This window comes from Akebia trifoliata, chromosome 3 (assembly GCF_017979445.1).
Source record: "Akebia trifoliata isolate Shusen 1 chromosome 3, ASM1797944v1, whole genome shotgun sequence".
Taxonomy (NCBI): Eukaryota; Viridiplantae; Streptophyta; class Magnoliopsida; order Ranunculales; family Lardizabalaceae; genus Akebia; species Akebia trifoliata.
The window spans coordinates 50987453-51095449 of record NC_141377.1 but is presented as its reverse complement, the minus strand read 5'-3'; the positions used below and the strand labels follow the sequence as shown (position 1 = coordinate 51095449).

Genomic DNA, 107997 nt, shown 5'->3' with positions numbered 1-107997 from the left:
TTCAATTTTGTTTTGTCCCTCACTGAATTCTAGATAATGGCAACCCACCAAATCCCTTCCTTCGCCTTCTTTTGAATCTAATAATAAACAAATATTGATATGCAGTCTTAGTCATGTGGATCTTTGATTAGAAACACAACCATACATTAAACCTTTGATTAGAAGAAACTTTACACCCATTACACCCAACAAAAAAAAAGAAGAGGGGCTCTTAGAAGGGAATTAAACAAAAATTAAAGACTACCAACCAAATATAGATACGCCAAAGAAAAAACGAAGGCGACGACTGATTCATATCCTAACAACCATATCAACACCCAACCCTCATTCCTCTGAACTCACAAGGCTGTTTCCGTCATTTCATATTGCCCCAAATACCATCCACACATTCTTTTTAATTTAACAATATAATATTAAATAAATTAACTGCTTCATATCTGAGAATGGAAGATTAAATTACCAAAATAACCTTACGATCGAGGATGGGGTGCATCGAAAGGTCTTGGGTGGTGGATTTGGGTCCCAGCCCAAGGATTGATGGGTAGGGATCGGTGGTGATTTGAACCAATTGGATGGTGGTGATGATGTGGGTCTACAGCTGCGGCTGTGGTTGCTGCAGCTGTTGTTGATGCAGACGGATTGTTCGATGATGACACGGCCACACGTTCGCAAGAAGGGCACATCGTGAGGGTTGTGGGTGGGGTCATGTGCATGTAGAACTGTGGGGACAGTTTGAGGGCTCTCAGTTCCTGAACCTCCTTCTGTAACCTTCTGTTCTCCTCTGTTAAGTTCTCACAACATCTCTTCAAGAACTCACAATCCACCTCTGTTTGCTTCAACTTTGTCCTGCAATTTTTTTATTTATTTTTTTCTTAGTAAAAATAGAGGGATATAAGGGTAATATCAACTCATTTTCTTCAAAATTCCAAAAATAACCTCAATAAAATAGAGAAATATCTCACCTTGCCCTTCTGTTCTGGAACCAAACTTCCACCTGTCGAGGTCGGAGGTTCAATTGCTTCGCCAACGCAAGCTTTTGCTTCTGATAAATCATTCATTTCCAACAGAGTAACAGTAAATACCCTTGTTGTTCATCAAAATGACCAAAATGCCATTGAAAAAACAGAGGAGTTGTTGATTTTGTTCTTACAGGGTTGAGAGTGTTGTGTTCTTTGAAGCTTTCTTCGAGAGTGGCGGACTGATCTTTTGAGAGTCTGAGTTTCTTCCTTGATGTGTCGCCATCTTCCTCATCGCTGATTCCACGAGAACAATCTCTCTCGATCTCGTTTTCTTCTCCGTTTGTATCTCTCTCGCTTCTCTTCCCGCTTAAACTCGAGATTGTGCTGTTTGGAGATGAGACTCCTGCTTCTTCTTCGCAGTCTACCGAAGATGGCAATCGGTTCACATCGATCCCTCGAAGAAACGATCTGGTCTCACCTCTGTAGGTCTCTGAACTCCGATCTATAATTTAAGAAACAAAGATCTGATCAGTTTAAGATGCGTTGGAGATCTACAAGGATTTTCAACATTTAGGTCACAGATCTGTTAAATAAGAGAAAATTACGAGATTTTTAAAGTTTTTTTTGGCATAAAGTTGTTCTAAAGGTTCATAAATCTCGAAAATAAAATCAGATCAGAGACTCGGTAAAAAAATCCTTTACAGATCAAAGAAATAGAGCAAAGATAGTAAAATCGAGGCAGAAAAAGCTCATCGAATTAAAAAATCAACACCAAAAGGCTATCAAAAGATCAAATTTTTATAAACTTCAATCCAAAAATACCTGAAGTTGCGAACGGTTCATTCCAAGAACTCTTCTGAAGCATAAATGGCGAAGAAGATGAAACCGAAGGAGGCATCAGATTCAACTGCAACGGATGCCGATTCATTGTAGAACTTAAACTCAAACTCAAACCAAGATCATCCTTCCCAGCCATCATACTCTCCTGAAATCTCGATACACTTTCACTTCTCTTTCCCTCTTTCGTCTTCTTCGACTGGAATCGATTCGATTTCCCTTCTAGGGTTAGGGTTTCGCTCCTTGAGACACAAAAAATTGCGATTTTAATACACTTTCAACTTTTTCAGCACAGTGGGGGGAATGGCCTTTATATAGAGAGTTGAGTTCAATCATGACATGTGTCAGGGTGCCAATTATCTCAATCATGACTGCCTAACCTTACCCTGGTTAAAATCTAACCATGGTTAAGTTTATTCACTATTTCAGTTACTTCTTCTTGACCGTTGACCACAAGTGGAGCCTTCGTCAGATCCTGGAAACTAAACTCCTAAAGTAGCGATGGGGGTTACCGAAAATATCCTCACATAAATACAGTTTTTACCATGAGAGTCATAACGCTCCACGTGTAATGAATCTAGGTGAAGGTGCGGCAAAACTAGTGTGAATGTAAGGAGTACGGTATAATTGCTGGTGGAAGTTGGAACCGTATGGAGAGGGGACAGGAGGGAGTGGGGGTCACGTGGGGGGAGTGAAGCGGGAGGAAAACTTGCCCAAACTCACGTGGACCCACATGTCTGATTGACACGTGGTTAATTTTGTATCGAAGGATGTGACATGTGGTCCCACGCCAACACTGAAGCGTGTCACAATGTCTCCATTTCAGTCGACACGCACACCCCACAATCATTGGCCTCCCATCCTCATCGTCACCCCACTTGTTCTATCATCCCGGGTTTCATGTAGGTAGTCCCCCACCACCGTTTTATCCCTAGTGGGTCTCTAAAATTACATTAATGCCACAACCTCTATTGACAAAGTAGGCCCTCAAGTAGAAGTCATGATTGCTTTCTAATTGGTTACTTTCATTGGTTTGTTGACTAAATGACCGAAACGCCCTCAAATTTTAGCTAACCTTATTTAAGATGGAATCATCTCCAACAACCTATATACTTTAGGGTTTTCTTAATATGGGCACTAAGGGTACGCGTTAAGATGCATTAAATACACCTCAAACTTTATTCCAACCCCTCCTCCCCCTCTTATCCAAAATATATATATAGGCTCAGCATCAAACATTTTGGCCAATATTTTAGCCAATCATTTTAGTCCTACATGAGTTAGAAGTTTTGGAATGGATTGATTTTTTGTGAGGATGATCTTTACGATGAGAAGATCATCCTCACAAAAAAATCAGCCTATTCCAAAATTTCTAACCCTATGTTTACAAGTTGAAAAATTGTGGACCGTCCATTTTTTGCAAACCATTTTTGATGGGGTTAGAAGTTTTGGAATGGGTTGATTTTTGATGATGATGATCTCCTCACCATAGAGATCATCCTCACCAAAAATCAGCCCATTCCAAAACTTCTAACCCATGTTTTGAAAAAATGTTTTGCCAAAATGTTTGATGCTGAACATTTCCCATATATATAAAAAAGAGTCAAACATTTTTTCAATGTATGTGTTAAGAATTTCAGAATGGGCTGACTTTTGGTGAAGATGATCTCTATAATGAGGAGATAATTCTTATAAAAAATCAGCCCATTCTAAAAATTTATAACCCTATCAAAAGTGATTTACAAAAATTGAATGATCCACGATTCTTCAACTTATAAACTAGAGTTAGAAGTTTCGAAATGACCTGGTTTTTTGTGAGAATGATCTCTTCACTGTAGAGATCATCCTCACAAAAAATCAGCCCATTCTGAAACTTGTAACCCCTATTTTGAAAAATGTTTGGCACAATGTTTGACTCTCTTTAGGGCTTCCAAATGCTTCTCAGATATATATTACAAAGTTAAATTAAAATGCTTATTTCCAAAGTTTATTTAATGCCTCTTTACGTATGCGATTAGGGCACATGTTAACCAAATGCTATATTTTCATCCTTTCTTCTAGCATAGGGGTTCTAAACCAGAATCTTTCAATTTATAAATGTAATAATCGAACTTGTAATTTTTCAATTAAAAGTAAAATCAACAATGAATTCTTCAAGAAAATCAAACTTTTGAGAATAATATCTTAAATAATTATGGTAATAAAACATTTATGCATTGTTAATATTAAGTAAGAATGTGAAAAATGAATACACGTTTAAAGATTTCATATTCTTTTTATATTTTAATTAAAGTACATTACTTTCAGAAAATGGTTAGCATTTAATTAAATTTGTAACTTTATTATAATTTTATAAATAAAAATAAATTTGATAGTTAGGTACCCATTAGATACCTTCATGAGGTGTGATTTTTATCAGGTCCTTAAGATGGCTGCCACAATCAAACTCTAAAATGATCAGGTCTATGATGGTATGTCCGAAATCGACTAACTAGTGTCAAGTAAATTGAGTGATCGGGTAATTGGGTACCCATTGATACCCTTATTCTAGACTTCTAGTATTACTTATTTTTATATACTTTGTTGTTGATGCATGGACTAGACTCTTGAGGCTAATAGGAGATAACAGAATAGCTCGAGAATTCGAATTGAAGTGGTTGACTTTTTTTGATAAGTTTTCGATCAAGCCCCTCCACTTTGACCACCTTCTTCATAGCCTTGATCTTCAGTTATCTTAAATGATCTTCATCCCTGATGCTAACACCAACTCACATTTGCTCTCAACCCTCACAACCACGCAAAGACCTTAGAAGGAAACACTTAAGTGCAACTCACCAACATGACGTTTCTCATACACAAAAGACCTATTACATAACCCTTCTTATCGATTTATTAGAATGTTGTTGAAAACAAGGCTTCACATGGCATAATAGTTATCCAACATTTTGAAATAAAAGGATTCAGTGAAGAAAAAAGACATTTCTAATAAAGTGATAAGGGCAAATACTAAAAGTTGCAAAAGAATGTGAAAAATAATTTATAAATAAAAGGTCATCCAAGGAAAAGGTACACAATTCTAATTACCTTATATTGCTACTTAGCTAAATCATTCCCGACTTGATTGTTAAAGAATTTTGTATGTAGATTCTTTCTAGAGTATCAGAAGAAGCAAAATGAGTAATTATAGGACGGAAAGAGGATTAGAGAGATTGCATAAAAGCTAAAGGGCAATATTTTATCCCTCACACACTTTGTTTATTCTCCCTCTTAACATGGCTATCAATGGATCAATTCGAGCTTGGAATTCAATATATTTTTATTTAATAACTTAATATTTGAATAGAGGTTGGGTATTGATTCTAGATATTGATCTTGGATTGTCATTATCTTATTATTGAATTTGATTTATCATAATTTAAAATCTCAATTGATTATACTATTTTTTTAAACCAAATTACACATATATATATATATATATATATATATATATATATATATGGGGAATGCTAACGTCCAAGATCTCATGGGGACGTTAGTCTTGTCCAACACTTTTTTTTTTTCAATAATACCCCTTCTAATTTTGTCTTTTAGTGAAAAAAACAGGGGCATGTTAATGTTTTACGTTATAAATACAATTATTATGTCATTAATAAATGCATTAATTATGTTGGCATTATTGTCAAAGTATTTACTACAAAAATATATATTTAATTCAAAATACTTAAATGCTCGTAGTATTTATTATGTAAACAAACATTTATAGTGTAAAAGACCAATACAACCTTGTCTTTTTCACTAAAAGATAAAATGACAAGGATATCATTGAAAAAAAGTATTGGACAATGCTAACGTCCTCATGAGATTTTGGACATTAGCATTCCCTTATATATATAATCTCCTTTTTTTTTTTATAAGTATAAGGTTAGTGATTAGAAAATGAAATTGGGTTCATGGGGGTTTGAACTAGAAGTGTCAATAGATACCCGTTTACCCAAAATCGAAGTGAAATCAAAATTAAAAACTTTGGTCCCCTTTTTATTAGAATCGATTAGAGTTGGGTCTAATATGGAACCGAACTAATAGGAATCAAAATCATTAAGTTCTATCCGATGGATACCCATGGGTACCCAGAACCGATTTATTTTTACATTATGCATTCTTTAAGGTTTTCCTATATTTTATAATTAACATATATATTATATAAAGTTCTTCAATTTTTCTTATAAAGTAAATGTTGGAACTTGAAATGGCTCATCTCTTTTTATTTATAAATAATATGATTTTTAATTTTTGAAAAAAGTCATTAAACCTATTTTTAGTGGAACAAATTATAATTAAGTTGATACTTTGTAGGTAATATGTTATTTTTTTAGATTTTTTTTTTTATAATAATTAAAAAATTTTATTTTTTCTATTCGTATCTTGAGAACCGAAACTGATGGGTACTTTAGATTTTTAGCAATTTTGTTTCACTTATTTTAAAATCGAATCTAGAACCGCCAAGAACTAGAATTGAAAAATATAATGGCTATGGTTCGAACTTTCTTAGAAATCGAATCAGAACCAACCCATTGACACTCCTAATTGGAACATAAGATGTGGGAATAACACTCCACATGACTTATCACTTAGCTAAGTTGGCACTTCATATACGCAATCTCCTTTTACCAACTATGTTTTATAAGTGTGATCTAAAATTTACATATCTAAGCGCAAAAAATGATACTTGTGGGAGATGTTTTCGTTAGTTTAATGCCTCGAGATGTGTAACAATACCAATGCTTTGTAAATTCCCTTCACCAAAGTACCAAGATACCAGATAAGGAGACTCTGAATCCTAAGTCAGATTCACAATAATTTATTAAATTTGAATCACTTAAAAACTAAGTAAAGAAGTATCTCTCATTATATAGACTTAGCATTATTGTTATTTTATTTTATTTTTTGAAAACTCCTCACATCCTTCCCCGAGTGATTCATCTTTATCTTTTACCTTGATTTTTCTTGATCGTAATTATCGAATTTGTAAATCTTATCGTCAAGCTCAAGTAAATATGATATTCTTAATCTATTATATTCAGACCCCTAATCCCATAATCCCTCTTCCATTATTTTATGGGATACAACCTCTCAAAGGTGGTATATATCTTCCCATATTTCAACTTTAAATAACAAGAATTCATTCAAACTAGCTTAATTGAAAATTTGAATTAAAACTAAAATCCTTCTCATTACATAAATTTATTCAGTTGATAATTCTATCACTATGTAACCCATTGGAGTATTAAATAGGAAATAGTCAGATTATAATCTCACTTAACACTCTTCCCATCTTTTATTTCTATAATTTTTGTCTAATTTATCATTTAAATTTAGGTTCTTTTCAACCTTACTTTCATTCTTTTAAAAATTTTAAATTGGATGTTGTTTCTCATGATAATTCACATTCTAGATTGACATTAAATACTTTATTTGCTATTAAACCATCCATTTCACACTTTAACTTTTACAATTCTTGGTATTTTTTGGTAGTCCTCGAGATTTAACCCATGAAATAATGAGTTGAACTTCCCAAAGAGGGGTTTGCGTGTTTTACGCGGAGTGTAAAATACTACCATCCATAGGCTTGGAATTCAGTCAAATATCAAGGGTATTAGAGTCAATTCACTTGGATTAAATCCAAGTGAGATGAGGGGGTTATGATTAATATCCGGCAAGATGTCGGATGATGATTAAGTGTCCCCACGAGTGCGTGCTAGCTGTCCCACGTGTTCCCCCCTCCAATTATGAACACTCCGCTACCCGACAATCCGCTATCATGGCCCCTCTAGCGAACCGTACGAGGCTTAACTCCCATGTGATGAACACGTGACTTTGGCCCCACTCATCTCTAATCCCATTTGCAAGTCTACTCAAATATTCCAAATCTTCCACGCCCACTAATTCAAGTGGATCACGTTTTATGTGGATATGTATCGGACTACGATCCGTTTTCTATTTTGCAGATCCAAATTCACCTATACGACAATATTTTATTTAAGGCCTAAATAATGGAGTGATTTTGGAAGAGAGGCTCTTATTGCCACACCTACTTTTATATAAAACACCCCAATTCTCGTGACACCAATAAAAACATCTTGAGATGCTAAGTAAAAGTTGGGGGTGGAGGGAGAAACAAACTCTGACATATTCATTGATCTTAGAGTCGTCTATGGAGGCATAAATAACCTCACCCACCCCTCCCCCTTGACCTTTTAAAAATCTGTCAACTCAACTTCAGAGGTAAATTATTTTTTAACTTATTCAACCTTGGTTTTCAATATATCATCTCCAATCTCTTAGAGATTTTAAATTTTTCAACAAACTTTAAGAATGAATAGGAGAATTTATTACCCTAACGTACACGAATGATGGGTTTGAAAGAAAAATCAAAGATTTATTACTATAGGTTAAGATTAGAGTAATTTGACCATTTTTATATATTGATAATCTCTTAGTGGTAGACCAATGTCATGCCCTGTCTCAAATATTCATGAAAAACGTGCAGATCACCCATTATATTATTATCATCACCATCATCATTAATACTCACCCCCATCCCATTAAAGTATTCCAATTAATTAAAGAAAGTAAATCTCTAATTACATCTTATATAGAATTAAAAAGAAATACTTAGAAGGTTATTTTTGTAATTACACAATCTCTCTCTCTCTCACCACCTTTTAACAAAAAGAAACTTAGAATAAAAAAATCACTATCAAAATATAATAAAGATTTCCCAAATATACCATTTGGCAAGCTCTATGGTCCCCCCTAATTTATGAGTGGACCGGTCTAATTGGATTCGCTAGCTCCTATTGTTTCGAACCATGAATTGGTACGAAATGAATTAATTCGCGGTTTGATTCATATTGAATTTATGGAAAGCAACATACCCCCATTGTACCCCAAGTTTGATCAATTAGTATTACATGTTCCCGTGTTTTTGTCAATATTAGAGATACCCTCATTTTAAATTTATACAAATTTTTTTTTTTAAGGTAAACTAGACTTGGTTTAGATCTTTTTCCAGATTGGCATAAATAGCCTAATGGGCCATCATGAAATTATTTCTAAAATCATGAACTCAAATTCGAGCCGAAGACCTCGATGAACCAGATATAAAGAGTGGACCGTGGACCCACTATTTGACCTTTGGATTAAGCATTTTTAATCATTTTTCTTTTCCAATATATATCACCAATCAGTATGATTAACTAAGACGTGGACCCAACATCGACAAAAGGTTAGTTTATCTGTAAAAGACATCATCTTTAGCGTCTTTACCACAGTTCACAAAAGAAAAAGGCAAAAAAAAAAAACCACCACTTGTGCTTTACAATATTTTCATTCATGTGGAGCCTACGTGGAATACCAGATACAACCAGGCGACGACAGCGAAGAGCACGTGTGTTCTCGAAACACACGTGCACATGCGGTCAAACATTTTGCTTTGAATTTGATTAATCTGGTCAAATCCCAAACTAAATCAATTTTAAAATTGTGATTTGGATTTGCTGTTTCGTTTCACCTATAAACAATCCCACTAGTCCAGCAACAACGTACGTGGCAGAATAACTGTACGAATTACTTCTTACCGTTAGATTAACCCTTTAACTTCAATCAACCGTTCATCACAATATTTCTCCCCCCACGTGGGGCGTGCGAGGGTACCAAGAAAAAGATTGTTTTCTTCGTGTTGAGATGTGGTGTGCACGTGGGGAAGTAATCTAACTTTGCTTGGATAATTGTTTAGTCAAGCAAGTGTGTGGGATCCACATATCTGGCCATGTGATTGGCTAGCTGGTTATCATGTGTTGCATCTGTTTAGGGAATCGTCGCTTGGACTTGATATCCGTGATTAATCATTCCGAGATTATATTTGGTTGCACGTGCGAGGTACAGTAAGGGCAGTTTGGTATGAACCTTTTGGTTCAACCGAGTGATTATATGCATTTATGATTTATGAACTGAATTAAATACAAAATTACAAAAATAAAAATGTTTGCATGAGCAGAAAAAAAAAATTGTACAATATGACACGAAAAAAATGCATATCCATGTGATAGATTGCGGGGGGATTTAGCATATCCCCAAGAAGGATCGATATGCATCAATGTTTCAAAGAATGGATTGAATAAATTTGTCGAAATGGGTCAAATTGGATTGATAACTTTCATGAGGGGGAGCCAACCAAAGAAATCCATTTAAAAAAAAATAGACAATAGCTTGGTTCAATGGCTACGGCCCACTTTGTAAAGAGATCATAATTTTTGGGTGATTTTAATATACCTATTCACATTTAAATGAATATTTGAGATACTTGTGTTTTGAGCTCATCAAGCCCCTTCATCATCCAAATGGATTTATCTTGAATTACTTCGTATGTGTGATTTGTGAGGTATTGTATGTTTTAGGGGATTAAGAAGAAATATGGTGTTTTAAGAGGTCAATTCCCTCAACCTAGCTAGTCGGCCCCAACATATAAAAAAAAAATCAAATCAAATCAAATCTTAATAAGGGACATTGGGGCCTCATGCATTGTCGTGTTTGGAAAATAATCTCACAACCCGCTAGAGTTCATGACCTATGTCAATTTTCAAAAAAAGAAATTAAAAATATTTGTTTTTCTTGCTTGATACATGGCTTGAAATGGGAGACCATTGAACTCTCAATCCTTTGTAGAAATGTCTTGATTTTTTCATCCAAAATTTCATCATTTTCTACTTAAAAAATCTTATCCTATTCATGAGTTTAGAAGGTTGAAAAAATAGATAAAATCTTGTAATTGAAGTATATGCTCTCTCTCTCTCTTAAGATACCAAATTTTGGGAACAGATAAAAAATATTTAATATTTCAGTTTTGGATCAAATCGATATGAATTATCGGGTCAATCATTTGGATCAATGACCAACCCAGCCTGCAAAACATTTGTACACATATAAAAAATCATCTAATATAAATCACGAGGCATTAATTGGCATGGATAATTAAAATTTTAAATGGACATCGAGATATGGTTGGAATAGATCATATTAAAGAGAGGCCCCTAATTAATGAAAAGGTTACTATATTTATTGTAAAGATTTACTTCTTGAGGAGAAAGAAAGAGAGAGAAGAGCCAAAGGATTATCATATATTAGTGAAATGACTTTCTAAAGCTAAAAGGAAGGGACGTAGTCATTGAGTTCGTAAAAAACCCTATCAACAAATTTTATGTATTGTCTCTCTCTTCTTCCTTCTTTGTTGTATTTTAAGTGCAAATGTTTGTGATTTTATACGTGCAAGAGTTGCATTATGCATATTTTAATTATCTGATTTATAACAATTTTATCAGACAATAAAAACGGGCAATTTTCGCATAGAAATTCTAATAGTCAAACACACTTATTTATTTATTTATTTAAATATACTCCAAGGGGTTGGCCTAATGGCAAGCTGTTCACTTGACAAGTCATTGAAGTAGTTCTTGTGTTCAAAACCCCATGAAACTATGAATTTCTTAGAACCACCCTCTAGGGTCATGTTGACGTTTGACTCATCTTGTTGCATGAAGGATCTTTTGAGAGGATGGTATATGTGATCGTGGGAATAGTATCATCCAAAGGGTGGGGACATTCACAATGACAAAATATATATATAGGATTATATTAACTTGCTTTGTGCTCATTGTGTGGCTGCCTAATCAAACACTCTTTTAATTAAACTCCAACATAAAACTTTAAAAATTTATTAATAAATTACAAGACTCTAAACTATTTTTTAAGAATACATAAAATTCATTAAATTAGTGATCAACCCATTAAATTAACAAATTAATTATCTAATAAATAATAATTTTATTTTCTTTAATCTTCAAATCTCAAGAATAAACTAGGATTTTAGGATGATTGAAGATGGTCTTCTAAAATTTTTACAGAAGTTTTTACAAATTTTTGGGAATCTTAACTGAATCCGATTTGGTTACTATTATTCAAACAAGTTAAAAAAATTACCCAATGTGCTAGAAAAAGAGTGCACCCCCAGCTAAAGCTGACACCTAGACATGAGGACGTGGGGATCTACATAATTTGACAGGTTAGTACTCCAAGAAATGCTGTGGACATGATTTGATTCTACCATCATATGGCATGGATTGGGCTGTCAATGAATCGGGTCAAATCCATTAATAGATTTGATCTGATATGATAATAAATATCTGATTTGGACCTAACAAATTGGCTTCATTCTTCTGTCCTCCCAAAAACCATGATTTGACGATTCATTCCAATTTTACAACTGTTCATCCAACTTGGTTGCTCGTTCACGAATCGAGACATGATAAAGTATATATAGCAACATAGTCTTTCAAATTTTAACTGTTAAGCAGCCGTGTATACCAATGCGCATGTTTCCTCAACTTATCACGTCAGGATAGTTGATTGAGTTTATCATCGAGGATAGTTAGATTATTATGATTCTTTTATTTATTATTTTAGGATGCATCTTCATATAATGTCTTTGTAGCACGTATTCATTGGAGAACAAAGATAAAATGCCATGTATCACTAGAAAAATGACTTGATTAGGAGTCCTATGTGTTTTGAATTACAACAAACATATATCATATAGACAATGTATATGATAATGATTTTATTTTAATAAGTATTATAGAACTTTATCAATTTCTCCATTAAATCAAGTCTCAAAGACCCTTAATCTTTAGAGTCGTTATTTTCTTATGCCCTCTCTAATACACGTTCCTGATGTGGCATGGATTAATACCACAAATATTTTTCCTTGGGATATACAACTACACATTCCCTTAAATACGTGCAATTGTGTATCTTGAGAAAAAGATATATGGCTCTAGCACATGCCATGCCGGGGGGGCTTCAGAAAATCGTTATTCTAATCTTTATGATTTTTTAAATAACTCTTCTATGATTGTACAATTGTATTGGGAAACTTTCTTAAATTTGGGATTCAAGATAACTATAGGATCAAAAGTCTTGAGACCCACTCAATTTGAAGGAGAAAAAAATTGGGATTCCTTCTCACAACCTCTAAAGTGAAGGTTATTTGTGTCTTTTATAATTTATTTATTTTTGAGAGATCACTCTAAAAAAGATTAGATAAAGATGTTTGTAAAGTTGGTTGAAGAGAAAGTTTTCTAGAAATATTAAAAAAAGAGTTTGTAGACCATTGGAAATTTTGGGGGGTGCAAAGAAAAGGGCTGAAACTCTTTTAATTAGTTATTTAACTTAAAATCAATGGTTAGGGTCTTCTCTGTCATATCAACAAATGGATCAAATCATATTTGCTGAGACCCATCTAATCCATCATATAAGCTTTAGGCAACCCTCAGGATCAGGTCCAAAAACCCCATCCATTGAACCATATCCGGTCAGGATCCTGTAGACCCATAATGCTATGATTCGATCCGAAACCAGTCCAATCATGGACCCACTCATTTTTATTTTATTTTGGAATTAGTGTCCCTGAGGTTCTTCACAGTAAGTGTGGTCCTACTAGATCAAACAAAATCTGATATGTTCCTGATATTAAAAAAAAAAAAAAAAAAAATTCCAATGGAACTGATTTAATAATTTAATTTGATCTAATTACAGCGACACGTGCTCTAATGCTTGGTTTGCAGAGGATTTGTGAAAATTTGCAGAGGGATAATAAACAATCATCCAATGCCTGTAATTTGGTTTAAATTTACATCTATCTGCAAGTTTAAACCAAAATTTCTGCTTCTTATTGATAAATAATTTAAAAAAAAAAACTTTACAGTGGGGTCATCTTACGTAACTTTATATGGTTGTGATTATGTTTGTTCTTGTAGGTTTCTAATGGTGTCAAAAGCTTAGACAAGTTCTTATTCATGATGGGATTGCAAGAAAAGATATCTAATGTCAACATGTCGACAAAAGCATTACATAGGCACGGGTATGCACCATGAACACTGCCTGCCTCTTGTTGACAAAATGGGCCACTCATTATAATTTCTATAAAAATAAATTACATTACAAAAAATATAACTAAATATTTTTTTTTTTAAAATAATTCTTTTATATTCGTCCGTCCGACAATGAACCCATATTACAAAGAAAACGACAAGTCGAAAAAAAAAAAGTCATGAGAGTCTGGTATCGATCTGCCTTCCCTCTTACTTACCAAGTGAAGGCTCATCGAAACCATATGTCAAGTGTAGTCTAATCAAAATGAGTAGAGATGACATGGTGAAAGTCATTAGTTCGAGTCTGATTATCCTTAAGTTCATTGTAAGTACACGTGAACACGAACGGTTGTGGTCCCAAAGTGTTCAATCGTAAAGGTATCATTAAGTGAATGCCATCACGTGGGGTGGGTGCATATGACCTATGATATATAATTTGTACGATTCACATCATTGGAAGGCGACATAACCATGTGGTCCATCCCCTAACATCAATGATTGATCATTTAATTTCATACCTTATAAATACTTGTCGAGTATTTTTAGTCTTAAACTAAAAAAAGCAAGGACATTTTCGTGTGAAAAAGATGTAACTTGTAAAAATTGTCAATAATGAGGGAAGCTAGAAGTGGATCTAAGCTACTTCTCACTTCTTCAGGAAGCACTTCCCAAATATGTCATCAAACATGAGTTTTGAATAACAAAAGCATGAGAGCTTTTGTAAAATTTCGGGCTCTTAGGGTATGTAATGTATTTATGATTAAACTAAACATCAAATATACTTGGTTAGAGCTTTATAATAAACCCAACTTTACACATAAATCATCAGCTTTTGAAAAATCTCAAGAAAAAACTAATAATGATTTTTTTAAATAAAAAAATCTAATAAAATCCTCTGAAATTTTGTTGTTGATGATGGATTACTTGGAAAAGGAAAGTATAAAAAGGGCAGGTGCAAAAAAGGTTCATTTTCATTATAAATAGTTGACATTTTGGAAAATTCAATTAATGAATCAAGGGTAACCATATTTCAACCAATAATGCCATTTATTTCTAAGAAAAAATCAAAAAAATTTAATTACCCATATATATATATATGAAATAAAAGAAGAATAACTAGAGATTCTATGGCGATATTTACTTTCAAGATTTGTCATTATGTACTTGATTCAAAAAAGAATAGCTAGGAAAGCAGCTCATGTGAATAGTTGATGTACTCGAGATCCAAATAATTGGCCTTTCTTACATTATTTTAATAAGTGAGAGTTTTTCATTATGTCCTTGAAAAATTTGTTGGAAGAGTATGAGATATTTAAATAACAAATTACTATTGTATCATATTTTTGTCATAAAATCTCAATCGTATAATTGAATAAAGGAAAATGATGGATTACCTTTGTCAAACACTATGTTCAATACTATGTTGACGTAGCAGTACACAAAGAATCGTTGATTTTTTAACTTGTATCTCAAGAAAATAAATCTATGATTATATGTGCACTATTAGGTCAATGTTGAACACAGTGTCCAATGAAGGCAATGTATCATGATTAGGGGTGTCAATAGGCGGGTTCAGGCCAGGTTTGGTTGAGCCCTAACCTGGCCCTAAAGAGATGAGTTCTACCTAGACTAGCCTAAGTCGACTAAGTCCTAGCCTGGCCCTATCAAGCTTGGACTTGACTGGTGTCGGCTTCGAGCTAAATAAAATGATTAAAATTCATTATTTTTAATGAAAATTATATATTTTTCATTTTTTTTTTTTTATGTGTGTACATATTCGATGACTGTCCAATCTTAAGTAGAAATTAACGTCTTATTAACCTATAAAAGTTATAGATGAGAGTTAAATTATATAAAAAAATTACAAATTAAATGAAATATCAGAGAAAAAACCTCTTTAAGTGCAACAAAGATTGAACGATGTGATTGGGAGAATAGTAGCAAAGATCAGATTCAATCATCTTTCAGTGGGGCTTCTATTCAGTTAATTTGGATAAATTCATGAAAGTTTCATAAAAATCCAGAAAATTCCAGGAAATTGAAAACAAAGTTTTGGATTTCTTACAAAAATCCAGCATCTTAAACCCTGAAAAAACATAAACTTTTTACCATATTTCACAATCAATCAATGAGTCACCAATCTATTCATCGATTCGCCAAATTGATTGGCTAGTCCCTCATTCAGAGAACTTTATGAATTTTTAAAATAAATTTGGAAAATTTTGTGATTGGGAGCAACTTCTTACAGATCACTAGTCACCCCTTGCAACCCTATCTAAGAAGAAATTTATTGTTTTAGTATTTTTAAATTCTCTCTCTCTCTCTCAATTCCTACGAGTAGTTGTTAGCGATGAGATTTTAACCTTATTTATATAATAATATTTAATCTCATTTTTAATGAGACCAGAAACTCAAATGACGATGGATTTTAAAATTAGGTATATGGTTTCAATATTCACTAATTAGAGAAATATATAATGCATTTTGAAGAAAAAAGAGAAACAAAAACATGTGGTAGTTAGCATTATAGTAATATAATAAGTGATTATGCAAAAATTGGCAACCTAAGGGGCAAATTTCTTTTGTGAGAGATGAAATTAATGCGTTCTAAATACAAATACTAAAGATATTGTATGACCAATTTTTTAGGGAAAAAAAAGGGTTGATAATGCTTTAAGGATCATCTTAGTTCTATAGTTCAGTAGATTTAGTCCAAGCTTTCTTTAACTAGTGAAAGTCAACATTCTTGATATCTGATAAAGCCTTTCGAATTAGAGATTTATTTAGCAAAACTAATAATGCTTATTTTTAAATAACTACTTAATACAACTATTCTACATTTTATTAACTAGGAATATAATTCTCTACTAGAGATTTTACAATCTTCACCGATGACAATTAGACTATATTAAAATGCCACTTAAAATATGTTGTGATCACAACTTCATTGTTACTTAGCGGTCTATATCTACAACATCAATTCTTCACCCCTTGGTATGCTCAACGTTGCCGTCTTACCCTATTTGTAGAACAAAGCAAGCAAATCTCATTGTTTGCTTCATCAAGTAAAAAAAAACAAGATCTAAGCTATGACAATAGTCTCCATTAAACAAGGCTTCTGAATGTTGGGTAATCAAAAAACAACATGTTTATAGGTTGAACTTAGCAGAGATGAGGTTGTTGAGATGGATCATGAATGGAAAAACTATGAAAGAAGATAAAAATAGAAAATGAAAGAATTACTGCAAATGTAGTCACCATGGTTTGGTCATGTGCAATGAAGGCTGATTACAACCCCAGTTAGATGGATTGGCAAGTTGAAGGTTCTAAGAAGAAAGATCAATGCCGGAGTGACCTCAGTTGGGAACGTCTTGACATGGTGGCGTGCGCATACCTGTAGATGTGTTTTCTTCGAGATATGAGTAAAATGCACCTACGGATATGCACGAACTACCACGTCAAGGTGTCCCCTGCTGAGGTCACTCTAGCATGACTCTTCTAGAAATGTAAGAGGAAGACGTAAAAGAACGTGGATCGATGTTATGCGAGTGAATATGAACACTACTAAATTTACAAAATGACAGCTTTAGACAAAATTGAGTGGGAAAACAAGATTCATTGAGACGTACGAAATTTTTTGGATAAGGCTTTGATGATGAAAATCAATTCTCTTTAGAATAAGTTTTAGTCTTCAGAAATAACAACTTTTCTACAAGCAAGCTATTGAGTGAGGCCCTGGAAGATGAGTCCTACCAACCCTAATGTTCATATCTCAATCATATATAAAAGAATTTTAAATCCTAATATATCCATTAAAGATTCAGATATGAATGAGATTCAATATATAATATGGAAATATCTCATTCAAGTTCTTCAACATGACTGTCTTCTTTCGAGGATATGCTCCTTCAAGCACTTAGCTTTGGGATGGATCGTTAGAGACATTAATTCAGAAAAATTCATAAGATGTGTTTTCCCTCTTCCTCTATTTGGGCCTCTAAGGTTCCTACAACAGTTTTCTTTTCAATGTGGTTAATGGCTTTAAACAACCTTTCAACGGTTAATCTTCTTAAGCGTAAGAGTCTCATCTTAGTTTATTATTGTTGTATGTGCAAAGCGAGTGGTGAGTCTGTGAAGTACATTCTTATTCATTGTGTGGTGGCTTCCTTTCCTTGTTTAGAGTCCCTTGATGTCATACTTGTTCAGTTGTTTCTCTTTTTTTTCGATTGGAAGTCTCCATCTTTTTCTGACATGTTGAAGATTCTGTGAAAGTTAATTCCCTCTGCAATATCTTATTCAGTGTCAAATTCTTAAAGTTCTAACATCTTTCTCTTGGGGACAAAATCCCAATACTCAAAAAAAAAAAAAAAAAAATTCCCAACCTTATAATCCTCAGTATTTAATTACTAGAATTACCAGAAAGTCTGGTTCCACACCTTTACCATTCAAGAAAGAGATCATGGTCTGTTCTTTTACGGTACCAGTACAATTAGTTGATGATAAATGACTACTTGCAGCCAAAACATAAACCAAGTATATTCTTTCATAAAATTTGTAAATATTCCCCCATGCAACAGATCTCCAAAAAGTAGATTTTGACATTTTTAGTATTTTCAACTGAGAACGAGTTTTCATGTTTTATTTGGTTATTACTCAAATAATTCCCCTACTCACTGATTGTCCAATTTCAGATACAAAATTTGTGCTCCTGTTTGTTAATCAAATATATATATAAACACGGAAAGGGAGAGAGAGAGAGAGAGAGAGATCAACTTAACTCTCCAGGTTAATTATTCAAATCGAGGTATAATACATACGTATATATACATAGGACAGCATTTGGTAGAAAACATTCTAAACAACATTTTATCCTATATGACAAAAAAGTTTCGGAATGAGATGATTTTTTACGAGGATGATCCCTATGGTGAAGAGATCCTCCTCACAAAAAATCAACTGATTCTAAAACTTCGAGCCCTATGAAAAGTGGTTACAAACTAACAATAAAAAATGAACTATCCACAATTCTTCAATTTGAAAATGGAGCTAACAATTTCAGAATGGGCTGATATTTTATGAGGAGAATCCCCTCAACATCCAGATCATCATCCTCACAAAAAATCAGCTCATTCCAAAACTTTTAATGCCCATATAATACAAAACACAATGTTGTCTATGGAAACCGACCCATATGCATATAGATTGGGATGATACAAATACATATGAAATATTAAAATTGACAAAAGATCAATCTTAACATCTTAACATGTAACGTTTCTTATGATTAAACACACTGAAGGGGGCGAGGATTTAGCAAAGGTCCTTCACCCGCTATACATAATCAAAACCAAAAAGAATTAATTGCCTCAAAATTTGTAGAATTGCACACCCCATTATGGATTTTCCATCAATGTCAATAATAAATACATTCCTCACTTTTCCACTTCCATCAAGCCTCTAGTTTGGGGTCCACTTTTCGATTGCTGTATTTCCCAAATCTCCGTGCAACTCCATCATCTGATAAGGTGTCCCAAACCTGAAAACATATACATAGAGAGAGAGAGGCCATGATCATCATTCTCACTATGAAATAATTGGAAAACAGATAAAGGAATGGAAGGGAAAGGCCAACAAATCAGTTGAATACTCACTTGGAGTTCTCCTTTAGACCCTCCTATAGCTAGCAAGAAAGGGCTGTCCTCTGAGAAGGAAATGGAAAAAACTGCACCCTGGTAACATTTTGGACAATAACATTAGAAGTGCACACACCATATCAATGGAGCTAAATAATAAGACTTTACTAAAGACAGAGAAGAACAGAGCAAAAGAATTTGAAAAAGAAAAGTGAGAGAGGAGGTTATGGTATTTTCAATTGCTCAACTGCCATCTGAAACTAAGTCCCATGTATTAGAGAGAGCGTCTAGAAAACAAGTGATTTGGGTGCATTCGAAAAGAAAAAATTGAATGTAGACGTTTTATCCGCAAATCCCTTCTACGGTAGGAGGCAAGCCAAACAAGGTCAGCAGTAACACCACATAAAATGCCACTATTCCCTGTTACAGTATACATGAAGCATGCATACCTCCAATGATAAGTGGAAAACAGGATATGAAATAGATGTACATAATGCATAACTTTCCATGACTACAATATTTAAGTAATTTAATTTTTTTCAGACAATGGTATAAACTAAATTGTGTGATTAAACCTATATTTTAACTTATAATATACTTCCAGGTGTTCGAGATTTAGCACAAGTATAATGTGGAATGGCACAAAGGCATCAAATATATATATATATATATATATATATATATGGGTCATGTTCAAGGGCCAACTTTTAAGCCAACGAGTTTTGTCCTATATGGGTTAATAAGTTTCGGATTACGCTGATTTTTGGTGAGGATGATCTCCTCAACATATAGATCAACCTCACCAAAAATCAGCCCATTCCGAAACTTCTAACCCATGTAGGACAAAACACATTGGTTAAATAGTAGTCCTTTGAACATGACCCTATCAAAAGTGGTTTATTAAATAACAGTAAAAACAGACGGTCTACAATTCTTCAACTTATAAACTGCAGTTAGAAGTTTCAGAATTAGCAGATTTTTTGTGATGATGATCTCCTCACCATAGAGATCATCCTCACAAAACATCAGCACAGTCCGAACTTTTAATTCATATAGGACAAAACACTATGGCTAAGAATTTGGCAACCGAATGCTACCCTATATATATATAGAGGAATGCTCACATCCATTAGCATTCTCCACCACGTTTAATTTCCAAAAAATGCACGTCCCTTTTGTCTTTTAGTGAAAAAGATATGGGTATGTAGTCTTTTATATAATAAATACTTGTTTACATCATATATGCTAAGAGCATTTTAGTCTTTGTATTTAAATTAAATATCTTGTTTACAATAAATGCTTTGACAATCAATATCAACATAATAAATGCATTTATTATGTAAAAGACCAACATAACTTTGTCTTTTTTCACAAAAAGACAATGGATGGGTATTATTGGTAAGTAAATGTGGTGGAGAGTACTAACGTCCCCATGAGGTTTTGGACGTTAGCATTCCCCTCTATATATAAGGTTAGTGGTTAACAAGTGATGTTGGGATCAAGGGGATTTGAACTTAGGACATGGGAACAAAACTCCACACGCCTGACCGACTTAGCCAAGTTGGCACTTCAATAGCATGAATCTGGCCAATTATAACATAGGACACTGCGCCAGTGTCCCAAAAATGCTATCTTATAATATTAAAAAAAAAATGTTCTTTTTTGTTTCCAATAGCCCTGTTAACTTCCCTAATGTAGATGCAAGTCACGCACAATATTTAAAGGCCCAATCCCGTTTATATCTATCAATCTCTCAGTGCTGAGCCAAGTCACTTGTGTGAAAGCTCTTTGGGCAACAGCAATCATTTGGCTGAGTTGAATTGGTCTCCATTGAATCAAATCATCGTAGTTCAACACAAATGCGATCTGGGCAACAAAGCCACAGTGCCCATGGATATACGATAATTGGATTAAGCCATTTTTAGTGGAATTGGCCCAGAACAGAATATGGACAGCCCAGTCATCAGCTTTCCAACAGAGGATGTCAAAAACTTTGGAAGCAGGCTCCAGTCCGAACATTCGCCAAATCAAAACTAGTAACAAGGAAAACAGAAGTTAAAAATACGGCTAACTCACAGCTTTAGGATTCTGGGATGCAACACAAGAAGGCTGATTGTTCGATAAATCCCATAGTTTCACCTGAATCACACATGGATAAGAAAAGTGGGAAACATATATATGTATATATGAAAAATAAATTTCTTCGAGGAGCATGTTAAGTGTACCATTTTGTCTGAGGAACCCGTTGCGAGAAGCTGAGAAAAAAAATGGGAAGGATTACATAAAGGCCATTAAGGTATCAAATTATCTATATAAAATTGGGAGTCGATGAGAAAAAAGCATACCTTAGGTGCAGAAGGATTATAGGAGACTGCGCAAACAGCTTTGTCATGCGCATGGAGAGTGAAACTTGGCTTGCAAACAGAAGCTGGGTCCGATGTAGCAACCCGTAAATCATAACCCTGAATAGTACCATCTTCAAGACTAACCTGAGAGCACATTGGGAGGAAGATTAATCCAATCCACCCATGTCATTTCAATTTCAACCAACAGTAGGTTCTCCCAAAAGATGGGGGGAAATTTGGGCATAACCCTTCCCCCTTCAGGACATCATCATTTCTTGCTTTTGCTTCTTAATAAAATTATTCAATTTGTCATTAGAAAAAAAAAAGGTGTGGCATGCATGATGCAAGTGTCCATGATCACCACTCAGTCCTCGCACTGAAAGATCTGTTAGGGGGAATCACTTGCAGTGATCATCGATCCATGCATGATCCTAATCATCCCACTTACAGATCTAATGCTTATGATAATTCTCCTGCATTGATATTTTGGTCCACGAGATATAGGTAGGGGCCATCAGCTCCCACCCAATACATACAATGCCATGTGCACCATACAGGTCCCGATAGGCGGCCTCATACTGAAATCATCCCCTTTTGATTTGACTCCTCTAATTTAGGATCTTAAATTGCAGAGGGAAAAACAAGGTGCCAGGGAGAACAACCTTAAAGAAATGGTAGTGTTCCAGAAACTCACCACAAATGACTGCTCATCATGAGGGTCCCATGCTAGGCTTTCAACATCAGATGTTACTGCATATTTAAAACCTGCATGTGAAGGATACCTCATGTCCATCTGCATTGTGAATAGTTTGGGTTACAAAATCTGCAAAGTGGTCCAGAATAACTGAAAAATTCAACACTGGACCAAAACCTTAAACATCATCCTCTTGCCAACCAAGACTATCAATTGCAATCATAGTCCAAAATGTTGATTAAAAACTATTTTAGTGCACTACTATCATTTTATCAGAAGAGGTTTTATAATGTCATTTTAAATTGTCAAAGAAAAATTGCAAATCATCTCTTAAGTTGTGCATAAATTTACAAAACTGTTATCTACACATCTACCTATACCCAAAAAAAATTGTTTTTTCCCATTCAGATTTTCAAATTTTCATAGTTTCTAATGCACAAGTTGTAGTATCGTCAAAAAGCTCATCTCTAAGTCCTTATTCATTATTATTTTTGTGTATTTAAGAAGATATCCTTAAGAAGCTTAGAAACTTGGCCTTTTTACAACTAACAATGATGTATAAGAAAGTAATATGGTTATCCCACATACTCTGATATCTGTCACTTTGCTACCAGTCACTCGGGGTCTGTTTGATTGCAGGGAAATAGCCTTTCCAGGGCATTTGAAATACTTAATGATCATGGAAAACGGGTGGTGTGGAAAAATGAATTCCACCATTCCATTTCACTTAAGAAAAATAAAAAATAAGACAGAGGGTAGGGTGGTATGGTGCTCTGTTTTTTTATTTCAGAAAAAACAAAAAATAAAGGAAGATCAAGACATAACATACCTGGCTTGTGGATTGTAAAGAGAGAGACTCCACTGGCTCAAAACAAAAGAAAAAGGTGAAATGTTTTTTCCCAGCAGGCGGGAAATCCAATTCCCAGGGATCTTGGAGGAAAATCACATTGCGCTCAAGAAGGAATTTTGTTTTGACTAGAAAATTATTTTCCAAGTTGGAATTGCAATCAAACAATAAATAAAAAGTGGGTTTCCATGGAAACCACTTTTTTGTACACTTTATATGCACAATCAAACAGACCCTTAGTGCAGTAAAAGATGAGATTACACATATTTTTAATAAATTTTCTGCTACTTTTTTTTTTAAAATTATCTAGTCAGAAGAAGTAGCAATGCCAGACCCCTAGTTATCGGAAATTATCGAATGGAGATTCTTAAAAGAAATAAGCCAACAGCTAAGACCACTGCATGAGTTCCAAATCCAGCCAGAAAAACTTAAAATGAATACGTAAAATTACAAAACCTTTCTCCAATCCGAGTTTATCCAAAAGAAGACATACAATAAGCATGAAAACAAAGCATAATAAAAGATCATCACGGCAAGAAGCAACATATTATTTATAAAAAAAAAATTTGATAAATAACATATTATTTATATCATATTCCCATCTTAAAGAAAATCTCATTAAGAGGAAAACAAAGATAACAGGGAAGAATAAAAATCAACAGCACTACTGCAATAACAGATCGTAACCATGAGAATTAAGAATTCTTGGTCCCGAATGTAGCCATGCTTTACATGACCATTTATCTTCCATGGTTAATTTCCAAAACTACAAGTGACATTTGACATAGAATAGATGAAAGCTAACCATAAGTTTCAGAATAGAATAACAAAATTTTCAGAGTAGAATACTTTGGTGGATACGTCCACACATCTGAATTCTGTTCCAGACAAGACTTTAGTATGTGATGCACAAATCAGGGAGTCAAGGTGCTCAATCTAGGAGATCTCAAAGGCTAGAAATCAACCTAACAGGATATCGGCCACCAGATCAATAGATTTTCCCAAACCAACTGCCGTATTATTTTCCTCTGACCATTCAAAATAATGGCTCCAAACACTTTGCATACGGTGCCAAGTGTATGACAGGTTGGCCTGGCTTTTTGTCGGGTTGGTCACCAGTACTGAGATTTTTAAACTTTTACTAGCTTCAGGGAGCACAAGAGTAGATGCAATAGTAACCCAGTTTGCTATTTCTTAGGGCATTTAGGAGTGCAAGAGTAGATGCTTGCAGGGGACGGAGCAGACAACTCATGTGGTCATTATCTCTATTTTGGGTTTTACTATTTTACTGGTGTAAGAAATATGAAGAATTCAAAGGGAACTTCTTCGAGGATTTCATTTAACTTTTGAGTACTTTCTTTTGCTGGTATCTCAACCAGCTGTGTTAATAACATTTCCATTTATCCAAAAAGATTACTAGCTTCATTTCAGTAAATCCTCTAAAAATATTAATAGAACATGGATAACTATATTACCAAGACAACTGAGTGATCGAATGATCCACTGAGAAGAACATCTCGCGCACGCGGATTCCATGCAACTGCCTGAACCTGTAACAGGATCATGAGAAGCAGAAGCCAAGCCCATCAGTTCCACCATACATGCGACAACACAATGCATCATATTAATACAGATGACTACTTTCTAAGATTTCAATAGGAAGTTAAATTGAATGTGGTAATTGATCTGAAGTCAATAAATGGTGAAGATTGCAATAAAATAAGTAAATATTAATAATTTAGCCGCCCCATAATTACTGATGAACACCAAGATCTGCAAGAAGATAACAGTCATAGAAACTCATACATAAGGGTACAGCAAAATCCAAACAGATAAATGAAAGTTACAGAAAAAATGATATTCCATTTAATTAATTAAAACATAACTTATTACCGATTCTCCCAATAAAAACTTGTTAATGAAAATGTAAATCTAGGGGTGTTAAAGATGAATTGAAATTCCGAGCAGTATTAGCTTGTGGTGGAAGCCAGAGGAGGTTTAAAGCGAAAGAGGAGCAAGTGTCCGACAGGGGGAGTTAGAACCTGAGCTAGAAATCTTCATGCAACTAAGGATAAGCTAAACATCATCATGCAGATTCCTAAGGTAGTACACAGATTTCTTTTTTCTTTCTTTCTTTATAAGTGCATTAAAAAGGGGAAATGAACGTGAAAGATAACAAGATATGGTCATCATGTCCTAAAGTATCATTCAAGTGTTCAATTAAAATAAAATATTACTGGGGATAAAGTATGACTATTGCCTTGTCAGTATGGTGATTCCTTGTGCGAAAACATTCCCCTGCAACCATATCCCAGATCTTAACAGACATGTCAGCACTTGCACTTGCAAGGTACTCCCTAAATATAAATAAAAACAAGTAACTTTGTTAGGACAAATAAAAAAAGAGTGCGAGGAACAAAAAACAAATCACATCACAATAACAAGTTATGTGCTTACCTGGCCACTTTGTTCCAAGCAAGACCAAGCACGGAATCTGTATGACTATCCTTCTTGTATTTGATTGACGTCTAACATGAATCAAGGTTGCAAAAATTGGTATTAAAAAAAAAACATGTCAAGAAAATAGGTCATTAAGTTTAATATCTGTAGAACTCATAAACAAGAACACAAAGAGAAAAATACAAGGTAAAATCGGTAATTGTACTGCACAAGTATCATATACAACTAGAAGATGGCATGTGCAAACGCACATGTATATGAAGGGCTTATTTGTAATTCAAAATATTAATAAAGGGTGGTTTGAAGATTACCTAGTTAAAAGGATATCTTTGTAATTTTGAAAATTAACAAACGTGATTTTATGGATATGTACAATTGCAATTTTGTTGGTTTTTATGAAAATGACCTTGATCATATTAAGTTTAAATGTTAAGGTGGGGCATTTACGGAATCAAAATTTTGGGGTTGAACTACTTCTACTTATTCCGCCCTCTCTCATTATAACATTTTTTATCAGTGTATCCACACACTCACCCATTCTATTATTCTATTAAAAATCTAAACTAATTTCAGTGAATGATTCACATATAATATATATTAGATAGTTGTGAATCTTTTTTATAGTATGTGAATCGTGGCCTCCAGGAAATGTTACATGTATTACTGTCTACAATACTCTGACTATAGATTACCCTTCAGAAAAGATAGTGCACCTCTGCCACCCAGTTTAAAGAAAAAAAAAAAAGTAGGCCTGGTTACTGGGATTACACTGTTCCCAACACAAAGGAAATGCATAACACGTGTGAGCCAATCAGCAGTAAACCTTTTTTTCCTTCGAGCACAGTGACAAAGGCTGTGCACCTTTTGTGCTTCCTTTAGCATTTCTTTTGTGAAGAAAATATATATACAATAAGAATAAATAGATACCAGAACATATGTGAGATTTGTAATTCAACATAAAACTCATAAAAGAAATGTCAAGATAAAAAAATAGTGTCAAACCTTCTTTCCTTTCTTTTTCTTCTTGGCAATGCCTCCTAATACCATACAAGGTTGGACTTCATCAACCTGAAAAATGAACAGGAAAAAGTGAGCAAAAACAAGAGATTTCCAACAGTGGATATCTACTTAAGGTCAAAATGATTTCTCAAACTTAACAGATAGATAAATTGTATTTTCTCATGGATTAAATTGCATCAACCGACAAAATAAAGAAAAAGTATTTCCACGTACAAGGTCAAGGTCCCAAATTTCAATAGCGGGCTCCATCGACCCAACAGCTATAAAGTTTCCTGCCAATTTAAGGATACAAAAGGGAGTGTTTTAGAAAAAAAAAAGAAGATAGATAAAAGGAAGTCAACAACTGAACAGCCGAAAAAACAATATTACATGTTCAATAATATACAGCACCAGTAATTATTATTTCTCGTCTTGTCAATGATGACATCAACTAAGGAAATTTTATGTGTGTGTTGTGCGGAGGGAGGGGGTCATTTAATAATTCTCTCTTCAATGATGAGATATTGACATCAACTAAAGAAATCTTATACATGTGTTGTGTGGGGGAGGGGGGTCACTGATTCACACACAAGACGATGTGGCACTAGGGATCAGCAAATGAAGTAGAGCTAAGGTCAACCATCTACATGTACACACAAATCTTCATGTACTGCAAAGCATTTATACCATGGGAGCCTTCTAGTGCAGAGAAGATCTTCAAAAGTCACCACCTGCCCCTTGATTCCTCACTCAAATCCTGCTTATTCTAACACTTCAAAACCTTGTTTCTTCCAAAAGACCAACTAGATACAACTATAACTCCATAAGCCCATTAAATTCACACTTGAAACAGACATGTTCACACCACTAATAGATTTTGCTAAAAATATTAACTAATTTTTTTTTTTTCAAAATATAAATTTTTAAACCAATTAATAAATAGGTTAAGCTTCAATACATTTATCAAATTATAACTGACTTTTTACTTTTTCAGCTTCAAAAAAAAAAAAAAAAAAATGATAGTCATTCAGTTTCTTAATGTTAACTAATTATTGTTTTACTTTTGGATGTGTGACACGAAAACTATGGTTTAAAATAACATTAAACTAAATAATTACAGCCATTATATAATGATAAAACCTGAGACCCATTCCATTGTTTGAAAAATCAAGGTAATCGGCTATTTACATAATAGTGTTATAATTTTAAAAAAAAAGTGATTTCTTTAACTATCATGTTTTTTATAGGTACGATAACACACAGAGAATAACAGGCATTCTGTCCATTATTTAAGTTCAACTTTTGATTTCATAAAAAAAACTAAAATTAAAAATTACATTTTGATATTCATTATTTCAAATGTCGAGCCTACACCATTATAGTTATACTGATTATAGCTCAACAATCCACAAGACTACCTGCTAGAAAATAAAAAAGAACTCATCAATATTCAACTAAAAAGGTGAACTGATTATTTACCTTTATCTCCACCTTTAAGGTTACAATCAAGCCAAGCTGTGCAAAGGGGGAAGGCTGGAAGGATGATATCATGATGAGGATACAAGTTTGAATCGCCATCGTCAAATTCCTCGAATAAACAAATCTGCCATAATATGAAAAATGTGAGACTTTGATTAGCTTATCATAGTTCAATCAAGTGGTGAACTTTTCAAGTCAACTATGAAAATAGAACACAAATGCAGGTCAGCACTGAACATGGAGACAACATCAAACATAACTTTTCTATGCTATGTAAAAAAAATTAGTTAACTTAGGGTTTTTTTTGGCAGGCAAACATTACAACAATTACATACATTAATGCTTGTTTATTACTAATTCAGCTCGATAAGTTGAATCTGGTGAGTGAATAACAGATGGTACTGAGTGAACAAAAGAAAGTGTCCTCCAAGTTATTACATGCCTGAAGTTGACTGACATCATCCTCATTACGTGCACAGATTATAACTGCATCTGATGGTTTTATGGTTATGTCCTCAATTTCTTCGTCGTCGTCATCCTGCTAAGAATAAGCTTTAATTATTCAAACATCAAAAACTGAAGAAGTTATAGAACACTGGATTGTAATATTAACAAACTCATCAAACTTACATCCTTATCCTTCAGGTACGGATCCATGTCATTACTTGGGTAGAAAGTGTCCCCAAGTCCAGAACTAAATAGCTCTATGCCTGAGTTCACCCAGTAAAAAAAATCTTGATTAAATATCCAATGGGAAATTCAGCAACGAGAAAAGCCAAAAATATGGTTTAAAAACTGCGTATATGCAACGATTTATAGATAAGCTATGAAACAATGACATGACAATGTGCATCGGTACCAAACAAAGATAAAAAGTATCTAACATGGTGCTTTCATTAAGCAAAGATGCCAACACACCCATACAATTTATAATAATATAATGTTATATATTTTTTTTAAGTATGTTTGACCTTTTGAATTGGGGCCTTATCCCAAAGATTTGGGATTGGCTGAAGGAATCTTGCTCCTCTAGTGTTGGGAGGTGGTGGATTTTTACACAGACTGCCAACCTTACGCAACCTCCCTCCTTTATGGCTTGGAGCCAGCAATAGAGTTTTTTAACGAACTTTGGAATTCATTTGAAAACAGAAATAAGTAATATATGAAAGAGGATACGGCACTGCCTAACTTGATAACCTTAAGTTTATTGTAATATCAAACAACTATACTTTTATTTAACAACTTAACAGATTAGTGTGAATGAATTATGGAGATCTCCACCCTACTTTAGAATTCACTTTTGCAGATAATATCAGTAAAAAAATAGGATGACACAGCATTACGAGGATAGGTGTGTACAGTGTTGTCAAATGTGATCGCATATGCCATTTCTAAACAAAATTTTGCATATGCCATAGTCGCATATGTGAAATTATGCCATAAAAAAATATGCGATGGCATAAGTTATTGTGCGATCACATACCACAATACGCGACTGCGATGGCATAATGTCCAACAGTCAGAAATACGACCGTTGGACACAATTTTTTTTGTTTTTTCTTTTAAACACTACGCCTACCTTCCCTCCCCCCCCCCCCCCCCCCCCCAATACTTCTACTACAACATATTATCTACTCTCTTCTCTACTCCCTACTCTCTACTACTACTACCATCTCTAAGATTCAAGATCAAGAATCAAGAGTCAAGAGTCAAGATTCATCACATTTATCAATTCATCATTCATCATTCATCAAGCATTCAAGTCAATATTCAAGCCTTCAACTCAAGCATTGTCCATTGAAGAATCAAGAATTCAAGATCAAGATTCAAGAAGCAAGATCAAGAATCAAGATTGGTTGCACAAGAATACAACTTATACAAGACTCAAGAATCAAGATCAAGATTCAATACATTATACTTATACATCATCAATCAGCAACCATTCACCATCATCTTCTCAAGTCTCAAGTCAACTCAGCATCATCTTTATATTTCATTCCAAAATCAAATCTCAATCTCAACTCTTCACTCTTGACTTGAGGTATTTATATATATATATATATATATATATATATATATATAGGGTGGCGTTCAAGGGCCAACTTTTTAGCAAACTTTTTGGCAAAACATTTTTCAAAACATGGGTTAGAGGTTTTGGAATGGGCTGATTTTTGGTGAGGATGATCTCTACGGTGAGGAGATCATCCTCACCAAAAATCAGCCCATTCCAAAACTTCTAACCCATGTTTACAAGTTGAAAAATCGTGGACCGTCCATTTTTTATAAACTGGTTTTGATGGGGTTAGAAGTTTTGGAATGGGCTGATTTTTGGTGAGGATGATCTCCTCACCGTAGAGATCATCCTCATCAAAAATCAGCCCATTCCAAAACCTCTAACCCATGTTTTGAAAAATGTTTTGCCAAAAAGTTTGCTAAAAAGTTGACCCTTGAACGCCCCCCATATATATATATTGTGTTAATTTCTTAATTGTCATTGTTAGTTTGTTAGTGATTGTTACTTTAACTTAGTTAGAACTTAGAAGTTAGATTAGAAATTTTAAATTAGAACAAAGTGACACTCACATTCACACATTAGAATTTAGAAAAACATTACATATTTACATCACACATTCACTATCACTAACACCACCATCATGTTTTCCTCGTCAGCCAACTCTTCCCTAAGGCCAAAGTCTAATGACCCTGGTTGGGAATACAGGCATTATCGTAATGCAAACGAAAAAAGTCAAGTTGCGTGTGAGCTATGCGACTACACAAGCCAAGGTGGCATTGCATGCCACAAACAACATCTAGTGTATATGTCGGGATCAAATGCGAAGGCATGTGACAAGGTTACACCCTACATTTGAAGAGAGATCACGGAATACATGGTTAAGACTTCTAGGAAAAAACAAGTTTATGTAATTAACTTGGAAAGTTACATTGAAGGTGACAGGATTGAGGAAGACGACGATGACATCGTCGCATATGATACTCCTCCTACGTCGAAGGGACGTAGTCGACCACCAGTTCCTCCCCCACAAAGAACTACTAAAAGAGCTCAAGCCAAGCCAAAGAAGAAGGAGAGGATGCTTAAGATTACAAGATAAAGGCGAGATACAAGAGGAAGAGGATGAAAATGAAGCTGAAGAACTGTTGGGAGTAGATGAGATGTTAATGAGAACAGAAGATGAAGAAACAAAAGAGGAAAAGATGTATGTAAAAGAAGGTGATGATTCAGATGATGATGGGAATGGAAGTGATGATGGCGAAGGCAGCGATCCTAATCCAGATGTTATTCCCCAATGGATTAGGGATGGTTGTGTGGAATATGATGCAAATCAGATTTATTAAAGACTATGCTTGTAATTTGTAATTTTTCACTTACATTTTTAATAAAGATTTGAGGTTTTTTACTTGAATTTCATAAAGTTTTATTGATTTTTTATATTATAAGCATGTTTATGAATCTTACATAATTTATTGAGACTTTTTATGATTTTTTTCCTAATTTATTTCTTTTTTCTGATTTATTTCTGATTTTTCAAAAAAAAAAATTGACCAATGTGCGATTTTGCATATGCGCACAGCCTGTGCCGGTTGCGTAGGGCCACATAAGCTATTTGATAACATTGGGTGTGTATAGAGTGGATGAATGTCACACCATGCGTCTGATACGACAAAAAACCGTAAAAGTGTTGTATTGTTGTTACATAGTATGTTACTAAGATTCTAATACTCTCAAAGAACCTTGGGTGTCAATGCCAAGCTCGATTGCATAGAAACTTAGAAAGGCCTAGTATACCTAACCAAAAGAAAGAAATAAAACAGCAAAAAGTGGGCAATCATATGTGAACAAATCGTGGAAGGTACCATCATCTTCATCATCATAGTTGTCCATGTCAAGCTCCCTAAGGGCATCAGCTAAGTCTTTGGACCCAGAACTTTTGTTTTCAGAAGTCTTGCCAAGCACATCTGCGGCAGCTAATGCCTGGGAAACTTCATCAGTCTTCTTGGCAGCATCAACGTCCATATCTTCATCTCCTTCATCCTCGTCATCTCCACTGCATAAACAAAAAAAATTCTGAACCAAGCAAAGGGCAAGACATGGAAGGTTACATGAGATTCAATTCTTGTTTAGTATATGATTACTTGATCTACATATATTAAATGAGAGAGAGATCCACCAGGGCGAAATACTATAGATGCAAGATATCGGAGGAGGGTGAATGCTTTATTTTTTGGCATTCAGAAAACAATTAAAAGTATAGAGATAAAAAAGAAATAAAGTTTTTAAATTACATCCTGAAAATGAAGAAAGATGTGATGTACGTGTACTTAGGGGTGCAACTTGGTCCGGTTCAAACCGATAGCTTTGGGGTGGTTCGGTTCGGTTTGGAACTAGTTGCGGTTCGGTTCTGGGTTACAAAAATGGAGAACCAATCAATTTTGTTCGGTTCTCACATCAAGCTTGTATAGAACCGAACCCTTATGTAATAAATAAATATATATGTATATAATAATTATTTTAAGAGTTGGGACATAGATTAATGATCTTTTATGGATAAACTAATGACTTTTTATAGATAGATTAGTGATTTATTCTATGAAAATTTATGTTTATTATATATTTATTTTTTCATTAAAAATGTCACTTACAAATTACAGAACCCATAGAACCGAACCGAACCAAACCGACTTTAGTTCGGTTTGGGTTGGTTTGGTTCCAATGGAATTTGGTTCGGTTCTAGTTCTTATTAAGTGGAACCGACCTATGTTGGTTCGGTTCCAATTTGACATCAAACCGAACCAAGTTGCACCCCTATGTGTACTAGGTAATAACTTGTCAGTGTTTAGCATAGGACGGGAGGTGTCTAACATGGCACCTTCGAGAAGATCAAATTACCGACAAGTTTGAACTTAAATATTTTGCAATATTTGATATGATATATTTCAAACAAACAAGTAACGAAAATAAGAAAAGTAAAGAAAAAATATCCCTATAATGTAAATGATGTCAAAGCATGGTTTGAGTTTAACCACTTAATTAACTAGTGTATAGACAACATTCCCCAATTATATTTTTCTTTGATAGGTAAGTTGGACTTGAACCCACGACTTTCAATTGAGTCAAACCAACTAAGCTATTAGTTGAGCTCAACAACAATCCTCTTTGAAAAATCATTTTAACAGAAAATCATTAAGGATAAATTTCACACCATCTTACGTGTTAGGATGTGTGCCGGAGCATTTCTTTTTCTTTTTCTCTTTTTTTTCCTTTTTTTCCTCTATCTCAAGGCTTCCCCCACACCCTTTTGGGATGGGACTTTCGAACACTCAACCAGTGGGAGCAAACCCCTGTCACTAGTTTAACCCAGTGTTGTTGCGATTGCATATGCGCACGCATATGCTATTTTTTAAAAGTAAATCACATGTCATCATGGCATATGCGATTTAGTGATTCTGGATCATCATGCAATCACATACAAAACTATGCAAATGCATGGTGTAATATGCAATGGCATATTTTACTCCAATGGTAAAAAAATTGACTATTGGAGCATTAAGTGTAACTTTTTTTAATCTATCTTCTCCTACAATATCCTATTCCTGCATCATTCTAAGCTATTTCTTTTACTCTTTCCCTTGCATATACTCCTTTAAATCTTATTTTTACTATTATTTTTCAAAATATTGAGTTTATGCATTCTAACATGAGAGCATGGTATCGTATTATTAAACTATTTAAGTGGATCCCATGTTAAGTATCCAAAACTAGAACTTGATAATTAAAGTAAAGTCACATTCGTATCATGCAATAGTTTATACATTATTGACTATTTGGCTTATTGACTTCTTTTATTTTTGTTACTAAATGGCTAAACGTAAGCAAGTTTATTTAATTTTGAAAATGAAAGCTATCCAAATGTATTGTTCTAGGTTTGTTTTAATTTTCCTATATTTTTCTGATTTTTTTAACTTCCCCCCCCCCCCCTTTTTTGAGATAAAAAAATAATAATTTGTGCAACATGCTACCGCATATGGTCACATATGATGTTTGATAACATTGGTTTTACAGCTAAGCCAACCCCTAGGAGTGTATGTATATTCACATTTGCTATGGTATCAAAATGTACACTTTAACAAGAATGGGTTCTATAAACTAGTGTTGGAGAGAGGTAAGAGTATGTACCAAAATCATGGAATTAATGAAATTTAATAATAACTTACATCTCAACCAAATCACATTTTATTATAGAGCTTATTCTCCCAACTCGGTCATTACGAATGAGAAAGTCAAGACTAATAAAGAAGCATGAGCAACAAAAGGAAAGGTTATCCAATATACAAATTTTACCTAATCTCTAAAGCACTATTCTTCAACATCTCTTCAATTTCTTCTTTCGATGGTGGCTCAGCCTCGGCTGGAACAGGCTTCAACACCCCTTTAGGGACCCAACAAATAGCCGAAATCATGTTGCACACACACGTATGCTCTACAAAAGGAACAAAAAATAGTAAAAAAGTGACTCCATTCCACCTCTAGCTTCAATCCCAAGGTTTAATGTCTGTTTCGAATTCGGATCATCATTTTTTTCCAAGAATGGCAATCCAAAGTCCAAAAAGACACTTAGTTTTTTCAAAATATATAAATTTCGTCCCAAAAAAGATGCCTTTTTTGCAGAGAATTCACTCATTTTTGTATGAAGGAATATATCAGAGACAATGAAGAAGAAAATAAAACAAAGTACCCAGTAAGAACAAAGAAAAATGGCGTTGAAATTGAAGGAAAAACGAAATCAAACCAAAAAACACCCAAGTTATCCGAAGAAATAAAATTTGCAGACTGAAAAACATTGCAATTGAACAACGTACCTAAAAATCAAAAGTAGGGGTAAAGCTTTTGATGATGAAGATGTTTCTGAATAAATAGCAATTGAAAACAAAGGATTAAATTTGAAGTTTGAACAGAATCCACGATATAACTTACCAGACACAGAAGTAACTTTCGGGCTAAACATGTTGTGAATATTGAAAATGAATCAAACCCTCAGTACAAGACATGCAACCTAAAAATTACTCAATCGCAATCATTGATTCCTAAAAATTCCTAAATTGACTCACTACAAGTTGGACAAGCATACTGATGAGAATCACTATTTTTTTGGGTAGTGGATGTTGGTTTGTGAGCAATGGAGGCCAGTGCAGGCTCTCACAATAGGGCTGACCTGATTAATAAAATTCAATTCACATGCAAATACATAAACCCGATACAACCACCACAATCACACAAGCTAGAACCCAATTCACCTGCAAATACATAAACCCCAACCCTAAACCCACCAAATAGATCAGGTAAAGTATGGTAAAGTAAGGCGAATAATACGAAAAATGAAATCATATAAATTCAATTCAACCATAGAGGGCTGGCGGGTATGGACTTTAGGTATTCTCTATGATTCTGTTAAAAACCCACAAAAATTCATTAATGGTGTCACCATGGATGACTGGACTTGTATTATTTGTGAGAGTTTTAATGTCCATTAATGGCGGACAAGAAGACATGTTGATGCAAGTTAATCGCTACGGTTTTTTGATGAATATCGAACCAGTTGAGAGAGAGAGAGACAAAGAAAGAGATAAAAAGAGAGAGAGCTTACAGGTTAAAATGGGTTTCACGATGATGATGATGATGATGATGATGATGAAGGAGCGTGGAGGGTGAGAGGACTCTGTCTCTGTCGATCTGCGATCTTCGCCACAGAGAGTTCTCAACTCTCACTTCTTACTGTGAAAGTTAGAAACCCTCTTTGTTGAGGGTTTCTAAGGGTGAACGATGAGGAGATGATGAATTTTCTGCTGCAATCTTCGGAGGGGTCTCTGCTGCAATCGTCGGAGGGATAGCCGCCGAAATCGCCTGAGGGAGGAGACGCGAAAGAGGAGAGGGTTTTTGTGAGGGTTTCCACGGGTGAAGGGTTTCTGTTTCATGGTTTTAAAACTCGTCCGACACCGAAACGTATCGCCCGAGTAAACTCGGTATCGAGGCTGAACGAGGCTATCTCTCAAATCCATTTGAGACGTCCACCTATTGTGAGATAAGTGAGACGCAAATGATACATACCACCAAATGAATAAATAGTAAGACAAAAGATATTAAATGAGTTAAACATTCTCAACTTTATATTTTTTCAGACAGATCAAATTTTTTTCATCTTCTCAACTAAGTGAATAATAAATAATAATAATAAATTTGGAGAAAATTTTCATCTTCTTCATCCAATTCAAAACGAAATCGAACGAAGAAGATAAAACATATATAATAATGAAAATAAAACATACGTAAACAATGTAATATTTAATTTATTTATTTTGATTGATATATTATAATTTTTTTTTGTTTTTATGTTTTTTTTTACTTCATTTTTTAATAAGAATCATTTCTTAGTTTTTTCAGATTTTTTAAATGGTTAAAAACCGTTGTCTCAATGCCGAATGAGACGAGATATATCATCCGAGTTAACTCGATATCAAGGTTGAATGAGACGAGACATGAAATCGGATTTAAAAATCATGTTCTGTTTTAATGAATTCACGAGGAATATATCAAGTAAAATGTAAAATTTCGTGAGGGTATAATTGGAAACGCAACTTATATTTGACCAAAAAAATTGTTCTACACAAGAAAAATAGTTTGGAGAAGTACTAGTCTCGATACTTCTCTCAAAAGTACTATTTTTACTCTTTTACGGAATTACTTTTCCAAGTGTTTATCTATCCAAATAATTGATATAGTGCTTTTAGCTCATGCTAAATAAGTCAATCCAAACAAGCCCTAGGGTTTTAGAAAAAGAGATTTTCCAATTCTAAATTGAGGCGAGTTAAGCCATGGTTTTAAAACTCGATTTGTCGTCTCGTTCATGGACAAGGCCAAGTTGTATCGGACGTAATAACCCTTTTAACTCGGTATAAATTATTTATATATATATTTAAATGAAATAAAGTATAATTTTTTTCATATAATAAGATAGATTAGAAGATTTCGTCATAAATTATTGCTTTATCCATATAACAAATATTTTATTTTAAAAACATTAATTATTTTGATCAAAATCTACAAAATCCCAACTGAGTCGGCCAAGTTTTCAAGTAGTTGTTTACAATTATGATTGAGTTTATATGAAATATTGAACTCAAAAAATAAATTAAATCTAAAAAAAAAAAAAAAACAATGGAGAAAGATGCTATTGGCACCCTAACTTTTACTTATTCTCAATCATTCACTCATTTTCTTAGTTGAATTACCAATTCACGTGCAAAATACGAAGAAATTCCAAAATCGGTACACCATTTTTCAGGAGAATATGAAATCCTTAGAAAAATGATCACGGGAAAATGAAGTTCTTGAAGAAAACGTATTCCACGATTCGATTGCACCTACTCAAATATAGTGCGAGAATGGCATTGAAAAATGGGAAAATCATTTTTCCAGTGAGAAAGAGGGGTTAGGGTATATATCTATTTATGATTAAAGTAAACATCAAATATTATTTGACGAAAACAATACTTGGTTAGATCTTTATAATAAAACCAACTTTACACAAGTCACCAACTTTTGAAAAATCTCAAGAAAAATATAATTTAAAAAAAAAACAATAATTTTGTTTATAATGAGGTCAAGGGGAATATATGCTAATAACATCCTATGAGAGATTATGTTATTGTTAATGGATTGTTGGAACCAAGGCCGCCCAAAACGAACCTCTAATACATTAAAATTTCCCAAAATAAACAATTAAATAAAAAATAAAATAAAAGAACAATTCAAACGCCCCTCTTAGATACAAAATTGCTAGTGCCTCGCCACCACCCAATCGAAATGAATGCATCATAGGACTCGAATCCTCATGAAAAGATCCTAATACCCACACTTGGCGTTGAATTCCAATACTACATGAGTTTTGGAAAAGAAAAGCAGAAGAATAATGATAAAATGATGCATTAAAAAGCACGCAATTGATGTGGCAAGTGCACGTAATCACAGATCTTTTTCCTTGTGTATCCCAAAGAAAAGATCTAAGATTCTATGCACTCGCCACATCAAATTGCCTATAGATTGTTTATGTTTTAGTGCGTCAATTTATCATGATTCAAAGCAGAAAAAGGCATGGACAAAAGAGATGCATTTTCATTATAAATAGTTGAAATATTGGAAAATTCAATTAATGAATCAAGGGTGGCCATATATTGCAACCAATAATGGCATTTATATCTAAGAAAAAACCTAACAAAATTAGCCATGTGTAATTATGAAAAAAATAACTAAAGATTGGAAAATGATATTTACTTTCAAGATTTGTCATTATAAGTAATTTAAATAATAATATTACTATTGTTTCACATTTTATTCATAAAATCTCAATTATATAATTTAATAGAGGTAGTTGAGTTGAGTTGAGTCTGCTGTAATACCACGGACCTGAGATCAATACTCGCGTACAAGCTTCAACCAATTTAAAAAAAATAAAATTAACCCAGCAGACCTAACTGTTGCATTTTTATTTAAAAAACTCCCCATGTTCTGACAACTCCAAAAGTACCTAACTTTATCAAGTCTGTTACCCAACAAACCTTGGAGTGCATCTAACTCGGGGAGTTTGTGGCATCCAGGAATATGATACAATGACAAAAAGTTATAAATGACCAAATTCTAACAATTTTGAAAAAATAAATAATTTTTACTATTGAATTTTGATTTTAAATTTGAGAGTTATTATGAACACCTTTGATCAAGTTTAAAAGGTTTTTTTTTTTTAAATTTCCTTTGAATCTGAGTTTTTTTTCTAAAATGCTGTGATGTTGGATTGCCAATTTGATGATTCATGTGGGCCCAATGACCCTTAGTAAGATTTGAAATCTTACTAAGTTAGTCATAATAGCCTGATTAGTAAGATAACGTAACGTGGGTTTTGTAATAAAATTGCAAGTCTGCCCGGTAAATCTCTCTTTATATATAAAAAAAAAGTAATGAATATGTTCGTAAGATCTGTCCAGGGCTTCCTAAAAGTCAAGTTTAATTATAAAAAAAACTAGTAGATTAGAAGTTATGAATTTTTTACAAATTAAAAGAAATATTAGGAGGGAAATAATTCTTGAAGTGTAGCAAAAATACAAGGGGCCATTGGGAGCAACTACTTGCAGATCATTAGTCACCCCTTGCAATCCAATCTAAGAAGAAATCTATCGTTTAGGTATCTTTAAATTCCTACTGGTTGCACTCTGTCTCTTTCTTTGAGGAGTGCAATTTATTTATTTTTTTTTTTTTTTTTTGGGAGTGCTATCGTACCAATGGAATGCAAAAGGGAGAATTTAAGTTTATAGGGTGCAATCAATTCTTGCACGTAGTCGCTCCCATGGTTTAAAATCTCGTTTCATTCCATTGTTTATGTTTTTTAAAAGATCGAAACGATACTGAAATATTATCGAAATATTCCGAAATATACAAAACATTCCAAGACCTAAGTTTAAGCATTTATAGAGGTCTTTTAGAAGATGCCTATGTCAAGGGGCATACCATTCGTTTAAAAACATAAGGGGTAACTTAAATATTGACAAAATTTGAAGCAGAGTTGTATAAATGAGTAAGTCTGCGAGAGAAGACCGAGGTCAATGGCACTTATCACGCGGGTTTCACTCTCTCAAATAGCAAATCAGAGAAAAGAAAACCAGAAAAAGAAAATAGGCGGAAAGATCTTACCTGAACTCCATCAACACGACTCGCGATCCAGGTTTCACTCTCCATCTCTTTCTTTGTAAATCTCTCTCTCTCTCCCTTAGTAAATCTCTCCCTCTCTCTTTGGATCTCTCTCTCAATTTTTTCTTTTTTTATTGGATTTTTAGGTTTGTATCAGTTTGTTTCGGACAAAACATTTCGATTAAAACGAAATAAATCAAAACAAATGACGGATCAATAGATTAGTGCATGTTTTGTCTCGAAAAACTGAAATTCCAAAACATTTCGTACGAAACGAAAATTTAAACCATGGTCGCTCCCAATATGATTTTAACCTTGTTTATTTAATGATATTCAAGCCCATTTTTAGTGAGATAAGTAACTTTGTGATGGTGGGAACAAAAGTCAGGTCTATGGTATAATTATCGATAGGTTTTACTAACTTAAACTAGCTGGCACCTTTAAAATTTTGCGATTGCCTGTCTAAGCCATTTTTTTTTATGAAACCAGAAACTCAAGTGATTGTGGATTTTGAACTTTCGTGATTGTGGACTTTGAACCCAGGTCTATGGCATCAACACAACACCATCCACTGATGAGAGAAACATATAATGTATTTTGAAGAATAAGAGAAACAAAGACGAATACAGATTAACGTGACAGTAATATGATAGGCGATTATGCAAATCTAAGGGGCAATTTTCTTTTATGAAAGATGAAACTAACGAGGTCTTTAAACATATTGTATGAGCATTTTTTAGGGGGAAAAAAAAGATTGATCATGCTCTAAGGTTCATCTTAGTTCTGTAGTTTACTAGATTTAGTCCAAGCTTTCTGCACCCAGTGACGCGACAGTGAACATTCTTGATATTTGAATGTAAAGAGATTTATCTAGCAACACTAATGATGCTTATTTTTAAATAACTACCAAACACAACTATTCTACATTTTATAAACTGGAAATATAATTTTCTACCCGAGATTTTACAATCTTCTATCATAATTATACTATGTTAAACGAATAAAATGCTACTTAAAGTATGTTCCGTTCACAACTTTGTACCAGCGTGTTGTTTACCCAAGTGAAAAAATGACACTATTACAGACAATTGTAACAAAATAGGGAGAGACTACCACAAATGGTTGTTTATCTACATCACATTCAAGAAGGGAAAAAGAGTCGTAGAAGATCAAACTGTGTTGATGGTGTCGGCCAGGGAGCGCAGTATGCATCCCAAACCAGCTCTCTCTGTCAGCTTTTCATGAATTCGGAGGCACTGATCGCATGTGGGGCGGTCTCCAGTTGATAAGCCTCTATACAAATACCTGAAAATTTTCAGATCAGTGTCAAATTGATGTTTGCAACAACAACATTCATGGAAGAAGCCAGTAGTAGCCAAAAGGTTGCAATGGTTTTATAAATACATACATGTAAATGCATGACATGATAAGTCTTCATGAATGCAAAGTGATATTAGAATAATATCATTCAGAGGAAGTCAGCATCCAGACTCTAGAGGTATTTCTTCCTATTTACCACACCCCCAAAAGGGTGGTTACACAACAACCAACTTACAGACTCTTCTATCTTACAATTAAGTCCTCAAAGAAGAACCCCCCTAAACACCTTGAAAGTTTTTTCCCAAAAGAACAAAAAAGCAAGAACAGAAATAAAAATGTCTTGAAGGCGAAGCTCCTTCATTGCAAAAAAATGCGTCTGTTACGTTCTTTACAAATGCACCAACAGATTGTGAACGGGGCTAAACTCCACAAAATCCGCTTTGCCTCGCCAAAAGAAATGCCCCAGTATAGCCACGATTTGAGCAAAGATTGAACTATACGAGGAAGACAACCTACTAAACTGAACAAGGAGATAGTGATCCCAGATATGCTTTGCCTCCCGGCAATGTAGAAGGACATAGTTGGAAGATTCCCACCTGGGAGTAATAATTAACACCCAACTGGAGATCTAAATAAAACGTGTGAAAACAACATGTTCCACAACCCAATGCATTCAATAAAGACTTGTACCATCCGCCTCTTTGGACCCAAACACCTTGATTTTTGTTAGATTGATTCTTAAGCTAGAAATCGCCTCAAAATAACAATGATGGCCACTTAAAATTGAAAAAGAGCATATAACGCATCTAAAAATAGCAATGTACAGTCCAAAAGCTATCAATGGGAAATTCTTGGTACCCTGCTTAGAAGCCTTCTAACTACCCTCTCCTCTCTTCACCACTTTGTATAGCATCTTACCCAAGGCTTTTGCTCATTACAATGAACAGAGAGGGTCCCCCTGCCTCAAACCATAGAGCTTTAAAATGCACTGCAAGGAATCCATTAACTAAATAGAGAATGATGCTTATGAAAAACAATTTTTAATCAACCTCTATTTCTAACAAAACCTGTCATTCTGAAGACTTCAATTGACATGATGATAAAAAATTTCTGTCTATTTTGTATACCACCCCCTGGAATCCAGGGATGAAATCTTGAATCAATACATTCATCAGTAATTAACACTTCACCCAATATTATTTCTTTAGCCAAAAAAACCAAAAAACTACTCACACCAAAATCACAGTAGAAAAACTTCTTGGATTCTCAAAGCTAATAGTATCTTACCAATAATCTTGTGCATGCAACCTACCAAAATCATAGGTGTAAAATTCGATATACTTTCTACTCCACAAGGTGATTGTTTTTAGCATTGCCCAAGCCATTCCATTTGGAGCCATTGATCAAAATATTAGCATTGCACATAGCAACCTAGTAGCAGGAAGATCTACCAAACATGTCACTCCCACTCTGGAAACCCACTCCCACTTCAATTTCTGGTCATAAAATAATTCAGATTTCTAACTTTTGATGAGGTTCCCACTTCTTGGCATTTTGAGTACCTAAACATAGGAATAACGAAAGCTAGAAAACATGCTCTCTTGATTAAAGTGATCATCCCCCTTATAAATCAGTAATGATTCTTTCAGGAAGTTAACATACCCTCAATTATTTGAGCTCTTAACACCTTTAAACAATCATTTGCCCCCAACAAAAATGAAGTTGTAGAAAAGCAACTTGCAACACATCACAAGTTGAGCACATGCTCTCCCAATTTACAAACTCTCTTACCCAGACACCACGCTCTCCAAAGACAATGATAAACAAAGAACAGCTCCTCAAAACATCAAAGAATGTGTCTCAAATATCTTACCAAGTGTAAGTGGAAAAAGCCTACATATGATGAAGTATGAAGTTATTGTTGATATGAAAATGGATTCATGAGTGAGGTGATCATTACATTGCCAGGGAAAACGAGAGATAGGTTGGAGGAGGAAGGGGGATGAGATCAAAGAAAAAGACTGAAAAATGTGGGATCCATTATCAAATAAAATGGCGAAGTATTTATAAAATTTGAGGTGAAGACATTGATTAGTTAGTAAACAAGTTAGCCTTGTATTGATTAATTATCCCCAGTTAAACACTTGCTTTGTCCTTTTGTTGGAGGTAGCTGAGTTAATGTTGAAAAAGCACCAACACCTTAATAAAAGCATAAACATTCCGCTTTCTCTCATTTTATTTGAAATGCTACTTAACCATAGTAGCACCACCAACTCCTAGCAAATAAGTTATATACTTATATCAAGCGTGCCCATCTTCGTTGGGCACAAATTTTGTGAAAATAATATCTAATCACAAAAAGATGGGAGTAACATTATCAAGAAGATTAATAAACGTTCTAACATCATCATGGTTAATAAACGTTCTACTTATCCTCAATTCCAAACCTATGATCTCCCTGCCCCCCCCCCCCCCCCAAATCGCAGTTAAACCTATAGATCCCAAATTGTATAGTCAATGATACTCAAGTCAACACACTACACTCCTATGTGCCCACTCAAAGATCTTTGACAACATTGCTTTTCCTTCAGAAGAGGCCATTAGTGAACAAGGTCGCATCAACTTTAAGTATAAATAGGGCTTTGGTGCAACTTAGCTCAACTGCTTTTGAGCCATGGCACAGGTAAGACCAGTGTAGTCAAAGCGAGCGCCTCAAGGTGGGGCAGACTGAAGGAGCCTTAATACATGTGAGGTGAGGCGAGGCAGTTTAAGTGAAGCACACGAAATTGTGCATCTTGACTATGCCTCAATCAAGGCACATCAGGCGTGCGCCTCAGTAAAAATGAATTAATTTATTTAATTAAGATACTAATTTCATATTTGATTGTATACTTTTTACATACAAAATAAAATTTATTTGAAAAGTTCAATTTTTTACATTAAACATATTGAATTATACATTTTGTGATTTTTTACTTAGCCCAAGCTTGTTAGGACTTAGTTGACTTAGGCCAGATACAGGTATCGGGCTAGTCTAAGGTTGAGCCCACTGTTTTAGGGTCTGGTTAGTGCTCAACCAAGCTTGACCAGAACCCACCCATTGATAGCCATAGTTGTTGTTCTGTTGTAGCAACAACAACACATGTTGTTGGCCTACTTTTACTTATTTTTTTCATCCCCTCTTTGTATTCTTCTTATTCCTCTCTACTTTTTCTTTTACTATTGATCATTCTTCTTCTTGAAGTGTTGAATACTTTAACTTGTTTGTAAAAACTCACATTTGTACATGTTATAAATGTAAAATATCTAGAACCCAACTTTTACTATTTAATTTTTATAATTTTATTGTGCCTTACTTTACTCAAACGTGCGCTTCGCCTTGCACCTCAGGCACAAGGAGGCCTTTCACCCTTAACTACACTGGGTAAGACCTCTATAGTCACACACCGATGGTGCCTTCATTCATTGTTCATAAGTTGACTAGTTGGGCTTACTCATAGATGCATCATAATTTGTGGCATCATCATTGAATTGAGAGCCTTGATAGTACATTCTTAAGGGTGCTATTATAAGTCAGGGCCTCAAGGTGTTGTGGCCAAAGGTACCATAGTTAGGTGTTTGTTTGAAGGTACCGGGTGAGATACATAACAAACTTCCAAATGCAGTGTAGAGAATTAGAAGACTCAAATGGACAAAATACTACAAAGTGGTAGGACTTTAGTCATTAGTTTAGAGAAATGGTACTCCTACCTCTCTTTCAACCATGAGATATCACCACGGATTAACAAATAAAAATGCTCCAAAAATCCTTATTCAATGTGGTGATTGAGATGAACAATCACATTCTTATGCTTATTCAGAAAAACCTCTTAAAATTTCATAAAAAGTGTCACCCTCAACATTATCACAGTTAAACAATGATGATGTTCATTAGCTATTTATCTAACATCAAAGCACTTCACCATTATAATTTACAAAATAACAAAACTTCAGGAGTCAAAGAAGAAGGGGCTCACTTCATGAGGATATCGTAGTACTCAGGATCCAAAGAAGAGAACAACCCATCAACATCTTTTATAGCCATCATTGCTCGATGCACCACTATCCAATTCGCAGACTGATTTACAAACCCAAAATCGATTCCAAGTTTCCAACCCACCAAAGCAACAAAATTTTAAAAAATAATTAAAGAATATAAGAGAATTAAAAGGGTTACCTTGCATCTTTCATCTCTAGTCTTCGGAGGTGATCCTTCGAGAGCTGTTTTGAGGGCTTCAACTGGTTTCGACCTAGGGAACAATTCGATAACCTAGATTTTCTGAGAAGTAAAACAATGGAGTACAAGAGAATTCGATCGATCTATCTATTTTAAAAGAGAGTCATTGAGATTCGAATCGAAATGAGAGAGAGAGAGAGAGAGAGGGTTTAGAAGTAAAACATACTGTTTGAGTAAGCTTTCGATCTTTCGGGATTTATGTTCGATTCTGGTGATAATGGCTTCGGTATTATCTGCCTCCACAAACCCATCTTGTCCTGCCATTTCTCTGTCTGTCTCTCTAACCTACCTGGTTTTGAAACCAGGTTTCTCGTCTCGTCTCGTCTCAGCAACCTCCCACCAACCGGGTCTACTCATCTGAGTTATGACGAGCGAGTCGTCTCTTAAAGTCGATATGGAAAATTATAAAAACCATATAAATAGAGTACGACTAAGGTTACTAACTTAGTAAGATTTCAAATCTTACTGAGGGTCGTTGAGGACAAAATTCTATGAATTTAAAAAAATAAATATAAAAAATATTAATTTTCATTTGTTGAATTTTATTTTAAATTTGGTTGTTGGATTACCATTGTGGGAGTCGAGCAAAATGTCCCTTGGCAAAAAATAAAAAAAAAGTAAGGAAAATGTTTATCATATAAATAAAGTATTTTAAAAAGGAAAGTGCTAAAGTAACATTAAAATGATCATCGATTCTCACATTGCTGATGTGGATGTATGTACGACATCATAGATGCTTTCATCGAAGTACGAGTGAAAAGCATTTATGGTTATGTTTGCACCTCCACATCAGTAATGTGAGAATCGATGTACATTTTAATATTACTCCAACATGATTCTTTTAGAAATACCCTTGCAAGATTTGGATTATGTTTGATAAGTGAGAGTTGAATTTTCAAGAGTTCAACTATCAAAAGTTCATAGTGAGAGCTATCAAATGGCTTTTGAAGGATAAAACCTTAAACAGTAAGGGTAAAATTTCAGATAACATCCTCTTAAACTCATTTCAGCACCTGGCCACCGAGGAGAAGCAGTTGAAGAGTAGCAGAGATTCTCTTCGTAGGGCTGAAAGGGTAGCCACGCGTGGTAATAAGTCTCAGCAAATGAAGAATCGAGAGAAAGGGAAAGCACCGGTAAGTATTTCCTTGTCGGACAATATAGAAGATGTAGAGGGTTGTAGAACGATTGAGAATGAAGCAGGCTGCTCGATGTCTCACACAAGCAAGAGAAATCTGGAGGAGATCCAGATGCTCGGCAAGGGAGACGAGAGCTATAATATGGATCGACAATCTGAGATGTTTAGAAACTACTCTCCATCAGTGGAGGCTTACGAGGATTCAGGGGAATGGGGTGTTCGGAATATCGATGAAGTTACGGTGCATACAACGAGTGACTATACGAAAGCGATCTTACCAGAAGAACTACAAAGGGAGGTAGTACAGGGAGCGAAGATTCCGGAAATTGTTAGGTGGAATAAGAATTGTGGAGAAGAGGGTGAGATGACAGTGGTAGACAGATGTTCGAATTTTAATGAAATAATGGTGGGGCCCAGAGAAGAGGTTTGGGTTGCAACTTCTGCGGCAGATTTGGATTTAAATCCTTATGGACATTTCAAGCCCATGGATCAGCCTATCCATTATGATCACAGTATGTTGGGGGGACCCTTGATGGACCTAGGTCAAGTATCTCTATTTTCCTTGGGTGAACAGGACTGTTTGACGGGATGGGCTTTGGACACAAAGAGTTACAAGGGGGAAATTGAGGCACAAACAGAGAAAGAAGCCACAAAAGTGGGGGTTAGAGGGCAAACTCAGGGAGATTGTTCAGGTGCAGGCAGTTATACTCTAAGTACTCTGTCAACTGCGGTAGATGATACAGATGAGATGTTTAAGGATGGAAGCGAGGAATTGGAGCTGAATAAGAAGAGGGAACTACATTCGAATGGTTCTATTACACTGATTTCTAAGTCTTGGGACAGTATGAGTAACAATCTTTGGGATTATCTTGGGGTGTCGCTTGATCCAGGGAGCTCGAACAATCTGAGCTTGTGGAAGGATAGTCGAGGAGAAATTTCTAGAGAAGGTATTTCTTACTGTTCTACGTTTCCAATAGCTTTCATTCTCACTACTTCTTTGAACAACTCATTATTGGTTTTTCGTATGGGTTTTGCTGGGGCATCCTATTGTTTTTCTATGTTCCCTTGGCATGATGTTAACAGGTTTCAACCTCCTTTAGCCTTGATTAATTCTCCCCAGAACAGTGAGTTCTCTCAAGAGGAGGATAGTTTGAGGGAGAGCAGTCTAGATGTCCCTCGTCTTTTTTCATCGACGGTTCCCTTGACTCAGATCCATGATGAGGTGACTGGGTTGAATCAGACAGAAGGGTATTTTGATGGACATTGGGTTGACAGAGGGTTGGAAGACCCAAACTCAGTCCAGATGAAGGAATTGTTAGTGCAAACGGAGATGGAAACAGTTGAATGGTTGGTGAGCCAAGCCTTGAGTATGGTGGAGGAATTTAGAATAATACCTGAGACAAATGATAAGGATTGTTCGCTTATTTTGAGAGTAGTTATAGGAGATTCGAGGGATAGAGCTCTTCTTGAAGCAGAGTTGCAGGAGCTGAGCAAGGAGAGTGGAGTGGGTGTTGATGAATTGGGTATAGTTGGTTCAGACAGCCAGGAAATTCAAACTTTCAGGGATGGTCAATCGAATGAGGTGGTTGTGGTGGCCCCTATGGACTCAGTAAAGAGGCTTTCTAGGCCAAAAATGGCCAAGGAGGTGGAATAACTTAGAGGTGGTTTGTGGTTTAGGTCGGGGTTCTTATTTAGGTTTCTATGTCGATTAGGATTTTGTCTTGGAATGTGAGAGGATTGGGGGATAGAATGAAGAGAGCTGCTGTGAAAGCTTTTATTAGTTCAAAAAGGCCGACATTAGTCGCTATTCAAGAGTCGAAGCTAGCGGTTTGTGAGGATAAAGTGATTAAGGAGTTGTGGAGGGGGGATATTGGTTGGGTTGCTCTTCCAGCTATTGGGAGTGCGGGTGGCATAATTTTGATGTGGAACAAGGATTTGATTCAAGTAATTGACAAATTAGTTGGGGCTTTCTCCATCTCGATTCTCTGCAAGTACGTGGATGAGGATTTTCAATGGGTTTTCTCAGGAGTTTATGGCCCCACTATGAGTAGGGAGAGATACCAATTTTGGGAAGAATTGGAGGATATAGCAGGCTATTGGGATAAGCCTTGGGTTCTGGGTGGGGACTTCAATGTTATCAGATTCACTAATGAAAATAATGGGGGACAAAGAATCACTAAGGGGATGAGGGACTTTAATGCTTTTGTTAATAGATTTGCCTTAATGGATTTACCCTTGTTAGGTAGAAGGTTTACTTGGTCTAATAATCAAGCTAATCCTAGGATGTCCAGATTAGATAGATTTTTGGTGGGTGGGGATTGGGAGGAGAAGTTTCGTAACGTGGTGCACACGGCAGCTCCCAGTTTAGTTTCGGATCACACTCCTATTATTATTGAGGCGGGGCAATCTAGAAATAATCCAATTCCCTTTCATTTTGAGAATATGTGGCTTATTCACCCAAATTTTACAGATCTTGTCAAAAATTGGTGGAGGGAGTGTCCAACGGTGGGGTATCCAGGGGTGGTCTTCAAGAACAAGCTCAAATATCTGAAAGAGAAACTGAAAGAGTGGAACAAGGAAGTAGTGGGGAGGGTAGATTTGAGAAAGAGGGAGATCCTCAAGGAAATGGAGGTCCTAGATTCCAAGGAGGAAGTGGGGGAGTTAGAGATAGATGAAAGAGTGAAAAGATCGGAGCTTAAGTTAGAATTCCAAAGAGTAGCTTTAATGGAAGAGATAAGTTGGCGGCAAAAATCGAGGATTAAGTGGCTTAAAGAGGGTGATAATAACACTAAGTTTTTTCATAAGATGGCCAATTATCACAGAAAAAATAATCAAATAGCTAACTTGATGATCAACGGGACTATGGTAGAAGGAGAAGAGGGTATTCGAGAGGGGGTAGTGGGCTACTACAAAGAGCTTTATAGGGAAAGAGAGGACAAGAGACCTCGTCCTGATAATCTCGAATTCAACAAGTTAACTCATGAAGAAAGGGTGAGGTTGGAAAGGCAGATTGGGGAGGATGAAGTGAGATTGGTTGTTGCTTCCATGGGTGGAAACAAAGCACCGGGGCCAGATGGTTTTACAATGGAATTTTTCAAACATTGTTGGGAGATTGTAGCCGAGGATTTCATGAAGGTGGTTTGGGAGTTACAGGAAAAAGATTGTTTAGAGTATGCCCTTAATAATACCTTTGTGGCCTTGATTCCCAAAAGAATGGGGGCGATTGACTTGAATGATTTTAGGCCCATTAGTTTAGTGGGATCGGTGTACAAGATTATCTCCAAGGTGCTGGCAAACAGATTGAAAGAAGTCTTGAAGAATTTAATTGGTCCTGAACAAGGTGCGTTCCTTAGGGGAAGACAAATTCTAGATGGGGTGTTAATGGCTAATGAATGTCTAGATTCTAGGATTAAGGATAAGAAGGTGGGGCTCATAGGAAAAATTGATATGCAAAAAGCTTACGATCATGTGAGTTGGGATTTTTTGGAGTATATGTTAGGTAGGATGGGCTTTGGTGACAAGTGGATTAGGTGGGTGATGAAATGTGTTACTTCGGTTTCTTTTTCTATATTAGTTAATGGGAGTCCGGCAGGATATTTTAGGAGCTCCAGGGGTTTGAGACAGGGTGATCCGTTATCCCCATTTTTATTCCTTATAGTGACAGAAGCTTTTGGGAAATTGTTCAGGAGGGGGGTTGAGATAGGAAGGTTATCCGGTTTTAGAGTTAACAGTGAGGGTCCGTTGATTTCGCACTTGCAGTTCGCAGATGACACCTTAGTGTTCTTAGATTCTTCTAGAGAACAAGTTAGAGTCCTTCGGGTTTTATTGTGCTGTTTTGAAGCAATTTCAGGACTTCATGTCAATTTGCAGAAAAGTAAGTTGTTTGGGGTTGGTGAGGTTGTTAACCTGCTAGTCTTAGCAGCTACTTTGGGGTGCAGCAGTGATACGCTTCCTTCTTCCTATTTAGGTTTACCTTTAGGAGCGCCGTATTGTAGTAAAAATATTTGGGAGGGAGTGATCGAGAAAATGGAAAAGAAATTGAGTACTTGGAAGGCAAAGTATCTTTCCAAAGGGGGTAAGGTTACATTGATCAAAAGTACTTTAACGAGTATTCCGATTTACTTCTTATCCCTTTTTTCGTTGCCTAAGTCGGTGGAAGTTAAGATTGAAAGACTCATGAAGAATTTTCTGTGGAATGATAATAACGGTGGTAGAAAGTATCATTTGGTGAATTGGAAAATGGTTTGCACCCCAAAGAAGAATGGAGGCTTGGGGATTAGAGGGCTAAGACTAACAAATAAAGCTCTCTTGGGCAAGTGGCTTTGGCGGTTCGGGGAAGAAAGAGACAACTTGTGGAGGAAGGTGGTTCGGGCTAAATATGGAGAGAAGAGGTTTGGTTGGTATAGTAAGGAGGCTAGAGGAACTTATGGGTGTAGTGTGTGGAGAGGTATTATGAAGGGTGTTGATAAGTTTGATAGGGAGATTAAATTCAAAGTTGGGTTGGGAGACAAGGTTAGATTTTGGGAGGATCTTTGGTGTGGAACTTCATCTCTGTCTATCCAATTTCCATCTTTGTACGCTTGCTCTTTGAAAAAAAATAACACAGTCCAGCAGTGTCTGATTCGAGACGGGAACACGAATTCTTGGGATCTGGGATTTAGGAGGAATTTCAATGATTGGGAATTGACGGAGGTCACATCTCTTCTAGATCTCCTTAATTCGATTCAATTCAGAGAGAACGAGCAGGACAGAAGAGAATGGTTCAAGGCTAAGGATAAGAAATTTTCTGTTAAGTCTTTCTATGATTGTTTGCTTCCGTTGCATGAGGTATCTTTTTCTCCATCTATCATTTGGTCAACTCTTGTTCCTTCTAAGGTGTCTTTCTTTTTATGGCTTGCTTCATTGGGTAGAATCTTAACCTTAGATAATTTGATCTATCGGGGGTGGATTACCCCAAACTTTTGTCATCTTTGTTTGAGGGATGGGGAGTCAACCAACCACATTCTTATTCATTGTTCTTTCGCCCGTATTATTTGGATGTTCTTCTTATCTCGTTTCCAGGTGGATTGGGTTCTTCCATTTTCTATCTTTGGGCTTTTAGAGAGTTGGAGTTTCAATATCTTCTCTGCTAGAAAGAGGCATCTTTGGACTATCCTTCCATTCGCCATTGCTTGGGGTCTTTGGAAAGAGCGTAACAACAGGGTGTTCCATAACAAGGAAAGCTTGCCTCATACGGTGATTTTAGAGACTCTGGGATTTCTTTTCTTCTGGTCAAAGATGAGTAAAGATTTTGAGGGATTGAGCTTCCAAGACTTTATTTTTAATTGGGATATGGTTTGTGAACCATAGCCTCCCGTCGGGCGTGTTTTATTTTTTGTATTTTCTCTTTCTTGTTTTTATGGTTTTGTTTTTTGGGGGCTATCTCAGCCTCCTCTTATCCTTTTTCTTTCATTAATAAAATTTATATTTATCAAAAAAAAAGTTCATAGTGAGAGTTGATTTTAACTTTCGAGTTTGATAGATCTTGATATTTAGGGATGAATGAAGAGCAGAGGATGATAATTAGGCTTTCATTGCAAAAAAACCCCTAATTCATGGAGAGAGAGAGAGAGAGAGAGAGAGAGATGGGCAAGTCATTTATTGTGACTGTGGTTGGGAAAAAGAAGAAATACAGTGATGGTTGGAGAAAAAGAAAAAGGACGTGATGAGAGAGAGAACTTTGATGGAGAGCATGAGGCATGGGTTGCAGTTGAGTTCATGGAACATCGATTGTTCTCACCTTTAGAGGTAAATGTTGAAATATGGAAACGATAAATTAAATTGAGAATTGGTAAATTGTCAACTCGCACAAGTTAGTAGCTCCCGTATGCAACAACCACGTATCAAACATACCCTAGGTTTACTCCATTGACCATAAATGAATATTACATTTTATTTTCTTGATTTAATAAGAGAACCGCTATAAACACATCAACTTTTACTTATAATACACCAAACTACACGAAAATAATTGTTTAATTTTCAAAGCATTGGTGTGTCATACGTAAAAAAAAAATGGTGTGCCAATAGAATCTCTCTTTAATATTGATATTTTGTTTTTTCCCAAATTTTGAGTTAGTAAGTATTAAAAGAGCATTTTTTTTTTTTTAAGAATTAAACTTAAATCGTCAAGAAAACACAACATTCTTATATACTGTCAAATGGTAAACCTAAGTTTACATTTTGCGAGGGGGTAAATCTAATATCACCAATTTAACAAGTAGGGGCTGATTTACAGTGGGGGTTGTGGGGGCACTTGCCCCACAAGAATTTTCAAAGTATATAGAGTAGTGAGCTATTGCAACAGATTTTAGCAGCGGATAAAAAAATATGTCACAATTGCCCTTATAACTAATTTTTTTTCACTCTTAGTTGTCCCTCACATTTTTTTTTTACTCTTGGTTGCCCCCACATGAGCAAAATCTTGGCTCTGCCCTGTTAACAAGGGTGTATTTCTAAAATATCTTACAAATAAAAATAGGGCAATGATATATTTATACTATAATGTTGTGGCAATATCACAGCCCTAAATATGTTTATACAAAATTATTAAATTCTCCAAATTTGCATAAAGGAAACCAAAGCTACTGTTGAACACACATTTTTCAATAGTGAAGAAAATCTATTCCAAAAAAACATGTGTTCAACCCGTGTTAGCAATTTGGAATATGGCAAAAATTTGATACTGGAAAATTTTGAGTTTTATTCGATTTTGGGTGGCAAAAAATCAGTCAAACATTAGATAAACGAGAAACAACAGTATATGCTTTATACATGTTTCATAAGACACATAAAAAATACAAAAGCAAATAATTCAGTACATTTCGAAAGGGAACCTATGTGGTAATATAATTATCACAAGTATGTGAACTATGACTCTAGAAGCTAAAATACATGGCAAACATAAAATAGATTAGAACCCAAAAAATAATTAATTCCTCCTCCACTTAAACAATTATAATGATTTAATTATCAATCTAAAATCCAATAAAAGATTTACAATATTTTAGTAAAATTCTTAATCGTCCAATTCCTTAAGGAGATTTGAACTATCAGAAACATCTAAACTTAATATATATATATAACTTAGATCTCAAAGTAACCATTGAAAGAATCCAAGACATAATAAATAAATAAATAAAAATCCAACAAAATATATGAATATCCCTTGAACTCGAATGAATGAGAAGAAAAACAGAAAAGTGCATATTTTTGTTGTTAAGATAAAGAAAATATAAAAGGAGAATTAATAATAAAAAAATTTAAAGAGTTGCATATATCGATTCAATTTTAGTTCTTCTCTACAAATCTGGATAGATAAATTTGATTTCAGATCTACTTGTTTGTTGTTTTCAAGTTTGATTTTTTTATCAATTTACAAAAGAGAGAGTGTGTATCAGAGAGAGAGAGAGACCTATTTGGATGGATAATCAGAGAGTGGAGAGATTTAAAAGTCCAACTGATGGAGGAGAATGGAGATTCGTTAATAACTTAGTTTAATGTCATTTTTTCCCTCGAATATTACAATATTCATAAAAAAAATTCATTTTGTCGTAAAAATATGTTAATTTATCGAATCATTCAAGTATTCAAAAGAATAATACTTTATAGAAAAAATAAATTCACGAATTTTTCGTGAACAAAACAACATATTGCAAAGAGTGTTGATAATATTACGCCTTTTTGGAGGAACGCCCCTGACACCCTTTTTCTCTCTCCTACTTATAGTGAAAAAAAAAAGATTTTTTTTTTATCTGATCACCTTGTGACATTAAAAAACATGATCCGATGAAATAAGATTGTAGAGGATAAAATTTGAACTTAAAAAAAAAAAAAAAATTTAATAGTTATTTTTCACCGTTGAAATTTATTTTTAAATTTGAGTGTTCAGTAGCCATTCGTTTTCAGCACCTAGGATCAAGTTTGAATTTTTTTATTTTTTTTAATATAAACATTTTCATGAAATCTAGAAGGTTGTGTTGTTGGATTGTCAATGTGATAATCAATGTGAGCTCAACAACCCTTTTCAAGACTTGAAATCTTAAAAAATAAATATGTGGGTAGAGAATGTGCAGACAAGAGAGAGAAGCTTTCTCTCTATTGCTGATGTCATTTGCGCCCCATGTCAAACATCTGTTGGGCTGTGAACAAGCACATTAGGAGGCGTCAAGCGTGTGGAAAAAGGCGTTATATTATCAAAATTCTATAGCTACCAAGGTGTTCAACACGTTATGCTGCATTAAATACATTTTAGACATTGAATTTCCTACCAAAAATGCCCTAAAAACTTCTTTTTTAAGTAATGATGCCCTCAAATGCTTATTTCCAAAGTCTATTTATTGCAACTTAACGTGTGCCCACATGTTAACATAACCTTTTATTTATAAAGTTTTTTGAATAAATAGATAAATTGACAAAATTGAAAAAATGCATGTTGAATTAGCATTTTTTAACATCTTTCTACGTCTAGCTTAACAATTATCAAATTTGAGCCAAAAACATGCATGTTCAATAGACATTTTCACAGCCATTTTCCGTGCGACATGCTCCTACAATTTAAGGGGAGAACAATCACTCATTGGTATTTCAGGTTTTGGTGGCACACACTCCACATATGATTTTGAAGTATGTAAAGTGAGAACAAAACGACTTGAAAACACAAAACATAAAAATAAAAATCGAAAGGACTTCAAATGCAATTATGGACAATTTGGATATCAAATAACAATGTTGTTCAACTTGGATGAGAATGATTCTGCATTTCTACCCCAAATGCATATATTATCCCAAAAAAGGAACAACCATAAGAAAATTACGATTTTTGTACGGACAAATGATATTGCTCCCACTTTTCAAGCTTCATAGTCATGTACACGGAGAGGGTGTGTTGCCAGAACCTAAACTATTGAGTGATTGTTCTCCCTCCAAGTAGGGTTGGCAATGGATTGAATAATATTCACTTACCCGACTCATCTAACCCAAATTATTTAGGTAAAGGTGCAATAGATAGATTAGTTCATAATTATTTTATCCGAATTTTTTTAGGTTATGTTTGGATTGAGGGAAGTGGAAAGAAGAGAAACTCGTTAAAGAGAAGAGAAGGGAAGGGAAGGAAAGAGAAGAGAAATTCAATTTCTCTCCACTCTGTTTGGATTGATAGGAGAGAACTTAGGACAACTTTGAAATTTTAAAATATCTTAACAGAGATTTAGGAGCAGAGTTGGAATTATAAAATATTTTAAAAGAGTTTTTCTACATTTCTCTCCCCTTCTCTTCACTTCTGAAGAGAAGGAAAACTCATATTTTTTTCTTTCCTCTTCTCCCCAATTCTTTTCTCTTTTATTCTCTTCACACAATAATCCAAACAAGAGAAATAGAGAGAAACTCATTTATTTTCTCTCATCTTCTCTTCTTTTAGGTAGGTTTTTCAAGGAAAGAAATTTATCTATAGAAAGTTCTCGAAAACCTTAAAAGACCTAAAGTACTTAAATCCTAGCCATCAAAATAAATGATTGAATAAAATGGTGAGAGACTGCCAACTTGTGGGTATTTTCTAGTATGACTTGAGAGGACGGAGCACCTAACCTATCTGAAATTTTTTTCTTTGGTCAATAGAGATGGCCTTGTTTGACTAATATATCTTTTGACTTGTATCAAATACGAATGCTCTCTTTCTAGTTTCTTCTTCTTCGTTACAAATACGAATGCTTTTCCATAGCCAATAGTCCAAGGAACACACACTCCCCCTTCTTCTTAGTCTAGCCCACCTTTGAATGCGTAGCTGGTTATTATGTCACGGGCAGGCTTGGTTTTCTACATTACACTAAAGAAATTGGCACATACGTAGTTCATTATCACTAATTCGTAATCATCCTTTGTGAAATGGACTTTTCTAATTTCAATTCATGATTGAGATTCTCCATCAATATGATCATTAGAATTTGAGGAAAAATGCAGGTTTCCTAGAGATCAATTCCTATCTTATAGGGATTAATAATACACTTTTTTTTAGGGATATATATATATATATATATCAATGTATATATGGGGGCGGTTCAAGGGCCATATGAGAAAACATATGAAAAAACTTTCGTTTTTCAAAATAAGAGTTAGAGGTTTTGGATTGAGCTGATTTTTTGCAAGGATGGTCACTATGATGAAAAGATCATCCTCACAAAAAATCAGCTCAATCAGAAACTTCTAAATCCATCAAAAGTGATTTACAAATTAGTGATAAAAATTGGAAAAAAAATTGACGGTCCACATTCTAAATCACTTTTAATGGGGTTAGAAGTTTCAGATTGGGCTGATTTTTTTTTTTTTTGGATGATCTTCCCATCATAGAGATCATCCTCACAAAAAATCAGCTCAATCCAAAATTTCTAACCCATATTTTAAAATTTTATAAAAAACGAAAGTTTTTACATATGTTTTCTCATATGGCCCTTGTACCTGACCCTATATATATATAGGTCCCATTCCCTGGCTAACGCTTTGCCCAACCGTTTGGCAAACTGTTTTGGACTGTTCGATCTAACGTGATTTGACGGAGACGATTTAATTTCGACGGAATATAAATTTATACATATATTACTGCGCCGTCCCTCAATATTTTATATAATTAGTGCTACCTCCCTGTTATCTTAAAACCAAACGAAACAGAATAAAACTCTCTCTTGTCTCTCTCGCTGAAACGCTCTGTATCTCATCCTCTCTCGTTGAAACCCTCTCTTTCACGAAGTTGCCTCGGAGCTCGCTGCAACTCTCTCTCTCTCACGATTGAAGGAGGATCACCCATTTTCTTCTTCACGGCCTCATAACCAACAAAGATCCAGAAAAAAAAGAAAAAATGAATCAAAAACAGAAATTAAACGAGAGAGACCTTCAAACCCATTCTCTCTTCTAACTGATTTTCTGCTTCTCTCCACCAAAAATCAGAGATATTGCTTGCTCTGCTCCGATGATTTACAAGAATACATGTTTGTATATATAGAGAGGGTTAAGTTGAATGAGAGAGAGAGAGAGAGAGAGAGAGGGAGCTGCAACACGATCGAGAGAAAGAGAGGGAGTTTGAGCAAACGAGAGATAGAGAGAGTGGGTTGAGCGGGGAGAAAGAGAAGAGAGAACAGACCTCCCTCTCTCTTCTTTTGGGTTTTAAGTTGGGAGGGAGTTAACACTAAATAACTAAAGATTAAAGGAGGGCGCTGTAAAAACGTGATAATTTATAATTTAACGTAAAATAGATTTCGGCCGTTGAATTGTGTCCGATCGAACAGCCCAAAACTGTTTGCCAAACGGTTGGGAAAAGCGTTAGCCAGGGAACGGGACCCATATATATATATATATATATATATATATATATATATATATATATATATATGGGAAATGTTCAGCACCCTAAGTTTTACCACACACTTTAACAAACGTTTTTTGTCCTACATGGGTTAGAAGTTTTGGAATGAGCTGATTTTTGGTGAGGATGATCTCTATGATTAGAAGATCATCTTCCCCAAAAATCAGCCCATTCCGAAATGTTTAGCCCCATGTTTACATGTTGAAAAATTGTGGACCATCCATTTTTTGTAAATTAATTTTGACGGGGTTAGAAGTTTTGGAATGAGCTGATTTTTGGTGAGGATGATCTCCTCACCATAGAGATCATCCTCACCAAAAATCAGCTCATTCCGAAACTTCTAACTCATATAAGACAAAACGCGTTTGTTAAAATGTGTGGTAAAACTTAGGGTGCCGAACGGGACCCTATATATATATATATATAGGGGGGCGTTCAATGGCCAACTTTTTAGCAAGCTTTTTGGCAAAACATTTTTCAAAACATGAGTTAGAGGTTTTGGAATGGGCTGATTTTTGGTGAGGATGATCTCTATGGTGAGGAGATCATCATCACCAAAAATCAGCCCATTCCAAAACTTCTAACCCCATCAAAAACAGTTTACAAAAAATGGACGGTCCACGATTTTTCAGCTGGTAAACATGGGTTAGAAGTTTTGGAATGGGCTGATTTTTGGTGAGGATGATCTACTCACCGTAGAGATTATCCTCACCAAAAATCAGCCCATTCCAAAACCTCTAACCCATGTTTTGAAAGATGTTTTGCCAAAAAGTTTGCTAAAAAGTTTGCCCTTGAACGCTACCCATATATATATATATATATATATATATATATATGGGTCCCGTTCGCCACCCTTAGTTTTACCACACACTTTAACAAACGCGTTTTGTCTTACATGGGTTAGAAGTTTCGGAATGAGCTGATTTTTGGTGAGGATGATCTTTATGGTGAGGAGATCATCCTCACCAAAAATCAGCTCATTCCAAAACTTCTAACCCCATCAAAATTGATTTACAAAAAATGGACGATCCACGATTTTTCAACGTGTAAACATGGGGTTAAACATTTCGGAATGGGCTGATTTTTGGGGAGGATGATCTTCTAATCATAGAGATCATCCTCACCAAAAATCAGCTCATTCCAAAACTTCTAACCCATGTAAGACAAAAAACGTTTGTTAAAGTGTGTGGTAAAACTTAGGGTGCTGAACATTTCCCTATATATATAGGGTCCCGTTCAGCACCCTAAGTTTTACCACACACTTTAACAAACGCGTTTTGTCTTACATGGGTTAGAAGTTTCGGAATGAGCTGATTTTTGGTGAGGATGATCTCTATGGTGAGGAGATCATCCTCACCAAAAATCAGCTCATTCCAAAACTTCTAACCCCATCAAAATTGATTTACAAAAAATGGACGGTCCACGATTTTTCAACGTGTAAACATGGGGCTAAACATTTCGGAATGGGCTAATTTTGGGGAGTATGATCTTCTAATCATAGAGATCATCCTCACCAAAAATCAGCTTATTCCAAAACTTCTAACCCATGTAGGACAAAAAACGTTTGTTAAAGTGTGTGGTAAAACTTAGGGTGCTGAACATTTCCCATATATATATATATATATGGGTCACGTTCAAGGGCCAACTGTTTGGCAAAACATTTTTCAAAACATGGGTTAGCGGTTTTGGAATTGGCTGATTTTTGGTGAGGATGATCTCTACAGTGAGGAGATCATCCTCACCAAAAATCAGTCCAATCCAAAACTTCTAACCCATGTTTACAAGTTGAAAAATCGTGGACCGTCCATTTTTTGTAAACTATTTTTGATGGGGTTAGAAGTTTTGGAATGGGCTGATTTTTGGTGAGGATGATCTCCTCACCGCAAAGATCATCCTCACCAAAAATCATCCCGTTCCAAAACTTCTAACTCATGTTTGAAAAATGTTTTGCCAAAAAGTTTGCTAAAAGTTGGCCCTTGAATGCCACCCTATATATATATATATGAGTCCCTATCCGTGGCCAACAGTTTGGCAAACATTTTGGCAAACACTTTTTCAAAACATGGGTTAGAGGTCTTGGAATGGGTTGATTTTTGGTGAGGATGATCTTACGGTGAGGAGATCATCCTCACCAAAAATCAGCTCATTCCAAAACTTCTAGCCCCATTTTACAAGTTGAAAAATCGTGAACCGTCCATTTTTTGTAAACCATTTTTGATGAGGTTAGAAGTTTTGGAATGGGCTGATTTTTGGTGATGATGATCTCCTCACCATAGAGATCATCCTCACCAAAAATCAGCCCATTCCAAGACCTCTAACCCATGTTTTGAAAAATGTGTTTGCCAAAATGTTTGCCAAACTGTTGGCCATTGAACGCTACTCTATATATATATATATATAGGGTCACGTTCCTAAGACTCATATTGAGACTCACATTGCGACACACCGTTTTGTCTTATATGGGCAAAAATGTTTGGAATGAGCTGATTTTTTGTGAGGATGATCTCTGTGATGAGGGGATCATCCTGGCAAAAAATCATCCCATTCCAAAACTTCTAACCCCATCAAAATTGATTTACAAAAATTGGACGGTCTATAATTTTTCAACAAAAATTAGACGGTCTAGAAGTTTCAAAATGAGCTGATTTTTGGCAAGGATGATCTCCTCACCATAGAGATCATCCTCACAAAAATCAGCCCATTCCAAATATTTTTGCCCATATAAGACAAAACGGTGTGTCGCAATGTGAGTCCCAATATGAGTCTTAAGAACGCTGTTCATATATATATATATATATATATATATATATATATATATATATATATATATAGGGTCACGTTCCTAAGACTCATATTGAGACTCACATTGCGACACACCGTTTTGTCTTATATGGGCAAAAATGTTTGGAATGAGCTGATTTTTTGTGAGGATGATCTCTGTGATGAGGGGATCATCCTGGCAAAAAATCATCTCATTCCAAAACTTCTAACCCCATCAAAATTGATTTACAAAAATTGGACGGTCTATAATTTTTCAACAAAAATTGGACGGTCTAGAAGCTTCATAATGAGCTGATTTTTGGCAAGGATGATCTCCTCACCATAGAGATCATCCTCACAAAAAATCAGCCCATTCCAAATATTTTTGCCCATATAAGACAAAACGGTGTGTCGCAATGTGAGTCCCAATATGAGTCTTAGGAACGCTGTTCATATATATATATATATATATATGGGTCGGGTTCATGTGACAAATTCCAACACAAAGATCTAGACAAATCATTTAGACCGTCGGATGGGTCAAGATCCAACGATGCATATATATTAAATGGCATATGATGAATTGATTCACTTAAAACTTTTTCAAATTACAACTACCTCCCTGCAACCACACAACCCCAAATATTGCTCTACAATGACAATAGTCACTCTCTTCTCTGTGACTTCATCTCAAATGATGAATTCGGTGATTTCACTTGAAATTTCAACTCTAAATTCTAAATGGGTTTGGAAAACATCTAACTTTTAAGTCTCCGATCGTTTGATCTTCATCCTCAAAAAAAAGAAAATGATCTTTTTCGCTTTAAACGATCATGAAAATCTGTCTCAAAGACCTAATTATCCTCATTGTGGAATTTCATCAAAAATTTATGATTACTCGTCGAGTTTTCATTTTTTTTCTTGCTGGATTAATGACTAAATCTATTAGTTTTCAAATCAATTTATTTAATAGCTTCTTCACTTTTCCAATTTGAGTTTCTTACAATTCATTTATGTTTGTGGTTGATTCTTTTAAAATTTTAAATTTGGCTAAAAACATGGTCTTTTGGGGTGATTTAGGCTTGGGAAACATTTCCACAACCAGGCAGTTCTAAACGAATGGTCTTTTGGGTTTGCAGATGGGGTTTGAATGCCGGCCATGGTATAGGTTTTAGATTCAGATGATTATTTGGACGTAGTATTTTTTTCCTTCAGCTAAGCCATCATCGTCGTCACCTGAGTTACAATCGTCAAAAATCACAGAGAGGGGGAGAGGGTTGAAGGAGAGTGAAGAAAACGAGAGAGCTGCTTATTTAGGTTTGGGTATATTCGAGGAGGTGGTTGTAATTTACAATTTTTTTAAGTAAAATCACTTTGACTATGGTTTTACACGATTTCCACCGTTGACTTTTGACAGATCCAACGGACATGACATTTTATCCAAGACTTTGTATAGGACTTTGTCTGTTGATCCCTTCCCATATATATATATATATATATCCCGTTCAGCACCAAACATTTTGACCAGCATTTTAGCCAACCATTTTTGTCCTACATGAGTTAGAAGTTTTGGAATGGGCTGATTTTTTGTGAGGATGATCTCTACGATGAGGAGATCATCCTCACTAAAAATCAGCCCATTCCAAAACTTCTAGCCCCATGTTTACAAGTTGAAAAATCGTTGACTGTCCATTTTTTGTAAACCATTTTTGATAGGGTTAGAAGTTTTGGTGAGGAGATCATCCTCACCAAAAATCAGCCCATTCCAAAACTTCTAACCTATGTTTTGAAAAATGTTTTGCCAAAATGTTTGGTGCTGAACATTTCCCTATATATATATACATATAGGGTGACGTTCCTACGACCCATATTGCGACTCACATTGCGACACCGTTTTTGTCTTATATGGGCAAAAAGGTTTGGAATGGGCTGATTTTTTGTGAGGATGATCCCTGTGATGAGGGGATCATCTTTGCAAAAAATCATCCCATTCGAAAACTTCTCACCCCATCAAAATTGATTTACAAAAATTGGATAGTCTAAAATTTTTCAACTTGTAAATATGGAGCTAGAAGTTTCATAATGAGCTGATTTTTGACAAGGATGATCTCCTCACCATAGAGATCATCCTCACAAAAAATCAGCCCATTCCAAACATTTTTTCCCATATAAGACAAAACACGATGTCGCAATGTGAGTAGCTTTATGTGTCTAGGGAACTCGACCCATATATATATATATATATATGTATGGATGTATTTTGGAATCCCAAACATGTCAAGGGTCATGTTGATGGAGACTCTTAGACCGTGGGTTAAGCCAACATTTTTCTTGTGAAAAAAGAAGAATAAGAAATTATGTACCCAATAAGACATGATTCAATCTAGGTCATATCCATTTTAGCCTCGCCCTTGGTTTTGGTGACACAAAGAGGGCTATTCACGAGGGTAGTGAGAGACAATAAATGGTTGGTACCTAAAGAATTCATAAACCTTAAAAACCTCATTATGAGTGTTGGGGAAATAAGAGTTCTTGGTCTTTCAAGAGAATGATTAATAGATTGTTGGAATAGAATGATCACTGAATATTTCTTCATGTCTGACTCGTAGGAGACTCTCTTCATCATGTTATCATGTTATTTATTGTGTCTTTTATCCCAACCATTGAATTAGGGTTTATCTAACAATTAAGATAGGTTATTGTTTTGTAGACCTATAAATATCAATTTTGAATTTTTTTTTATAAATATTAGAATTTTTTTTTCTGTTAGGATTCGAGAGAAGGGTGTACAACAATTTTAAGACTAGGTTTGAGATTAAAACTTGAGTGTTAGATTTTTTTTTTAATTCTCCTTTGACTTCTTAACGAAGAAGATTGGATCTATCGGTTAACGTATGCATCCTTGCTCAACCACATAAATTTTGATGTTCTTTATTGTTTTTATAATCATACTGAGCAAACATCTCCAAATTCACCCCCAACGTGGAATAATTCAACAAAAGAACGAAAGGAAAAAAAAAAAAAGTTGTTCATACTTATATCATTAATGACATAAATTGACACTACTTGCTTGAGAAGTGAGATGAAAAGACGCCAGAGAAAAATCTAAACCTTTTTTTCTTCCCAACCATGCTAATGACATGTAAAATTAAAAGACGAAATCAATACAAGATGGTCATGACGGTGGCACTTCCTGCAATTTTCTAATATAAAATAAGAACAAAAAGGATAGAAATCAAGAAAGAGAACCAGAGAAATCCCCAACTATACATCTGAAACCATGGAGTTATCCTCACAAGCTACTCTGTCTCTCTTCTTCATCTTCAATGTATCTCTGTTTTCTCTCTCTCACGCCCAACAATTTTACCTCGACAACAGACAGCTAGACTGCGAAAACAATTTCTTAACAAATGGGTACGTCTGCACTGGCCCTCAAGCATTTTGTGTTTCCTATCTCACCTTCAGATCTCAGCCTCCCTTCTACGACTCTGCGGTCACTATCGGCAATCTCTTGGGCTCAAACCCATCTTCAATTGTCCAAATAAACAACATCCCAAACTTCGAAAAGATTCCACCTGAAACCAATATCATAGTTCCAGTAAATTGTTCTTGTTCAGGTAATTTCTACCAATTCAACACCTCCTACACCTTGAAATCCCAAACCGAGACATATTTCAGCGTTGCCAACAACACGTACCAAGGCCTCACCACTTGCCAAGCTTTGATGAACCAGAATCCTTATGATAGTAAAAATCTAAGCGTTGGATCGAAACTGTTGGTGCCATTGAGATGTGCTTGTCCAACTAAAAACCAGTTGGTTAGAGGTGTTAACTTCTTGCTTTCTTATTTGATCACATGGGGAGAGACTATTTCTTCAATTGGCGATACTTTTGGTGTAGATGCACAGAGCATTTATGATGCAAATGAGTTGTTTCCTGACGATGTGATTTACCCCTTTACATTCCTTTTGATTCCACTTAAAAACGAGCCGAAGATCCAAAATCCGATTGATCCTTTTTTATTCTATTTTTCCTGTTTGTGAGAATTATGTATGGAATTGGAAATGATGAGGCAAATACAAGCTATGTATGAACTACTTATGTGTCCCCCCTGATTGGATGGAGATTTTTCTAGAGGGTTTAGGAAAGGATTTATAAAAAAAAAGGACCCGGTATCCAATAATAGGATAGGTGTCTATGTGGCATGCTTTAATATTGTTGTTTAAAACACCTCGGACTTCTATCTAAACCGTTCATGTGACTCAATGCATTTGTTTCCTAATCAATTGTGCCATGTAGGCACCGTTCCTGTCAATAGAAATGGGATCCCCACTCTTTAAAAAAAAAAACGTTGGTGGTGATTGGGGCTTGGGATTTGAAATTGAAGGAAAATTGAGGTTAAGGCCAGCATACAAAATACAAGTTCCGTGTACACATATGGGCCGTGCCCATGTGTCACAGCCATACTAGAACAACAATGAAGGGGCTCGTGTGGTGCGCTAGTTCACGACCCAGCTAACGCAAGCCTTCCATGTGCCAAACTCGCACGAATGAAAAATATGCCAAGTCTTTTGATCATCTCCACAAGGAAATATCATAATATGAGACAATTAATATTGGACTTTATGGAGGCCCAAACCCGCATGAAGCCATGCTGAATTTGGCCGTGACACCATGGCACGTGTGGGGAAAAAGGCTTGTGTTTCCGGGCATGTTGGGTGATTCTTAAGATTTTTGGAATCTTCCTTAATCAATTTTGCACATGATTTTCTCTAAAAAAATTGTATCTTACGTGATGTTTAGAATATAATTTTCTTTTTAAAATAAAATGAGGGGTATGTCTCTTTACGAGCATTTGATCATTTTTACAAAAGTTGAGGATTTTTCAAAAAATATTTGGTATGATTTTAAATCAATGTTTTCTAGTCTTAGTTGAATTTTCTAAGCATATAATGATCTAAAGCAGCTCAGAAATTGCCTAAAAAGTACAAATGAGGGTTCTGAGAAAAGTAGTCCCATTTCCTTTTATCAACGAATAGAAGGTGGCATGTGCAAACGCACATGTATTAAAAAGGCTTTTTGGTAATTTAAAATATTGATTAAAGGATTTTTATATGTTAGATAGTAGAAAGGGGACATTTTTATAATTTTGAAAAGGAAAATGCTGAAATAAATCATTTCATAACCACACCATCCACCCATCCAAAGTGGGGTAATCAATACTTGTATCCCTCACTGACACTCTTCAATCTTCCATCTCCTCGTAGTCATCGTCAATTTCCTCTATCTTCATCCTCAGCATTGCTTGATTAGTGTTACTCCTCGGAACATTTAAAATTTCAATGAGTACATTGGCCTTTTGACCCGTGCTCGCATTTACAAGCCTTCCACTCTTCTCTACCCGATACACAAGTTCATCCCCCGCCTATCTCCGCAGCAATCTACGAATTTCATCTACCTTCTCTTTCTCTTTCCTGTATTTCATCATCAATGGATGCAATTTGTCTCTCAAATCATCCAATTCTTTCTGAAATTCGACTAGTCTAGCTGTCCTTCTCTTTCTCAAGAGCATGTAGTTCAACTTCTAATTGAATTCTCTTCCTTTCAAGGTTATCTATCTCTTTTGATTGGCTATCAAGCTGTACTCTCACATTTGCAAAAGCTTCATCAACTAGATCGATTGCCTTATCAGGGAGGTGACGACCCGTTACATATATATTCGATAACTGGGCAGCGACAATACGAGCTTGATCTTGAATCCTTACTCCATGATGACCTTCATACCTCTCTTTCAACCCTTTACACAGCCTTCTATTTATTCGTCTCTATATTTTGCACCAGCAACCAAAGCACCCATGTCCAAGCATCAGCAAAGTTTAAGATAATGGCGTTAGAGAGAAAAAATTATATGGTTTTTTTTTATATTTATGAGATTGAATTTGAGGGTATTTCCGTTACTTAATTAGTCTATCATGTAAGACCAAATTCAAATTCAGTATATATCATCATTTGGACAATTTAGGGGAGTAGTGTAGACACCCCAAATTATACCAGCCCAACCAAGAAAACTACTCTTGAACCTCGGACAAAGCCCACTATCAAGGTGCAAGACCCAAGGACAAGTGTAGACAACCCATATTTAAAATCAAAGCCCGAGAGCCCAAAAACCATTAATTTGGCCCATTGATCTCTTGCCCTGCCCAAAAAGTGCTATTTGGCATCCTCTCATTCATCCTCCCAAAATCTATGTCGATTTAACACTTAAGGAGGTTTGACCGAAAAGGTGGGCTTGAAGCCCTTTAACCATCTCATCATCTCCATCATACTTAAACAACTCACACACACGTACACCATGCATGACGAAGATATCCCCCTTTTTTGGGAGTGAATTACCAAGTTTCTATCCATGTTATGCATGCAACTTAAGGCCATGGTACTAAGTGAGTTCCATCTATGGCATATCCCAAAAATACCTAGGATAATATCTTTATTCTCATGCATGCATTTTCAAAGTGAAGACTTTCTTGGGATATCCTTTTTCATAGGATAACCTCTAAGTCTCACACTAACATCAAAGGTCCTTCATAGAGTGGGTACATTGCTTTACTTATTTGCACACACATTTAACATGCATCTTCTTTTATTTTATTTTTATTTATTTATTTATTTTCAAAATGGTCACATGAACAAGGTAACCACCTTATAGTGGAAATAATTGGGTGCTTAACACCTTACTCATTTTCTAACCGGACCTCTTTACCTAGATTCTAAGTAGACCATATCTTATCTATCAAAGAGGGTCACCACAATGCTTTTAAAAATCAATTTTTCATAATCTTATTAAGGTGTCCATTTACACTCATTTTCAAAAAAAAAAAAAAAAAAATTTATAGCAACTCTAAATAAAGTGGTAACAAGATTTTCTATAGTTGAAAATCACATCGCTATAGTATCTTTAATTTTATCAAAACTAGGAGAGTTACTGCAAAATTATACTTCTTTCTTTCATAAATACTCTCATTGTTCACATTAGGACATTCATGGGACTTGGAACCACTGAATCAAAGTGAGACTAGCTAAATACAAATTTAAGATCACTCGTAGATAAAAATTCAACATATTTATGCCTTACCACATTTCAAATATAAAGTATAAACCGTCATATGACGTTTCTTCTCTTCTTCTCTCTCACTTATTCGTTCTTTGAAAATAGAACTTCCTCATGCGAGAATCAAAAAAAAATAGTACTCTTGTTCCTTTAGTTCATATATTTGTTTTTCTTTAATTTTTAACTTGCGTTAAAAGTAATGTTATTAGATTAAATGATTCTTCTATATTTTTCTTTGATTTATGGAATTTTGAGTTCTTTTGAAGAAATGATTTTACATATATATATTTTTTTTTTGAAAAAAATATTAGAGGTAGAATGAAATTAGGGCTGGAAATGGGTCAGATCATATTCATTTACCCGATTGAACTGACTTAAAATATTCAAATATGGATATGAATTTTTTACCCAATTAAAAAATCAGAAATTTTACTTTTATTTGTTTACCTAAAGGGTTAAATGATAATTTCATATTAAATTGTATATAATCAAAATTTGGAGTTATTTGTGCATGAATATGTGATGAAGGGCGATCCAAAATGGTACTATAATAACGTTAGATGTCTACGTGACACATTTTTAATGTATCTCACACGTCAGACTACGTGCACAGCTGATTTAAGAGCCCTAACTGTTCTAAACCTTAAAAAAAATGTGTCATGTAGACACCTTACTTTATTATAGGAACGGGACACCGTTCTGTATCCTAACTGGTATGTGATCCCCTTTCCTCACGGGCCAAGAGAGGTGGCAATTGACCAGACTATTGACAAGACCAGAGTCAACGAGAGTCATTCTTCATAGTCTATCGTGTAGATTAGATTGTGGAAAAATGAAAAACGATGAGAAAGTTTCAACTAGTGGGTCCCACCAGGGGCCAAAGTCAAACATTCACTCCAACGGATGGGATGTATGGCCAAACATTCAAAACCCTTTTTTTCCAGTCTTGACATGCATCACATCAATGAATTTTTCTAATATGACTTAAAAGCAGCTTAACCAGTCTGACACGTTTTACTTTGGTCAACAGATTGAAATATCTGTTAAGACTTCTATCTCCTGTCTTTCTATTTCTTCATCTACCATCCTTTTCTGTGGTGCGTAACCAATACTCCAATCCAAGTCTCTCTCTCTCTCTCTCTCTCTCTCAATGTTTAGCTTAATTGGTGGTTTATCATGGATTTCAAGCCCATGGATCTTTTATAAATCAAAATATTTGTCAAAGCATATTCAAATTAGTGAGTTTAAATTTTAAGATACTAGATTGATCTAATTTTAATTTGTTCTAGTCCAGATTAGACTATAACAGGGCTGGCTGATTTTCAGCCCACAGATTAAATAACTAAAAAAAAAAAAAAAGGAATTATGGACCCAGCAGCACATGTTTCAATCTGGGCCGTCCATTCTTTGTCCTCACCTATGATTGGTGAATTAATAAAATTCACAGTTCGGATTTGGATATGCCTGTATTCGATTCAACACCTTTAATAGGGGCAATAAGAGTTTTGAAATTTTCAAGAACACAATTGTCCAATTTTCGGAATAGAATGAATTTTGGATCCTTCTTTGGGCCTCAGTTTACGGAGACTTTCCTTTATTGACCCCCAACAATGGATTTGGGTTTTAGGACTCTCGGAAAAGAAAAAAAAAAAAATATCTACAAAAGATAGGGAAGCCAAAATGACGATTGTACACAACTCGAACTCGAACAATCTACCATTGAGGACATAAATTATTAATGTATGCTTGGGAGGTCTAATAAAAAAGAAATATCAAAACATGTCTCAGATCATCTTTAATAATATCAAATGATTGTAATTTGATTAGTAAAATAAAAATAATTATTTTAATAATATATAAATTATTATTTTCAAAGTTAAATGTGCACAATTTGGAATTTAAAAAAAGAGAGAAGGAATACAAGGAATTGGAGGATTCCATGAACGAGGCCAAGTTGTCCGATTTGTTCAAGTTTTGAGAATGTCTCTGACGAGATTTAAAACTATGAGTGGGAAAGATACCAACTTTTTTTTAAGAAGTTAACGCGTAGAAAACTAAAGACCCTATCAACACAAGATGGTGACACTTAATACAATTTTCTAATATAAAATAAGAACAAAAAGTATAGAAATCAACAAAGAAGACGACTCCCACACCCCAACTAGACAATCAGAAACCATGGAGTTATCCTCACCAACTCCTCTGTCTCTCTCCTTCCTCTTCTTATTCTCCTTCTCCTTCTATGTATCTCTGTTCCCTCTCTCTCACTCCCAACAAACTTACATCAACAACAAACAACTAGATTGCTACAACTACAACAATGACTCCTTTACAAATGGGAACCTCTGCAATGGCCCTCAAACATCTTGTGTTTCTTATCTCACCTTCAGATCTCACCCTCCCTCCTACGACTCTGCGGTCGCTATTGGCAATCTCTTGGGCTCAGAACCATCTTCAATTTCCCAAATCAATAACATCACAGATTTCGAAAAGATTCCACTTGATACCAGGATCATAGTTCCTATAAATTGTTCTTGTTCGGGTAAGTTCTACCAAGGCAACTCCTCTTACACCTTGCAATCAGAAACCGAGACGTATTTGTCCGTCGCCAACAACACGTACCAAGGCCTCACTACTTGTCAAGCTTTGATGAATCAGAATCCTTATGATAGTAGAAAATTAACAGTAAAATTGAAACTTTTGGTTCCATTGAGATGTGCTTGTCCAAGTAGAAACCAAAATGTTAAAGGTGTTAAGTACTTGCTTTCTTATTTGATCACATGGGGAGAGACTATTTCTTCAATTGGTAATACTTTTGGTGTTGATGAACAGAGCATTTATGATGCAAATGAGTTGTCTTCCAGTGATCTGATTTTCCCCTTTACGCAGATTTTGGTTCCACTTAAAAATGAGCCGTTGAAGATCCAAAATCCGACCCCTCCACCATCATCACAGTCTCCACCGCCCACAATTGAGGAAACTAAGTCTTCCAAGAAATGGGTTTTTGTTGGAATTGGAATTGGAGTTGGCTCAATTGTTTTGGCCCTCTTTGGATTTTTGGTTTGGTTCTTGCTTCGTCGCCAACGTCAAAGCAAACCAATTCCACAAGTTCAAAAACTTAGTGATTCTGCTGGGTACACAGCAATACCTGGAAACAAATCCGGGTCTGTTTCTTCCGAAGGTGTTCGACATTTTGTCGATTCGCTAACTGTGTACAAGTTTGAAGAGTTACAAAGGGTAACTGGGTTTTTTGGTGAAGATTACAGAATTAGGGGTTCTGTGTATCATGGTGTGATTAGGGGTGATAATGCTGCTATAAAGAGGATGAAAGGGGATGTCACCAATGAAATTAACATATTGAAACAGATAAATCACTCCAATGTGATTAGGTTGTCTGGTTTCTGTGTCCATGAGGGGAACACTTACCTTGTTTATGAGTTTGCGGAGAATGGGTCGGTTAGCGATTGGCTTCACCAGAAGAAATATCAGACTCGATGTCTTGGATGGAAGCAGAGAGTTCAAATTGCCTATGATGTAGCAGATGGGCTTAATTATCTTCACAACTACACAAATCCTCCTTACATTCATAAGGACTTGAAGAGCAGTAACATTCTGTTAAATGGTAATTTTAGAGCCAAGATTGCAAATTTTGGCTTGGCAAGGACAGTGGACGATCAAGAAGACGGTGGTCTGCAATTGACGAGGCATGTAGTGGGTACTCAAGGTTATATGGCTCCGGAGTACATCGAAAATGGGGTGGTAACACCTAAACTAGATGTTTTTGCATTTGGGGTTGTGATGTTGGAGCTCTTGTCGGGAAGGGAAGCTGCTTCTGCTTCTGATGATGGAAAAGCAGCAGAGTGTTTGCTGTACATGTCGATAAAACAGGTGCTTGAAGGAGAGAATGTGAGAGAGAAGCTGAGAGGCTTCATTGACCAATCTCTAAAGCAAGAGTATCCCTTGGATTTGGCTTTCTCCATGGCACAACTGGCTATGAATTGTGTGGCTCAAGATTTAAATTCTCGTCCAACCATGGCCGATGTCTTCATGTCTCTGTCAAAGATTCTCTCTTCGTCACTGGATTGGGACCCATCAGATGAACTTGAACACTCAAGGTCACTCGGCCATGGCAGATAAGAAGGGTTCCTTCTTTTCTTTTTTTCCTGTTAATGGGAATTATATGTATGGAAATGGAAACTATTAGGCAAATATAAGCTATGTATTACTCATGTATTCTCTGTTGTACATGTGTACTCTAGTTACCGAAGATTTCAAATAAACTTGGATGGATTGCTGCCAACACTGAAACACTATCCTAGAACTTACCTATATCTGACTAATCTTTAGTATCAGCTTTCATGGCTCGACGATGATATTAGACAATCTACAGACGTAGAAACCATTCAATCTCCAGAGACATGGAGATCTTGTTATTAAAGATATGAGTAGTGGTAAGTAAAATTTTGCCTTACATCTTGTTGGTGATATGTGATGCTGGTGGTGCACAGTACAATGACAGGGTATAGAATTTACATCATCATGTTTGTTGCAGGATAACCATTTCACCTCTCTACAAATAGGAATCAGAGCACGATCTCCCTATTGACTTGATTTAGACAAGAAAGAAAAAAATCAAAATTGTCTCACTGAACAACACTCTCTCTATATATGGCATCGACATCCATCATCAACAGCCTTCATTACTTGGTGACAACCCGAGGCCTGCATTGTAAGCTAGGAATCCTTCAGTATTGCATGGGCATGTGGAAGGAATGAATCCAGGTAAATATGTATACCAAGACACGTGGAACTAAAGCAGGACATATGACAAATCAAGTTACATTTTACAATTTGGTTTTGGTTGCCCCAAAATCCTCAGGAATCTTCACTAAAGGTCCCTCCTTTCCCAAGGATTTTGCATATTTATGAGTGAGACAAGGAAGGATCATGTCTAATATCGTTGTTTTTTAACTTCTCAATTACTGTTGATGGCCAATATCAATGACGAGACATGTGGCATCGACCTGTGTAAATATGGGTGTGGGTCCAGCGATGTGGTTTATCCATCAACCTCCAAAGGTCCAAAGCCCAGAATGCTAACCAATGCATCAGCAAAAACACCTTTCAAATAAATTTTAAGAAAATCCCAAGGCCAAAGAAGGCCTCCCCCAAGAACACAAAGCACATAACTGCACTACCAAATTGTAAACATCCAAATCAAGAATTCCTAAAAAGCATTTTATTAGATGTTATAAAGTAATTGTTCAGTGACCACAAACTACACCCTGTTATACATTGACCTAATTTACAGAGAGGTGGGACCAATTTTCTAGTCCTCAACTTCAACTATAAAATCAACAGTCCAATGTTTGATTCGATCCCAGCAAGTTTTACTCTTGAGCTTAGCAACCCATTTTCACTTGTTGGATTCAAGTTGATCAAAATGTCCAACATTGACGAGATTAAAAGCAATTTTCCAAGGGAGCAGCACAACCACTTGAGAGATGCACAGAAATCCCCGCTGAATGGTAATGGAGGCATAGAATATCAGTATCAGGAAACATATACCGCTCACTCCCTCACCTTTTGCAAAAGCTTCCAGTATCTCAAACAAGACGGATTTAAATGTATCGCCCGAAGAAGCCACCTCAGTGGGCTCTGATGAGACCCCACACTAGACGAAGAGTCAGACCCAGCTTTCAGCTGCCTTGCAAGCAAATGCATTTGAAAATACAATTCCGCAGGCCTGGTCTCTGTAGAAGAAATAAATATAGTATGAGAAATCCAATTAACTACGAACGATATTTATGAAAAATGAAGCCAAAATTCAAAATGCATCTCATATTCCCATTCTTTGGCTTCTCCCCACTATTTGTCCTTCAAGTTAGACCTCTCTCTAATTGAAGAATACTATTCATTATGAGCTGTAACCCAAAACAACAATTGAACAGGCCCTACCATCCATCCAATGAATTCTTCTAGATTGTAGAAAGGAGCTTTCCATATTATTCTTGATAGTCAAAGGGAACACAATTGATTGAATGTTAGAATCATTTGGTAGGTAAATTTTTTGGATAATAGATAGAAAGTTCCAGCCTCTTTGAGCAAAGGAATGAAGGGAAATGTTTTCATGATCTATTTCATTATGACCACAGCCACTGTGGAAAAAAGAAAACATTAATTAGTGAAATAAATTGAAACCTGGTGGCCAAGATAGCCATTCAAGCCTGAGGTTCCTCTCCCACTTAGCTCTGGCGCCTAGGCTTGCTTCTGCTTGAGCCAGCAATGTTGATACAATAGGTAAAGGAATTGGAGAAGTCTCCTGAGCTTTGGAGAGGCTGCTTTCTGCAAGTGATAAGAACTGAGAACCACCTTGCTGCCTGGCAAGCTCCATACAGATAGCCCCTGTTGAAATCCATATACCGTTTAGTTAGATGGGTTGGGGGAAAGGGGAGCAATTAAATATACAAACTCTGCTATTTTGGGAGTGATGCATTTATCCATATGGGTTTCTATGGTTGGTGCACCACCATATGTGCATGTATCATCAAACTTTAGTCCAGTATAGAAGACCAACAAACCTTCTATAAGTGAACAGGGAGATAGTCAACTATCATCTGTTTAGCTCTAAACAGAGGGAATGGAGGAACAGGATTTTGTCCAGCAGAGTCAAAATCTTTGGGATAAGGCTTTGTTATTGTTGTTGAATTCTCCACATACAATAGAAAAGCTATTGGAGAATCAACATAAGCTACTATAGATTTCATAAGCTACTATAGATTTCATAGGTTCTAAAAAATTCCGTACTTCTGCAGCACCAACACCGGAAATTTGTCACTAACATCATCGACATCAAAGCCCTATCCTCTCTTGTGTTGGAAGAATGATTCACGTTCCTCCATTCAATCCCAAAGTCACACCTTCCCTTTCGTGGAAGATCATAATTCATATTGCATCTTTATAAAAATCTGTGGTTTTATATGCTGAGGTGCAACCGCGTTAGGTGATACGGAACAAACCTTGTTTCTCCAATTAACTATTTTTTTTTTCTTTTTTATTGAAATATTTTTATGTATAATGTGGCCATACAACCAAGGCATATGCCTCAGTCAAAAGGTCCAACACTCAACTTGGACACATGAATCTTGGACTAAGGAAGACCCCTTGTATACAGCCTTTCACCTGCACTTCAGGGTGTTTTAGATACACCTCACCCTGAGGTGCTCCTTGAGGGACATGACTTTAAATGTGTTGAAAACTGAGATTAAAAACCCACTGAATTTATTTTTGTTTAGCAAGCTGGAAAAATAAACATAAATTCAAACACCAGGTCACCCTTTCAATCAGTCAATTCACTATATAAATTCTTAAACTGAGCACTTAATATTTAGATTAATCTTTAAATACCAAATGAATAAAATTGTTAGTCAAATTCATAAGGATATAGATACCGTGACAGAGAAAGAGGCAACTCTCAGCAGAGGCTAACAAGCAACCATTTGCTAGAGCAGTCTCCGCATGAAGATAATCTTGGTCCCACATAGAGCGCTGAGCCCGCACTAACTCAAAGACGGCCATCCAGATATTCCACGAACTATTGCTCCCTTTCAAGCAATCCTCAAAGTTCAAGTCTATTGCATTTACATCTATCTCAAGTTTGTACCTAGATTCTAGATATTTAAGGCCTATCCAACCAATAGGATAATCCGTCTTGAGCTGCAAGCACTTTATATACTCATCCCTTAACTTTGGAAAATTCCCTTGTACTGCATAGGCACGGCACAACGACAAATGTGCAAAAAAGAGATTGCTATCAGGAAGCAAAAGCCTGGATGCATCTATAGCACGATTGATGCAGCCATTGTAATCCCCACCTTGCAAACAAATCTCTGAAGCACAAATTAGAAGCTGGAACTTTTGATATTGATAAGACACATCTTCCTTGGAATATACTTCACTAGTGAGAGCATTACAAACTAGCCTCTCAAGTGTAACGCACAGATGCCGAGGGAATCTCTCTTCACGTGCTTTATGTAGAACAGTAAGTAGAAGCAGGTAGCGTGCATTATGGTTCCATGGTTCTTGATGCAACCATCTGTTCATAAAGAGTAAAATCACTGTACAGAATAAAGTTACTCTATCTTTTAATTATAAAAATCAATCAGATTGCTCAAATCACATACAAGGATCCCTTTAGTAACAATTTTTCAGTAATAGGATTCTTCTAAATATTTTATTTTTCCTATTAGATCCTATCAGGACAATCGAACAATAATAAAAAGACAACAAAAAAAATAGGGGAACCCCGAGGGGCTGGACTAGTGGCAAGCTGAGCCTTGATAAGCTCCTCAGGAAGGGGTAGGTCAAGTGTTCAAAACCCCACAAAGCAATGAATTCTCCTTGAGGCCACCCTCCAGACCCTCGACTCAACCAGTTGGGGATGCAGGACTTTATGAGAGGGTGGTACATGCGACCATGAGATTACTCTCACGTGAAGGGTGGGGATACCCACGATAAGCAAAAGAAAAAAAATGGGTGTGTGTGGGTGGGGGGGTGTGTGTGCGGGGTGGGGGGGAAGAAAAGGTAACACAAGTATAAGCACACAGATTCAATTCACTAAAACATAAGGACCAAAATTTCGGACACGTTTCTATTATTTTTGCCAGACACAAGAAAATTTTCTTTCAAGACAACTTATTCTCTTAATAAATTCAAGCGTATGGTATTGTTTAAAATCCTTAGAAACTATCATATGAGAACTTTCAATGAGATAGATTCCAGATGCTTGAAGAAAATAAGCTCTGATACCTTTGCAATTGTAGAATCGATGGTGCTTCATGCATGAATTGCTCTTTACATGTTGGGAAAGAGAACTTTGGGTTGGAGATGCTGCTAATATAGCATGCGTTTTCAGCAGCACCAAGGATCTCATATGCTGTTTTCAGACCTTCCTTAACCGGGAAACTTTCTATGACAATGCATCTTCTTGCAGTCAGAGTATCTTTATATTCTTCACCAGATAATAAAAGATAACCAAGTTGGTTCCTGCCATGAACAAATGCCAATAAAACAAAAGAAAATAGGATTTTACGACAAAATTTGGACCTTAGGAAAGATGACTCAGAGTGCTTATGAAGATGGAAGAGGCCTAAAGGCCCAGCCACCAAACAATTCTGACATCAAAATTTTTCTGTTACTACAGGATCGTACCTTAACAAGCTACTGTTAGGGTACATGTGAAGAGCTTTTCTTAGATGATCCACCGCACTTTGAATTCCCAGGTGTTGCTTTGATCCATGTCTCACCTACAAAAGCCGAAAGACAAATAATATCCATCGCATATACCTAACATCTTGGAAGGCATTTAAACCCCACAAGAGAACCTAAAATGAAGATAGGCATTAAAAAGAGATCAGGGAAAGATCTTTAAGTTGAAAGGAATGGTTTTAGGGAAAGAAAAAAAAAACTTACTAGTTTGCAAACGGCAATTAAAGAGTGCATTCCAGTAATTTCTTGACATGATGTGAGTGAGTTACGAATACTTGGAATAATTGACTCAAGCCGATTACCATGATCTAAAGCATTAATCACAGTGGCAATAAAGCTAATTTTTGAACTCTTTAATAATTCTCTTGGCATTTTTAAAATGCTTGTTGTAGTTGATTCCTGCCCTGAGATATGGTACAGCAATTTAAAGAATAAACTTATGGATGCTGCAGCAGTTGTCTGGTCCATGGTAGAAACACTTGCAGCCAGATTTCTTGCCACGGAGAGGGCCAAGTCACTCTTTCCAAATTTCCACAAAGAGATGGCATATATTTGCAAGCCCCTGCTATCAAGCAGACCTAGAATGTAGACAAAATACAAAATAAGTTTGAAAAATAAAGTATAAAATCAGGCTCAACAATCCAGTCCATTCCAACTGAAGGTGTTATTGTTATGCTATATTCCATTCAAACACACTATTGGTGCTCACACCAACGAAAAGGGTATGATGCAGCCATGTTATCTAGGCCTTGCTAAGTTCCAATAACTTGCATATAACTTTAACAAAATGCAGGTATCACATATTTTTTTTTTTGGATAAATATAAATAGAAAAAGGAGAATAGGAGGCCGAGATAGCCCCCAAACAACAAGAAAAGGAAAAACAAGGGAAAAAAAATACACGCCCGGCTGGGGGCTACTGGTCACAAACGGTATCCCAATTAAAAAAAAAAAAATTGGAAGCACACTCCCTCAAATTCTTTACTCATCTTTGACCAAAAGAAAAGAAACCCCAAAGTCTCTAAAATCACTGTGTGAGACGAGCTCTTCTTGCTATGGAACACCCTGTTGTTGTGCTCTCTCCAGAGACCCCAAGCAATAGCGAATGGAAGGATAGCCCAAAGATGCATTTTTCTATAATAGAAGATATTGAAACCCCAACCCTCTAAAAGCGCAAAGATAAATACAGGAAAAACCCAATCCACTTGGAAACGAGATAAGAAGATTGTCCAAATAACCCGGGAGAAAGAACAATGAATAATAATGTGGTTGATGGACTCCCCATCCCTCGAGCAAAGATGGCAAAAATTTGGGGTAATCCACCCCCGACGGATCAAATTATCCAAGGTTAGGATTCTACCCAAAGAGACAAGTCATAAAAAGAAAGCCACCTTGAAAGGAACAAAAGTTGACCATATGACAGATGGAGAGAAAGATACCTCGCATGACGGAAGCAAACAATTATAGAAAAACTTGACAGAGAACTTTTTATCCTTAGTCTTGACCCATTCCCTTCTGTCCTACTCGTTCTCTCTGAATTGAATCAAATTAAGGAGATCTAGAAGATATGTAACCTCCGTCAATTCCCAATCATTAAAATTCCTCCTAAATCCCAGATCCCAAAAATTCATGTTCCCACCCCGAATCAGACACTGCCTTAGTGAGTTATTTTTTTTCAAAGAGCAAGCGTACAAAGATGGGAATTGAGTAAACAGAGATGAAGTTCTGCACCAACAATCCTCCCAAAATCTAACTTTGTCCCCTATCCCAACTTTGAATCTAATCTCCCTATCAAACTTATCAACACCCTTCAGAATACCTCTCCACACACTACACCCATAAGTTCCTCTAGCTTCATTACTATACCAACCAAACCTCTTCTCTCCATATTTAGCCTGAACCACCCTCCTCCACAAGTTGTCTCTTTCTTCCCCGAATCACCAAAGCCCCTTGCCCAGGAGAGCTTTATTTGTAAGTCTTAGCCCTCTAATCCCCAAGCCTCCATTCTTCTTTGGGGTGCAAGTCATCTTCCAATTTACTAAATGATACTTTCTTCCACCATTGTTATCATTCCACAGAAAATTCTTCATTAGTCTTTCAAGCTTAACTTCCATCGATTTAGGCAACGAAAATAGGGATAAGAAGTATATCGGAATACTCGCCCTACAGGTATCACATCTCAGTCGGTCTTGTTCAAGTCAAGCATACCAAGTTTGGAAAAAATTAATCCACACCATTCAAACCAATTGCCTCAACATCAAAAAGGCATTGGAAAATAATTATTCATAGGATGGTTTAGATAAGTTGATTAATGAGATTTAGAACCACATGAAGCACAAGAAGTGGCAGAATTTTACCATCATCATCATTGAAGCCTTATCTCAAAATTTTGGTTAAGTGACAACTTTACCGATAAAAAAAACAATTGAATGATTGTACAGATCAATAAATACGTGCAACTTGCATAGAATATAAAACCAAGGACATTATAATATAGTAAACACGATTGCATTGTTGCCCATTACACTCATACTTACTCACACAAATACACCCACATACTACCCATAAGGAAACGGTTTAATTGGTAGATTTTGCATTCATTTACCATTTCACTTCTAGACACAATCTCATGCACATATGACTCAATCAAGAGCATCTCTCAGATGAACCACACCATGGTGATAAATATACCACACTAATTGAGTTGAAGCTGCACACATAAAACTGATGAAGAAAATCAGAATTTTAAGGAATCCTTTGTACTTCGTAATCAGGCCCGATGTCCATATAAATTATGGAAAATTTTCAGGCCCATGGTCCAATTTAATTTTGACTCATTAAAGATAGTTTATTTTTCATCCATGAACTATGAAAGGCTTGATCCCTATTTGGGTAGGTAGATAATCTTTTCAAGGTGCAGCCCAAAATATATAATTAAAAGTTACATGATATATACGATCATTCTGTATTATGGGCAACTAATTTTTGTACTTAAGGAGATACAGGTGTTTTTGGTCTTAATACAACATTATAGATGATTTTAGACCATGGAGGAAACCCAAATGCACTGGATCCATGTAAACCTCAAATTTTAACTAAGGCTATAGCAGTGAGCTTGGACAACTCATTTTGCCAGCCCTCACATGAACGATGATCCCTTTTTTTAGATTCAAGTTTTTCCATCGAGAGCAGGGTGGTCCCATCGGTATGCATCTGCTGGCACATATTGGAGAATTGTACAAAAGAGCATCTTATTTTCTCCTACCAGATACGTGATTGGTCAAATGTTATTTTGACCTCAGTGGATGAGGTATAGAACAATATTTTTGTGTATTCACATTGATCCTTTGACCTGAGAATTGAGAATCATATGGGATCCTATGAATTCTAATTATGTTCCTTTAATTCGTCAAAAACTTGATATTTAAATTGACCAATATGCCACGTGTTTTGGGGACCAGATGAACACATGAGAATGTCATGATGTGATTAAGGAATTCTACATGATAGCCATTTCCATGTATTTCCATATCTAAGAACATTTTGATATTTAGACGAACAAGTAGACATTTTCTGATCAATCATTTTTTATCAAATTTTTCTATAAACTATACATACATATATTATATTTTCAAAACAGTTTCGAACTACTTCTGTATCATACATTATAAACTGAATGGAAGAGATTAAGGAAGAAGTCTTGGTGATCTTGGCAATCTAGATGATCCAACATTTAATAGGGAAAGTTGAGTGATGTGGAAGGATCGAGATGCGATTAGATGTGCTGATTTATTTTTCTGATACATTGTGTTTCGGTTATGGGGCTACGGCGACATGTCTACCCTAGAGCGCCTTCCCAAAAAGGAAAATATGAGATTAAGTTGTTTGAAATATATACGTTATAGCCTTGATATTTAATTGACCTTATAAATAAAAAACCACAGCATATATATATTTCTAAAAGAAATTGAATGCTTTTCTCATTACTTATGTATTCACATGCATATATGCATGCAATTTATGAGGGACTTCATCGGAAAAAAATTCTCATAAATATGAAATAACATGCATGCATATATGAGGTTTCTTCATTATTTATAATAAAAACAGAACTTCTATTATATATATATATATATATATAGAGAGAGAGAGAGAGAGAGAGAGATTTCTCCATTTTATATGCATGCATGAACATGTGAGAATTGCTTTCTGTTCATTAATGTGTAAACACGTTCTCTTTATTTAGTATAGTGTATGCATGCATGTATATGAGAAACATCTCTTGTCAATTGAAGCAACTTAAAGTGTTGTCCCATTAATGTGAAACAACATTTTACACACACATGCGTGTGAAAGGCTTCCCCCACTAAATAAAATAAGATGGCAGTTTTTTAATGTGAAACACTTCATCATATGCATGCATTTATATGAGGGTCTTTCCTCATTGAATGAAATAGTTTAGGGAATCTTCTTCATAAATGTAAAACCCGTCATCTTCATGCATGCATTTTTATGAGGAGTTTTCTTTATTAAAATTAACATCTTATGGAGTTCGTATCACTCATGCAAGACCACTTTATTTATTTCATTTGTAGTATAAATGCAGGGGCCTCCCCCATTAAACAACCACCATAATTCCTCTTCTACAATCTCTTGTTTTCTTTTTAAAAAATTTAGTTCTTTGAGTTATTACGCACACCCAAAAGTATTGAATGTGTCACGGTTTGCGATATTTGGGGTGAAGATATAAGAGTTCCGGATTATGAAAGCGATTGTGGTTGATCCACTGAGCAAATACGGTGAGTTGATCATATGAAGATCTCAAATACGATATGTTGGGGCTGTTTTTTTCTGGGGAAAGGGTTTTAAAGAGTTTGAGGGGATTTTCTTTGAAGATTTGGTAGTCTGATGGGATCTCGTTTGTAATTTGGGAGATTAGTTGTTTTGCTTTGGGGTTTTTGTGCTCTGTTTCTTTTTTTCCTCATTTGATTAGTTTGAATTCTGGGACTCCTTGTCCCTTTCTTTTCTAGTCAAATTTTAACTTATCAAAAAAAGTGTGAGGATCAAAAGGATCCCCTTGAACTCCTCATGCAACTTAGTCCAAAGAGCATATTGGCTTTAATATCGAGAAGTAACTTAACGACAATCTTGTCCTTACCTTAGAAAGCATTCATCTCTTCCAAATGCCCCAATAAATTGCAAATGGAAGAAAACTCCAAAGGATTCTTCCTTTAGAATTAAATGCATAATTGGGCCGACCATCATATAAAAGTCAAGATGATCCAATAAATGTGAAACAAGAGAAAGAAATGAGACTAAATGACAAAAGCTCTAGAACAATCAAGGATATTGTGATTAACACTTCCTCTACTTCTTGCATATCACACAAAAATTCACCAAGATTTTTTCATGGAAGATAAGAAGATCGACAGTCAAAATTTTGTTTAAGCAGGCAGACAAAACAAAGAAAGACAATATAAACAGGACATCTGCTCCCCAAATAAAAGTTTATGGGAAGTTTAAAGGAGGTGACAAAAGAGATGAAAAAGTGATTGAACGAAAATTTTCCGTCTCTAAATTTTAGCCATTTTCTTTGGCCTTCATGGATGTAGAAATTCCTAGGTTTAATAGTTGTTTTGTTAGTAATTACCGTCTTAGTCAATAACAAATTTTAGAGTTGTGATGGTTCCTCGTAGTTGCTTAAATAGTTTGTGGTGTTAGAAGTATTTGGTTGTCATTGGTTTCATTTTCTTGTTGGGCAAGTTGAGTTTTCCAAGCCAATATAAATATGATTTATTTCTTTATTTTATAGAATAGAATGAATGAACTTTACTCAGTTATCTGATAGCTTCCTTTCAAAGTGAGACTCCTCTATTTTGGAGGAATAACTCCATGAAGTCCATCCCATGTTGAAACTTCACACACTTAGACATTTAAGTGGTGTGACACAACTTAAAGGCCTATCCTATTCCTCTACAAAAAACCAACCTTGAAAATCCTAAAACCACATTCATCCAACCCATTTCATCCCAAAAAAGTGACCCATAGAACCAACTCTACCATACCTTAACTAAAAACCATATCATCCTCAAACCTAACCCCAATCCCTATTTTCTGACCCACTAAAGCCAAATTTTCAACAACCTAGCCCTCGTATAGATCCCATCAAAACCCTAAAGCCTATAACTCACCCCCCCCCCCTAAATCTAAACCTTGCAGTCCTACATCAATTTGGTATGAGCTGTTTTCCAACATCGAGGCCCATCTAATGATGGAATTTATTGAATGTTATCCATTCCATATTCTTTCCAAGATTGAATAATTGATCAAATGGCTAGGAGTATATGATTGAGGTGATATGTGGGTATTTGACTGATCCATTTGGAGGACCCATCTAGTGGACAGTAAAGATCAAGCCATGTTTAGCATGCATCAAGCGTGTGTGTGTGTGTGTGCATATGTGCAGGGTGGCAACTGATAAAATGGAGGAAAGGGTGCACAATGACATATACATGCACCATTCACAAGCTAAATTTCAATAATCCTGTGCCATGTGATTATTTTGCAAGAACAAGAAGTGCCAGAATAAGGTTCAAGTAACTAAAGATGTTAAATTACTTCAATGACACACCTTCTTTATTCAAACCTTCACACTCTCGTGCAGCATCGAGGGCATTCCCTGCCTGCACCAAACAAAAGCTTTTAATAGAATATAACAAACAGGAGTAGATAAAATCAGTAAAACTTTTTGAGTTCAAATATGCCTCTTTACTGGCATAAAAAAAAAAAAAACAAAATACCAAAATGTTGACAAGAGCTTATTTACCATACAAAGTGCTCTAGCCAGATTAACTGAAATATCATAGAAACGGGATTTAGGAGAATTTCTGGCAAAGGTGTTAATGGCACATCTTGCCCGCCGGTAAGCAGCAATGGCAGACTGGTAATCAGACCGTGCTTCAGAGAGCAGTCCATTCAAATTATGTGACTCGGGATGGTGAGGTGCACGCTGTACAGCCTGCTGAATGGCTTCAAATACCTGTAACAGCAATTACCAGCAGGTTTTAATCACTAGTTGAACCATACAAAAAATAAAATCCCTTAACTCCAAAATTGTTCAACCAGAAAAAAATACAGAACATTTATTTTTTGCATACTCCAAGTTCATGCAAATAATTAGTAGATTGTCATACCTGTGGAGACATAAGGTGACCGGAACGAACAGCAAGCATTCCAAGACCAATTTGGAATTCTGCGAGCTGCAATATCAAAATTCATACAAAGTTATGTTGCGCCTCGCGATTATATATATGTATGTATGTGTGTAAGTATATTTTATTCCAAAAAACAGGAGAACGAGGTGACCCCCTTTTAGTACAGAAAAACTAAACATAGGAAGATACAGAAAAACAAAGAAATACAAGAAGATTCAGAACTATATAGAACACAGCACATCCCATCTGAAACAAGGTACTTGAAGAACACCACTTCGAAATCTTTACTCAATTTACACCAACAAAAGAACAGACATAGAACGTCCAAGATTGCATCACATATTGGTTTCTCATTCCCTTGAAAGACTTCTATTCCTCTCCTTCCAAAGACCCTAGCAAATCGCAAATGGATGGACAAAAGAATTTTTTTCCTTATAGAAAACACATTGAAACTTCATCCATGGAATAAAGGTAAAACAGATTGTGGGAAAAGCCAAATTATATGGAAAAAGGATAGAAAGTGTGGCCAAATCTCAGAAGCAAATGAACAATGAATCCAGAACATGCCCCCAAGACTCCCCCATTTGCCTTACAGAAGGAACAAAACTTAGGAATGGAGATGCCACACTTATTAATATTATCCGAGGTTAGGATTCTCTCTAAGGAGGCCATCCAAATGAAAAAAGTAACGATGGACAAAACTAGGGAAGACCAAACAAATGACATTGGGAAGACAAAATCGCATGAGGGTAACAATGATTTATGTAACGAACGCACTAAGAAGCTTTTCTCCCTATTTCCATTCCACTCCCTTCTATCATCCTCAGGGGACACAATATGGATGGAATTGAGAAGATTTAGGAGTCAAAAACATCTTTAATTTGCATGTGAGAAAATGGAAATCCCTCACTCCTCTTTTCATTCTTCTAATTGTTGTTTCTTGTTTGTCATTTTCAGTGTCTACAGTTCAGACATTTGAATCCTCACTTAAAATGGTTCAACTCATCTATGATTTCAGGAGAGTGTCATTCAAATCCTTCATTTATCTGTTTAAGTTGATTTCCCGTCCAACCATCAATTTTGAGGGATAGGTAATAAAAGAAAAGCAAGTGAAGAAGACCTTAGAGACTAGAAGGGAGAAAAAAAATCAAAGAAGAAAGAACAGGAGGAGGAAGAAATTAATGAGGAGCCAAAAGGAAAAACAAAATGATGAGGAACCAAAAAGAGAAAAACCCGAAACGGAGGAACAAACTGCTCCATTATCTTTAAAAAAAATTGCTCTATGGGGAATTGCTATAATGCTTATAGCATCTTCATTTCTCTATATAAAACGAATAAGGAAGGTCTCGATGAAGCAATTGCCACCAACTTCTCAAAATTGGCCAACGGAAATGAGCATTAACCAAGCGTGGAATCCTGAAAGAAAAATATTGAAGCAATCGTAAAAGCAAATCTATATCTTTCTCGGACTACACGGCAACTTATGGCAGCTTCACCGCATACGCGAAAATCCATGTAAAAAAAAGTAATTCTGTTTAAGTGGGAGTGTTTTAAAAAATGGAGGGGAAACCTTGTATTCTTTTCAATAGCATGAAAAATGAGGATGCATCTTTTAAAATCATGGTATATAATAGTTTTAATATTGGACATTCGAACATCAAAGTTTATTTGTCTATGAAAATTTCATGTTATATGCTATGAAAGAGAAATTCCTAATACAATTCATCAAACACATTTGATGCAATATAAGAATCAAGTTCTAGATACTAACCATAGCAATTTTAACTCATGAGCCTCACATTTTTTTATAAGTATAAACTCATTAATAAAAGCTAGATCGGCCGAGATGACCAACCAAGCAAAAACCTATACAAAGGAGACCACTCAATAACCATACGACACACCCTATCCTAATTGCCTATGAAATTCTCAAAGAAGACCTCCCTAAACTCCTCGAAAACCTTGGACCAAAAGAATACAAGACCCAAAATAGCCAAGATCGTTTCCTTACGATCTTCCCTATTCTCTTTCCAAACACTCCAACAAATTGCAAACGGGGTGATGCTCCACAACGACCTCTTCGCACCTGAGATAGAGTAGCCAAGAGAAAACCAAGAAGCAAAAAGATCTCTAACTATTTCAAGTATGCAAGTCGAAAGTCCGAACAATCTAAAGAAATGTGCCCAAATCTCATAAGTAAAACTACAATGGAGAAGAATATGGTCAACTAATTCCCCATCTCTCAAACACAGCAAGCAACAATTAACCCCACACATGCCACTTCGCATCAAGAAGTCCACCGTTTGAATTTTAACTAGTACCGCGGTCCACGTTAAGAAGGCTATCTTCATTGGAACCCTTGGGCCCCAATGACATGAGGGAAAGACACCCCTCAACATTACATAAAGAGTGATAGAAAGACTTTACCGAATACCTTTTCATCCTTGCTCTCCCTACAAATTCTCCCATTCTCTCTCCCAATAGACGAAGTGTATGCGATTAACCTCCCGATTTCCCCCAATTTCCAATCATTAAAAGCTATGTGGAAACTTAAGTCCCAAACCTACTTTCTATCTACAAACCTTTTGAAGTTGGATACTGGTAAGCCCTTCTTTGAAGAAATCAAGTAAAGGGATGGGAACTCCTCACTAAGTGAGTGAGTACCACACCAAATGTATTCCTAGAACCTCACCTTATCACATTTTCCCATCTCAAACTGCATTTTCACCTTGAACAAAGGAAGAGTCTTTACAATATCTTTCCACAAACCACACCCGTGCGATGTCCTAGCCGACCCACTCTTCCACCCAAAAGCTTCGGAACCTAATTTCACCACTATGACCTGTCTAATGAGTCTTACATATTTAAGTTAACTCATGAGCCGATTTTTAAAACACTTTCACTTAAACAACCTTAGTTTTCATCATCTATTTGTTCCTCCTTCTATTCTTTTAGTTCTTCTTCAATTTTTTTCTATGTATTGATCTCTAAGGTATTCTTCACTTACTTTTCTTCATTACATATTCTCCAAAATCGACAATTGGACGGAAAATCAACTTAGACAGATAAAAGAAGGATTTGAATGACTCCTGAAATCATAAGTGAATTGAACCATTTTAAGTGGGGATTCAAATATCTGAACTGTAGACCCTGAAAAGGACAAACAAGAAGCAATAATTAGAAGAACAAAAAGAAGAGTGAGGGATTTCCATCTTCTCACAAACAAACCTCTTGAATCTCCCAACCAATGAAGTCTCTCCTAAGACCTAGATCCCAAGAAAGCCCACTCCTACTACGAAAATCCTCCACGGAACTATTCTTTTTTAAAGACACTGCGTACAATGATGGAAATTGTGATGATAAAGCCGATTCTCCACACCACCTATCTTCCCAAAAATGTACCTTATTTTCTTTCCCCACTCTAAACTCGATCCTCCTATTAAATTGTGGGGAAACTTTTAGAACTCCCTTCCACAAACTACACCCATAAGATGACTTTGCTACCCACTTTCCCAACCAAACATTTTCTCCATACTTTGTTTTGATAATACTTCCCCACAAAATCGCTTTTTCCTCTCCAAAGAGCCACAACCACTTGCCTAACAAAGCCTGATTTGTTCTTTTCAAGGCCCTCGTCCTTTTTTTGATCGATACAAGACCCTCATCCTCAAGCCCCATTTCTTTTTGGAGAACATAATAGTTTCCATTTGACCATATGCTGTTTTTGGTTTCCATCCTTGTCATTCCACAAAAAGCCTCTCATTAATTTCTCTATGTTAGTCTGCACACACCTAGGCATGAAAAATAATGATATAAAATAAATCGGGATACCAGCTAGGGTGCTTTTGAGCAAGGTTAGCTTCCCTCCCTTAGACAAGTATCTAGCTTTCCAAACACTTGATCTCTTCCGTATTCTCCCAATTACTTGATCTTTAATTCTTCTACTATTGTATGTCGCTCCCAAATAGTTCCTACTATTGTATACATGACAGATATATAATTTCTTTAGGAAGAGTTTGAGCAGACCTACCTATTACAAAGAGAAAAAATAAAAAAACAGATAATCAGCACAATCTGCCCATCCCTACTTTTTTTTATTGATGCAATCTTCCTATCTCTACTTACAAACCAACTGCCACCTAAAAATGAAATAATAAAAAAATACACCCTTAAAGTCCGTAAAGACTTTACACCAAAAGAATAGAAAGCCTAAAGTGCTAATGATGACCTCATATAAAGTATATTCTCCTTCTGCAGACACGGAAGTTTTCTCCTTCCAGACACCCCAACAAATGTACTTAGGACTGACCTAGTCATGCAAATCAGTACACTAACATAATTCATGATTCTTGTACTTCTATGACACTGATTAAGGACTTCCATGCCTACAGATGTAGTTAAATAAGCAATCTAATAAATTAATCCAAATACAGAATATATGTACTGATATTTCTTTTCTAAGATAGCTGGTTAAGGTGTGGCATCACTTACAGGCAATATTTGCACAGCACGTAGGCAGCTTTCATAAGCCTCATCCAGTGTGAACCCTCTAAAAGGAATTTCAAAATATATTTGAATGTATAAAACTTTTCATTCTAACAACTTAAAATCAAATATTTCACGACAAAAAGGACAGAAGCATTTACCCAGATTGAACATCAGTTGACATGCCTGCCCATGGTAATGCAAGTGTAGGATCTATGCTTCTAGCACGATCAAATGCTTGTCTGGACAATTGCTTCTCACCCTCCTTTCTGTAAATCTGTGGAAAATAACAACTTAGACACCTCAGATAATGGAAATGGAGAAGGAATCATGAAAAATATTTCAACCATAAGATTTAATAAATAAGTACATTTAAATTTTTTAAATTGAAATAACTTCTATTCATTTTACAATTATTGGAAGATTTCCACGCTATTCACCCTGAGAACAAATGTCCTGAGAATCAGATTAGAGACCATATAGAAAACTACCTGTCCAAGGTATGCCCATGCAACAGCAAGAGATACATCCAATTGCAATCCCCTGATAAGAGCATGTTGCTTTAATGCATTATGGGTGGATAGACATCCCAATGCCACCCAGAACTCAGTCTTGTCTCCCTCAAGTAACAAACCACCAAGGGACATCTTCTCAGGTAGCTCCCTGGCAAATAAAATAATCAATTACAATATATCATGCAAAACCACGTCAAACCATTTAATGAAAAGAAGATCTTACCAGGCATCTGGTTCAGGTTCAGGTTCAGGTTTACTTCTCTCCTCAAAGGAACTAATAAGATCCACAGAGATTGCAATGTCAATGTAGATATTAGCTTGCCATGGTGTCAAGTGCAAAGCCCGCTGATAAGAACGATTGGCAGAGACTGCAGCAAGAAAACATTTCCTTTTCCATGTAAGGATGGAAGTTTTGAAAGCCACCTCATCATTTTCTAAGCTACGGTCCTCATCCGTCCATGGAAAACATTTTGCATATGCAAGCTGTGACAAGGAGGAACACACATTGACCTCAACCACATGCTTTGAAGAATACCATAACTAAAGCAGAACAATAAAAGCATCGAAAAATATTCTACACAAGGTCCAAATTCCAGACAAGGAAGCTTGCAAAACACAATACCGACGATCATACCTGAATATCACCATACAACTTCCAAGTACAGGAAGCATTTCCAGCTAAGCAGGTACTTGCTTTTGCAACAAGAGACGCTTCCTATAATCACAAGGAAAACTTCTTAACTTTCAAATATGTTTCTTTTAAGTGGTAAAATCCAAAAGAGGGACATCAACTAGTTCCGTGAAGACTAACCTCCAGTAGTGAAGCTCCCCAACCAAAAGCACCATAATTTACACATTCTGTTGCCATACCAAGAAGCCCTGAAGCAAGCCCAAAGTGTGCAGCTACATTTTGAGGTGAGATCTCTAATGCACGCCGAAAATGCTCCACTCCCTAAAGGAAGAAAGCAACTTATGCTCAAAGACAATATGTCCCATGCATGCATGCAAGTAGATATGCAAACACAGACCAAACCATCCACACAGACATTCGCAGCGATAAACATGCAAGAAGTCCCCACCAATACAAATTCCACCCAATCACAATTGCAAATCCCCATTCTCCGTCCCCACCACCACCCACCCACCCAAAACCAAATTTTAAGTGCATACAAGCATCTTCATAATAAGATAAGCTTCATAGCAAACAAATGGATTATGCATTACCGAATAAATCAAATTGAGGACAAAGCATTCAAGTGCTTTCTACCAAATTAAAATCAAGAAAAGAATCATCTAGTTCTAGTACTACATACACTGAAACATATACCCTAGGATACAACCTCATAGTCTTTTCACCAACAGTAAAACTTAAAAATAAAAAAATAAATAAAAAATTAAAGAATTAAAAGATAGATTAGGGCATAAGTTGAAACAACTGGTTATTTGAAGCCTACTTTCCAGAGCTTTGCAAATTTTTACACTCTAAAGGAGAAGGGTAAGATATCAACGGTTGAACTTATTTAGAAGTTGAATACAATACACATGCTCACAGTCAAGTTCTTTACTACAAACAAGTATGATGAAGGGATGAATCTTACTTTTCTAAAGGAACAAAGCATGAGTAAAATGTTCCCAGTCTCAATCAATGCAAAGATTCTTGAATCTTCTAGCTCAATGGCACGCCCATACGACTGTTACAATAGATCGTGGTAAATAAACATTATTGCATCAAAAGCATGAACTTCACTATTACTGCAATGATCAACTTGAAGAGTCTGTGGATCCTCGATCGAACTTACAATTCATCACTAGTTCTCCCAATAACAATAACGGTGATCACAAAGGCATCCATTGTCCAAAGCAATTGAGTTTCTCAGGTTTAGGAATAAAGGAAGCCCAACCATCACAACAATGATTGAAAACGTTACCTTTATGGCGGCTGTAAACATTCCTAATCGCTGATAAGCAAGACCCAGGGCCTGAAATTGGAGCAAAGAAGTACTCAACAAACCAAGCAGGAAAACCAAACTAAAATAAAATAAAAATTAGAACTAAACAGCAGACATTAAGAACAGCTTGTAAATAAGGATTCATACTTCCCACAAATCCCCACATGTAGGATAGCCTCTTATAGCATGTTGAAGGCTCTGTACTGCTTCAGACCATTTCTTCTGATGCACCTGCAATGTTTTAAGTGGAATTAAGATCATGTACCCAAGTTGGTTTCAATGTGGGAAATTTATACAAGAAAGGAGTGAAATTTTAGAATAAAGAAAAGAACATTAAACCTGCATGTAACCTAATCTCCGAAAGGCCCAAAAAGCCCTCGGCGACTTCTCCGAAGCTCCCTGGCAGACGGCAATCTCCAAGCTCTCTTTCCCTTCCTCGTCCAACAAATCACACAGCGATTCCTGTAAGAGAGAATGCAAGTTCAAACTAACTTTTTTCTAAAATGGAACATTAAATACACACACACACACAAAAGTGTGAACTTTCTCATTATAATTGCACGAAAAATCCCCCAATTCACTAACCCCCGCTTCGAAATCATCCGGATTTAGAGTCACTGCTCTCTGATAGCACTTCGTAGCTCTTTGAGAATCTATCGATACTTGACCATAATAATGCCCTAAATACCGAAACGCGGCGCCATTGTTAGGGTTTAACTTCGCAGAGATAACGAAATGCTCCACCGCTTTTTCCTTAAATTCCTTCGATTCTTCTCCTTTATCCCACAAGAAAATCCCCTAAGAACGAATAAAGAAAAACTATCAAAATTTCAACTTTATGGCGCGAAATATACAAATATTGAAAAATCGAAGAATTATTTCAAAAGCGTACAAGATTGTAATGGTGAGATGAGTTGTCTGGATCTGAATCTACAGCTTCTTGTAGTTGTTTCAAGAGATCTTCGTCTTCCTGGAAAAATTGAAAGTGTGACATTGAGGTTAAAAGAAGAGAGTTAGAAGTGAAATAATCGAAATTCAATGGAGTGAGTAACGAAATTGAAAATCCGTTGAAATGGGGAAGACCTTGTTCTTCATTTTGACGGATATAAACCCTAGAACGCAATTGCGAGCTTTAGGCGGGAGAAATGGAGGTGACTGTAAAAACCAACGAAGGAACCTGACATTTGTAAATCGTTGCAGAATCTCTCATTACGTGTTCTGCGGGAAAGACCTTTTTGCAACTAATTGTTAGGGTGATTTTGATCTACCCCTCAATATTTTGGCGAATATTAGAGATGTCTCCCTTGACGGAAGTGTTTTCTAATAGATTAAGTAAAAGGACCTAAATACCCTAATCTTTAACTTTAACTTTTTCTCAAAGAAAAACATTTTTCTTACTAATTTAGAAAACATTTTAAGCCTTATTAAAGGTCATTTTACTCAGATGGATTACCACATCAACAATCAAACACCATCACCTCTAAGTTTCATCGAAAATTTGAGATAAAAAATAAAATAATAATTTCTTTTAAACTTGATCGAAGGTTTTTGAAAATGGATAGTTACCGAACTTCAAAATAACTCCCAAACTTAAAATTGAAATTCAATAGTGAAAAATAATTTTTTTTTAATATATATATATATACAAAATTTATGAAATTTTCTCCTCTACTGCTTTAAGGCATCCGATCATGTTTTTGGATGTCACGAGGTAAGCCCAAGGACCCTTATTACGGGTGAAATCCTTACTTAGTGAGGCTAGTCGGACTCTTTTTCAAAAGCAGTTGTCTTCAACCACCTCTGTAAGATTTTGTACCCTATTACCCAACTTGGGGATTCTTGTCTACTTCAACTTTAAAGAATAAAAATAAAATATTTTCTATCTTCTCCAACTTTAAAGTACTCCGTACCTCAATATTCAAATATACAAAGTATGGTAGTTTTTTTTAAGTTGAAAATGATGGAAGTTTTGGGGGAAAAAAAAGGGAATTTCTACGAGAGATTAAGATAGGTTGAAGAAGAAGGCTTGATGAAGATGTTCAATAGATTCAAATTAATTTAATACAAGGGGTTGAAAGTGATTGGTTTGAGTTTTTATTGGGAAAATTACTTAATGCACCTTAGGTGAAGAATTTATTTATAAATCCCCATAATTTTTCATGGTAACTTAATATTCTATTTAGTAAGTTTTTTTTAATTATTTCTTAATGCCCCTAACCCCCTTTCAATTGATGAGATTCATCATTAAAATTATTGATATTAACCTTTTATCCAATCATCAAGTTTGATTGTTGAGATCAACAATTGTACATCTTCGATCTCCATGTTTGGACATGGACCGTCAATCTTGAGTTTATTGTTTAATTAGGGTAGAGGAACACTAAAGAGACAAACTGTACGTGCGAGGTTGTTATGATACCGCACCAAGCTCAACATGCATATAAAAAAACGCCCATTCCAAAGGTTTATTAAGCAATTTTCCTTTTTTATTATTATTATTTTTTTTTTTGGGTAGATAGAAGATGAGAATATTTAGATCAATTTGTCCTAATTTATAAGAGAATAAAAAGGTTGAGGGAGTCTGTCTGAAAATTATAAGGAACAATGCAAATATTCACTTAAATGTAAAAGGGGTGTATAGATCGGACTGCAACTTGAGCAAGCAAAACTTGAACCCGACCTTAGGTCATGTTTTGGCATAGTTAACTTGGATTCGACCTCGGGTTTAAGTAACAACAACAAAAATTTCTGACTCAATTGAGTTGGGCGTAGGCATACGTATCAGCCAATCTGATTTGCCCAAATCCGAACTTAATATGATTATAATTTAAAAATATTTCTTAACATGGTTTATTTCACACTTGTAATTCATATTTCAATGTGTATGTATCAAAACTAATGTGTGATTATTTTCATTGATAAATAATCAATCTTCTTTATTAATGCTTTTATTTTTAAGTGTAATTCTATATTGTCATATAATGAATATATTACAAATTTAAATATTTCTCTTTTCTTAAGATTTGTGATAATTAATAAAAATGGTTATTTTAATTAATCTTATTATTTTTTTCTCTCTTTAAAATTGCTTATAATCTTATGTATAATCACATTTTTTATAAAAAATAATTGTAAATTTTAAGGTTTTTTACACGCCACTTATCTTTATATAAACCCCTACTAATACTAAATTACGTAGTATTAACGAGGGATGTATAAACATAACCAACCAAAATGACCTGACTTAGGTAGGGTATGGGTTGAGCATTTCTGCCCAAGGTCAGGTTGGACAAAGGCGCGGATTCGTGTTTGTCGGCGCGAGTTGATTCCCAACCTGGTCCAACCTGCCTAAGTTGAAGCCCTATGTATAGAGTGATGGTATATCAAACGTAGTATAAGGAAATGTGTTCTCTTGTACCAAATCATATTTTTACGGAATTACGACAACGATATGGTAAAAAAGATTAAGATGGTTTCTCATTAAATTAGGTTTGCTTAGATATAGTTTGTAATAACCCCAAGGGGATGGCTCAATGGAAATTTTGGACCGATAAGCATTTAATACTTATAGGTCGTGAGTTTGATACCCACTATGACCATTAATTCCTCAGGGGCCTCCCATAAGGGCGCAACCTCACTTATCTAGTTGTGCGTGATATGCAAACGTTGCACATGCCCTAGGACTAACCTTTGGACAAGACCATGATCTATGAATTGGGCAAAGCTTGTATACAAGACCGGTCCGTTGCCTACAAGGATATTCGATTATCAACAAAAATATATATATGGGTCAGGTTGTTTTGACAAAATCCTATATAAAGTTGTCTTATATGGCAAAAAAGTTTGGAAATGAGTTGATTTTTTGTGAAAATGATCTCTATAATCAGTAAATCATCATCACAAAAAATCGGTCAATTCTGAAATTTCTAACCCCATGAAAAGTAATTACAAACTAATAGTAAAAAATTGACGTTTCATGATTCTTTAACTTATAAACTAGAATTAGAAATTTCAGAATTGACTATTTTTTATGAGGATGATTTTCTCACCATAGAAATCAACCTCACAAAAAATCAGACTATTCTGAAACTGTTAACCAATATAAGACAGGAAGCTCTGTCTATAATGTTGTATATGATTTTGTCAAAAGAACGCTACCCTGTATATAGTTTGTATTTATTTAACACTATTCTCTAAATTTTTTCTTTTTTCGTATTAAATTCTATTTGAATTCATATAATTTAATTACAATAAAAGAATCAATTGAATTTCATTACTTCTTTATACTATAATAGTCATTAATCTTTGTTCAAGTTTTGGGCTCTAATAACATCTTCTTTGAACAGGTTAACATAAACATCACCCATAGGCCATAGTATTTTCCATACTTCCGACTTCCCCGTGCATCCCACAAATCAACAACTCTAGTTTAACTTCATCTCTAACCAACCATGGTTCCCAGTTTCATTTAAGATTGTGGACCTAAAACCTCCTTAACCCGAATCCATTGTCTTTGTCTAGGCCTATGCCCATACATAAATCCAATCTATATTTAAGAGCCCAATCAGGTTGTTTTTAGATGGGTAAAATGGATTTGGAAAAAAACAACCAAATTTTACAGGTTGTTAAATGGTCCAAATTGATATTGGCCCATAAAGCCGTGAACTGATTTTAAGGCCCAACAGAGATCACGATTGACCGATCACATGTTGATTAAACCCAATGGGAGCACTTGCCCCATAAGTATTTTCAAACCTACTAGGAAATAATGGACTACTGCGATAGATAAGAGTGGGGGATAAAGAAATATGCCGTTATTATCCCCACAAAAAAAAATGTACACTCTTAGTTGCCCCTACAAAAACTTTTCCACTCTTACCGTGGCACAAATTTTTTTACACTCTTAGTTGTTCCCAAAAAAAAAAAAAAAAAAAAAATTACAATCTTAATTGCTCTCACAATTTTTTTCCACTCTTACGATGCCCCCACATGGGTAAAATCCCAGTTCCGCCCTTGGTGTGAATCCTTCTCTTATACACATGCAAGAATATTATTGAACATCTCATCGGTGACACATTTGGCAACAACGATCTATCAACAAATTTTTGAACATACAATCATTTGCAACTATCTAGTTCATTGGCATCACATATTTAACGAAAGCAATTCTTATCTTACAAAGTAAGGACAACAAGTTTAAAGAATTTGGATATTTTTCAAACTCACATCGATCATTGATCATTGTGGGAAAGGGGAAGTAGGCCAACCTAATGGAAGGAGCTACTCCTGATTCAGTCAATCGGAACAAGCCTTCAGAGCAATCAACCAAGGAAATTAGCATAACCAAATCAAAACGAGCCAAGCTTCCCCTCATCACTGTGATTTTGTTATGGGGTATTAGATTATTATAAATGATAAGATGTACTCCGATACACTAATTCATGTTTCGTACGAGGATGAAGATGGATTTTGACTAGATCAAGTTTACTTAAGATAGAGTTTGTATTTATGAAGCATTATTATTTATTAGTTTTTATATGATTCTTATTAGGATTTATTTGACTAGAATCAGGATGACAAAATGTAATTTAATTATTTATTCCATTGTCATGGACTTAATCGCTCGTTAGAGTGAGCCTTAACCCGACGTGTCTCATAGGAGTTACTGTAGCTCAACTAAATCATCGCAACCAAAATAATATACATTCACACAAATCATCGTAAAACAATGTAATTACAACAATTATAAGATAAAAACTCAGGAGTTTTCTTTTATGTAGGTGCTTACTTGCAACATTGTAAGTGAGCTAACGTGCAAATCATCGGAAGGACCCTTAAGAATACATGGGTAAATGTGTGATTTTTTGTTGACAGAAAGTCCTACAAAACAATTGTAAAATATTATGTTAACAGGAAAATCTGATGAGCAGTCAAGAAAATGTGTAGAAATTATCCACAAAAGTTTGAAATTTTAATTATTAAAACTGATTATATTTTATTTATTTTAAAAATTATAAAAAAATGTACTCATAAACATAATAATTTATAATATTAATTAAAGGATTTTCAAAGATTACATAGTAAATGTAATTTTGAAAACGAACTATCGTAGGTTGTATTTTTTGTTTATTTTTTACCAAAATGACTCTAATTATATTAACTTTAAATATAAAAGTGGGGGCGCATTTGTTGGATACTAAATTTTGGTGTCAAACTACTTCAACTACCCCTTCTCTAATTGTAATAGCAACGATAAATGTTTTTTGTTATATGAGACAGGGGCAATCATTGTCGACGCAAATCCAAATTATTTATTTTTAAAATTACAAAATGTTTTTATACCATATTAATTAAATAACGTGCATGAGCCTTGATAAGCTCCTTTTGAAGAGTCGGTCAAGTGTTCAAACCCCACAAAGCAATGAATTCCTTGGGGCCACCCTCCAAGGTCCGGTTGATCATTGACTCAACTAATTGCATGTAAGACTTTTTGAGGGGGCAGTGCATGCGATTGAGGGATTAGTCTCATCCGAAGGGTGAGGATACACACGATAAGTATATATATAAAAAAAAAAGATTATTTGTTAATATTATTAAAAATAATATTTTATGTAATTGTAGAAGTAACCATGGTCCTACATAATATATTTCTAATTATTATTTTAATTGACAAAAATGCCCTTAAGGTGCTCATTCAAAATAATTTAGCATATATTTTTTATTTTTTAAAATTATTTTGACCAGTTAAAAAATGTGCAGTGGTAAAAGCCCGTGATCTTGAGTAGCCTTTAGTCCTTTGCTATTTTACATGCTAGCACGTGTATAGCACGCGTCCCTTACCTAGTTATTAAAATCCAAAAAAATTGTGATTATTGCCGATGCAAATCCAAATTAGTTAATATTTTAAATTACAATAAACTCCTATTATAACGAAAGAAGGACGAGTATTGTTAATGTACATTAAACGACACAACACATTATAATTTTAGACTATGTTCTATTTATTTTAATTTCTAACATAATATCTTAAATAAATTATAGAGACAATTCCAACCTTACATTAATAATGACTTTTGTAACTCTCTCAAGCACACAGTATACCTACTAGTTTTAATGTGAACACTATTTTGTTTAGTATATAATAAGGCGTGATAAGCTAATACTAACTTTTATTCAACTTGCGACACATTTTTTGTGATCAGTAAGCCTATTTTTAATGAGATCAGTAACTCAATGGTGGTGGGGGGGATCATGGTATCATCACCAGTAGATTTTACCAAGTTACATGGCACCTTCAACTTATTGGTTCTCTTCCAAGCACGATGAATTTTACCAAAATTCCAATAATAAAATTGATCGATTTACCATTTTGACTTATAACTTAATTTTGAATTGGTTAAATTTATAATTTTATTATGTATTGGTAAAAATTAAAGTGACATTCATGAGTTATGCTTATCCAGACATGAATCAATCAAATGGCACTTGTGCTCCATATTTATTACATGGCCATTCATCTTTCTTTCAATCAACAATCAATGCTTGAGTATGTCTACAATGGAAGTTAACATCAGTTACATCTAAAATGAAGCAAATAGGGAGATATATGGGCTGGACCCATAGCGCAGTTGGTCAACTATTTAGGTTGCTAGTTCAAATGTCATTGATTATGCGTGGACCATGTAAAGCTAACATGCTTTGTCCACTCAGTCAGACCTTTGGTCTGCATAATCAATTAACCTAAGAGTCGTGCTGGGGTGAAACAGGATTTACTGTGATTCTCACAATTCTAACGTGGACATGCATATATAACCATAGATGATTTTTACTCATATCACAAGAAAACACGTCTATGATTATGTGCACATCCCACATTAGACTTGTGAGAATCTCAATAAATGCCCCGTGTCATCCCAGCATTTTCCTTAACTTAATAGTTGGTTTAGCTACAGAGCAACTCCAATTTATAAATTGGAAGCCCTTTGAAACAAACTCCAATCAGGTTTCAAACCGGAGGCTCAATATCAATATAGGAAAATGTTGAAATGACACAAAGTATTTACTGCGATTCTCACAAGTCTGACGTGGGATGTGCACATAACCATAGATGTGGTTCCTCACGATACGAGTAAAAACCATCTACGGTTATGCATGCATGTCCACGTCAGAATTGTGAGAATCACAGTAAATCTTGTGTCACTCTAGCACGACTCCTCAATACATCATTGTTCACGGCTTCATATATAGAGCCTAGAGAGATTTAGAAACCCTTGGCTCTATCATTATTCACCTTTTTGCAGATTTTCTATCGTACCTCACCTTTTTTTCTTCAAAAACATAATTTTTACTCTTTGTCTTTTAGATTTTCTCTTTCTTTTACGTTGTGTTTGGATCTTTGTTAGCAATTTGGAATACGATAAAAATTCGAGTTCTATTCGAGTTTGGATTGCAAAAATCTAGTTTAAAATTCGGCAAAAATTTTGATAAAATGAAAAATATGCAACATATGCTTCGTACATGTATTATCCATTTCATTTCAAAATTTCTAAAACAAAAAATTCAGCCATATGACAATGATGGTGCTGATGAAATTGGTGATGGTAATAATGACGGTGGTGATAATGAAGACATTGAGGTTATTGTTCCATTGATTTTTAAAAGAATACCAAAATCAAGAGAAATCATTAATTTGAAAAATAAATGTGTAATTTCAAATAAATGTAGAGGGCCATGTTATTATTTTTTACTGATAAAATAGGGACATTTGTCACATTAAAAAGTGGATTCCTCCAAAATTTTGAAGTATGGCCGCTTCAAAGTCGACTTGTGTTAAACATCACAACTTATACGTTTACATTTTGCAATATACAACGAGTTATAAAAGCATTTTTTTTTCATTATGTTTTATAAAAATTTGTAAAAAACAAGTTTTATTCTTTTCAAACTTAAAATCTGTGAATTATTTATAATAGTTCAATAGTCCGGAGAATAATGCTTTCATTGAAAAAAATGAAAAATTATGATTTTTTCAAGAATTAAACTGGGAGATTGCTAACAAGGGTTTGGATTGAGAGAGATAGAGAGAAGAGAAGATAAAATAAATGAGTTTCTCTCCATTTCTCTTGTTTGGATTGTTAAGCGGGGAGAGAAGAGGAGAGAAAAATATCTGAATTTTCTTTCTCTCCAATTCTGCCCCTATATTACTTTTAAGGTATTTTAAAAATTCAAAATTGTTCTTAGTTCTCTCCCATCAATCCAAACATAGTGGAGAGAAATTGATTTTTCTTCTTTCCACTTGTCTCAATCCATGCATAGTCTTAGAGACATGAATAATGATTTGAATTTAGGCTAGTTGGAATTCAAAAGTGGCTCAGGGGCTTCAAAATGGAGAAATGCCAATTTGAAGACCCTGATTGGAGTTGTTCTTAGAGCCCATCCAAACAATTACGTGGCCTCAAAATGGAAAAGATGGGAAGACCCTGATTGGAGTTGTTCTTAGAGCCCATCCAAAACAAATACGTGGCCTCAAAATGGAGAAGAAGCCAATTTGAAGACCCTGATTGGAGTTGTTCTTAGAGCCCATACAAACAAATACGTGGCCTCATATCTCCGCCAGTTGTATACCTATTAGTTGTCTCACCTCTAATCAATGATTTTGTTCGTATTTTCCGAAAATACAATGAAATAATGGATACTCCCATGGTCCCATTTACCAAAAATAAATGATAAATAGTATGTTTGAAGTGACCAAAGCATACACATCAGAACAAGGCAATGTTTGACAGTCCAACAACAAGCCAACTCAATTATGGGTACCACCAAGATATCTTAGGACCAATAATTTAAAATCAAACTTGATTGGAATGATCTCATGTCTAGTCAATGTGTCAGTCATCTCTATTATTATTAGGGTGATTTAGGGTGATTTAGATATACCCTAAATATTTTGGTGAATATTTGAGAAAATTCTTAGTATTTTCAAATTAATGACATTCCCCGTTGACCTCAATCTTCTCTTGTAAATTAATGTTAAATGATTGAAATGCCCTTATCTTCTACCTCTAAACAAAACAACTTTCTTCCCAACTCGTAAATTTCTTTTAATCTATTTACCTTATTTTGTTGACTTATAATTTCATCTTCATTTTATTTCCCCAAAATCTTATCATTCCCTGAGGTTTGAAGTAGGTAGATTCTTTAGATTTTTCGAAGCAAAAAAGAAGAAGAAACAAATCGATAGATTTTGACTTTAGATCATTTTCTATTGGTCTATGACATAAGAATGAATTCAAAGGGTATGTCATCTATTAAAAGACAAAGGAGGTATCTCAAATATTCTTCAAAATGGGGAGAGGTGTTTCTAAAATACCCTTTTCGTTGAATGTGTGGACGATGGTGCGAAATGTGAGCCGCAAACACTCGCAGGAGGCCAACATGTATACACGTCTTCACGTGGTTTGCCAAGAGCTGGTTGGCTCTAGTGTTGCCCGTTCTTATCAGTCATCTCTGTGACAGAGACTAATCCCACAAATGGAACTATCAGGTGGGGCCATTTTCATTTGTCACCTTAGTTTTAAATGAACTTATTGGGGTTGTTTAGGTAATTTCGATGTTAGGTTCATTAATAACATTAACAATATTTAAAAGATCACCATTGATATCTAAGATTGTTTTCCCATTTTGTTAAAAATAAAATGGAAAAACTTCCAAGTGGCCATCTTACTTCAAAATTTCGATACAACCCTCTCCCAAGGGCAGAGCTAGGATTTTTTATTTTTTATTTTTATTTTTTGTAGTAGGAATAAATTATAATTGTCTGATAAGGTCGAAGAACATGAAGATGAGTAGTTTTAAGGGGCAAAAGTTATTGGATTGTTTGCTAGAGATTGTAAAAAAAGGCATTTAGATCATTTCTTATTATCTATGAGAAAAAGACCTAAATCAAGGAGTAATGTCATGAGTGAGCGGGCACAACCGTCAAAGATTAAACAAATAGGAAGGGTCTAATAAACCCAAAAACTAGAATGAGATGGGTGACAAACTTAAAATATATCAAATTCTTAAGAGGAGAATCTAATATTATTTTATTTTATTTTAATTTTGTGGGGGGGGGCAATTGCCCTCATTGACCCCATTGTAAATCTGCCCCACCCATCTCTTTTTAAATTTCACGTGATGTTTTTAGGGAGGTATCCCAAATATTAACGAAAAAGTGGGGGTGTGAAATGAATACAAAATGTCATGTGTCCTGTAACGAGGGTTCCTCCAAATTTTTAGAAGAGGGTCGAACTCAAATAAAATGGTTAAACAACAGATTAGCTATGTCACGAATATTATTTTTGTAAATGATAACAAATTTAAAGAGTAAACCAATCCAAAAAGGGTCCAAACGCCATGGTTATAGAATTCTCCAGATTTTTTGAAACATTCATAAAATTCTTCAAATAAGGGATTAATCGATTAAATTGGTGAATTGAAAAATTAATTAAAGATTTATCGATTAATAGTCGAATATGACACCTTTTGGGAAAATTACTTAATAGACCCTACGTTAGAGGCATCTTTTTGAATGAACCTAAGTTTTGGGGTGATATCTTAACAACCTAGTTAGTAAAATCTTTCTTTCTTAACGTCCCCACCTAGATAAAATGTCAAACTCAAGTTGTTGAGATTGACGATTTGAATTATTGAGATCAACCATTGTTCTCAATGATTCATGTTCAAATATCGAGACTGACAATTGTACAAATGTTGATATCAACAATTTGTATCATTGATCTCAATGATTCTTGTTCAGAAGTCGAGATCGACAATTTATAGTCATTGATCTTGACGATTGTAAAAGGTTGAGATCAACATTTGGATTAAAGGTTGATCTCAATGATTAGAATTGTCAATCTTTGACAGTATGAATCATCGGTCTCACCAATTGCAAAGGGAAAGTTTAATAAATGGACTATCATGTTACCACGGAAAATTTAGGGAAAGCTTATAGGAAAAAATCCCCTTAGTCATGGTTTTTGAATCCGAACTTTGGCTACTATGCCAACAACATTGGACATGGTGGACATTATCATCATTGAAGTTTTATCTCAATGATTTGGGGTTATTAAACTAATACTCTTTCATCATTTAATTGTTTTCTTAACAATTTAACATTCAACTCCATCAAATATAACTGCTTTTAATTTATTTTATAAGTTTATTATTTTAATTTTACTTCTATGCCTGAATCACACAAGACTCAGAAATGTCCTTCTACTTTAACCTTGCAATTCTAATTTTAAAGACAATATCTTCCCTAATCTTATCATCTTCTCTATAATAGATTGGCGATAATGCAAATAATTGCTTGGATGACTTCCTAGTTAGACACTAAATTCCGCGTATTAACGATAAAGAAGAAACAATAAAAATGTAAAATCAAAACCAAGCTGTATAAGTTAATAGCACGATTTGATGGTTCTCGCTGTCAAATTAATTTGAATGAGGGACCCTGCACCTACTACCCCATAATGAGTTGATCTAAGATAATAGCAGTTGGTGGATTTGATGCATTTTCATTATGGGAATCCAATAATAGTAGGCTGTCTATAACAAACTGGGAATGATGAATTGGTGTTTAGTACATCAGAATTAATGTGAATCTGACTCTCCAAAAATAGTATGTCACTTGGCATTTGGTGAGGGAAATTTTAGATTTCGAGCTTCAAATTCTAATGGCCATCTATTTCGTTGGACCCATCTTGTTGATGGTGCTTAGTTCTTGCTCTTCACTCCTAGGATTCATGCAGTTACACTTAGAAGATTAAGTTAGTTTACTTTTTGAAGAGTATGGATTTCATGATGTAAATGACATTTTTTTTTTGTTGTCTATTTGTAGGTTTTAAAATTAGTTGATGGTGATGTGGCGTCGTGTGATGTTGCGTTTATGTCATTCTCGAAGATGTTGGTATGTGTTTGTTTCAAGTTTCATGCACTACTTTTCTTAGTGGGCGTGCGTCTTTAACTTAATAACTTGTATTTGTTTCTATATCTCGGACGGTAATTTTAACTTGTTTACATAGAGACCATCTTGACTCTTCGCATGTTGCTATGAGTGACCTTGATATCATCTCTAAAGAAAAGCTAATATCTACAATAGTACTATAAATTGAGGTGTGTTAGCATCATCCTTGTCCATTCCACTTAGGGTGAATCTCCATTCCGTGGGTTGAATATGAGGAAATTCCAAGTTTAGTATACTATTCATTTTAATTCTCAAAACATGTATTCGTTATTTTTTATAACCTACAAACTTATGAGTTTGTGACTTTAATATTTACGAATTCGTAGATATACCAGCAAATTCATTGATTATAAAAGTGACAAATTCACTTGAAATACATGTTTTAGGGATTAAAATGAACAATGTACATAAGTTGTGCACGTTTTGAGAAAAATCCCTTCCACTTAAGTTGTGGAAAATAAGAGAGTTGCTATTGGTACCCCATATTTTACTTATTACGCCCCAATTTCTTAAATTATTTATCACACCCCTACTAAAGATAAAAACATACTATTCAAACATTACAATGGGTGGCTCAAATTATTATCTCAACATTACAATAACACTATAATACTCGTCCAAACAATATCAATAGTTGTTTACAATTATGATTAGCCTCATATAAAATCCTAAACCCAAACGGTAGAAATCTAGAGAAAAAAAAGAAAGAGATTATATTGACACCCCCAACGTTTTTTTTAAATTGGGATGTAATAAGTAAGAGTCGAGGTGCCAATAGTAGCTCTCTAAAACAAATCTTGTGGACCTTGAGACAATGATAGTCACAATTTTATTTTATTTTTTTAAAATTCATTGAAGTGGGGTCTGTCGAAAAAATTGGCTATTAATTGACTGTTTCTTAATAATCAATGATTAATTTAAACAACTAGTTTTAGCAATCTTCAAATTTCCCAAACTTAAAAAAAAAACTCCTAAAATTTAATTAAATTGACAGAATTGACTCTTGTAGAATAACTCCAAATTTTAACTTGACAATGATGCTTTGATGAACTTGGTTGCTATTGGGACAACCATGCTTTTATTATCTTCCAAGGGAAGATACTATGCTTATGGTGGAAGAAGAAACAGCTGAGAAGGGAAATATAAAGTTGAAATGGTATTATTTAAAATGAAGAGAGAGGAAAAAAAAAAAAAAGTTAAACGTTGTCCTCCAATTTGTAGTGAGGTTAAATCTCGAACCCTCTTTGCGTGGGGGATAAACGGAGTGAGGGTCCACCATTGTGCTTTATTTTTATTACATAGATATATAAAAATGCTATTGTATTTCAAATAATTGATATCGATAATTCTTATTGTCGAGATAGATGCATGAGGGGTTGAGGTCAACTCTCGAATCATTGATATTGACAATACTTTTGCTTCAAATCGACAATTCACAGTTGAACTGTCCAAGTACTTTTGAAAATGTTGATCTGGACAGTTTAAATATCGATATATCTATCAATGGTTGATCTCTGATCGTATTCTCATTCAAAATGGTTGATCTCCACACTAAATCATCCAAGATGGATGATCTCAATGATTTAGATCATCGATATTGGTCTTCGAAATTATGAATACGTCATTCATTGTTTATAATTCGTTGAAATGGATTAAAAGTTACATCTAAATCTTCGAAATTATGAGTATTCACCATTTCAAATTGTAGGAATAGATCGTACTCATTGTCGAAAAAGTTCAGATATATTAAAAGAGGTGAGAAAGGGATTTTTGGTCAATTAAGTAATTTTCCTTTGAAAACTACACACAAGTCTCAAAGTCTTTTGAAGATTGAAACAAGAAAACTCCTTTTTAACTTGCCTTGGAAAATAATGCTATCAGCGCTGGCAGACCATTGTCTCAAGACTCATGTGGTCAGGAGACTCAGACTGTAGTATGCTGGAAAAAAGAGTCCGATTAATCTTACTAAGTTAGTAAGGATTTTACTTTTATTAAGGGTGTTTGAGATCACCTTATGGCATCCAAAAACATGATTTGATGCTTCAGGCTTGTAAAGATAAAATTCCGTGAATTATTTTTTAGTGTTGAATTTTAATTTTGAATCAAGTTATTTAAAAAAAGATATATCTTGGACATGAGCTTTGGGGTCTAACTTAGAGCAATTCCAACGGACTCTTTAAACATGACATCCTCGTTATTTAAAGGAGCCAAGTCACAAAATTTGAGTCCAACAGACTCTCTACTTACAAATGTTAAAGTAAAGAAAACGGAAATTAAGACAATTGCTTATAAATATAGTGAGGGGGTTTGACTCGTTATTATTAAAAATATAATATAAAAATTTAAAAAAACATTTTCCTTACTAATTTTGTAAGATTTCAAATCTTACTAAGGGTCGTTGGGCGCAAATGGATTATCACATTGACAACCAACCCCATAATTCTTCTATAGTTTACGAAAAAAATTCATATTCACAAAAAAATATTTAAACTCTTTAATTTTTTAACTTGATCCACGATGTTGAAATGGACAGTTATCAAACTCTCAAAACTTAAAATTATAAATTAACGGTTAAAAATATATATATATATATATATATATTCAAAATTCTTAGAATTTCGTTCTATAAAAAATTGTAACATCGGATTATGTTTTTCGATTCCAAAATATGAGGTCACAACTCTTATTAAATTTTAAGTCAATTTTCAACAAATAAAAGATTTATGGACTCTGCTGGAGCACTTAACAAATTTTGGATTAGCTAAATTATCATTTGTTAGATTTTGACAAAATATGCTCTTTATTGTAAAGAGCATTGTTAGAAATGCTCTTAGAGGGCTATGGTGTTGGATTGGATGATGTAGTAATCCATTTGAGCAGAACAAGGAAAGTCTTTCACCTAGAAAAATGACTTTAGTGCGAGCTACTATTATTATAGATATAGGGAGGATGAAAAGTAGTCTGAGCTACTATTATTATAGATATAGAGAGAATGAAAAGTAGTGCGAACTACTATTATTTGTACCAAAAAGTCCCTTATTAAAAAATAAGAACTCTTTAGTACCCAATTTATCAAATATTAATCTAAAAAGAATTTTTGAAACGAAAATACCATAATTACCCTTTCAATGATTTGAAGTTTAAAGAAACATGTTTATCTGAGAATATTTGAACTATTCCTATGTTTTATAATTAATGACATGCCCTTTAACTATGGTCATCTCTTATAAATCAATTTAAAGGAAAAAAAAACTTGTCTCACTTATTAAAATTAGTAATCTTTAAATCAAATAGATAATGATGACTACACCAATGATGATGATGGATATGAGTATGATCAACATCAAATTGATTTGGTCTATAAATATTAGATTTATTAAAATATATAAATAATTTTAAATAATTAAAACATAATTTTAAAATTTGACTTGAATGGTCATCAAATTGATTTCACTAAAAAATTAACAAATTGACACAAATGTCTCAAATAAGATTATATCAAATTTAGTTTTTAATAAATAAAATATTCATTTTTTATTTTTCTTAAAAATATTAATAATTAAATAAATTGATCAAGTTT

At 35.1% G+C, this 107997-nt stretch overlaps 5 protein-coding genes and 1 pseudogene across 9 annotated transcripts; 2 read left to right on the top strand and 4 right to left on the bottom strand.

Moving 5' to 3' along the window:
* Window positions 1–100: 100 nt before the first annotated feature.
* Window positions 101–2097, bottom strand: LOC147407780 (homeobox-leucine zipper protein HAT4-like). Its single transcript, XM_086436532.1, has 4 exons — window positions 1782–2097; window positions 1151–1461; window positions 963–1042; window positions 101–846 (listed from the first exon to the last, which is right to left on the bottom strand). The coding sequence occupies exons 1-4, from the start codon at window positions 1936–1938 to the stop codon at window positions 471–473; spliced, it is 924 nt and encodes a 307-aa protein (XP_086292658.1). The 5' UTR covers window positions 1939–2097; the 3' UTR covers window positions 101–470.
* Window positions 2098–18988: 16891 nt separating this feature from the next.
* Window positions 18989–36244, bottom strand: LOC147407779 (uncharacterized). 2 transcript variants are annotated; one of them, XM_086436530.1, is made up of 17 exons: window positions 35899–36244; window positions 34596–34734; window positions 32111–32301; window positions 28868–28947; window positions 28680–28778; window positions 28238–28361; window positions 26993–27051; window positions 26762–26827; window positions 25757–25827; window positions 25560–25656; window positions 24775–24849; window positions 22453–22551; window positions 21759–21902; window positions 21639–21668; window positions 21490–21552; window positions 19432–19509; window positions 18989–19316 (listed from the first exon to the last, which is right to left on the bottom strand). In XM_086436530.1, the coding sequence occupies exons 2-17, from the start codon at window positions 34712–34714 to the stop codon at window positions 19230–19232; spliced, it is 1482 nt and encodes a 493-aa protein (XP_086292656.1). In that variant the 5' UTR covers window positions 34715–34734; window positions 35899–36244; the 3' UTR covers window positions 18989–19229. The 2 variants fall into 2 exon arrangements, with proteins under 2 accessions (XP_086292656.1, XP_086292657.1); XM_086436531.1 differs by having other exon boundaries at window positions 28680–28775; window positions 35899–36239.
* A 4716-nt stretch (window positions 36245–40960) lies between these two features.
* On the bottom strand, window positions 40961–45942 carry LOC147407778 (actin-related protein 2/3 complex subunit 5A). Its single transcript, XM_086436529.1, has 4 exons — window positions 45752–45942; window positions 45526–45598; window positions 45326–45426; window positions 40961–41294 (listed from the first exon to the last, which is right to left on the bottom strand). Exons 1-4 carry the CDS (start codon window positions 45847–45849, stop codon window positions 41159–41161), a joined length of 408 nt encoding a protein of 135 aa, XP_086292655.1. The 5' UTR covers window positions 45850–45942; the 3' UTR covers window positions 40961–41158.
* Window positions 45943–64152: 18210 nt separating this feature from the next.
* LOC147407777 (protein LYK5 pseudogene) lies at window positions 64153–64914 on the top strand (annotated as a pseudogene).
* Window positions 64915–70099: 5185 nt separating this feature from the next.
* Window positions 70100–72287, top strand: LOC147407776 (protein LYK5-like). Its single transcript, XM_086436527.1, has one exon. The coding sequence runs from the start codon at window positions 70158–70160 to the stop codon at window positions 72114–72116; it is 1959 nt and encodes a 652-aa protein (XP_086292653.1). The 5' UTR covers window positions 70100–70157; the 3' UTR covers window positions 72117–72287.
* A 916-nt stretch (window positions 72288–73203) lies between these two features.
* LOC147407775 (Tetratricopeptide repeat (TPR)-like superfamily protein) lies at window positions 73204–92647 on the bottom strand. Of its 4 annotated transcripts, XM_086436523.1 has the most exons (22): window positions 92492–92647; window positions 92301–92378; window positions 91994–92206; window positions 91748–91870; window positions 91556–91639; window positions 91388–91438; window positions 91058–91150; window positions 90271–90411; window positions 90094–90174; window positions 89683–89942; window positions 89436–89607; window positions 89106–89221; window positions 88951–89008; window positions 84439–84504; window positions 84072–84284; window positions 83877–83928; window positions 77451–77824; window positions 77190–77284; window positions 76788–77024; window positions 75431–76074; window positions 74181–74384; window positions 73204–73732 (listed from the first exon to the last, which is right to left on the bottom strand). In XM_086436523.1, exons 1-22 carry the CDS (start codon window positions 92501–92503, stop codon window positions 73551–73553), a joined length of 3549 nt encoding a protein of 1182 aa, XP_086292649.1. In that variant the 5' UTR covers window positions 92504–92647; the 3' UTR covers window positions 73204–73550. The 4 variants fall into 4 exon arrangements, with proteins under 4 accessions (XP_086292649.1, XP_086292650.1, XP_086292651.1 ...); XM_086436526.1 differs by lacking the exons at window positions 73204–73732; window positions 74181–74384 and having other exon boundaries at window positions 75910–76096; XM_086436524.1 differs by lacking the exons at window positions 91994–92206; window positions 92301–92378; window positions 92492–92647 and having other exon boundaries at window positions 91752–91870.
* Window positions 92648–107997: the final 15350 nt, after the last annotated feature.

Excerpts from the sequence above, each read along its gene's own strand:
- LOC147407780 (XM_086436532.1), bottom strand. The coding sequence starts at position 1,938 with ATGATGGCTGGGAAGGATGATCTTGGTTTGAGTTTGAGTTTAAGTTCT. Across the intron at positions 1,462-1,781 it reads TGAACCGTTCGCAACTTCAG|ATCGGAGTTCAGAGACCTAC; the intron begins GTATTTTTGGAT and ends CTTAAATTATAG. Across the intron at positions 1,043-1,150 it reads AACACAACACTCTCAACCCT|AAGCAAAAGCTTGCGTTGGC; the intron begins GTAAGAACAAAA and ends ATGATTTATCAG.
- LOC147407779 (XM_086436530.1), bottom strand. The coding sequence starts at position 34,714 with ATGATTTCGGCTATTTGTTGGGTCCCTAAAGGGGTGTTGAAGCCTGTT. Across the intron at positions 24,850-25,559 it reads GGAATCACCATACTGACAAG|GTTCAGGCAGTTGCATGGAA; the intron begins GCAATAGTCATA and ends ATCCTGTTACAG. Across the intron at positions 21,903-22,452 it reads ATGATGAGCAGTCATTTGTG|GTTAGTCTTGAAGATGGTAC; the intron begins GTGAGTTTCTGG and ends ATGTGCTCTCAG.
- LOC147407778 (XM_086436529.1), bottom strand. The coding sequence starts at position 45,849 with ATGGCAGGACAAGATGGGTTTGTGGAGGCAGATAATACCGAAGCCATT. Across the intron at positions 45,599-45,751 it reads ATCGAAAGCTTACTCAAACA|GTCGAAACCAGTTGAAGCCC; the intron begins GTATGTTTTACT and ends ATTGTTCCCTAG. Across the intron at positions 45,427-45,525 it reads CTAGAGATGAAAGATGCAAG|TCTGCGAATTGGATAGTGGT; the intron begins GTAACCCTTTTA and ends TTTGTAAATCAG.
- LOC147407776 (XM_086436527.1), top strand. The coding sequence starts at position 70,158 with ATGGAGTTATCCTCACCAACTCCTCTGTCTCTCTCCTTCCTCTTCTTA.
- LOC147407775 (XM_086436523.1), bottom strand. Across the intron at positions 89,222-89,435 it reads CATGGGCATACCTTGGACAG|ATTTACAGAAAGGAGGGTGA; the intron begins GTAGTTTTCTAT and ends TATTTTCCACAG. Across the intron at positions 83,929-84,071 it reads TGGCTAGAGCACTTTGTATG|GCAGGGAATGCCCTCGATGC; the intron begins GTAAATAAGCTC and ends TGTTTGGTGCAG.